General features: G+C 50.5%; 4 protein-coding genes across 13 annotated transcripts; 2 read left to right on the forward strand and 2 right to left on the reverse strand.

Annotated features, from left to right (window-relative positions):
- The first annotated feature begins 25,485 nt into the window (after positions 1–25,485).
- Positions 25,486–30,413, forward strand: IER5L (immediate early response 5 like). The gene has a single exon (XM_010587574.3). It carries the CDS (start codon positions 25,691–25,693, stop codon positions 26,909–26,911), a length of 1,221 nt encoding a protein of 406 aa, XP_010585876.2. The 5' UTR covers positions 25,486–25,690; the 3' UTR covers positions 26,912–30,413.
- A 15,676-nt stretch (positions 30,414–46,089) lies between these two features.
- On the reverse strand, positions 46,090–84,908 carry PTPA (protein phosphatase 2 phosphatase activator). Its single transcript, XM_010587575.3, has 10 exons — positions 84,626–84,908; positions 78,465–78,562; positions 75,226–75,312; positions 64,996–65,121; positions 63,052–63,169; positions 60,690–60,789; positions 59,567–59,691; positions 58,375–58,475; positions 54,154–54,261; positions 46,090–47,707 (listed from the first exon to the last, which is right to left on the reverse strand). Exons 1-10 carry the CDS (start codon positions 84,654–84,656, stop codon positions 47,630–47,632), a joined length of 972 nt encoding a protein of 323 aa, XP_010585877.2. The 5' UTR covers positions 84,657–84,908; the 3' UTR covers positions 46,090–47,629.
- A 537-nt stretch (positions 84,909–85,445) lies between these two features.
- CRAT (carnitine O-acetyltransferase) lies at positions 85,446–99,963 on the forward strand. Of its 3 annotated transcripts, XM_064291341.1 has the most exons (15): positions 85,447–85,679; positions 87,227–87,365; positions 88,053–88,316; positions 91,520–91,638; positions 92,867–92,920; positions 93,534–93,699; positions 94,188–94,362; positions 94,988–95,166; positions 95,759–95,859; positions 96,202–96,321; positions 96,611–96,733; positions 96,834–96,969; positions 97,190–97,252; positions 98,228–98,365; positions 99,087–99,963. In XM_064291341.1, exons 2-15 carry the CDS (start codon positions 87,339–87,341, stop codon positions 99,300–99,302), a joined length of 1,881 nt encoding a protein of 626 aa, XP_064147411.1. In that variant the 5' UTR covers positions 85,447–85,679; positions 87,227–87,338; the 3' UTR covers positions 99,303–99,963. The 3 variants fall into 3 exon arrangements, 2 of the variants coding, with proteins under 2 accessions (XP_064147411.1, XP_064147410.1); XR_010323005.1 differs by lacking the exon at positions 87,227–87,365 and having other exon boundaries at positions 85,446–85,679; positions 96,834–96,983; positions 99,087–99,196; XM_064291340.1 differs by lacking the exon at positions 87,227–87,365 and having other exon boundaries at positions 85,448–85,679.
- A 1,780-nt stretch (positions 99,964–101,743) lies between these two features.
- On the reverse strand, positions 101,744–115,122 carry DOLPP1 (dolichyldiphosphatase 1). Of its 8 annotated transcripts, XM_064291343.1 has the most exons (9): positions 115,001–115,122; positions 110,638–110,810; positions 110,365–110,452; positions 110,171–110,270; positions 109,857–109,955; positions 109,172–109,300; positions 108,552–108,641; positions 108,372–108,419; positions 101,744–106,607 (listed from the first exon to the last, which is right to left on the reverse strand). In XM_064291343.1, the coding sequence occupies exons 1-8, from the start codon at positions 115,074–115,076 to the stop codon at positions 108,416–108,418; spliced, it is 759 nt and encodes a 252-aa protein (XP_064147413.1). In that variant the 5' UTR covers positions 115,077–115,122; the 3' UTR covers positions 101,744–106,607; positions 108,372–108,415. The 8 variants fall into 8 exon arrangements, with proteins under 8 accessions (XP_064147413.1, XP_003407695.1, XP_023400614.1 ...); XM_003407647.4 differs by lacking the exon at positions 108,372–108,419 and having other exon boundaries at positions 110,365–110,449; positions 110,710–110,810; XM_023544846.2 differs by lacking the exon at positions 108,372–108,419 and having other exon boundaries at positions 110,710–110,810.
- Between the last annotated feature and the right edge of the window lie 6,774 nt (positions 115,123–121,896).

The following is a 121,896-nucleotide window of genomic DNA, read 5'->3' on the forward strand; positions in this document are numbered from 1 at the left end:
CCAAAAAAAAAAAAAAAAGTGGAGCAGGGGCTGGAGCCAAGGTCCAGCTGATCTCAGAGCCACATCCTCAATGCTTCACTGCTTTTTTTCCTGGTGGTCTCCGTGTTCAAATGCCCATCACCACTGCCTCAGGAGCTGCCTAAAAGTGCATATTCCTGAGCCCGACCTCAGACCTCTGTATCAGGATCTCAGGATGATAGGGTCCCAGGAATGTGCATTTAACCAGCCTTCCAGGAGATTCCAGACCAGCAGACATCTGGAGGAACTGTTTGGATCCCAGAATATCAACCCAGAAATCCAATCAAACTGGTGAGGAACCAGGCAGAGACAATTCCCCATTCTGCAGCAGCTCGAGGCTCCCACTGGGAAAGGGACTTCTCAGGAATAAATATCATTCTCATCCTTCCCCACTCTCTTCACGGCCCCACATACCTTAAGTTCTTAACTTGGAAATACTCAGACTGCCTCTCTCGTGTGCGAGCACATGTGTGTAGTTCCCACCAAGGTGAGGGGGAGAGTCAGGTCAAAACTTTCTGTGTGTTCCAATCTTTTCATGAAGAACAGGGCCCTGCCCCTCCCCGCCCCAGCCAAGCCTTGAAAGATATTTTTTTCCTACTGTCTGAATTGCATTTGTTAAGGGATAATTGATTTGCTTCCCCATTTTTTATTAATCAAAGACAAACCACAGCCAAGCTGGGCCTCTGATTTGGGGGATGCACCCACACTAAGATCATGCCATCCTCACCCAAAGCACAGAACCCTGACGTTTTCGATGAGTCAGGGTGCTGCGTGTCTGATAGGCTTTCTCAAGAGTTCACAACACCCTGGAGAAACCCAGTGCCCAAGAGGTACCAGGTAGGGAAGCTGTGTTCCGGGAAGGGAGGGTGGCGGTAGTGCCATGGACGAGTAGGCGAGAACAATCTGCCAAGGTTACTGTGGAAGAGAAAGCCCTGGTCTGTCAGCATCGAGGCCTGGGCTTCGTGCCTCTCCAGACTGAAGAGCGCCAGAGAGCTTCTCCTCCAGAGTCTCTTGGCCATCAGTGTCTGAGCAAGGAAAAACAAGGCAGCTGGCCCAGTGAGGGCTCCTTCTGCAGGAGCAGAGCTCCAAACATGGCAGCCCCCACCCCCAGGCAGCTCCTGGGCCTGCAGACCCTCAATATCTGGCCTGAATCCTTCCTGTTTTTGCCACATCTGGGAGGGGGGAATGACCCTCCCCTGTCTCCCAGGGCCAATTTCTGCCAGTTGAAGGATCTCGGGAGGAAAAAGCTTTTCTTGGATCTCACATAGAGGCTCATTCAGCAGAAATTTACCAAAAGTCTCAGTTTCTCTTTGAAGCAATGGGGGCCCCTCAATCCCTACTCTGTGCCTCGCTTCTGGGACAGCCCCAGCGACAGCTCGGTGCCAGCTCTCACTGCAGCCCTGCCATGGGAAGCTCCGGGGCAGGGCCCCCGGGGCTGGGTCCAGGCTCTACCACTGGCCCCTGATTGAGCTTGGGTAGGTCACCCTGTCTCAGAAAAGTCACACATTCATTTGGGATCAAACTGATGCTCCTCACCGTGGCTCCTGGGTTCTTCTAATGGTCCCTGTACGCCTCGCCCCATCTCGCACTGGCCCGTCCCCCGTCGCACTCCGCCCTCCAGCCCTCAGGCCTTTTGCTTCCCCAAAGTCCCCAAGCTCCCCCACTAGCCCCAGAGCCCCCCCACATGCTGTTCCCTCTGCCTGGGACACCTTTTCCCTGCTCCTGACGTGGCCAACCCCAGGCCCAGTCTGCATGTCACCGTCCTCTGGAAGCCTTGCCCATACCCCAAACCTCCTTCGGGTCCCTGACCCACCCTCCTCACGGCCCTGGTGGGGTCATTTGATGTGTTACTACTGATGGCTGAATGTCTGTGCTCCCCCTCTCACGCCTGCCCCGACCGTAAGCGCTGTATCATAAAGGGCCAGGCACACAGCTGACAATCAGCGCTTGGCCAGTGGAGACTGTGAAGACTTCAATGAGATCACGGGTTTTAAAGCGCCTGGTCCGACACCTCCCTGGGGTGCCGTTTGTGAGAGGAGGATGAGTGAGTCAAGGGTGGGGCAGGCGCCCGGTCCCGCCCCTTAAAGGGACCCCGGAGAACGCGATAGAGCCGTCCAGGACAACCCGGCGTCGTGAGAGTTAATGCAAAGGACCTGTCGCGAGTGGGAGCCCTGCGGGGGAGGGGGGCCTTGCGCCCCCTGCGAGTTCTCCAGGGCGCCGGGCTGTTCCGCACACGTCCGCGCGAGTTACGGCGCCGGGGACCGCAGGGCTGGACTACAACTCCCATGATGCCGCGCTCCGCGACGGCTGGGGAGGGGGGAGCGAGCGCGGGCGGCACGGTCCCTCGAGGCTTGTTGGGGATTGTAGTTCTTCCCCGAGGGGCGCGGCTGGGGATTGGGACATCTGGTCGTTCTCTACCGGGAAGGGAGAGCTTCCGCGGCCCGCAAGTGAGGAGGTGCCGGGATGGGGCTGCTTCTACTCCAGAAGCTGCCTTTCCCAACGTCGTTTCCCAATAATAATAAGACGAACAACAACAGCTAGTACATTTTGTGAGCACCTACTGTGTGCCAGGCCCTGTGCTAATATCTTGAAGGACAGGGATAAATACAGACATGGTCACCATCTTTGCTAGGCACACAGGGGAGGCAGGGAGATAGACGTGGGACATTTAAGTACTTAATGATTTGTGGTGAATCCAAAGTACAGCATGAGGCTGTAATAACGGGGCTACAGGGAAATAATGTTTACTATTTTCTTAGCCAATGGAGCCCTGGTGGCGCGGTGGTTAAGAGCTTGGCTGCTAACCAAAAGGCCAGCAGTTGGAATCTGCCAACCACTCCTTGGAAACCCTATGGGGCAGTTCTACTCCGTCCATAGGGTCACTATGAGTCAGAATCAACTCATGGCAATGGGTTTGGGTTTGGGTATTTTCTTAGCCAAAGACAGACACAGAGTTAGACAGTGGACTGGAATCTTTGAAATTCGAAGAGTGAATTTGGTGGGTGGGATGGGAAAATCCAGAACCATCCCTACCAAACCCTTCATTATCCTAAAGGAGAAATTGGCTCAGAGAAAAGAGGGGACTTGCCCAAAGTCACCCAGCAAGTCAGATGACCTTGTTCCAAGGAGGCAGGCCCAGAAGGTACACTCTCCAACGATAAGGCCTGGGTCTTATGTGTCTTCTAGTCACCACCACCACCACCACCACCCCCACCCCATGCGTCCCACCTAGCCTTGCATATGGTGGGTGTAAGGAAGAGTTGTAGGAGCAAAGACATCGAATGCCTAACATCCTCCCTCAATGAAAACACTCAGCTCAGAAAATCACAAATATTTCCCTGATGAGGCAGCTTACTTGTGTCCAAAAAACAGGATTCATTACAGAGGGCCTCCAAGACCCCCAAATTACCCCTAAGAGAATGGCCCTCCACGCTGAGCAGGCAGGCAGAGATGCCCAGGTCAGCGTGGGAGCCCCCTTCCCAGGAACGATGGCTGGGGGTGGCATCAGAGCCCCCCGGGTGAGCCCAGCCCTTGCTCTGGCGAAGGTGTTCATCTACCTGAGTCTGTTTCCCATCAATGAAAGGAAGACACAGCACACCCACCTCATGGGGTAATTCCAGCAGAAAAACCAAACGTGATGGATACGAAAGGCATTTTACAAACAGGACCGAATCTAGTGTGAGTCACTTTCCATTCTGTGCCCCAATGTCATGCCATAGGACAGCTAGGAGCCATCGGTAGACCTGGGGACAGGCTGCCAGGGCTGGAGCTGCTCAAAGAGGAGAGACCCTGGGGGTTGGAAGATCTTCCCTGAGGAGTTAGGACTTAATCTGAGCCCTGAGGACTCCCCAGTCAAGTCTCCGAGGCAGAAGCGAGCATGGAACGTGTCTCCCTGGGAAAACACACCATCACAGGTGCTCAGCTTAAATAGCAAAGCTTTAGTGCAAATGCCCTCCAGATGAAGTCCACACTCCTTAGCCTGGTCCCCAGAAGTCACCAAGTCCTTCTTTCCTAGGGGGCTTCACAGGCCTTTGGCCAACACTATGGACTGGAAACTCAAAGGGCATTCCAACCCCTTCTCTCTATTCTTCCTCTACTATAACCAAAACCAAACCCGTTGCCATCGAGTCAATTCCAACTTATAGTGACCCTATAGGACAGACAGAATAGAACTGCCCCGTAGGGTTTCCAAGGGGCACCTGGTGGAGTTGAACTGCTGACCTTTTGGTTAGCAGCCGTACCTCTTAACCACTATACCACCAGGGTTTCCTCTAGTATAGAGCCTAGCGAATTTTTAAAACTCAATTTTCCAGGCACCTTTGCAGCACACACTGGCCATGTGACCTACTTCTGGCCAATAAGATAGGGCGGAAGTCCCTGCAGAACATTTCTCTTTCTGAATAAAGAGATGAGTCTAGCAAACAAAAAGCCCTTTGCTCTCTGCCTTTTGCTCCTTCCCGCACCTCCTGTCTGGAATACAGACATGAGGCCTGGAGATGCCGCAGCTATGTTGTGGCCATGAGGCAGCAAATGTGAGGACAAGATCACCACTCTGGGGATAATGAAGAGGAAGATAAAAAGAGCTGGGATCCTATCTATGAGCCACTATACCAGCTCCTGACTTACTGCTGCCAAGTAAAAATCCCTTATCTGTTGAAGCCACTGTAGTAGGGTTTATTTGCAACTGAACACGATCCAAATGATACACATTAGGATTCATGAGCGGACCCTGATGAACTATCATTTTCCTTAGGGCTCACTGTGTTCCAGGATTCACACTGGCCTTGACTACACCGAGCTCATTCTTACCTCAAGGCCTTTGCACTGGAATGTGTTCTGCCCACATGTACTCACAGCTGGCTCCTTCTCATCATTCAGGTCTTGGCTTAAACGCTACCTTCTCAGAAAGACCCCTCAACCACCACAATGTGAAGGAGCTTCCCCAGGCACCTCTACCCTGTGATCCTGTTTATTTTCACCACCACTCCATATTGCTATCTGACACTTTCTGGTTTATTCATTTCTTCATTTGCTTATTGCACAGAAGTGAGCTTCATGGAGGTTGGGATTTTTGCCTGTATTACTTGCCACTGTGCCCCCGTGCCTGGCACATAGTGTGCACTCAATAAATGTTTGTTGAATTCATTAATTAGTGTATTAATAAGTCCTACTCTCTCTGATGTCCCACAAATTTTTCCAGCTGCCCTTGAACACTCTGCCTACAGAAGCCTCCCTGGTGCTCCCGTCCCAGGCTGGGTCAGGTTCAGTTCCTCACCCATGGCTTATAGTGCCTCTCTTTCTCCGCCCTTTCACACTTATAATTTCAGAATGGTTGACATCTTTACCTGCTCAATGTCATCTCCCACTCAATGCCATTCTTTATTCCCTGCTCCATGGCCAGTGCCTGGCCTAGGGTAGAAGTGTTTGTTGAATGAATGAATGATAGGTTCACCTCCCATATCCTTACTGCCTGCTGGCCGTGTGTCAAGCACTGGGGGGTAGGGACAACATCAATGATTTGGTTCACAGTTCAACCTGGGAGACTCTCAGTCTGGAAAAGAGGAGCCACCCAAATCCCACCACTCATTCCTCACTAGAGAGAAAAGAAATCAAAGCAACATGTCCCACCCCGGTTCAGATCAACCTTGCTCTTAACAAAGGGGCAGCTGGTGCTTCTGCCCAAACAGGCGCCTGCATCAGCAACGCTGCACAGAGCCAGCCTCACTGCTCAGCCCAGGGGTCTCAGGGGCTGTTTCTCCGCAAGATTTGGCCCCCTCTTCCCTCCCCCATCCTCCTTATCCACCCTCCCTCCCAAATAACAGTGAAAACTCTCAGCCCTTGCGTGGAATTTTTTGTCTTCAAAGCACTTTACAAACATTAGCTCATTAGCAGAGCAGCCCCTTGACACCAGGAGGCTGCTCCCTGGGTGTCTTCTGAGTCATAGCACCAGAGTTTACCGACAAAAACAAGTTTTTCCCATAGAGCGAATGTGGCGCCACAGCCAAGATCACTGCGTCTCACTCAGAAAAAAGGAAGAAGAAAGGAGAGAGACGCTGCCTGTGGCAAGCACCAGCCAAGCACTGAGCCCCGTGTCAGCTCCGAGGACCAAGAGAGCAAGGGATCCCAGGCTCGTGGCAGGGCCACCGGAAGCATCTGTCCCCTGCCCTGGGCCTGGGCCCTCAGCCAGGGAGTGGTTGCTGGAACCACCACCCCTGTCCCCCCTCCCTGGCACCGATTTCAGCATCTCTCACCTGACCCACATCTCCCTTTCCACCACCAGGAATGTTCCCCATCTCCCACCCTGTCTCCATCCCACATATACATCCATAAGCCCAGTGAGTGGGATAGCATTTGCCTTCTGGTAAAGGAGAGGTAGGAGCCCTGGTGGCACAATGGTTAAGCACTTGGCTGCTAACTGAAAAGCTGGCTGTTCAAACGCATCCAGCAGCTCCACGGGAGAAAGACCTGGAGACCTGCTCCAGTGAAGATTATGGCCTAGAAAACCCTATGCGGTAGTTCTACTCTGCCACATGGGGACGCTATGAGCCAGAATCTACTTGATGGCACCCAGCAACAACAAACGAGAGACTGTGCTGGCCATCCTGTAAGGGGGGTAGTTACTTTGGGATCTACCACTTACGAGCTCTGGGACCTTGGGCAAGTGAGTGAGACTTTGTTTCCTCAACTGTAGAATGGGGCAATATTGACACCCCCTGTCTTGGGGCTGTTGTGACCAGCCTGTGAGATGACACATGAAAAGCGCCTGGTGCTACTTGGGAGTCAGCATTGTTCTCAGCAAAAGTGGCAGCTTCCAACTTCTCTGGCTCCAGGGGTCACCGAGTGACTTTCACCTCAGAGGCAGGGCATAGGTCCCCACATGGGGGACTAAGTTCCCTGTGGTATTGAAGCCACACATACAAAAAGGGGGGTTATAGCCTTCTCCTTTGAGGGAGAGCCTGTCTTAGTTACCCCACCTTCCCATTCCTCACCCCACACCATCTTATCTACAGAGGAGGCATTTAATGAAGACCCAAACTAAAAGCAAGCCCAGAAAACACCAAGTGTTCCCATTCAAAAGCTAGACTGCATCATGGTACATACACTAGGAATACTGTTACCTAAAAACTTCTTCCCTGAGTCCCAGTAGGGGTCCCTGAGTGGAGTAAATGGTTAGCACTTGACTACTAAGCAAAAGGTTGGCATTTCCAGCCCACCCAGCAACACCACAGAAGAAAAGCCTGGAGATTTGCTTCCATAAAGATTATAGCCAAGAAAACCCTATGGAGCAGTTCTACTCCGTAATACATGGGGTCACCATTAGTTGGAAATGACCCAATGGCACTTAACCACAACGTGCAGCAGGCACCATGTTGGATGCAGGACACTCTCTCTGAAGATGACAAAAGAGAGATGGGGGTCTCTCTATGGCACATACCAGCTACTTCCTGCTTTGTACGGCAGTGAAAAAGTCCAAGTGAATGTGGCCCCCAAAGTGGGCTCCTTGAGGGCAGAGACTCTGTTCAGTGGTTGTCTTAGTTGGGTTCTCTAGAGAAGCAAAACCAGTGAGACCTATATATGTAAATATATAGACAAATTTACTTCAAAGAAATGGCACAATTGTGGGGGCTGGTAAGTCCCAAATTTGTAGGTCAGGCGGCAGGCAGGAGACCTCTGCTGGCTTACATCCCAAGATCCAGAGGTCAGGCAATGAGAAGAGTACAAGGTGAAGGGTCGAGAAAGAGAGAGAGAGAGAGAGAGGGAGAGGGAGAGAGAAGAGAAGAAAGAGGGAGAGAGAACTGTGCCTTAACATCCATTTATGTTCTCAAGATAGATCACACCCCCAAGGAAACTCCCCTTTCAACTGATTGGTTGATCACATCAGATCACAGCATGGAAAGTGATTATATTACATTACATATTACATTACTTTATATCACATCACATTATAGAACAGCAACCAGCCCAGTGTCTGCCAAACCACTGAGAGTCATAGCCTAGCCAAGTTGATATGTAAAATTAGCCATCGCAGCAGGTAGGACACTGCTGACCAAAAGCGTGTCCATTACACATACACACGTACACACATACACACTCCCCATCTTCCTTCCTAACACAGCAGTGGTTTTGCTCAAGTGGGCAAATATGGCTGGATAAAAATATTTACCTCCTCATGCTCCTTTGCAGCTAGGTAGGCCATCTGCCTCAGTTCTGACCAGTGAGATGGAAGAAGTCTCCTGCCTCCTGCCATGAGCATACAGGAAATCACCTGTTTTTCCTGATAAAAAGAGGTACCCACCTGGTAGGGACTTTTTGCCTTCTGCCCTTCATCTTGCATCATTCTATCCCCACCCCATTTTCCTGCCTGGAATACTGACATGATACTTGGCGGTAAAGCAGCCATCTTGTGCCATGAGGATGAAAGCCATATGCTAGAGATGGCAGAGCAGGAAGGCAGGAAGACTTCTCAAGAGGGTGCCCCAGCCTGACTTCCTCCTGCAGGACTGTCTGGGGTCCCTGTTGAAACCACTGTAGGAGAATTTCTGTTACTTCCAGCTAAATGCAAATCCTAACTCTTCACCCTGTCGTCTCTAACACTCTCACCATACTCACCAAAGGGGCCAGCACAGAGCAGCTGCTTCATAAACATGACTGAACAGAAGAGTGAATGGGTGGAAGAGGCAGACCAGACCTCTGAGGTTCCTTGCAGCCCTTTGACTCCAGGACGTGAGCTGCAAGGAAAGACGGGTGGAAATTATAGCAGACTTAGGAAACCTGGATTCCTGGCCCAGCCCTCCCAGGTCCATGCTGTGCGACCCTGAGCAAATTCCTTCCCCTCTCTGGGCCTCAGTTTTCCTATCTGCAAAATTAGCATGTGGGACTTGGTGGTCTCTGAGGGAGTCGGCAAGGGGGATTGTAAGATTGGTGGGGGCAGTGGACCCCTGTGACTCTTCCTCCTTTTCTTTCTAGTTGGGGAGGGGAGGGCTTCTTCCACCTTCAAATCCAAATTCCACAGAGGGAACGATAAAGACAGGGGCTCCTGGGTTGGTTATTATCTGGGACGGGCTGGCATTGATTGAGCTCATCCCCCATAACAGGCACTGAGTTTTCATCTCTCTGAATCTTCACTCTTCCCTGGAACCTGAGCACTCTTATTGTGCCTTTTTACCAAATGAGGAAACCAAGGCTCAGAGGTTAAATAACTCGGCCTAATTTATGGGGTTATTTAACCTCTATGTCTCACATACTTTGGACATGTTATCAGAAGGGATCAATCCCTGGAGAAGGACATCATGCTTGGTAAAGTAGAGGATCGGTGGAAACAAGGAAGACCCTCAACGAGGCAGACTGGCACAGTGGTTGCAACAATGGGCTCAAGCATAACAACGATTGTGAGCATGGCGCAGGACCAGGCAGCATTTGGTTCTGTTATACAGAGGGTCACTATGAGTCCGAACTGGCTCGACAGCACCTAACAACAACAACAACAACGATTTACAGAGTGCGTATGTGGCAGAGCCAAGACTAAAGAGCTAGAGGTACTAGGCCAGACCTAAATGTTACCCCCAGTTTTGGGGGATGGGGTGGTGGGAGTCATTTTTCAGTGGGTGAAGTAGTTTTTCCCAAGGTCCCAGGAAAAATGTGACAGGTAGTCCCAGGACCAGACCCAGGTCTATCTGCGTCCAAAGTAAGTGCCCCTGACCACCACATCCCCCTCCCGGGAGGAGCTGGCCATCATAGGAGTGAGAAGGACAGACAGAAACAAATGTGAACCTAGAGCCCCGAAATGTTTGCCTTGGCGACAAACTGTAGTAGGTGGTCTGATGGGGACATCAAAGCAGGCTTCCTGGAGGAAGCAGCATAGAAAGGAGGCATTTTGAAGGGATGGGCCATTCACCCATGACACTGTCTCCAACATCAGGCCATGCTTCTTCTACGGTCCTCCTCCAGATTGGAACGGGCAGGGGATCAGGAGATGTTTGCAAAATGGAAGGTGAAGGACTAGGCAGAACTGTCCAGGCCCCAGGCTTAGGGAGGGAGGAAGGCCGGAGTCCTGGCACCCTGAATATGGGAGAAGGTGGGAGGCCAGGAGGCTGGATGAGACTCAGCCCAGGTCCCAGGACACCTCTATTCCAGCAGGGAATGAAGGTGGGAGCTTTTTCAAGGTCCCAGCATGGCTGCTCCTCTCTGCTGGACTCTCACTTGTTCCTGCCTCTCCCTTCCTCTGGAGCCCAGGGAATCCCCAGCTGTCCCTGGGAGGCAGGAAATGCTGACTGTCAGAGGAGGCCAGAGGGGGCTCCAGTTAGGGTCAACGTAACCTTGCCACCTTCCCAAGACTCTGCATAATTAACAAGCCTCCAGTCAATGCTGAGGTGCATCCAGTCTTGAGAAGCCTTAACTTAGCTAGTGCAGGTCTCAGTTTCTTTATCTGGAAATGGGGGCAATATAAAATTCCACTCCCACAGCAAAGCTGTGAAGATAATGAGATGGTGCCTGGAGGTGCTTAGCATGGGCTAAGAGCCTGCAAATGGTAGTGACTATTTAATTCCAGAAACACACTGGTAACAAGCAGAGCTCAGATCTCAACCCAGGTCTGCTGACTCCCAAACTACTAATTATGCCACAGCAATGAGGCAATGACCCGACCTCTCTGTACACCAGGAAAAGGCCAGGAGACTGTGCAAGAAGCTGGAGGATAATTTTATTTGTGAAAAGTTCATTGTCACCAAATAGTCTTTCAGTATCTCCCAGATCATTTTTAAAATGCAGGTTTTATCAACAAAGAGGAGAGCCTAATGCAGTAATTAGCAGAGGGGAAAGCAGAGAAGTGAGTAAGCCAGAAAACCAAAAATCAGCCTCCTCCACCCACCCCCAAACAGACCCAGCAGGAGTCAAATATTAATTAACTGCTTCTTCCACTTGGACCTCCTATTTGCGGGATCCATTCGTGTTTGTTATACAAACTCTGCAAAACCCATCACTTCAGAAGAGCCCAAAATTACCAACGGAAACAGACACCTGGCTAGGCCGGACCTTGGGGAATTTTCTCTTAAAACAAATGCACCTTAATTTTCAGTTATTTGTGCATGATGCCAAGGAACATTGGGAAAAGATTACATTTACCTGGATTGTAAGTATTTGCAGGTATTTGCAGCTGTCAAAATCCTGCACTCTTAAAATAATAGCCCCACAGAGCATGTAGGACACAAAGAAAATTTCAATACATTCCAAAGTTGAGCTGATACAGATCACATTCTCAACACGGTGAAATAAAATTTTTTAATTAATAAATTTTTTTTTAAATCTAACTTAATGAAAATTTGAAAACTCTTACAAATAACTCTCAAGATAAAAAGGGAATTCAAAAGGAAATTGCATACTATTTAGAAGTTCCATACTATTTGAACATGAGATAGAATGAGAACATTGTATATCAAAACCTATAGGATACAGCCAAACAATACTCAAAGGAAAATTCATAGCCATAAATACACCTAAAAGGTATTAAGTTCTTAAGAAAGAGATCTTTCAATAGAAAATTGACTTACTCATCAAATCAACCTTGGTAAAAAAAAAAAAAAAAAACTTCTGAGAATCCTAGTTTTCTTGCCAAGTTTTCTTAAAGCTCGTAAAAAAGCTCATACAACAGAGAAATTGCTGATACGTCGTTTCCCTCCAAAAGCTTTTCATTTCCAAAGTTGTGTATTAGGATGAAATTCCAGGAGTAGTTAGAGATGTGTTGATACACACTAGGATTACTGTCTCCATTAGAGATCAAGAAAGTAAGCTACAGAAAAGTCTACAATACCTACAGAGAACCCTCACTCCCAGTTCTGTTCTCATTACCGGCTGCCTTCACGTGAAACTTCCAGATGAGCACTGGATGAGAAGTATTCAGAAAAAAATGTTGCTTCGAGTCGATTCCAACTCATAGCAATCTTATAGAACAGAGCAGAACCGCCCCATAAGGCTTCCAAGGAGCAGTTGGTAGAGTCAAACTGCCAAGCTCTTAACCACTGTGCCACCAGGGCTCCATGGCCAGATGAGGAGTATTAGTAGGCCAAAATTCTAGACCCCAGATCACCAATCACTAGCTGTGCGACCTCAGTCAAGGCACTTGATATTTATATATTGGTCAGCTTTTGCCATAATAATACTGTATAACAAACCTCAAAATCTCAGAGGCTTCCTACACAAACATTTATTCTCACACTCATTGATCTGTAGGGTGACTGCAGTTTGGCTGATATAAGCTCAGCTCAGTTAGGTAGTTCTGTTTCAGGCTGTGGGTCACCTGAACTTGGCATCAGGCTGTGGGTTGGGTTCAAGTCTGCTCAGGTGTGAATTATCCAATAGGCAAGGTAAGCACAGTACTTGCTGTGCTTACCAGATCTTCTGTAGTAAACAATTTCACATTTTTTCACCACATCAAAGATTCTGTGTCTCAGTATATCTGGCATCTGTCTCTCTTCCAACCCCACAGCACCTTCCTACAGAATCAAAACCTCTTTTCAAATTTACAATCCCTAACAGCAAGCAAGGTAACAGTAAGCAAGGTGAGTCAGGCTTAATTGTGCTTACTTACTAACCAGTAGTGAACAATTTCACATAGGTTTCACCATATCTTTGATGTGAAATTGTTCACTACAGATGATCTGGTAAGCACAGGAAGCACCATGCTTACCTTGCATATTGGATAATCTGCCCGAGTCCACTCTATATGTCTCCACATTCTTCTTGGGCCAGACACTAAATGAAAAAACCAAACTCATGGCCATTGAGTCAATGCCAACTCATAGTGACCCTATAAGACAGAGTAGACCTGCCCCCATACGGTTTTCAAGGCTGTAATCTCTACGGAAGCAGACTGCCACATCTTGGGTTTGTTTTTTTTTTTAATTGTACTTTGGGTGAAAGTTTACAAATCAAGTCAGCCTCTCATACAAAAATGTATATACACCTTGCTATGTACTCCTAGTTGCTCTCCCGCTAATGAGACAGTACACTCCTCCTCTCCACCTGGTATTCCCCGTGTCCAATCATTCAGTGCCTGTCCTCCTCTGCCTTCTCATCTCCCCTCCAGACAGGAGCTGCCCACATAGTCTCATGTGTCTACTTGATCCAAGAAGCTCAAGCCTCACCAGTATCATCTTCTGTCTTATAGTCCAGTCCAATCCCTGTCTGAAGAGTTGGCTTTGGGAATGGTTCCAGTCTTGAGCTAACAGAAGGTCTGGGGACCATGACCTCCAGGACCCTCCTAGTCTTAAACCATTAAGTCTGGTGTTTTTACGAGAATTTGAGGTCTGCATTCCACTTTTCTCCTGCTCCATCAGGGATTCTCTGTTGCCTTCCCTATCAGGAGACTGCCACCTGTTTCTCCCACGGAACAACTGGTGAGTTCAAACTGCAGACCTTTTGGTTAGCAGCCAAGCACTTAACCACTGTGCCACCAGGGCTCCTTACACTAAATGGGCCAGACACTAAATGGAATATATTTTGTCATGACAGATCACAGATACGTAAGGCTGCCTCTGAAGAGGCATGTCATCTCTTCCACCTACAGACCATTGGCCAAAGCAAGTCATATGGTAAGGCCAAAGTCAATTAAGCAGGAATATCTATTCTTGCACAAGGAGAAGAGGAGTGGATAATTCCTGAACAATAATCCAATCCATCCCACTTTCTAAGCCTCAGTTTTCTTGTCTGTAAAATGGGGTCAATGAGAATTCCTATCTCATAGAAACAAAAGCCCTGAGCTTTGCTCTAACCCAGCTGTCTCTGAACCCTATACTGATTGGATTTAGGCCTGGGTTATGTCCCACCCCTGACTGGTAGGAATTATCTAGACCCAATGCCATCCAAACCTCTGGGCTGCTCCTTGATGGAGGAGAGTTGGGACCTGTATTGGGAAGCTCACTGCAAAGCCCACTGCCAGTGGTATACACATTCTCATTAACAATCAAATTTAGTTACTAACTTTCCAAAATTGCTTAAACCCCACTAAAATGTTCACTATAGGGATCACCTCCCAATTACCCAGGCCCCTTTGGCACTGTGGGGAAGTTGGCATCACTAATTTTACCAGTTGTCTTTTATGCTTCATCAGTATCTAATTCCCTCTGGGAATTCACATCTAGGAGCCCTAGAGATGGAGGGGCTCAAACAGACTCGCTTTGGAGTGGGTCTCAAGACTGTTACCCTGTTGTTGCAGCCTCATTTTCAAGGCCTTGAGGAAGCCAGAGACAGGAGAGTACAGTCATTAAGCACTTGGTTCTGGGGAAGAAAAGATGCAGGTGGAAACCTCAGCTCTGCTATTTTCTGACTTGGTGAATCTAAGCAAAGCATGTAAGCTCCATGTTCCCTCATCTGAAAAAGGGAACAGTTGACATACTTCACAGGCTGGGTGTTTACACGGATTGGTGGAAGAATGATCTAGAGCATGGGCTCTGGAATAAGACATGGGCCAGAATCCCAGCTATTCCAATGAGGGATTCTAGAAAAGCTTTTGTCACTTCATCTGTAAAAATGGGAAGTTACGACAACCTACCTGATAGGGTGTTTTAAAAATCATGTGTTGTAAATCACCAAGCACAGCGTCCCATATATAGTCAGTTCTCAACCAGTAATGATTCCTTTCCCTTCTCCGTGACCCAAAAAACACCAAATTAAAAAAAAAAAAAAAGTTACTGTTGACACACAGTGACCTAATGTGTGTCAGAGTAGAACTGTGCTCCTAAGGTTTTCCCTGGCTGATTTTTTCCATGTAAGTCACCAGGCCTTTCTTCCCAGGCTCCTCTGGGTAGACTTGAACCTCCAGCCTTTTAGTTAGCAGCTGAGTGTGTTAACCATTTGTACCACCCAGGGACAAAAATACCAAATAGTCTGCCTTAACCAACATGGAACCAGAACTAGTTACTAAGTGTAGGTTGATGGCTATGTTGTATGATGTACGTTATAAACGTTAATTAGTCCATTGAGTAAAATATCCAGATTTCATCAAATCTAATATGCCCTCAACTATAAAACATATCCCAATTTCAGAGATGTAGCTATGGTGAGAAAGAGTGTACCTTAGAATAGATTAAATGCATTGTATGATATTACAGGTGAGAAATACAGCTGTGGTCTCAAAGAATTAAATATTGACTGATTTCATTACCTTGAAATAGCCTTCTCTCCCCAAGTAAACTGCAGGCCCTTGGAGGGCAGCACCGTCCTTCCCTTTTCTTGTGTCTCCTTCTTTTGTATCACATAGTAGATCCTCATTAAATATCTGTTAAAGAGTGAATCAATCCATTCTTCCATTCATCAGAGAACATCAAAATTGGCATCACTAATTTTACCAGTTGATGCTTGCTGATTAAAGGGCTGTGTTTACCACTAGGGGAAGGGGGAGACTGGTCTAAGACATTTTTTTCAAGAGGGACTTTCATGCTAGACTGATGTTAAAATATGTTTTGTACATGTCTGACACACGCAGAGCTAAAACATTTGCTCATCAAGATCGTTACACACAGACAACGTTTGTTCGTGTGTGCTGGTTGTGGTCGTGGTGGTGGTGGTGGCGAGCCCTCGAGTTGATTCTGACTATAGCAACCCTGTAGGACAGAGTAGAACTGCCCTGTAGGGTATCCTAGGCTGAAATTTTTGTGGGAACAGATCCCCAGGTCTTTTCTCCCGCGGAGCTGCTGCTGGGTTCAAACCGCTGCCCTTTCAGTTAGCAGGCAAGCATTTAAGCATTGCACACACACCACCAGGGCTCCTTTTTGCTCCTAAAACCAACATTAATTGGTCATCTATTATCTTCCAGGAACTAGTAAGCTGCCAAGCACAGAGATATATGCCCTGCCCTCAGAGAGCTTACTAGTCTAGTGGGGGAGACAGACAGACATGTAAAGAAAAACATTTTCTTGGTAGCCATGCAGTCAGAAGCCCCTCCCCCCAAGCTAAGGATGAGTCAGTTTATTTTTGTGGTCCACTGAACAGTCAAGGCTTCTTTTTTGCATTTTTCATCGCCTTGTGTCAATGACAAAGTTGTGTTTACTGAGCCCAGCCATTTGCCTCCTGAGCACACCTGAGGACTACATTTCCCAGCAACCCTTGCAGCTATGTGGTACCACGTGATTCAGTTCTGGCCAATGAAGTGAGGAACGCCAAGTCCGGCTTTTCCATAAAGCGTTCTCCACACTCCCGTACACACTATTTGCTGTCCACCCTGTCTGCACAGCTGGAAACAAAAGATTCTGAGATGACAGAATTGCATGATGGGAGGAGCCTGGAGCCAGCAGGAAAGCCATCTGGCCCATACTGAGCTGTGGCGTGAGAAAGCAAGAAACTTTTATTGGGTCAAACCTCTGAGATTTCAGGGATTCTTTGTTACTGCAGCAGCGCAAAGCATAGCCCAACTCATACAGCCCTTTATAAAAATCACTACATTTTCCTTTGAATGAGATAGTGGGACTAAAGACGGCTACGTTGCCAAACGGAAACCAAGGAACTGAGGAGAAACCTTGCCTTGCCGCAAGGAGGGCCAAAGGCAGCACCAAGGGAAGGTGAAACTCCAGGCTGGGGCCATACAGCTCTCCCTGAAGGAGCAGAATTGAGGCAAACAACCCTCCCAACCCCGAGTTCCAGAAACCAATGAAATCAGGCTAAAAAGATGAGCCAGAGCAGCCTTGAAGGTTCACAGGTTCACAGACATATATGAGCCACGGTTCTGAGAGTCCCAGATGCCACCTTCCTCTTCCTGCCAGGTACCTCCCCAGGCCAATCCCCAGGTTAAAAGAACTGGTATTAGAGGCAGACGAGACTAGATTCCAGGTACTTAACCTCTCTGAGCCTCAGCCTCGTCTGTAAAATGGGCACGAGGTTAAAAGTACTTCAGTTATAGGTTCTACCATAAAGATTTGACAATTTATGTAAAAAACTTAGCTTGTCCACAGTCTGGTTGCCATCCAGTGGATTCCGACTCATAGAGACCCTATAGGACAGAGTAGAACTGCGCCATAGGGTTTCCCAGGAGCACCTGATGGATTCCAACTGCCAACCTTTTGGTTATCAAAAACCAGAACCGTTGCTATCAAGTCAATTCCAACTCATAGCAGCCTTATAACAACCCTATAATCCTGGTGGCGCAATGATTAACAGCTACGGCTGCTAATCAAAAAGGTTGGCGGTTCAAATTCACCAGCCCCTCCTTGGAAACCCTATGGGACAGTTCTACTCTGTCCTATAGGGTGGCTATGAGTCGGACCTTTAGCCTAGCAGCTCAATAAACAGGCTAAGAAGAAGGCATTGAGAGTCACCATGAAGGACTTAAGGCAACGGTTCACTTTGCTACATCCTGGGGTCAGTTCTGCGGAAAAGACCTGACCCCTGCCCCAGCACAAACCATTAGCCTCCACTCTCCTGCCTTTAAGCCTCTCTCTTCTTTCCTCTCCCTCTCAGCCAGATTAATACCAGCCCCTTTGAGGTCACAGGCTGGGCTCCCTCCCTCATTTCCACACCTCGTGAGACCACTCACTTAGCCGTGAACTTATTTGTGACATGTGATGGGCAGTGTGGAGTGGTGGAAAGAGCTTGGCTATGGAGGCCCAGGTGTGAATCCTGTTGCCCCTACCATCCCTTGTTAGCAGAAGGGCTCTGAACAAAAGCTTCCTCCTGTCTCAGAGCCTCAGCTTCCTCAGTATGACAAGGTTGATGATAGTGCCTAAATCCCGAGGGCCTGGGTGGGTTCACAGAGGATGTCAAGGGTCCTGCCTCATGCCCTTTCTTCAACACAAGGTCTGTGACAGAAATCATATACGGCCCCATGTTTTTAAAAATTAAACAAAAAGAAACTGGAGTTCGGAACATGAATTGAGGACAGCCGTATGGAACTCACTGGGCTGTCTCTCTCACTCTCTTCACACACACATGCACACACATACACAACACACACACAAAGTGATTTTTTTGAGAAACGCTATCAAAACAAAAACAAAAACTCTGCTTTGTTCCACGTAAGCAGCATTAAAAATTCACCAGTTCTGGGGATCTAGAGGGATGTGAAAGCAGGCTGAGCTCCGGAACAGGTTGTGGGAGAGTTTGGGCTGAGCCAGGTAGGGGCTTGGCGGTAGGGGAGGTCAAGGAGGAGAGCCACCCAGAGGAGTGCTGGGGGCTTGGGGACCCTCTGCCCAGTGAGCCTGGGGGGCTGGCCCTTCTCCCTTGCCACTAGTCCTCACCGTGAAGCCCTGTTTATTTCCTTTATCACCCTCAGGGAAATCTTGTTTACTTTTGTTTACTTTCAGTCTGGAATGTAAGGGACTGTGTCGTTCTAAGGCCTAATACAAAAACCAAACCCTTTGTTGTTGAGTCAGTTCCGACTCATGGCGACCTCATGTGTCAGAGAGTAGAACTGCTCCATAGGGTTTTCTTGGCTGTAATCTTTATGAAAGTAGATTGCCAGGCCTTTCTTTCCCAGGGCCACTGGCTGGGTGAGTGAGTTCAAACCACCAACCTTTAGGTCAGTAGTCAAGTGCAAACCATTTGTGCCACCTAGGAACCCCTAGACCTAATGCAGTAGGCACTTAATACTTGTGAAAGAATAAAAGGGTAAGTGAATAAATGAGCAAATGAATGATGAACAGAAGAGCTAGGGTGAGGCCTAGCTGGCCGGTGATGGATGAAAATGGTCTTTCTGTAGCACAGACCATAGGTTGGTCCAAGCATAGCTGCCAGGTGTGGCCCCAGCTACAGAATTTCACTTCTCTCGGCCTCAGTCTCCTCAGCTGTAAAATGAGGATTTTCATGTTACCCACCTTGTTGGATCGTTCTGAGGATTAATGAAAAAAAATCAATATTTAACACAGCCCCTTGTCTGGCATAATGGTGTCTATGGTTATTATCCATGGGGTAGAGAGGTCGGGGAGGCAGACAGCAAGTATACCGGCTCCCACCACTCAAATGAAAAGAACAAAAATTCTCAGATACAGTTCCTAAGATCCAAGGAGCTCCTTGCTCCTTGGAAACTCCCAGCTGAGCCCTGTGAGGGGACAAAGGTCTGTACTAAGTAAGTTATAAAAACAGCTTCTAGCCAGGAACCACAATGCCACCTCCCACCTACCCCACACACCCACCCAGGGCGGCCCAAGATTAACTCTGGCCTGCCTAGCATCTCTAAAAAGGGCCACTTTCCCCCACAAAGTGAGGCCAGAGACAAATCTGGAGGCTTCTGGCAGGATTTTAAGAAAGGAGAAAAGGTGGGGGGAGGGGGGATTTCATTTAAATTACTAACCACTTCACAGTTCCATTCTCCCCACAACTTTTCAAAGCACTTTCAAATCATTTGATGCTCACAGTACCTCCTGGAAGAAGGTGGCAAATGAGGAAACTAAGCCCCAAGAGAGACAATGCACATTATCTATGGATAACAAGGCCAATCTGAGACCAGAACTTTTTTTTCTGACCTCTAGTCCCCACTTTGTCTGCTAAACCACACCAAATGCCCAAAGCACTGGACAGACACTCCATACTCGCTCCAGGTGCAGCTGCAGAGCAGACTTACCACAAAGGCTCCTGGCTGAGCCCTTGGCAGACATCACTAATCAATTGGGGCACATGCCAAATCCAGTCCAACCCAGCGCTCCAGGCAGACACTACCAATCAATCAGAGTTGGCTCCAGAAATGAAAAGCATCCTTCAACACTACTCTGGGGCTGTGAGATCTGCCTGGTGTTTTCTCCAGGGCTTATCACAGCACCCTGCAAATTGGCCGACATTCAGTGGTCATTCGTGGTTATTGAATAAATGAATGGATGGATGAATAAATGGACGCTCAGCCTTTGCCAGGTGCTCAGGCAGAAACCCAGTTGAAAGATTACATCTGCCCTTTCTGCACATTCTATCGACAAGCACAGAACTCATCCAAAAGGCCAATGGATGCAAGCAATGCAGGGTCTCCATTCCTCTTGCCCTCCTCAGAGTATTTCTGGGAAAAGACCCTCCTCCCCAGAGCCTTGGCATTAGAGTCTCAGTTCTTTCTTGCTCTGTGCCTCAGTTGCTTCATCCATGAAATGGGGATTATAAATGAACCTGCCTCAAAGGTTGTCTTGGGGATTCAGGGAGCCCACTATGGGAGGAACTTGGCCCAGTGCTTGGCACAGAATGAGAGCTCTGAAAGCCAAGCCACTCTTAATCTTTTCCATTACACGTAAGGTTCTTGAAGCCAGGGGCCACAATGTCTTTCTGGGCACCCAGCCTGTTGCCCAGGACCATGCTAGGCAAACACAGACATTTGTGGGTCATTAACCTCCACCAGGCTGGTGACAGGGTCCATGTGGGAGAAGGTGAAAATGGCTCAGCTCCACGACCCCCGCCACATTCCCCAGTGCCTGCTGGCCGTAGAACAGCCTTCCTGTGGTGCAATACAGCCTCTGCGGCCTCAACAGTGACCCCTCTGGTCAGCCGCACCCCACTGCCGTTCCTGCACCACCTGTAGCCCCTAGTCTCAGTCCCCACAGAGTAACCTGTGCTCCAAACCACAGGACATGCGCTGGGGCAGTTAGAGGCTGGACTGGGAGGCAGGTTGCCTGGGTTCCAGCCCCATCTCTGAGCCAACACCCTGAGCACACCCCTTATCCTCTCTGGTCCTCAGTTCGTTACTGTTAGTTGCCAACAAGTCAATTCCAACTCATGGGGACCCCATGTGTGCAAAGTAGAACTGCTCCACAGGGTTTTTGAGGCTGTGACCGTTCGGAAGCAGATCACCAGACCTGTTTTCCGAGGCGTTTGAACCATCAACCATTCGGCTAGTAGTCGAGCACTCAGCCATTTGTACCACCAGTTTACCAATCTGGAAATTGTGGGTGGCGGTAGCCTCACCTCTAGATCCGTTCTAACAGTGATGGGGCTTCTGCCTTCTACATAATTTATTTACTTATTCCACAAGCACTTACTGAGTACCTACTGCTTGCCAGGCTTTGTGCTGAGCCTTCTATGACTGGAGGCCCTCCCCATCCTTGGCCTCTAAGTCTTGATTTCTCAAAAGAAGCCTTCCCAGACGAGCTCTGGGGCCCCTCCTCTGTCTTACCTCAGCCCTATTCTTCCTGTCACAGACTTATCACCCTTTACTGTCTGGTCTATTTATCCTGTCTGCTTCCTTTTGAGTCGAAGCCTCCTGAAGGTAGGATCATGTCCTGTTCCCTTATCTAGGCTCAGGGACTCAGGTGTAGGGCTCTGGAAATATCTCTTGGGCAAATGAACAAACGAATGAAAAGGTGAATCCCAAATCTCTCCCACCTCATCCCCTAACCACAACACAAGGCCCCGATGGAGCTTTTTACCTCTGCACCCTCTTCCGCAAACCGGTCTCCTGGAGCCCACCAAGGCAATCCCAATGCTGTCCAGGAATCTTTCCTAGCCATGTAGCCCTCCTTCGAGCCAGAGTGACCAGTGTCCATGAGATGTGTGTGGCACTGTCCTAAACAGTGAGATGTTAACTATTCCGGTATGGGCCTGACACCGCCTGGGTTTGACTGGAGCTCAAGTCCCAAGTGGCTCCAGCCGTGCTCTTTGCTGCCCCAGCAGACACTGGGTAAATATTTAGGCATTAATTAACTTCCTCCAGGGAGCAGTGACTCCACTCTGTGCCCGATGTAATCTCCCCAGTGGGAGGAAGGTGAGAGCTCCAATCTTTCTCAGGTGTCTGGACAAATAAGGCCAGCCTTTCGTCCCAAGAAGCCTTGTCTCCCTCAGACCTGTCACCTCCACTCTTCTTCCCCCAACATGTGTGTGCAGATACTCATACACACACTCACACTCCCCGCCCTGAACAGTCTACCTAAGTCTTTGTACATTCGAACAGAAGCCTCGTGAGCAGCTCACCCATTCCAGAAACACTTGTGAATTCCTACTATGTGCCCCACAAGCCACACTGCTCCCTGGGGCACCACATAGCTCAGCTGTTTCTTTGCCTCCTTCAGCAAGTGTTTTCTTACAACAGCTGCAATAACTCCCCACTCCCAGGCCACCCCCCCAAAAGATCGAGGGTTTTTATTAAGCTAGACAACTGCTTAGGCCTCTGCACTAGCCGCCCCCCCTCAATTCGTGGGAAGGAGGGGAGGCCGTGAGAGCGGGGCCTCAGACAAGAAGGCCAGAAAAGGGGGTCACTTAGATGGGACTGACCACTTCTTGGCTGGCCCCAGAGGGTGAAGGGGCCTTAAAAACCGATTGCCATCAAGTTGACTCTGACTCATAGTGACTTCATGTGCTCCATAGGGTTTTCAATGGCTGATTTTTCAGAAGTAGATCACCAGGCCTTTTTTCGGAGGTGCTTCTGGGTAGACTTGACTCCAGCCTTCAAACAGTTAGCAGCCAATCACGTTAACCATTTGCACCAGCCGGGGAGGAAGAGGCCTTAGCAGAGCTCAAAACTCATCTTGTGGCAGAGGCTGAGTGGGGAGCTGCAAGGTGCTATGAGGAACTGCCAGGGGAGGGGCCAGCTCCGCTGCCCACCAGCCTGTGGCTGAGAATCTACTTCCATCCCACCCAGATCCCCATCTAGGTCCCCAGAACCGTGTTATGAAGCTCAGCTCTGAGAAGGGTTATAGATAGCTCTGTGACTAAACTGAAGCTGGGTCTGACATCTGCCTCTTCATGGACTCATGGAGGCCCTAGCCTCAGAGCATTGGCACGAAAGTGAGGGGTGTTAATCAAATTAGGGTCATGTCCATGGTCAGCTGGGCCCTGAGAACTGGACTCAGCATCACCGACTGAGGAAACAAGTGGCTGACTTCAAAGAACCTAGAGGGAGCTCCGGTTCTGGAAACAGACAGATCTGAGTTCAAATCCTGACTCCACTCCTTGCTGGCTGTGTGACCTTGAGCAAGACACAAACTCTCTGAGTCATAGTTTGCCCAGTAAATACTGGGCAAGGACAGGGAGAAAGCCTGAAATAAGCATTAATACGTTCTTTGGTGCTTGCAATGTGCCGGACACTGTGGCTCCCAGGCTGGACTGATGCAACTGAGTCCTTACAGCTGGAATGCAGCGTAAGACCTCCCACTTTCCCCCACATGCTAGTGATGTCTTCAAGGTGAACTTCAGAAATAAGTAAATGAAACCTCCGTATGTCTTTAAGACAGATCCTAGGGGAAGTAAGGGATAATATATTTTTATTCGCACAGGTATTATTACTTAAGCAAATTCCACAGCCCTGTGTGTCCCTGGGTGGTGTAAATGGTTTGCACTCAACTGTGGTGCAGTGGTTAAGAGCTACAGCTGCTATCCAAAAGGTTGGCAGTTTGAATCCATCAGCCGCTCCTTGGAACCTCTATGGAGGCAGTTCTGCTCATCACTATGAGTCAGAATTAACTCAACAGCAAAGGGTTTGGTTTAGTTTTACTAACCAAAAGTTTGGTGGTTCCAGCTCACCTGGCAGCACCTTGGAAGAAAGGTCTGGTGATCCGATTCTGTAATGATTACAGCCAAGAAAACCCTATTGAGCAGTTCTACCGTGTAATACATGGGGTTGTCATGAGTCAGAATTGACTTGATGGGAAAGGGTTTGGTTTTGGTTTGTATGTCCCTATCACATGGGGTCGCTATGAGTCGGAATTGACTGGATGGCACCCAACAACAACATAACCTCACCAGTAGAATCAAAGTGAGATGCTCTTTGTCTGAATTCTGCCTGGCTTCTCTGGGTGGTGGCAGGGAGAAATGCTACTGGTCGCAGGGGTTTGAGCCAGCTTCAGATTCTTCTTAAAGAAGGGAAAAGTACTGAACATGAACATGGGGCTATGTGACCTTGGGCAAATCACTTAACTTGTCAGTATCTGTTTCCTCGTCTGAAAAATGCAGTAACTGCCTCCTAACCATGCCTGACACTGAGTAGATACTGAAAAAATTGTTCGAGGAAACAAGTCTTGAGAATTCTTAAGGCTAGAGGGAGACCCAGCTCCGCTAAGGGACAAATGAGGAGCTGAGAACAGCCAGAGGAACGGAGGAGGCTCAGAGGAAACTGTGAGGAGGGAGTGAAACAGTGGGAATTCTGCTCGAGTGCCTCCCCAAACCTCATCCCTCACAAGGCTCCCCAGCAGATCTCTCATAGTCCTGGTGAATCCTGTGTGGCCCTCAAGGACCAACTCAAGGACCGCCTCTCCAGGCAAACCTTCTGATCACCAGAGGAGACTCCGGAGCTGCCTGTGCAGCCCCCACCCTGGGTGCCCTGAACACTCCTCTTCCAGAGCAGCAATTACCCCCTTCAGGGCTCCCACTCCAGACAGAAAGCGCTGGGCATCAGCAACCCTGTCCCTTTCTGTTCCCATGGTCTCAGTCCCCAGTTGGGAGGAGGTGACCTATGAATTGTTCAGGATAAGAACCATTCAAACAGTGGCAACAAAATTTGAATCGGTGCGCTCCTTGACCCTCAGTATTCACATCCTTTCTGGAGCTCACAGGCCTGGCACAAAGCTAGCTCTGCCACTAGGAGCTGTGTGACTCTCTAAGGGTCACTAGCTTCTCTGAGCCTCAAGCTCTTCTTCTGCATACCCTGTGAGGAATTCCGGGTATTCGTGGCGGGAGCCTACCCCATGAAGGGAATCCGTGGCGGGAGCCTGCCCCCTACGAGGCACATAATAATAGCACCTGCTGTCGTTATTATTAGTCAGGAAAGGAAAGGAAAGGTTACAGAACTGGTGATTAGGGAACTCAATGCCCAGCTCTCAAAACGACTTCGGGCCTCAGTCGGCTGCGGAGCCCATACACGCCCTGAAGCATGCTTCAGAGTCTTCTCCGCCAGAAGAGACCAACATTCACGATGTTTGGGGTTTTCCCCTGAGACAAATGGGGAGCGCGGCCCTTCCCGAGCATTCTCTGAGGCCCCTAAGTTATGGAGTCAGAGCCAACATTCTCTGATGTTGAGGGCACTCCCAACCCTCTCTCCCTCAAGAGGCCTCCAGCGTCAAGCCAGCGGCCCCACCAGCCTCCAGCAAAGGTCTTGGGTCCCGCTGGTCATCCCGGGGGCTGCATGTGAAAAAGAGGAGGTGCCACAAGACCGCGAGTAGGGAGCTGCGCACACCTGCGCCAGGTGAGGCCCAGTCGCGCGGAAGGGGGAGGAGCCAGTAGCGGCGGTAAGCAGGTGAGCCGACCCCTAGCTCCCCGGAGCCAGGCCTAGGGCGGCTGCAGGCTCCAAAGCTGCTGCTGCGAGGAGACCCTTGTTGCAGAAGCAAGCCCCGGAGGCTCTGAGTCCCGCACGGCGCCGCGGGCCTAGGAGAACATTCGAGGCAGCGGCGGCGTTGGCGGCCCGGGGTCCGTTCGGTATTTGAATAGCACAAAGGAACCGCCTTGGTCTGATTGGCCAGCCAGGTGGCCCTGGGGCGGGCAGCGCCTGTCACTCGGGAGGCCCTGGACACTTCTATTGGCTCATCAGGTGTGAGGCGGGGCCCGTGCACCCGGCTAAATAGCCGGGGCCGGGGCCGGCCGAGGCTCATTGCTTTGGCGCCGTCTGGGGAGCACGATCCCGCGAGTAGCGCGCAGCGCATGGTGGCGGCGCCTCTGGGAGCGCAGCCGACCCGCTGACCCGGGCTCCGTTCCCCCTGCCCAGCGCGGCCCGGCGGCCGGCTGGAGGCAGAAACAGCAGCAGCATTAGCTTTAGCAGCGGCGGCGGCGGCTTCGCCGCCGTCTCCGCGGGAGCATGGAGTGCGCGCTGGACGCCCAGAGCCTGATCAGCATCTCCCTGCGCAAGATCCACAGCTCCCGGACCCAGCGCGGCGGCATCAAGCTGCACAAGAACCTCCTGGTGTCCTACGTGCTCCGCAACGCGCGCCAGCTCTACCTGAGCGAGCGCTACGCCGAGCTCTACCGGCGCCAGCAGCAGCAGCAACAGCAGCAGCCGCCCCACCACCAGCACCAGCACCTCGCATACGCGGCGCCAGGCATGCCAGCCAGCGCGGCCGACTTCGGCCCGCTCCAACTTGGCGGCTGCGGCGGCGGCGGAGACGCGGAGGCGCGCGAGCCTGCCGCCCGGCACCAGCTGCACCAGCTCCACCAGCTCCACCAGCTGCACCTCCAGCAGCAGCTGCACCAACACCAGCACCCGGCGCCCAGGGGCTGTGCGGCGGCGGCGGCCGGGGCGCCCGCGGGCGGCGCGGGGGCGCTCTCGGAGCTGCCCGGGTGCGCGGCGCTCCAGCCGCCGCACGGCGCTCCCCACCGCGGGCCGCCCATGGAGCCGCTGCAGCCGAGTCCTGCGCCGCTGCCGCTGCCGCCGCCTGCGCCCGCCGCGCTCTGCCCGCGGGACCCTCGCGCCTCGGCCGCCTGCTCCTCTCCCTCTGCGCCCCCAGGGGCCGCCCCTCCGGCCGCCGCTTCCCCGCCCTCCTCCCCGACCCCGTCCTCATCCCCTGGCTTCTACCGGGGCGCGTACCCGGCCCCCTCGGACTTCGGCGTGCACTGCAGCAGCCAAACCACCGTGCTGGACCTGGACACTCACGTGGTGACCACGGTGGAGAACGGCTACTTGCACCAGGACTGCTGCGCCTCCGCCCACTGCCCCTGCTGTGGCCAGGGCGCCCCAGGACCCGGCCTGGCGCCCGCAGCCGGATGCAAGCGCAAGTATTACCCAGGCCAGGAGGAGGAGGACGACGACGAGGAGGACGCCGGCGAGCTGGGGGCCGAGCCCCCCGGGGGCGCCCCGTTCGCCCCCTGCAAGCGCGCCCGCTTCGAGGACTTCTGCCCGGACGCGTCCCCGGACGCGTCCAACATCTCAAACTTGATCTCCATCTTTGGCTCGGGCTTCTCGGGGCTGGTGAGCCGACAGCCGGACTCCTCGGAGCAGCCGCCGCCGCTCAACGGGCAGCTGTGCGCCAAGCAGGCGCTCGCCAGCCTCGGCGCCTGGACTCGAGCCATTGTCGCCTTCTAGGGACCCCTGAAGGCGCGGGGCCCCGGGGCCCCGCAGGGCTGGGGCCAAACAAAGACTTGGGCAAGGGGCGAGAGAAGGGAGTGAGCGGGCGCCCGGCCACTCGGGGCTGACCTGGGGGCGAGCAGTGGGTGGCGGCTGATGTTTTATAAATTGTAAAATAAAAAGAAAAAGAAATCTAAGATCTTGGACTTTATTTTTGCAGAGAGAAAAAGCGCCTATTTAAGATGCTTTGTATTTCCCCTACTCTTTTTTTCTTTTTATTGTAGTGATTGCAGTGGTGTTTTTAGCAAGGAGCCAGCCACGTGAGGGAGGGCTGCTGCCCAGAGGAGGTGCCGGGCAGCCGGGGGCAAGGCAGGACGCCCAGGCCACCCGGGCCCGCCGGGGGCGCAGCGCAGGAGGGCGCGGGGCCGGGAAGGCCGATTCTCATCGGTTGTCAGACCCAGGAACCCGGGCGCTCGGTTCTCCCGAGTCCCATCATGGGGTGAGGGATGGGTCTTGTGAAATCCTGAGTAAAAACAAAGGCAAACTCTATCTCCGAAAGGGACGTTTGGGTCACATTTCCTCTCTGGGGGCGGCCTCCAAAGTTCTCAAAATGAGAAGGCAGAAATGAAAACACTTCAACTTTTTTTTCTTTTCTTCCCAGGGCGGGTGTCTTGAATCCCTCCTCTCTCCGCCCCTCTGGCTCGGTTCTTTTCCCCTCCCCCCCGCACCCCCCCGCCCCCGTCTCCTGAACTCGGGGGAAGTGTCCGACACCCGGACACTCACGGACACTCACGGACACTGTTTGGGGAAGGGGTGGGGGGCGGGCACGCCGGACTACATTTCCCATCATGCCCAGCATTGCGGTCCTCCCTAAACAAAAAAGGAAGTCGATTCCATCACCTGGATCCCAGCGGCCCCGGGGGAGGGAGGGGCCGCCGACTGCGTTGGAGACTTTTCACTAAGTTCCTGGTCAGATGTGGTGTTTGTGTGTGTGCTTCTAAGTTGCGCTTTCCTGATTCAGCCTTCGGTTGCATTTAATGAAACCAGCATTGTTCGAGCCTGTGAGAAACCCGTCCTGTGTCTTCAGCTAGATAGATTTTGTTTAATTTAAAAACCTTTTGTTGTAAAAAGGTGGGGGTTCATCTACAGCCCCTCTGGCCTTCTGCCATCAGCACCATGTGGACCCCGAAACAAGTTACCAACCCATCCTTTCTCGGCCCTTCTTTCTCATTCTCATGTATTTTTGTGCATACTGAATTGTATATCACCAGATAAAACTGTTCAGATTGTTTAAATTTATAAACTTAATAAAAAGGCAATTATAGAGGATGATGGTGCCTTGTTTTCAGAGAGGCCTGGGGGTGTGGCGAGGATAGATGGGGTGGGAAGACACACACACACACACACACACACACACGCAAACCCTAGCTCTCCTGGGCGTGGGCGGGTGGGATCTGCCCACATATGCAGGGCCAGGGAGGGGGCCAAGGGTGGGAAACGCTGGGGATAAAGCCGGTGCCGCGCGCATCCCAAGCCCCCTCTCCTCGCGTGACCTGCGCCCCGACTGGAACAGGCAGCCTCCGGGGTCTGCAGCAGGAAACCGAGCTAGCCTCCAGCAGATTTCCTGCCCATCCAGGGCGCAGGGCCTGGTCGGCCTCGGCTCTGAGCTCTCTGCAGCCGGGGAGAGCAGCTGGGGGACGCTGGGGGGCTGCTGGGCCACCCACACTCCCCACCCGGCGCCTCCGCCCGCACGTCCGCACGTCTCGAGCTGCAACTTGGGGAAGTTTTTCCTTTTCCTTTTTTTTTAAGTTGAGTTTGTTATCACTGCTCGGTGCCACTTGGTGGTGTGCTGGCGGCGTCTCCCTCCCTCCTCGCGCTCCTCCCCTCTCCTTCTCCTCTCCCTCACTCCCGCCTCTCTTCCCTCCCGGGTGGATGGAGGCAGGAAGGCTTCAGGCGCGCTCTCCGCTCTGACCACCTACTGAATGACCTCAGAGTGGGAGAATGTGCCAAGGCCCCAAGGAAGCTCGCGTTCTCCCCACTGGAACCAAATTCACATCTGGAGCCGCGGCTCAGGCCCGGGGGCGCGCAGGGTGGTTCCAGCTCTGCAAAGAGAAGATAGGAAAAAAAGAGCCACCCCCCCCCCAAAAGGAAAGGGGCATCTTTGCTCTGTTTGTTTGATAGTGTCTCTCTCGGTGTCTGTCTCTGGCTGTCTCCCCTAGGCTCGTTCTCTCTTATCCCTGCGCTTCCCATTCCTGCGCGAGCCTCTTATTTACCCCGCAAGGCAGCTCACTCCCCCCACCCCAGCCTTCCCGCCACCAGCAGCAAGAGGAGGGGCTGCGGCCGAGAGGCCCCCACCCTAGACTCTGAGAAGCGGACCCAATCCAGTCTCAGAGGCCCGCGCGGGCCCGGAGTCGCGAGAGGCGAAGTTCTCGGGGACATTCAAGAGCGCGGGGGGCTGCAAAGGTCCGCGATGGGGGTTGGGGAAGAGGGAGGCTCTGAAGGCTTGAGTTATGGAGAAGAAAGGCACCTTCACCACCCGCCCCCCCCCCCCCAGGGCTGCTTTCTCGGCCTCCCACGGGAAGAGTCTAGAGCTGCTGGGGAGGGGTAACAGCGCGTCCCCCTCCCCATTTTTTCCCTGCACGTCCAAGGAAATAGCTGTTTGATGCACGGTTTTGATTCGATCCACCAAGCCAATTGCCAGAGCTCCCCCTAGCGTCGCTTCAATGGCGCTGCAGCGGTTGCGGCAGGGAGTGGGCGAGGCACAACCTCTGGCGGAGGGGCTGCTGGGGGGCTGCTCAGTGCCCACCTGGGGCGCACAGCGGCGTGGAGACCCAGCCCTGGCGGGGGCGGGACGCTTTAAGAGCCTGCGTCCCCATTCCTGGCCCGCGTCGGGGAGGGGGCACGTGGTCTTCCGCCTTTGTTGGGATTGCGGAGCTGGCCACGGGAAGGGACCCACCAAGAGGTTTAGGAAGTCCCCTACATGTCCCCGGGATCCCCGCGGCAAAGGAGTGTAGGTCGCGGGCTGCGAAATAAGAGCTCGGAACTCAACCGGACCTGGAACCTGGGTTGTCTTCCCTTCCGCCAGGTTTTCTGAGTTTAAGCTGCTCAGGGAGACTCAGGCGGGATTGGGATCAGAACCGAGTGAAACCGGAGGATGGAGACGGAGGACCCGGGGAGCAGTCGGGAGAGAAATGCTCTCCCTCCTCCCCCCCACCCCCGCACACCTTATCTTTTCAGGGCCCGGGGCCCTCGGTCAGACACGCAAAGGGTTAATGCGTTGACCCTAATACGCGGTGACCCAAAACAAAACCCAATGGCAATCTACATCCCCCACCAAGACACTCCACACAAAACAGTAACACACCCCACAGCCCTGATACTACCCTGTGCGCCACACCCGGCAAAAACACCGTCCCCAACACATGACTCTCTAAGCAGCATCCTCATGCCACTCACAAACCGCCCCCCACCCCCGCACTGGCACAGCATACAACATGCCCGCCAAGCACACACAGAGAGACTAATACTCCCATGCACAGCACAACAGAAAGGGTGGGTCCTGGGGAGGGGGGGCGGAATGCCTGACTCTGGGGATTGTAGGAAAGCGGTAAGGGGCTAGGCAGGCAGGAAAACCAGGAGTCTGACCCAGATCCACAGACAAGCCCCTGTACCTCCTGTAAAAGACTGAGCCAGACCCCACAAGAGCCTCTAGGCAGGACTGGAGCTGCTGCTTGGGGAGGTGGGGGGATTGGAAAAGACTGAGGACCCCAAAGAGCAGCAGAGAGGGGAAGCTTCCTGAGAACAGCAGCTCCAGTAGCTCCTGGTAAGCCCCTGGCCCCCACAGGTGAACCAGCACCACACACACAGAGATGCACACTTCCCCTGGCTCCTAGGACAGTGCAGGTCCTGCTGCCCTTGATATGTGGTATAGGCTGAGCCAGGCTCTAAGTTGCTCTCCCAGCAACATGGAGCTGCTGGGATGACAGCCCAGAGCCTCCAAGAGCTACAGACTGCCCGTCCAGAGAAGCCAGGGGCTGGGGATGCCCAGGGCTCCCAAGAGGGCCATTGGACAGGGCCCTGAGATCTGGGTGCTTCTATGCATGTGTTTGTGTGTGTCAGAAAGAGAGAGCATGTGTGCCTGTGGTACAGGGCATGCACACCAGGGGCTGGGTCTTTCTGCATCACCATTCACCTGACGCACATTTACAGAGAGCCCACTTGGTGCCCGGCCTGTGCAAAGCCCTGAACTCACCAACACAAACACTAACAGCAAATCCCTTTCTATGGATTAGCTCATTTCATTTTCCCAACTGCCCTCTGAGGTAGATAGTCTTAGCATCCTGCTTTTAGAAGTGAGAAAACTTGCCCAGGGTCACACAGCAAAGAAGCAGTCAGTCTCTACCTTCTAAAGCTCGCAGTTTAGCAGGGAAGAATTTTAACATATTACATTGCTAGTTGACATTTGAGCTGTGTGTTCTTAAATAGTAATATGGATTAATTCCAGCTGAGCCTAAACTTGGTCTGGGGTCTGGTCAGGCATGAACTAGTGGGTTGGGAATACCCTCCCTGATTCTTCATGTTCCTGGTCCAGGGACAAGGGATGAGGAGACACAAAGACGGTGGTGTCTGTGTCCCACCCCAGCCAAGGCAAGGACTGACCTATTCCTGGTATTAGTCAGGACTCTTGGGTGGTGGCAGGGGACAGCAACCCAACAGGAACCAGCTGGGGCAAAAGTGGAATTTACTGGCTCATGGCACTAAACTGTGCAGTGGGCAAGGGTAGAGCTGGCCTCAGGCACAACCGGATCCAGGGCCAAATCTTCTCCAGGGTGTGCTGTCTGCCTCCGGTAGCTCTGTCGACACTTAAGCTTCTCCTACTACAGACCCACTTCTCACTACAGCAGCAGAAAGCAGCTCCTGGATTCCCAACTCACAGCCTCCCCACTCACAGAGATGCCTTCTTCCCTTATTTTCAACTCAGAAAATCCCAGCAAAGGGTTTTATCACATCCTAAACCTGGTCCTGACCCAAAGCCCACGGCCAAAGTTGAAGGGTGGTTGGCAGCCCACGCTGGAAGCTCATGTTGAATGTGTGCAGAGAAGAGGGGGTCTGCTTAGAGAAGGAGATCCTGGGTAGACAAACCGAGGATGTCCTCCAAAGAACAGGGCTGCAAGCTAAAGGTAGCGTTTTCACATGCGACTTGGGGACATCCAGGATGCAGGCAGGGCTGCTTTGGGGCCTGAATGATTGAGTGCAGCCAACACAGCTCTGGAGACGGAGCACTCTCCCTACTCCTGGCCAGGACATCTAGTGCCTCCCAGGTTTGCCACTCAGGACTCACCAGGGCAGGGGGCCAGATTCTACCAGAAAGCTCCATGGTAGGGACAGCAGCAGGCACCATTCTCAGGGAACTTAGGACAGTGGACATTCACAAGCAGGCCAAAGTGGGAGAACATGGCTGGGAGCACATGTGGCTTCTCCAGGAACTCCCAGGTGTAAGTGAAAAGGCTTTGAAGGGAGGCTGAGATACCCACCAGCCAGATTAAGGGGGAGAGGGACCACGCTAAGGTTAATACGGCCACCTTGACACCCCCAACTGGTGGGGCCAGGGAGTACCTGGGGTATTATTATCTATACCCACGTGTAGATATAAAAGGCTGAATAAAACAAACAAACGAACAAACACATTGCCATCTAGTCGATTCTGACTCATAGCAACCCCATAGAACAGAGTAGAACTGCCCTGTAGAGTTTCCAAGGAGCGCCTGGTAGATTCGAACTGCAGACCTCTTGGTTAGCAGCCGTAGCACTTAATCACTACGCTACCAGGGCTTCCAAAAGGCTGAATAGAAGGTTGAAAATGGCAACAAGGCTATTACTTGATGGAGGGATTACAGGTGGCCTTTATTTTATTGTTCATACACTTCCATGTTTTCCAAATTTTCTCCCATGAGCATGTATCACTTTTATATTTAGAAGAAAAAATTAACACTATACTTTTCAGAGAAAAATGCTACATGACAGGTGCTATAGTTGATACACAGAGTGCTATGGAGCAGGGAGGAGGGAATGTTCGGCCTGTCTGGGGCAGACTCAGGTACAACCTCAGAGAAACAGACTTCTCATGGAAATGCCTGGGTTAACCAGAATTCACCCCCCTGCACTGTTTTTGTTAAAAAAAAAAAGGAGACAAAATGAAGGCTCATCTCGAGAGTGCTGTTGAGGCGGCGTTCTGCAGGGAACCTTGTTCATTCTCATCTCTGACCCCTGCCCCAGCCCCGCCCAGTCCTACCCATTAATCATCAAAGAATGATTTGCTCAGAGTTGCTGATTATGGGGCAAGGTGGGTGGTAAGAGGCAAATAAGCTTGGGAAATATTTTCAGCAACTTGGGCTGAAACTAAAGGGGAAACAGCAAAGCTCAGGAGAAAAGAGCACTGGACCCGGAGTTAGGAGTCCCAGGGGCTGGTTCTGGCTCGGCCACAGACTGACCTTGGGACCTGGGATGAGTCATTTCCTTTTCAGGCCCACATGCCCACATCTGAAGTCAGAGAGAGCAGTAAGGTCTTCACCAGCTTTTATGCTCTAAAAGTTGAAAAAGTAACCACTGCTCCAAGCTTTCTGTTGATCTGAGGCTTTGTGTCCAGTCAGAGTTAGAAAAATGCAGGCATCGATATCAGAGTCCCACCTGTACCTCTGAGTATGGACATCTGCCTATTTTCCCAACTCATTCAATAAATTCATTCATTCAGATGTTTTTTAATATCTATATATGCCAGGCACTGTGTTGCCACCACCGATGCAGCCATGAGTAAGACAGACAAGGGTCCAGTCCTCACGGTGCTTACATTCTGCTTGGGAGACAGACAATAAACAAGTAAACCAATAAACAATTAGATACGTGCTGTGAGAAAATAAAAACCCGGAAATGGACCAGAGAGGACTGGTGTAGAAGACCAGCACCATTTTAGATCTGGTGATCAGAGAAGGCCTCCTCGAGGTGACATTTGAGCCGAGACCTGAAAGAGCCAGCTATATCAGTCAGTAGAGGAATGGCTATGCTGCAGTAACAAAGTAAGCCCCAAGTCTCAGACTTAACAGAGATTTATTTCTTGACCATAAAAAGTTCACTTAAGTCAGACAAGTTTTGCAGGCAACTGTGCTCCATGCAGTGAGTCAGTGATTCAGGCTGCTTCTGTGTCAACACAAGACTTCCAGATTCACCTCAGCAAATGAAGAGAGCTAGGAATTCTGCAAAGAAGTGAGTCTCCTCATTTACACGCACAGCCCCTTGGCCAGAACCAGTCCCATGGCCCTGCTTATCTGGAAGGGTCTAGGAAGGAGACATGACCCACATATGGGTGGACACTAGAAATTCCCACCACACCAGTTGGATGGAATGATGGTGGGAGAGTGTTTGAGGCAAAAGGAACAGCAGTGCAAAGACTAAACACAGGAACTAATTTGGCGCTTTCAAGGAACGGAAGGAAGCCCTACACAGCTGAGGCAATGGGCAAGGGAGAGAATGGCAGGAGGTAGGTCCAGAATGGGAGGCAGGAACAGGTTCACCTTGGCCATTGGTGACCATGGTAACGAGTTTAAATTGTACTATAAGTGCAGTGGATTAGAGTTCAATATCTGGCAACAGAGAGACCTAGGTTCACACAGGACCGGATTACCCAATAAGCAAGGTACACATGGGCTCAATTGTGCCTTCCCACCAATCTGCAGTGTACAATTTCACCTGTCCCCCACCGCATTAAAGATGTGGTGAAATCCATGTGAAATTGCTCACCACAGATTAGCAAGTAAATACAATTAACTATGTGCGTACCTTGCTCAATGCAAGCTGGTGCATACTGTGCTTACTGGTTAATTCACCCCTAGGTTCCTCTGAGGTGGCCGAGTGGATTCGGTTATGATCTATGACGGGACTTCCAGTAAGCACACAGCAAGCAGTAGCAATTATTAGTGGTATAGAAACTCATTTCCTTCCTTTCCCCAGGTCAGTGGAGGGGAGAGTGCCTGTGGGTTGGGGGGGCCAGCATAAACACCGTCTGGGTCAGCTGCCCAAACCAGTTTCCCTGGTTGTACTGGTGGCCAGGCTGGGGCCCCAGGCCAATCCAAGCTCTGTCCCTCTTCCTAGAGAGCTGAGCCCATGGGCACACCTGTCTGAGGGGCCCTTAGCAAAGGGAGAGGATGGAGTGAGGTCCCAGGGCTGGGTGAGAGTTCCTCATGCAAAACTTCTCAAAGCCGATGAATATCAGATGAGTGAACGTGGCATGTAACACAGACGACCAAGCACAAGAGGGCTTCTCAGGACCACCCCCACCTGGGGCACCCAGCCAGCCAGGCTCTCCACTGCTTTCTAGGTGACAATTGGCTCTTTACTTCGCCTCGCCGAACCTCCGTTTCCTCATCTGCAAAATGAAGATGCACACGAGAGTACCCACCTGTGCAGAGAGGGTTCCCCAGCACCGTGCCTGGCATGGAGAAAACACCCAGTAAGTGAGAGCTGCCATATTGTTATCGATCAGCTCTGCCCAGATATTAACTTTTCCCTAGCAAAACACTGGACACTTTCCCCGCTAACGCTCTCCTGTTGGACAAAATCAAAGACCTAATAAGTAAGAAGATTCCCTTTTCCCAGAAGAACTAGTCAAGAGCTTTTTACTCTGGGGAGGGGAAGAGAAGGAAGTGTCCTATAAACTTTTTTGATTTTTGTGTCTTCCCATTAATTGGAACTTGGGTTTAAAAAAAAAGGCTAATCCTCAGGAAGGTGTCTGGGTATCTGACAGACACAGGGAAGGTCAACACTGACTCAGTCCGTGTCTAACCATTTCATTTAGGAGAGCAATGAGTGCTTGGTGGGTGGGTGAGTGAATGAACGGGTGGATGCAGTGCGGTGAATGCTTTTATATGGCCTTCCTAGCCATGTTCTTATAACTCCCACAAAATGATTCACTGGGACTATGCAAATTGAGTGACTCATGGTCTACCAACGGGATTGGTCAGTTCATGGTCCTGGTAGGAGGGCCATGACTTGACAAGAAGTAGGCTTAACGTGAGGGCCAATCTCACAGACTTTCAGGAGGGCCTCACCTCCATCAATAAGAGTCTGGAATGGAGCACGTCCTTTGGACCAAGGACCCGGGGTCACTGTGCTGAGGACCTCCTAGACCCAAAAGAAAGGGCAAACACTGAAGATGGTGCAAGACGGCAAGAGACAGTGGTGGTTGGCTTGCTGGCCAATAGATCAAGAGCTGAGCACCTTCGGATAGGAGGCTTCCCAGGAGAGCTAAAAGAGCTGTAACACTTGCCCGTGCAGGGCAGAAACCTGAGTGTGCCCCGTGCAGGGGTTGACTCAGAGGGTCCTGTGCAGGGGTCTTTCTACAGCAGAGTGGAACCTGATGCCTCTGGGCAGGAGGCTTTCCAGCAGAGCTAAGAGACTGTAACACTTGCCTGTGCAGGACAGATGACTGAGTGTGCCTCAAGTAGAGTAGGGGCTACATGCATCCCCTGCTGGGCAGAGGGAGCCAGGTAGCATGACAGCAAGAGAGCCCTGCAGGCCCAGGTAGCTTGGCAGGAGCCAGAGGTAGAGCTTAGAAGTGTCCAGCAGCAGATGCTTGGGACAGCCTGTGTAGGGGTCTTCTTGCCAGCAAGGCAAGGCCACTGAGGCCCAGCAGCAGAGCAGAAGCCTCGGGCAGCATGGTGGTAGCCGGAGGCAGAAGTGACCTGAACACAGTATCTGACCTGAACCAATGTGTGCCTGCCCACCGACATAAGAATGAAGATGGGTAATTGGGGAAGAGTAAGCATTTCTTCTTTTGAGAATCTGTTGTTGTTTACTGTTTGCTTTCTATAAATAACAATAAAGCTTTTCACTTTGCCAGCACTGTCTAAGTGCCTTGTGTGTCTGGCTTGATCATAGATGAATGTAGCTCCCATAGAATGACTGATGCCAGTGGGTATATGTGTCTTCTTCCTAGAAGTCTTATGGCTGCCTGGAAGTTTGAGGCACAGCCTGTCTGCATACACCATGCAGACAGACTGACATGTATACACAGTGGATAAGTGAATAGATGGGTGGATGAATGAATGAATGGGTAGATGAATGAATGAATGCATCTATTCCAGGGAGTGACTTAAAGGGAAAACGTTGGGTGAGAAATTGTTCTAGCTTGTCCTCCCTCCATCAGGCCCTTCCCAGCACCCATGCCCGTGGGTCTCTAACTCCTACCCTCCTGCTCCCCAGCCCAGTCACTTCTTGATGCTTTCTGTACACTCCCATGCACCCTTCCCACTCATGTTCCCCAACTCCCAGAGCCCTGCAGGCCACTACTACTCCCCACCCTCAAGGGGAACTTGTGGGTTTCCTTTGGCACCCATGGAGATTAGCCTGGGAAGACCTGGGAAGGCTGGAGAACAAAGCTTTCCTTTGTTCAGAGGGAGAAATTGAGGCCTGCAATAGGTAAAGGACATGGTGGGGGAACATAAAGGATCCATGTGGGAAAGGGGCCAATGAGACCTCTAAGTGACCTGCAGGGGTACAAAGTGGGTGGACAGTTTCAAGACTCTTGAAATTAAGAAAGACACCCAGGTGTCCAAATTCCCAGGCTTGTATCCTCTCCTCTGTGGGGCCCATATTGTGCAGGCCTCCGAAACTCTTAGCAAAGAGGGGATTTACTAGCTAAGAAACTGGGAAGTCCATGGGTGTTTATGCTTTGTGCACAGCTGAATCCAGAGGCTCGCTCACGTGATACCATCAGGGCTTGCTCACTCATCTCTTGGACTTCCTGTCCCTTCTTGGTCTCTTGCTCAGGGCTAGCTTCATGGGTGTGCACCGGAGCAGTCGCACAGAATTCCATGCTCAGAACAATCCCATGCACGGATTTAATGCTCTGGATTTGCCATCTTGAAATTCTTAACAATTTTATCTTAGAATTTGCCTTTTGTATGTGAAGTCCTATGGGACAACGGAGCATTTGCCAGGAGCTTGGAGAGCTTGGAGCTTCAACTCATGTGCGGACCTGCCTTCCACCACCAACCTGCCTCCCTGGAACAGGTTCTCTACCCCCTGGCATCCCCTACCTGCCCCCACACGGTGACCATTCCCACCCTCTCTCCTAGGAAGGGGCCTGGGCACAAGTACAAGGAGGGTAGAGTCAGTCACACGTGCCCAGCAGCATCTCAGGGCAAGGCAGTGGTTGCCACTGCCGTGAGTGGACAGGACCACAGCATATCTGGTGGCTGAGAGGCCATGGCTAGGCAGGGAGAACCTCTCTCCCACCGCCAATCCATGCACCCCCTCTGCCATAGGTTGGGGCAGCAGGTCTGTGGGAAGCAGAGCTGCCTGGCTCAACTTCCTCAGACCCCACCCCTAGCCAGGGCTTGGAATATCATTCTAGTGGCTGGCAGGAAAAAGAATCCAGCAGCTATTAGACAGGAGTCAGTGTGCCCACAGGGCTGGGATAGGTGGTCTGCATAACTCCTCACCTGCTGAGAGCCTCCCTTCCTCCTTCTAATCTGCCGAGTGTGGCTTGTGTCTGTCTTTTCTGACCAGTGGGAGGCACTCTCCAGGATGAGCCACAAAATAAAAATTGTGTAATTTCTGTGATTCTACATATGAATTAAATGCCCTGATACTTACATTTAAAATATTATGCAATGATAAAGATGAATGGTAAACGTCATGCTAATCATGTAATATATTAAATTTTCTTTACTTAGAATGACAGTAAATAGCAAATAAAAAACATGATGATGATAGACACATGACATTATGCATTTGTCACAACCCATGGGCTGCACAACAGAAAGAGTGAACCCTGATGTCAACTATGGACTTCAGCTAATAATCACGTATCAGTCAATACTGGCTTATCAGTCATAACAATTGTATCAGAAGAGTGCAAGATGTTAAGAGAAATATTGTGGGTGGGGGAGGAGGTGTAAGAGAATGCTCTGTATTTTCTGCACACCTAAAACTGCTCTAAAAAATAGTATCCATAAAAAAAACAAACCCAAAACCAAACCCAGTGCCATCAAGTGGATTCTGACTCATAGTGACCCTATAGGACGGGGCAGAACTGCCCCAAAGAGTTTCCAAGGAGCGCCTGGCGGATTCGAACCACCGACCCTTTGGTTAGCAGCCGTAGCGCTTAACCACTATACCACCAGCAAGACAAAAACCACAATAACAAGTTGAGAGAGAAACTGCAAAAAGAAGAAAAAGGATTTTATGTACCACCAATGGCACTTTTTCTTGCTCTTTGAACAAGGGGCCCCACAAATTTTTACTTTGCGCTGGCCTCACGAATTATGAAGCCAATCTTGACACTGCAGCCCAGCATAACATCGGAGCTGAGCAACTCTAGCAGAAGGGGCAGTCCTCCCAACAGCTTCAACAGAAAATACCAGGGATGACTGTCGTTGGCACAGCCTGGGTCAAGTGCTCATTCCTGAACCAGTCATGATGGAGGAGGCAGAGATCCTCTGATTGTCCAGGTCTGGGGCATGTGTCCACCCCCAAGACTGGAAGGTGTGATCAGCCCCAACTCAAAATCCCTTCTAATGGGTTCGCCATAGGGAAGAGGGATTCTATTCCCAGATGAAAGGGGACTGCTGTCCTTCCTCTATACATCCCCCTCATGCTTAGTTTAAAAAACAGAGACAATACCAGCTAGGCAGGAGAAAAAAAAAAGGGTCACTTAATTCCAGTCTTCTGGTTCACATCTCCTCAGTTTCTTTTGCTGGGTCCTTCATCTAAATGCTGGTGTCTTAGTTATCAAGTGCTGCTATAACAGAAATTCCACAAGTGGATGGCTATAACAAACAGAAATTTATTTTCTCACAGTTTAGGACGTTGTTATTGTTCTTAGGTGCTGTCAAGTCAATTTTGACTCATAGCTATGTACAACAGAATAAAAAACTGCCTGGTCCTGCACCATTCTCAATAGTTGCTCTGTTTGAACCCAGTGTGGCAGCCACTGTGTCAATCTGTCTCATTGAGGGTCTTCCTCTTTTTTGCCGACCCTCTACCTAACGTGATGTCCTTCTCCAGGGACTGGCCCCTCCTGATAACGTGTTCAAAGTAGGTGAGACAAAGTGTCAACATCCTCACTTCTAAGAAGTATTCTGGCTATACTTCTTCCAAGACAGATTTGTTCATTCTTCTGGCAGCCTATAGTATATTCAATATTTTGTGCTAACACTGTAATTCAAAGGCATCAACTGTTCTTCAGTCTTCCTTACTCATTGTACAGCTTTCGCATGCAAATGAAGTGATTAAAAATACCATGACTTGGGTCAGGCACCTTAGTCCTCAAAGGGACATCTTTGCTTTCTAACACTTTAAAGAGGTCTTTTGCAGTAGACTTGCCCAATGCAATACATTGTTTGACTTCTTGACTGCTGCTCCCGTGGGCATTGATTGTAGATCCAAGTAAAATGAAATCCTTAACAACTTCAGTATTTTCTCCGCTTAACATGGTGTTGCTTATTGGTCCAGTTGTAAGGATTTTTGTTTTCTTTATTTTGAGGTGTAATCCACACTGAAGCCTCTATAGTTTTTGATCTTCATCAGTAAGCGCTTCAAGTCTTTTTAGCTTTCAGCAAGCAAGGTTGTGTCATCTGCATATTGCAGGTTGTTAACGAGTCTTCCTCCAATCCTGATGCTGCATTCTTCTTTATATACTCCGGCTTCTTGGATTATTTGCTCAGTATACAGATTGAGTAAATATGGTGAGAGGATACAACCCTGACACACACCTTTTCTGATTTTAAACCAAGAGGCTAGAAGTCTGAATTCAGGGTGCTGGCTCCAGGGGAAGGCTTTCTCTCTCTGTCAGCTCTGGAGGAAGGTATTTGTCTCTTCTGAGCTTCTGCTACTGGGTAATCTTCAAGTGGCTTGGCATCTCTCTCCCCTAATCTTGTCTCATTAACATAACAAAGACAACCCATTGCAAAATGGGATTATAACCACAGGAGTAGAGGTTAGGATTTACAATACATATTTTGGGGGGGGGCACAGTTCAACCCCTGGAAGGATGTGTTTATGTACCCCCAGTTTATACATGAAGAAACAGAAGATCACAGAGGTTAAGTAACTAACTGAAGGTCACACAGCAGGAAGTGCAAAAGCTGCTTCCGGAGCACACACACCTTGACCACTACACTCTCTACCCCTTGTAGATATTAGGGAGCCATCTCTGGAAGGGTCTGTGGAGCCCATAAACGCAGGCAGCAGAATTCTCCTCAAGCCGAGGTCTGAGTAGTCTGGTCTGGCCTGTGGTCATCCAAGCTGGCAATCCCACCTGTGGCTAGACTCCGGTTACCTAAGGCATTTGTGCTTTGTGTGCCTTTGCAGTGTCTCTTTTGAAAAGCCCCAACCTGGTCTCAAGCACGTAAGGAAGGAAAAGGAGTTTGTCACCCACCCAGACCAAGAGACTGAGTTAGAGGTCACCAAAGGTCCAGCTGGGAAGGGTCCTACGAGTCCCAGAACAGTGGCAGCAGGCAGAGGGAAGAGCATCGGCACCAGGGACCACTGGCCTGCTGCCCTGTGGGAAGGGATGCCACCTCCCGCTGATGCTTTTGGGGCTCCAACCTCGGGCTATGTACTGTGGACACTACCTCATCATCACGGGCCTGCCATTTCCATCCGCGGGTGAGATAAGTGAGCTGAGGCTCAGAGAGGGGAAACCCAAGGCCACACAGGTATGCTGGGTTTCTGAGTCCACATCCTTTCCTCTACCGTGTTCCCTGGAGACCTTGGGGTGTTCCGGGTGTCCCTGGCACTGGGCACAGTGCCCTCAACGCCCTGTTCGGAGGAAGATGGTGGACGAAGTTGGACCCACCAGGGGCTCTGACCTTTGCTGGGACTCAGGAAAATGGCTCCAGCAGCATCCAAAGCATCAGAAAAAATGGAACTCTTTGTTCCTTGGTTTACAGCCATCACTCCCCAACCCAGGCCACAGTCAGAAGAAAGCGTGCCTGAACTCTAGGCTTGAATTCTGGATCCAACCTACGTCTACCGGGCTCCCCGGAGTAGGGCGAGGTCTCAGAAGTCACTGCCAGGCTAGGGAGGCCATAGCTGCCCACCCAGGGATGCTGGCTCACCTCAACTCTCCCCAGTCCGAGGGCTCCATGAGGAATCCCAGCTGCCTCTCCTTGCTGGGCCCAACCTGGCTGCACCCCTCATCACTGTCCTCTCAACAGCTGCTCTCCACTCCAAAGCCCCAGCCCCACCAGCCACTCCCCTGTGGCTGCATCACTCCCAGGCAGGCTATGGGCCAAACCACCTGCCCAGAACTCAACTCCCCACCCTTTGCCTGGATACCTCCATCAACTCCCCATCTCTCCACATCCTCTTGCCTGGATGAACAAACCCTCTCCTCCAGTGCTTTTTGGGCAAAACAATTTTAATTCCTTCCCCCCTCCCCCCCCGCCCCCTTGTTACAAAAGTAATATGTAGACATTGTGGAAAGATTTAAAAATCAAATACAAAAAACAAAGTTGAAACTTACCCATAATCACTTTCTCTTTCTCTCATAGTTCTGTCACATTTAACATTCACTATCATGTCTCGTTTGCAAGCAGGAAAAGCAATTAAGGGTTTTCTAAAAACTCTCACATCCCCTTCACCCCAAGATAAGCACTTTAATACCTGGATAAACAGCCTTCTGGCCCTTTGTCTATGTAGAGAGACAGATGGGTCAATAATGTATAATTTTTGTTTTTTGACAAAAAGTGGTTGCACTTTCCCATTTAACTGCCGTAAGCATCTTTCATAAGAACAAACAGATAAATGCTGGGTATACTGGTTGCAGGGATAGCCAATTGTATGGCTGTTCCATCCGTCCTCCAACATTCCCCAACTGTTGGACCTTTAGAGTACTCCAATGTTTCATCGGGATAAGCCATGCTAGAATCTGCCCCACGGTCAAGAACTCATCCCTCTTCCTCAACACCAAATTCTATCTCCATCTTCCCCTTCCCAGGCCAGCGCCTCTCTCTGCCCTGCAGAGGGCTTTCAACATCTCTTACCTAGGTGGTGGCCCCAGTTTCCAGCACCGCACCAGACAGTAGCCCATTGAGGTTCCTAGATCCCAGTCTGGCTCTGTTCCATCCTCACACTCACACACAGTTAAATATCTTCCCTGATCTTCCATGGCTCCTCCACGGACTCCCCACGGACTCTGTGATTCAACATTTACTGGGTGCCTTCTGTGTGCCAGTCTCTGATGGATCCCAGGAAGACACAGTAAGCAAGACAGCTAGTCCCTGTCCTGGTGGAACATAATTTTCCAGATGATCAAATGTGGGTGTGTCAAGTGTGAAGGAGATGGGAAAGCACTAGGAGAGCCTGTTAGAAAGTTTCAAACTTCCCCAGAGCATGGTGCTCAAAGCCCAATGCAGGCCAGCTGCAACCTGCCTCTCCACCTTTGCAACTGGCCCCCACCTGGAGTGTCCCTCATCCGCACCAATCATCCAAATGCCATTTCCTCCACAGAGCCTTTCCCGTGCTCCCTTCTCCCTCCCCCTCCCCAGTCCCATCACTCCCCTGAGGTGGCCCTGAGCAAGGGCACAGAGACCCAGGGCCAACTCTCTGTCCTCTTAGTCACATGTCCAGCAGGTCACTGCCACTTCCAGGACTCTGATCTTGGCCACTACCCTGCAGGTCTGCCCTCCTCCTGTGCCCTGGAACTCAGCTGTCCCTGCTCCACCCACAGTCGCTCCCTTAGAGGTCTCTTGGTCTGGTGGAGCTACCAAAAACCAAACCCATTGTTGTTGAGTAGATACGGACTCATAGTGACCCTATAGGACACAGCAGAGCTGCCCCACAGGGTTTCCAAGGCTATAGATCTTTATGAGGATAGACTGCCACATCTTTCTTGCATGGAGAGGCTGGTGGGTTCAAACCACCAACCTTTCAATTAGCAGCCGAGTACTTAGCTGCTGGGTGGCTCTACACCCAGTCATTATGCTGACCGCTCCCTGGTCTGTTTCATCAGCCTGAACCCACTCCAGGCTCTAGATTAGCATATCCAACTGTTTCTCCCAGATCTCCTCTTAGAAGGTAATAGGCATCCCCCCACCAACAGCAAATTCACAATCCCTCAGTCTTCCTCTCTCCTCAGTAAATGGCTTCAAGTTGCACAAGCCAAGTATCAGGGGTGCTATTGGCTGCTGCTTTTCCCTCTCACACCTCCCTTCCTGTCAGCGGTACCCCCAAATACAGCCAAAATCTGACCACTTCTCACCACCTCCACGCTGGACCCTAAGCCGAATCACCAACCTCTCGCCCAACCACATCGACAGCCTCCCATGCTCTTGTCCCACCCAGCCCTGGCCCTTCTCACACAGCAGCAGAGTGATCCAGGCACTTTGCTCCAGTGAAAACATTCCAGTAGCCTCCCATTAAATACAGGTGGTCAACTTACAATGTATTCGACTTACCACAAACCACATTTGCCCCATTTATTTTTTTGTTTTTTTGGGGGGGGTCGGTACATTTTATCTTAACATGTACTACAACATTGCAGGGTGTAACTTGCTGACATTATTCTCAGATGTTTACTTGCAGATGTTTAGTGTTATAATTTATAAAACCAAAAAAAAAAACAAAAAACCAAACCCAGTGCCGTCTAGTCGATTCCGACTCATAGCGACCCTATAGGACAGAGTAGAACTGCCCATAGAGTTTCCAAGAAGCATCTGGTGGATTCGAACTGCCGACCTCTTGGTTAGCAGCCGTAGCATTTAACCACTACGCCACCAGGGTCTTATAAAGATTCTGATAATAAAAGGCAACAATAATGAAAACTAAAAAAAAATTCGGTACTCGATTTATGTCAGAATCTACTTAAGACAGTCGTCGGAACGGAACCTCGTCGTAACTCAAGGACTACCTGTTCTCTAAACTCCAAACTCCTTTCCTCAGCAGAGCCCATAAGGCCCCACCGCCTTGGAGCCTGGCTTCTTCGACCTCACCTCCTGTCCCACCATGGCTCCAATCCCCAAGTCCTAGCTGGGCCCTGCACTGTGCCCGCACCCACCCTGCTTCCTCTGCCCAAAGTTCTACTGGAGGGTCCTCCTCCTCCTCATTTGGGTCTCGCCTCATGTCCCTCCACCAAGGTGTCTTTCCTGACCACTCTAGTTCAAGTAACACTCCACCCCTCCCCTGCCTTCTCTACTTAATTGCTGTTATTTTCTTCATACTACACCTCACCACTTGACATTGTTACTTACGGATTTACCCCTGTCATCCACACTAGAATGAGGAATGGCACCCATTTTTTATGGAATGAATGAATTCCTCATGATCCATGATGTCAGCATTATCGTGCCCATTTTGTAGATCAGGAAGCCAAGGCTCGGAGAGATGAAGTCAACTAATAGGGTCTCCTCGTTAGCAAGTGGCGGGTCTTGGGTTTGAACCCAGGTCAGCCTGACTCCAGAGGCAAGGCTCCTGGCCATCAGGATCCCCTGGAAAAGGTGCAGCTGACCCAGGACTGAGGCCAGAAGAGAGGCCAAGTGTCCTTGTTCTCTGGGGAGAAGACTTGGCCTGAAGACAGGGAATAGGGGTGCCTGAGGAAGTCTTGGGTCACAGTAGCCCCACAGATTCCCAACTCTAGCATGACAGGGACAGTTGGTGAGAGGGAGCAGTAGATTGCAGGGCCACTCTGTTAAAAACCACAGGTGCACATCTCACTGCCAGGTCCAGTCCAAAGGCTCCACCAGTGTCTCTATTCAGGGCTCCCCTGGGCCTGCTCCAGGGTGACCCGGAAGTCCAGAGGGGCTGCCCTCACCAAGAACGGCCACAGCAACCATGGGGGTATTTGTTCTCTACCAGGCCCTGAGCTGAAGATTTCACATCCTTTATTCACTCCTGGCAACTACCCCGACTGGCCCCATTTACTGGAAGCTGAGGCTCAGAGATTCAGTAACTTACCCAAGACCTTGCGGCTCGGGTAGGGGCTTGGGGGAGCCAGGATTTGAGCCTAGGTCTCTGCTCAAGCAACTGTTACACATTCAGCCAAGTGCCTTCTCACTGCCCAGGGAAGGCTCGATCCAGCCCCGATATGAAACAGCTCAAGCCCCAGACACCATGGCCCAAAGGAAGGGGACCTGATGAGGGACAAACAGTCCGGAGATGGAACAAGCAGGTGGCATAAAAAGGCAAACCTCACACAGGTGACAGGTGCAAAACAGAGGCTTTAATCCCAACAGCAATGAAGGCGCAAGGGGCCAGGGGGTGGGGGACGCTGGCACAGGGCAGGGAGGTGCCCGGAGGGTGGTGGTCTGGACCATGGGAAGGAGACAGGCACTAGGCCTCTCCTAGGAAAACTTTTATTTCTGTGGCTCCTGCCTCAGCCTCGGCCCAGATCATCAGCCTAGACCTGAGGGTCAAGCCCTATATTGTGCTTCTCAGGTGCTCTTCCTCCCCAAACGGTATGTGGGACCCAGACATGGGCATAAAGTAGTGGAGAGGGGCAGGCCTAGGCTTGGGCAAGGGAGAGTCTGCAAGAGCCAGGCCTGGGAATAGCCCTAGAAGAAAACTCGGGAACTGGCAGGTAGCATCCCTCACCCCTAGGGGCGGGCCCGGCCAGCTCAGCCCCTGCCCATCCTCATAGCCAATGCCCAGGCTGGGGAGCCATCGCTTACCTCATCCCACAAAGCCCACAGCAAGTCCTGGGCAGCTGGGAGAATACGGAGCAGAGCTGCTGCTTTCTAAGCCCTTCCTGCGATGGCCCACTCACCACCCGGGGAGCAGAGAAACAGGGCCAAGGGGCCTCAGGAAGAAGAGCAAGAAGCAATGAGGAGGCAGCAGAAGCGTCCGAAAGTACAGCAGCCACGAGGAATCCAGGTTCTCCACACACACAACTGGCCCCAAGCCCCTCCCGGAGTCTCTGCCACCCCCTCCCCGCCATGGAGTGCTTTGGAAAGGTAGGCCTCACCTAATCGTCTGGTGAGAGAGGGGGGCAAACCCTGCCTGAGCCCTCCCAGGAGCCCAGTGCCCCCAAAGGGCAGCCTCATAGTGAGGCTATCCCTTGGGGAGGGCGACAGGTGTGGCTATGAACAGGAAACCCAACAAAGTCAAGGGCCAAAGAACAGCAGAGCCAGAATGAGGCTCTGGATACATCTCCTCAGGCCCAGGGGGAGCCAGAAAGGGAGGAGCTGGGGGGTCACCAGCCAAAACAGCCCAGGCTTCTCCCTCCCTCCTTCTCCAACTCCACTCCTGGGCTGGCTGGTCACTGGCCCCAGCCTCCAGCCCTCAGAGCACCCAGGAACCCACCTGAACATGGGAGACCAGGGGCTCAGGAAATTGACCCACCCTGGGGAGAAACTGCTCCAACCCTCAGAAAGGCAACAGGAGATGGGGAGGGAAAGCAATGGAAATGGCAAAATAGCCCCTCCCCCACAGTGGCGCAGGACAGCCCCAGGTATCAGAATGGGGCTGGACAGGAGTGATGGGAGGAAAAGAGGGGCAGGCACAGGAGGGGTAGGCCTAGACCCCTCTTCCTGCCCCTCTGCCACAGCAGGGAGAGGGGGTTGTCAGGAAACTGGCCACACTTTGGTCACTTCTCCCAACGTAGGTCCTTCAGCCTTATGCTCTCCGTCTACCTGGAGCTCGCCACCCCACCCCAGTAAACAGTCAAACAGAAAGAACAAAGGGGAGGGGTGGGGAGGGGGCCGCAGCTGGGTTGGGAGAGCAGCCTGGGAGGCTCAGGCCCTCCTAGCATGACGTGACTGGCTGGATGGGCAGCAGGCTCCCGAACTTGAAGTGCTGGATCACAGGAAACTTCTCCAGACACTGCAGGAAGAGGAAGAGCAGAGGTTAGGGCCCCTGGGCAACCCTGGAGGCTCGAACTAGTGAGGTGGAGCCCTTCCCAGGAGGGGTCCTTCCAGGCCCAGGAGGGGTCCATCCAGGCCCAGGAGTGGCCCCCAGGCCTTCGGAGAAAGGCAAGGCTCCCTACTTGACACTGGCCTCCTCCAGTCCCTAGTCACCCTTCCGGTCCAAAAACCCTGCTCCACCACAATCAGACCCACCAAATAATGTGTGTGAGAGAAAGGCAGCCCAACCCCACAAGCAAAAGCCAAGAAGAGAGGCAGCCAGATGAGAAAGAACCCACCCACCAACGGACTAGAACTGACGGTCCAGAAGCAAACCCACATATCTATGATCAACTGATTTTTGACAAGGGTACTAAATCCATTCAATGGGGAAGGAAAATCTCTTCAATAAATGATGTTGGGAAAATTGGATTTTCACATGCAGAAAAATGAAACAGGACCCATGCCTCACACCATATACAAAAACAAATTCAGAATGGGTTAAGGACCTAAATATGCAAACTAAAACCATTAAACTCTTAGAAGAAAATGCAGGGCAACGCTGTCACACCTAGCTTTTAACAATAGATTATCTAGTTTAACAACAAAAGCACAAACACCAAAAATTAAATACATAAATGGGACCTCATAAAAATTAAGAACTTTTGTTCAACAGAAGACTTTACCACAAAAGTGAAAAGACAAGCTACTGACTGGGAGAATATCTGATAAGAATCTAATAACCAAAATATATACAAAACTTCAACAACTTAACAACAAAAAGATAAATAACCCAATCATAAAATGGGCAAAGGACTTGAATAGACACTTCACCAAAGAGGACATTCAAATGGCCCCCAGACACATGAAAAGATGTTCAGCATCATTAGCCATCAGAGAGATGCAAATCAAAACCACAATGAAATACGATTTCACTTTCACTAGGATGGCCAAGATTAAAAAAAGAAAATAACAAATGTTGGTAAAGATATGGGGAAATTGGAACCCTTATCCATTGCTGGTAGGAAGGCAAAATGGTACAGCCATTGTGGAAACCAGTGTGGCGGTTCCTCAAAAAACTAAAAATAGAACTACCATATGACCCAGCAATTCCACTCCTAGGTATATAACCAAAAGCCTTGAAAGCAGACACTCAAAAAGAGACTTGTACACCAGCGTTCATTGCAGTACTATTCGCAATAGCCAAAAGGTGGAAACAACCTAAATGCCTATCAACAGATGAATGGATAAGCAAAATGTAGCACATACATACAATGGAAGACTATTCAGCCAGTAGGAGAAATGATGTCTTGATACACGCTACAGTATGGACGGAGCTTGAAGACATTACACTGAGCAAAATAAACCAGTCACAGAAGGACAAATATTATATGACCTCACTTACATAAAAAAACAAGAAAAGGCAAATGTACAGAGATCAAAGTTTATTAGTGGTTACCAGCGGTCAGAGGGAAGGAGAAAAGGGAGGTTAACAATGATGGAAAAATTGCATAGGTTAAGGATAAGGTTGCATGGCCAATTATTATAATTGCTGTCAATAAGCTATATACCTGTAAAAAGTTGAATTGGCAAAAGTTGTGTGATAGATATATTTACTACTACAACAACAAAAGAATAGCTACTGAGGCTGCTTATATATAACCAAACACCTCACGGGATTTGGTTCCTTGGCTTGGAGGTCTAGGGTCATGGTTTCATGGGACATCCCAGTTAACTGGCCTAATATAGTGTTGAGTGGTTTTGTTCTGTCTCCTCGTTTGTTGTGTAGCACTTGGGGTCTTAAAAGTTTGCAAGCTGACATCCAAGGCACAACACTTGCTCTCTATTTACCCGGAGCAACAGAGGAAGGAAAGTCAGGAATAGGAGGAGGATATGGAATGTGTGGCTAATTGCCTCTGTGAACAACTATCTCCTTTGCCATGAGACCAGGAGAACTGGATGATGCCCAGCTACCACTACTGAATATTTTGATCAAAGTTTCCATAGTAGAATCCTGATCAAAAGGGGGAAAATGTAGAACAGAATTTCAAATTCTCATAGACTACAAACTTCCTGGGACCATGGAAGGTAAATGAACCCCTGAAACTACTGCACTAAGATAATCTTTAAACCTAAAACCTAAATGCCTATCAGCAGATGAATGGATAAGCAAAATGTGGTACATACACACAATGGAATACTATTCAGCCAGTAGGAGAAAAGATGTCCCTTAAGTCTTCTTAAAACCAAACGATAGTTTAGCTTAACTGGTAGAAAAAACAAAAAGAACATTATGCTCTTTCAAGAACTATCTATATGGGATCAAATTGACAACAGCAACTCAAAAGATTAAAAGGAACCTTAGGGGGCTGTGAGATTATGTTAATGAGGGAGGAACACCTCAGAAAAGGAGGGTGAGAATGGTTGCACAACTCAAAGAAAATATTCTCAACAACAACAACAAAATAAATAAAATTTAGAAAAAAAAAGAACCCTCCCAAATTATATGGGAACCTTCTAGCTGAGGCCCAGCCCCTGGAGAAGATGTTTGAGAACATTTGTACATAAGCCTGAGAAGGAACCAGGGCCTATTTTCTCAGATTTTTAGTTCTCTGAACTGAAAAAAAAAAAAAAAAAAAGGCATCTTGGCACTTCAGAGTGAGACAATGAGAACAAGCTGATGTCCCCCCACCCCCTGGGCAATTCCCAGCAGCCCTGTGCGTGGGGCAGGAGAAAAGAGCACTGAGCAGGGGCCTGGCCATACTCTCTGACCCCAGCCTAGACCAGCCTTAGCCCCAGAGTCTGCCAGAGGGCAGGAGATGAAGAGATCAGGAGGGCCTACACAGAAGCTGGCCTGGGTCACAGCCAGCACAACCTTCAGGCCAGCATCCCTCCAGCCTGGGCGCTGCTTTAGCACTGCACAGGGCAGGGACGGGTCAGGCTCCAGGCCCCAGCCTGCCTGTGCCCAGCTCAGCTGTGCCAACCACACAGGCTCTGGTCACCGGCTAGCTCTCAACATACGGCAGCTCTGGGCATGTGGGGATCTGCCAGGCTGGCCCCGGGCCTCCTCCCACACCTTCGGCCACAGAAATAATTAGAAGATGCTGAGCACCTCATGGTTGGGGTGGAACAAGACTTCTGGCCTCCAGAGGAGGGGAAGGACTCATAGTGTGGCTAGGGTCTTAGCCTCTAACTCAGAAGGGCCAAGGGATGCTGTGACTGGGCCCAGGTTCCTTCGCCTTAACAACGAGCTGCAGAAACATGGAGTGAGGAGGTCTTGGCCAGCTGTGTGTCAGGGGAGGAGGCGGTTCACAAGGCCCAAAAGCGGACCAAGAGGGGAGAAGTGAAAAAGAAAATCCTTTCTGTGCAGCAGAAGAAGAGCAGGGCTCTAACCTGCAATGTGGGAGCAGAGCCAGAGCCGTGGCCACAGCCAGGCTCCAGGCCTTGGGCAGAGAAATTGGGGAGCAGGCAACCAGGGTGGTCCCTGGGGGGAGGAGCAGCAGCAGAACTGGGCCAGAGGCAAAGTCAGCTGCCATTGTGCTTATGTCATCACGGAAGTGGTGGGAGTTTGGAAAAGGGGGCCCCTAGGGTCCTGGAATTCCAGCAAGGGTCAAAGGTCAGCCTGCTTCTAGCTCTCATTCAAGAGAAACTGCAAAGGCAAGAAGCTTGGGGGCGGGGCAGAGGCAGATATCGCTCCACTTCATCCACAGGGCCCCTCCCCTGGGATGATGCCAAGGGGCCCCCGAAAAAGCTTTCCCAGGGTCACAGAAGAGATGAGGAGCTGGGCTACAGGATCTGGGTGAGGTTGCTTGGGGCAAAGAAGTCTGTGGCTCCAGGGCAAGAGCAGAAGGGAGCCTCTGGTCAGGGCTCTATCCCAGCAAGGTCCAGACCGGCTAATTGGGCCCTGGCAGTCCGACCCTGTGCAGATGGGCTGAGCAACAGCTTCATCTTGACCTCTTACAGGCCTTTCAGCTGGAGGCCCAGGCCAGGAGGCTAGGACCAGAGGCTCAAGGTGGAGAAGGGGCTCTATGGGTACTGACAAGGCCCTTTTGAAGGTAGCGCCAGCAGTGATGGCCCTCAAGGAAGACAGCTCTGCCACCACACAAGGCCCCCTGAACGCATTAGGTGCTTCAGCTCAAAAAGGCCTGAACAGGCAGCTTAGAGGTGCAGTCAGTCCCAAACCGTTGGGCCACCTGAGGAAGAGCACCTAATGCCAGGGCCTGGCCAGGCTTCTATGCCAGCTCAGAGAGACCAAGTGGCTGGTGGACCCTGGCTTTGCTAATCCCCTTCTTGACTTCAAGACTGGTGGGCCTCTAAGGTCTTCCCCGTGGACTGAGAACTGGTCTGAAAATGCAAGTCCTCCACTTGATCCTTCTGGTCAAGGAACATACAATTCCATGAACTATCACGGAACAAAGACTCAGGACAACTTGCTAGTAACTCATGAATGAGCCTTAAACGTTACAAAGTTTGGTGTTCGTAACTACAGTTAGTCAGTCACAGCACCATCCTACAACAACATCTGGCTTCCACACAGGCTTGAGGAGGCTGAAGGCCCCCTACCCGTGTGCACAGGCGGAGTGCCCCCAGAGCTGGTTCCTGATTTCAGGATGGGCGCTGGGTTATCTATCTACCAGTACACCCTCTGTCTTGTCCTGAGTTGGTGGTAGTTTTTGATTGCTGTCCTCCTCATGGTCAACATCCACAGATGTTTGCACCCTCTCTCCAGCTGTAACTGACTGTTACACTGCGGATGGTTCTGTTCTTGTGTTCTGGCCGCATCATCACCATTTTGAATTTAACCTGCTCCGCCTCCACCCTCTGTCAGCTTGAAGCTCTTTTGCCTCCAGAAAGTTGGGGGGATGTAGGGGAAGAAGGACAGGATCTCTTGTTCTACCCATAGGAGGCCTGAGTCAACATAACTTTAGTTACTCAACTAAGAGACCTGCAGAAAGGACAGCATTTAAGATCCCAAGCAAGGAAAGAGCCACAGTGTTGGGTCCTGGACGTACCGGGGGGAGGGGTGTCAGGCTGGAAGGGAGCCATGCACCTCTCAAATGTTCCAGACTACCCAGCAGTGGGGAGAGCTAAGTAGGGCAACAGAGTTCCCACTGCAACCACTGTGGGACTGGGCAGGGTGGGGGTGTCAGGAACAACAGGACGCCCAGAGGGCAGTGACCTGCTGCTGTCCAGCCAGGCAGAGCCAGAGTGGAGCACCGGACGGGCTGCCGGAAGGAGCCTGCACAGCCCCAGCAAGCGACGCCTCTCAGATTAGAGAGGTATGTGGGTTGGAACCTAAACACAGGATGTGAAGTCCAGAGGAAAGGGACTAGGGGGGAGGGAGAACGGAAGGGAGACAGAGGGCCAGACCTGGTCAGTTCCAGCACAGCCATTAACCCCTTCAGGGCTATGTAGAGAGCACTAGCTCAACTGGAAGTATTTGTGCTACCAAACCTTGGGCTCCCCCTCTAACACCCTTTTCTCCCAGCTCCTCTGCCTCTGTAGATGGGATGTGAGGTCTAGCAGAGCAGACCAGGGGCACCTCCCTCCCAGAAGTCAGTGGATGGCTAAGAGTCAAAACATGGGTACCTAAGGGACAGTGCCCAATACCACGAGATAGCTGCCAGGGCCAGCCTGAGGGGAAAGAGAGGACTTTGGGGATCCATCTACCCCCTACTAGGCAGGGGACTTCACATCTAGGCTTTTCCACAGCCAAGGGTCAAGCAGCCCCAGGACTGGTCTGCCCAAGGTATGGGAGGAGCTAGTGGAAGGGAAAGGGTGAAAAGAAAATGTCTCCTCCCCACTCACAAGACAGAAAGCTCCTCCTCAGCTGGGAAAGGAGGAGAGATGAGAACAGCCTCAGCAGCCCAAGGGCAGCCACCTCCCAGCAAGGTGGCACTCCAGGAAACCAAAGCCTCTTTAGATTTCAGAGCAGGGAGGGGCACCTGCATCAAAATCACCTGGACAGCTCATTAACAACATCCCTTCAGGCCTCCAAACTGAGGCCTGAGGAGCAGCACTTTGGCTGAGGCCTCCAGAAGATGAAACCCTCTCCCAAGCACAGCTTCATTTTCTGTCCCCACAGGAGGGGTAGGCTCAGAGGCAGTCTGAGTAGAGGGGCCAAGAGTCATTTGACAGGTGGGAACTGTGGCCCCCCCAGGCAGCAGGGACTTGCCCCAAGTCACCGAGCACAGCTGGAACCCAGTCCACTGCTTTTTCAACTGCCCATTCCACAGTTGGGAGATTCTGGGGTCCCAAGCATCAGAGGGGCTGGCCTAAGATTCAGAGCAAAACACTAGGGGCAGAGAAGCAGGGCCCCCAGACCCGCACCTTCTGCTTTGTCTCCAGCCCCAGCTCTCTGGTGTGGCAGCAGGGGTGGGCGTGCCAGCCAATAGGCAGCTGAAGGTCCAGCCAGCCCCCACTCACCTCAGCCTTATACATGCGGATGAGACCCTGGTTCACTTTGGACCAGGAGGGGACAGCACTGATGTTCCACAGCTGGTTGGAGTGCTCTGCAAAGGGGCCTGTCTTCATCTGGAAAAGAGAGTCCACAAGTTGGAGGGGGGTAGCCTGGAAACATGTCACTGCTCCCCTGCAGCACGGTCACACACAGGCTTGGGGACCAGGCCACACACACTGGTGCCTGCAAGGCCCACTGGGAAAACATAATCTCCCTTGCCCATCCCCTTAGTCACCCCTCTTTCTCCCACAGGCAGATGAAGGGGCCCAATTCCCACCTCCCACCAAATCTAGCAGCCACAGGGAAATAAAATCTCCATTCAAGCTCCTGGTGCAGGTCCCACCAACTCCCCTGGATCTGCAGCATGCCTCTCTAGCACTGTGACTCACCCCCATTCAGATAAACAGCACAGCGGCATGGCCCCAAGCCTGCCAGGTCGCCCCTCCCCACCGTCCACCATACAAAGGGCAGGCTCAGCCACAGGCACTGGGTCTGCACCTGCCATAGGAAAGCTGGAAAAGCAGCAGGAGGGGCTGGTGTGGGGGAGGGCCAAGGTGGGTAAGACTCAAACCTTGGTAGCCACGTGGCGGGGGGTGCCTGCAGCAGACTGGGGAGGAAGGTCTGTTCAGAAAATCAGCCTGGCCTAGCCAGGAGGTGGGGACAGGATGGCAACCACAGCAGCAAACAGCAGGCAGGGCAAGGATAGCTCCATTCCTACTCCCTTCTCTTGCTGAAAGAGTCTGACCCTCCAGGAAAGGAGAGAAAACTTCTGCAGCAAGCCCAGCAAAGGTCCCATGACATCAGAAGCCACAGCACTGAGACAGGAGGCTTGTGTGCCTAAGTGTATCCCTCGGACACCACCACACACGCCCGTTGTGGGCAGCATTTACGCTGGAGGAACAGGGTTCAGCACCCTGAGCCCCAGGCTTTGGAAGAATGACTTTGAAAAGCAAAGGAGCTGAGTCTGGCAAGGAAGCAGTAACTTGGACCCTGAGTGGGTAGAACGATCCAGAAGGGGCTGTGTGGAGATGGTGGGAGCTGGAGAAGAGCAGTTCCAGAGAGAAGGGATAAGTCGAGCTCTCTCCCATCTTGGGGAATCATAATACAGGGGTCCTCAGTGGCACATAACCCCTACCCTTCAGCTGTAGCCTACTGCCCGGCTGACCTATACCCACAGGCCTCTCACCTTCTCCAGTCAGGGCAACTCTTAAGAAACTTTAAGGTATAAGTCCAAAAAAGCTACCATTTTGCCCCTTCCCCCAGGCCCAAGTTCCCAAGGAGCCTCTCTCCAGGTTCTGTAGCAAGGTCTTCTTCCAGGCTTCCCAGCAGTGTAGCCAGCCCAGCCCACAGCACCAGAGACAAAAATCATCCCAGTCCCAGCAGGACTTTTCTGGGGTCATTCCCCTCACCCAGAATGTTTTCCCCTCGTTTCTAGCCAAGGCTCCTTCCTCCAGGAGGGGTAACTGGCACACCAAGCCTACAAAGCCTGGCCTTCACCAAGCTTTGTTCTGCTCCATCAGGCTCCGCCCCCAACCTCCACGGCCCCTCCCTCCCTCCTTTCCCCCTTGTTTGCCCGTGCCCCAGGCTCCTGGGGACAAGGCCAGGCTCCAGCCCACCCCTTCACTCCTCCACCCCGAAGCTTAGGAATCATAGGAGCTGTGTCACCAGCTTCACTATTTGAACAAGGCCCTGTGGGCAAACTACCTAGGAGACACCTTGCTGCTCTGCCCAACTGCAGCAGCTCCAGGAGCCTGCTCAGCAAGGTGAGCAGAGGCAGACAGGCAAGTGGAGCAGAGGCAACCAGAGGTGACAGTTCCTGGGTTAGCCTCGCCCACTAGGGTCACAGGAACGGATCCCCGAAAGGCCGCTGGCCTGGGGCAAGAGCCAGTGTGGGGCCCATGCTCTGGAGCCCCAATGGCCTTGGGACCCCACTGGTGTAAAGGCCAGAGGTACTGGTTCTCAAGAGGCGCTGTCCCCTGAGGCCTTCAGTGTCCCAAGGTCTCCCTAAGTCCTTCAGAAGGACACTGCAACTCTGGGAAAGAAAAACAGACGTGAGGGAAAAAGAAATCGGGGGTGAGAAGACCAAAAAAAAAAAAATTAGCTCATTCTAGCCACAAAGGGAGAAGAGAAAGAGCGAGAACGAGCAAGCAAGCTGCAGTCCCGCAGTGACCCCAGGGGAATCGTGTGAGTCAGAGCAGCCATATTGAGCAGGAAATTACTCACAGACGCTGCGTTCCTGCCTCTCCACTCCCAAGAGAATCGGCCTTTTGTAAATGGTTCCTCTGTCAGTAACTGAGGGGGGATGGGGCGGGGGATGGGGGAGGCTCTGCACAGCGCCTTCCTGTCAGCTCCTTCCCTTCCAGCTGAAATCTGATCCCTCCCTTCCCAAAACTCCAAATTTAGAAGCCAGATTGAAACTGAAATTCTTTTTCTCCCTGCAATGGGCTCTTAAAGGCGCCAGAGCTGCATTTCCTGAGACAGCAGAAGCGCCACAAGGTGGGGTCCCTCTTTCTGGATGCCCAGGGCTACCAGGGCAGGTCCCCATGTGAGAATCGGGAGGGGAATGTGGGTTCCATTTCCAACTTTTGGTTGTTTTGTTTAATCTCTTAGCTGCACCAGTCCACAGCGACTGCCAGGTCTCCAGGGGCAACACCGCCTCCTTCCTGCGCAAAGAACACGAAACTCCATGCCGGCTGCCAGGTCCCCCATGCCCGTGCCAGGCCTTCGACCTTTTGTCAGAGTAAGGCAGTCCAGGGCACTCACTCATCACCCACAACGGCTGCAAAACGCAATGGAAGGGGCTGGGGGATGACAGCAGCCCAGCCACAAGCTCTGCAGAACTAACACAGTGTACTGCAACCAGCAACAACCCCAGCCTGGCTCTAGGCTGTCTTGGCTGGCAAAAGGGAGCCTGCCAGAGTCACTTCAACTCATGGGACACGCCCCCTTCTAACATTCAAGGTTTAACACTATGCCCTAGAGCCAAAGTAAAAATCCAGCCTTGCAGAGGGAGTTCGGAACAGCTAAAAACTCTTAAATCCTGCCCCCACCTCCCTATCCATACGTACCCCTCAATTAAAAAAATTACTAAAAGTTCAGTGTGCCTTTACCGCCACCTAGTGGTCACTTTAGGATTTCCTATAGCAGAGAACTGAGTCCCGAACTGAGTCCCAAACTTTGGGAAAGCTCTTGTGTGTATGTGTTCTTTTCACCAGCATAACCAACCAAACAAACAAAATACAAAATTTTAACCTGAATTCAATTCCCATATTCCCTGAGACCCGGCCTGGCCTGCCTCCTTGTTAAGTGTTATTAACAGGGACCAAGGGGCTAGACCAGCCACCAGGGGGCGCCAAAGCAGCGTCGCACCCCAGCCCCACATAAGAAGCCCACAGGCTCCAGCGTAGAATCTGCACCCCTTATTCCACCGTACTCCTTCAGTTTGTCCTGGGGTTTCCCAGGGCTCCGCGGACCCTCACAGACCCTTCCACTTCAAAGGCAAGCAGCACATGACAGGCTCTCAAGACAATGAGCTAGGCTGCCCCCAAGTCCTTCTGACCTTGGGCTTGCTACCGTGCTGAAAACAGCAGATCTCTGAGAAGGAAGCGGTGGCCGTCCCAGCTGACTTGGAAAAACGTGTCATGTGTCATTCCCCTCTGGCCTCTGGAGCATGGCTTCAGCCTGAGCCCATTGCCTACCACGGTGCTACAACTGCTTAACCAGGCTTCTCCCCTGTTGTGTCCCTTCAGCAGAAAACCATCCTGCTGTCCACTCTAGAAAAACTCTTCAACACCTCGGAGTGTTTCATCCTACATATTCACACGCCCTAGGCTCTACAGACCTTGTGGGCGCCAGGAAATACGCTATCATGCACCCCTCAACAATACCCACCCAGCCTCTTCAGACTTGTGATCTCCAACTAGTGACCGAGTCTCAGTCCCTCAGCTCGAGAGTCTTGTGGGATTCAGTTAACCCCAGGCCCCTGATTTGGGGAGGGGATGGTGAAATGTCAGAAGCTGCTTAAACCTTTCAAGAGAGGCCTAGTGGGGCAACCTTTTCAATAACCCACCTTCTAGTGCCATCTTTGGGCAGCAGCTCTGGCTCTCTGTCCCACTGCAAAGCCACCAGCCTCAAGTCATCTAAGACCAGGGGCTGCCATGGGCCTTCCCTCAGCCCCTCCCCCTCACCTCAGTAATAAACAGGATACACTCCAGGAACATGTAGTCCTTGTGGTTCTCATTCACAGCCTTCTCATCTACAAAGTGCCTGGGCTCCAGATACGGGTGGTCTGGGAAGAGCAAAGTGCCCTGGGGTTAAGAACCTGGTACTCATACCTCCTGGGCCCCTCAGCCTAGCCATGGTCAACATCCACCCCAGGGCTGCAGTCCTGCCCTGATGCTCTCAACACCGAACCCCTCACGGGAGCAAGAAATTACCTTGTGTGTCTGCATTCTAATATGATAAACTCTGTGCTGCCTCTAACTAGCCATGTGGCTTCAGGTCTGTGAGGCTCAGGGTCCTCATCCGTGAAGTGGGGATAAGGACAGCCCCTCCCTCATAGGATGGCTGAGTACTACACAACAGTAATTACCATGTGCAAAGCACTTAGCATGGTGCCTGGCACAGGTAAGTATTATTCAATGCTAGCTGGTCCAATGCTGGCAAAGACCCTTCTTCACAGGGCCATTGAGAAGATTAGGGGAGATAATCTACCTGAAGCACTTAATAGTGCTTGGCACAGAGCAAGTACTCAAAAAATGGTCGTTTATTAATATTATTTTGTAGGCAATTAATTCTATGTCAAATAGACATTCTCTCCCTACCCCCACCCACCGGTAGATCCTGATGAGCTGACCAAGCCTGAAAAAATATTTTGAAGTGGGGAGGAATCACCAGAGCAGGTTCAACTCAGCCCCATAGGAAGTGGCCCCACCACCTAGCACTTGGCAGCAGCTTCCTGATGGGCCCCCTTGTGTACAGTGCAGTAATAACAGTGGATGATGTTAGTCACCAAGTCAAAAGAGCCCCAGTTTCAACATAAAACCCCACAGCTGCTGCCAGAGGCTGGGGCCCATTCACACCAGTCCATTATGCACCAGGCGAGCGCCCCTGCTCCAGCCCATGTCACTTCCCGTTATCTCTATGGCACTCTGCCTCCATCTTCCCCAGCCCACTACGCTGGCTCACAGCAGAAGGTCAACAGCAAAGAGCCTCTGTCAATAGCCAGTCTAATACCTTGCTTTGCAAGCTGTCACTGTCTGCCCTGGGCAGGAGGAGAGGAAAGGAGGGATACAGAATGCACCCTTGGGTGGGGGAGGGGGGGTGGGGGGTAGAAGGGTGGGGAAGGGGGACCTGAAGAGGTACGCGACTCTTCATTACCTATCAGCTGCGAACTACCCCAAATGAAGGGCAGAAACTGGAAATCATCCAGGCCCCACACTCCCTGGCTGCCGGCTGGCTCCATCCTGTATGTCTTCTGGAGCTTCCGCATAACCTCAAGGTACCTGTACAGGACAGTGAGGGGAGACAGGGAAGGAAGCAAAAAGTAAAAAGACAGTCTCAACCCTTCTGCCATTGGGAGTGCAAAGGGGCCAGAAATTACCACTTAAGAGTGTAGCTGGTCTCTATTTCAATTAAAATCTATGTGCGTAAGTTATACATTAGCTGGTACTCTCAAAATAATAGAACTTTTTTTTTTTTTTTTCTTATACACTCAGCCTTCTTTTGGCCTAGAAAGGGGACAATCCCATGGTTTTTAGTGCCATCAACTCCCTCCCGATAACCTGAAAAACCTTGGGCAGGACCCTCAACTTCTCTAACCTCCATTTATCCATCTAAAAGTTGATGAGAGTTGAATTTAAGATTTATCGTCTAGGTTTTTTCAGTTTCAAGCTTCAGTTTTAATCAGAGGCTGGGCATCAAAGTCACCTGTGGTGCTTTTAAACACAACGATCCCTGGGCTCCACCACAGACCTACTGTTCATCATTGCCAGAGTGGAGCCTGGAATCTGTATTTTAAGAGCGCTCCAGGTGACCGACACACACCTGCACTGCCTGCAGGTGGTCTGGCTGATATAAGGCAGCCAGCCGGTGAGAGCCTGACTGCCAGGCTCAGCTAGCTGTGTGACCTTAGTTTTTTCATCTGTAAAATGGAAATAACAATTGCTACTTCAGAGGGCAGTTGTGAGGATAAAATGAGTTAATAAGTAAAAAAAAAAAAAAAAAAATTTTTTTTTTTTTATAGTAAACACCACATAACCATCAGCAGTCAGTGCTTGACACTTGCTTTATTTGTTTTTACTTGGAGGTGAATTTTAACCTGCTGGAAGGAGTCTTAGAACCCCACCCACAAGCCTGAGTCTGACGAGCACAGGGATGAGAAGACCTCAGCCACTCAGGAGAACTCTCAAGCACCCTGTCCCTGGTCTCATGGTAACAAGGAGGAAAGAGACCCTCCTCAATCCCCTACCCCAGCAGCCACCCCTCCTGTCATCTCCCTCACCGATTGAACACCTTGAAGACAATAGCTATTTGGTCATCCACCCGGAGCACCCCAATCTTGCAGAGACAGCAGAGGAAAGCAGCAAAGGCTGCTTCGTGCCCTGGGGGGGGAAAAAGAAAAGCTGAGGTTCACAGAAAATGGAGTGGGACTGCTTCTTGGTCTCATCAGAGTCCAAATCACTAATAACTGCCACCCTCTGAGGAGAGGGGTCAACCTGGAGATAACGGGGCCTCTTCCCCATCCAGAAAGACCTAGGCCCTTTCAGGGACTACCGGTACTATAATTCTCCTCCTAAAAGGCCCAGGCTCTTGACTTTGTAAACAGACATTTACATATTATTTTACACGTTTAACTTACTCATCCATTCCACCCTATTTATTGAGCACCTACTATGTGGGCAGTCACTGTCCCTGCCAGGCACTGGGGAGACAGTGGCAAACAAGTCCCTGCCTTTAGAGAGTTTATGATTTATCAGGGATGATAGACTATTAAATATACAATCACTACTATGATTCTAGTTTTGAAGAAGTACAGGGTGATAACTGAAGAATATGACAGGGGGACTTTGACATAAGGATTCAAGGAAAGTTCCCCTAAGGAAGTCATATTTAATTGGAAATATGAAGAGGGTGGGGGAAGCAAGAAGAGCGGTCTAGCAAGAAGAAACAGCATGTGTGAGGGCCCTGAGGCAAGAAAAAGCTTGATCTGTCTGAGAACCCTGTTGTTGTTGTTGTTAGGTGCCACTGAGTTGATTCCGACTCATAGCGACCCTAAAGGTCAGAGTAGAACTGCCCCCTCGAGTTTCTAAGGAGCAGCTGATGGATTTGAACTGCCAGCCTTTTGGTTAACAGCCAAGCTCTTAACCACTATGTCACCAGGGCTCCTTGAGAACCCTAAGAAGGTTAGTATGGCTAAAGCAGAGAGAGCAAGGGAAGAAGTAGGAGAAGATAGGCTAGAGATCAGGTAGGTCCGAACAGTCACAGTGAGGAGCTCAGACTTAATCTTAAGAGCAATGGGGAGCTACTGAAGGTTACTAAGCAGAAAATGCACACTCAGATTACAGGATCAGAAGGCACCCCCATTTCCTTTCGCAGTTATGTTCAGTAGGAACAATCAGCCCTAAAGAAACTTTGGACTGAATCCCATGGTTCATAGTGTCTAAAAACGTATTTAGAGGGAGGTGAGGAGAGAATATTTCAGTAACTTCCTGTTTCTGCAGAATGAAGGCCCCTCCGAAGCCTGGAAAGCTGTAACTTCAGTTACTTTCATCCGCGACAGGTTCAGTGATGACCAGCCAGAGTCCAAACAGCAATCACTCAGAGGCTCTTACATACCTGAGAACGTGTTTAAGAAAACTCACAACCTGCTAACCTGGCTAGTCTTCCCTGTTGGTCTTAGTCAAAAAGCACCCCATTCCTGAAGGTCTCAAAACATTTGCTAAACCTCTTCCCCAGCAGCCTGGGGAGCAGAGGACAAAACTCATCCAGAACCCAGGTCCAAGCAGGCCCTTCTCAGTCCCTGCCTCTGCAGCCTGGGCTCCCTCTTAAGGGCCCCAAGACAGCAGTAGCTCTTGCATTTGCCAGCTTCAGGGTGGAAAGGTAAGGTGGGCCCTATCTGACCTCTAGTCCATCTTCTTCCACTTCTTCCCTTGCTCTCTCTGCTTTAGCCATACTAACCTTCTTAGGGTTCTCAAGGAGCCCTGGTGACATAGGGGTTAAGAGCTTGACTGTTTACCAAAAGGCTGGCAGTTCAAATCCACCAGTTGCTCCTTACCTTTTGACCAAGGATCATCCTCGGTCAACGCCTCCTGGGCTACACAGGCCACCTCCTGAGCTTGAGAACACTTCTCTTTTAAGATGCCCACATATGCCCTCTCCTCAAAGTCTAAGTCAGATTGGATCCATCCAAACAGCTTAATAGTACAGAGAATCTGGCTAAGAGACAAAGGGCCTTGGGGAGAGTGTGTCACAATGCTACTAGCAGCTTCTCTAAGTAGTTGCCTTGAGATATAGTAAGTGCTCAATAAATTTTTATTTTGGTGATGGTGCTGGTGACCATGTGCTCACAGAGAGGCCATCTTTATGAAGAACGGAGAAACCAGCTCTGTGTGTACAGGCTCTGTGCACGTGGCAGCAGCACCCCCTGGTGGACCAGGCTAGAGCTACAGGAGCAGCTTCAGGCCTCCCCATACCACAGGGTGTGGCCTCCAGATGGCCCCCACAGGTTGCAGGAGCTTGGCAAACTCTTGCTTGCTCAGGGGGGCTTAAGACAATCCAGAGCAAAGAAGCAGCAGCCCAAGAAAAGAAAGCAGTGAAGCCAAATAGCTGCAAGGCCCCCAATGGGCAGGGGAGTGGGCAGATACCTGTGCCATAGTCGATACGCGTGGAGTTCCCCACTGATTCCTTTAGGTAAACAGCCACCTCAGGGACTGCAGCTGCCAGATGGGTGGGAACCACTGTGGCCACCAAGTTTTCTGCCTCCTGATAACACAAAAGACACAAAGTGGTGGTAGCAGATTAGGCAGCATCCCAGTGGCAGGCACCCAGGGCAGTGTCTGGCTGGGGGCCCAGGCTACCACACGAGGCTGGCCTGGCTCCCCACCCTGACTGGTCCACAGAAGGAAGGGGCAGGGTCTCCTGGGCAGAAGAAGAAGAGCACTTATTCTTACACAACAGAAAGGCTACCCTGGGGTGGCTTTTCATCTACTGCGCCTTCGTCCTAGTAGCAAGACAGGAAGAATCTGAAAAGAAGCCATTCAGCTCCCTCATCTGGTAACTCACTGGAGCCCTATAAAGACTCTGGGAGGTCAGTACTATTATCCCCATAGATGGCCATCTCTCTTCACCACACTCCCAGGGCAGCCAAGAGTTTACACCGTAAGTCCATCAATAAACATATACAAGAATGTTCACAGCGGCATTATTCATAGTAGCCAAGAAGTGTAAACAACCCACAACCAAAAATGTCTATCAACAGTAGAATGGATAAATAAACATGGAATACTAGGCAGCAGTGAAAAAGATCTACTGCTACATACAACATGAATGAATCTCAGATGTAATGTTGAGCAAAAGAAGTCAGACATTTATATGAAGTTCCAAAACAAGGAAAATCAATCTATTGATAGAAGTCAGAAGAGTTTGGGGATATCAACTGGGAGAGGGCATGAGTAGTCCTGCTGGAATACTCTATAACTTGATATGCATGGTAGGTGCATGGATAAAAACATACATAAAAACCCTTCAAGCTGTACAGCTATGATTTGCCAGCTTTCTTATATGTAAGTCATAACTCAATAAAAATCTTTTTTAAAAAAAGAGATACGTGGCATCTTTGAATACACAGGCAACCCCAGGCAGCTCTTCACCAGGGACACACCTGTGCTGGGTCCTGGGTACTCCCCTATGCTCCACTGAAGCACTGTACCAGAAAAATTAGAAGCTAAGTTTCTCTGAGTTGAATCTGAGGACACCTGGCAGCAGAATCTCTAGAGAGCACTTTATAACCTGGACTCCAGGCCCACCACAGAGCTATAGGCTCTGCTCTTCACAGGGGGCCTGAGATTCCACATTTTCTTTTTGTTTGCTTTGAATAGGTAACACCTTCATAGGTTCAAAAATGAAAACATTATAAAAAGTATGCATTGAGAAGTCTCACTCCTACCCCTGCCTCTATCCATCCCATTCTCCCCTGTCCACAAAAAGAACCTAGTTTTATCAGCCTCCCATGTATCCTTCCAGGGATGTTTCTTCACGTAAATATGAACAATATAAACATATATTTTTATTTTTCCCTCTTTCTTACCAAAAGGTAGGTTACTACATACGTTGTTATACCTGGCTCTTTTTTTGGCCTAAAAACAAACTCCAGACCCCTTCCATTGAGTTCCCCGGACAGCCTTCCTATTCCTTTTTGTAGCTGCATAGTAGTCTATGGTATGAATGTACTAGAGTTTATTTAACTAGTCGCTTACTGATGGACACTTGGAATGTCTCCAGTCTTTTCAATGCCTTAATAAATAGCCTTGTGCAGAGGGCACTGCATAATATTCACAGAAGTACCTGTAGTAACAATTCCCAAAATATGGCTGGGGCAAAGGATAAATGCATTTGTAACCTATGTGAATGGAAATGCCATTTTCACACACTCCCCAATAGTTTTGCTACGCCTGAAACCTTGAGGTGCCTGCTTTAAACAACGCAGCTCTTCCCTACCCTACTACTAACACAGCCCCATGGGTCTTCATCAGTGCCAGAGTCGCCATCCTCTCAGCTCAGCCCCCACACCTGTCCTGTGGCAGCCTCACCTCGTCAAGTTTGGCATACCAGGTCCTGTAGGCCTTGTTCCCAAATCGAGAGGGCTGGTCCACCGGAGGGGTCTCATCAATCCACCTGTCCAGTGTGTTGAGAAGAGCGACCAGTTTCTCAATGGCCTGTGGGAGCAAAAGAGAGGGAACCAAGCCACAGTGACTAGTGGCTCCCAGCTAGAGCCACAGAGGGAAGTCCCAGTTGCTGCGGGACTATGACCCGTAAGCATGGCACTAACTGGCCGTTGCCCTTGCTGTCTCCTTTTCTCTCAAACATCCTGACTGTGAAGGAGGGTTCAGGGGAGCACGGTGAGCTTTAGAGAGGCAGCATGGCTGGGCTTGAGAAACAGCTGCAGTTTCAGCACCTGATCTAGAGTTAGTCTGCCAGGAAGGGGTCACTGGGCAAGCTCAAACTCCAGCCCTGATTGTTCTTTTTTTAAATAAGTTTTAAAGTATACAATTAATACCTGTTCATCACAGGAAGTAGAAATGTAACCGACAGAAAACTAAAATGACCAGTAATCCTGCTGTTCAGAAATAAACATTATTAACATTTTAACATACTTTTCTGTTTTGTTTTTTGCAGCATCTTTTCTTAATTGCGCTTTAAGTGAAAGTTCACAAATCAAAACTTACATACGCCTTCCTACGTATTCCTAGTTGCTCTCCCCCTAGTGAGTTAGCACACTCCTCCCCTCCACCCTGTATTCCCCGTGTCCATTCAGCCAGCTCCTGTCCCCTCTGCCTTCTCATCTCCCCTCCAGACAGGAGCTGCCCACAAAGTCTCATGTGTCTACTTGAGCCAGGAAACTCACTCCTCACCAGCATCATTTCCTGTCTTATAGTCTAGTCCAATCCCTGTCTGAAGAGTTGGCTTTGAGAATGGTTCCAGTCTTGGGCTAACAGAGGGTCCAGGGACCATGACCTCTGGGGTCCTTCTAGCCTCAGTCAGACCATTAAGTCTGGTCTTCTTATGAGAATTTGGGGTCTGCATTCCACTGATCTCCTGCTCCCTCAGGGGTTCTCTGTTGTGCTCCCTGTCAGGGCAGTCACCAGTTGTAGCCGGGCACCATCTAGTTCTTCTGGTCTCAGGCTGATGTAGTCTCTGCTTTATGTGGCCCTTTCTGTCTCCTGGGCTCGTAATTATCTTGTGTCTTTGCTGTTTGTCATTCTCCTTCGCTCCCGGTAGGTTGAGGCCGACTGATGAATCTTAGATGGCCGCTTGCTAGCATTTAAGACCCCAGATGCCACTCACCAAAGTGGGATGCAGAAGGTTTTCTAAATACATTTTGTTATGCCAATTGACCTAGATGTCCCCTGAAACCATGGTCCTCAGACCCCTGGCCCCTGCTACTCTGGTCTTTGAAGTGTTCAGTTGTATTCAGGAAACTTCTTTGTTTTTGGTTTAGTCCAGTTGTGCTGGTATCTCCTGTATCGTGTGTTGTCTTTCCCTTCACCTAAATTAGGTTCTAATTAGTGAAAACCCCTCTCCCTCCCTCCCCACCAAAGAATATTTTCTTGTGTTTAAACTACTTCTTCAGTTCTTATAATAGTACTCTCATACAATATTTGTCCTTTGCAACTAATTTCACTCAGCCTTCCGGAATCCTCCATGTTACGAGGTATTTCACAATTCATCGTGGTTCTTTATAGATAAGCAGTATACCACTGTGTGAATATACCATAATTTATTTATCCATTCATTTGTTGATGTGCACCTTGGTTGCTACCATCTTTTTGCTATTGTAAATAGTGCTGCAATGAACATGGGTGTACATGTATCTGTTCGTGTGAAGGCTATTTTTTCTCTAGGATATACTCCAAGGAGTGGGATTGCTGGATCGTATGTTAGTTCTATTTCTGGCTTTTAAAGGAAGCACCAAATCGATTTCCAGAGTGGTTGTACCATTTTACATTTCCACCATCAGTGTATAAGTGTTCCAGTCTCTCCACAACCTCTCCAACATTTATTATTTTGTGTTTTTTGGATTAACGCCAGCCTTCTTGGAGTGAGATGGCATCTCACTGCAGTTTTGATTTGTATTTCTCTAATGGCTAGTGATTGTGAGCATTTCCTCATGTATCTGTTAGCTGCCTCAATGTCTTCTTTGGTGAAGTGCCTGTTCATATTCTTTGCCCATTTTTTAATTGGGTTATTTGTGTTTTTATTGTCGAGTTTTTGCAGTATCATGTAGGTTTTAAAGATCAGACACTGATTGGAATTGTTGTAGCTAAAAACTTTTTCCCAGTCTGTAGGTAATCTTTTTACTCTTTTGGTGAAATCTTTGGGTGAGCGTAAGTGTTTGATTTTTAGAAGCTCCCAGTTATCTAGTTTCTCTTCTGGTGTTTGTGCATTGTTAGCAATGTTTTGTATATTGTTTATGCCATGTACTAGGGCTCCTAACGTTGTCCCTATTTTCTTTTCCATGATCTTTATCGTTTTAGATTTTATATTTAGGTCTTTGATACATTTTGAGTTAGTTTTTGTGCATGGAGTGAGGTATGGGTCTTGTTTCATTTTTTTGCAGATGGATATCCACTTATGCCAGCACCATTTGTTAAAAAGACTCTTTTCCCCATTTACCTGTTTTGGGGCCTTTGTCAAATATCAACTGCTCATATGTTGATGGATTTATGTCTGGATTCTCAATTCTGTTCCATTGGTCCATGTATCTGTTGTTGTACCAGTACCAGGCTGTTTTGACTACTGTGGCAGTATAATAGGTTCTTAAATTAGGTAAAGTAAGGCCTCGCACTTTGTTCTTCTTTTTCAGTAATGCCTTATTTATCCGGGGCCTCTTTCCCCTCCATATGAACTTGGTGATTTGTTTCTCCATCTCATTAAAGGATGTCCTTGGGATTTGGATCGGAATTGCATTAAATGTATAGATCGCTTTTGGTAGAATAGACATTTTTATAATGTTAAGTCTTCCTATCCACGATCAAGGTATGTTCTTCCACTTATGTAAGTCTCTTTTGGTTTCTTGCAGAAGCGTACTGTAGTTTTCTTTGTATAAGTCTTTTACATCTCTGGTAAGATTTATTCCTAAGTATTTTATCTTCTTGGGGGCTATTGTAAATGGCATTGATTTGGTGATTTCCTCTTCAATGTTCTTTTTGTTGGTGTAGAGGAATCCAACTGATTTTTTTTTTTATCTTTATCTTGTATCCTGATACTCCGCTGAACTCTTCTATTAGTTTCAATAGTTTCCTGGAGGATTCCTTAGGGTTTTCTGTGTATAAGATCATGTCATCTGCAAATAGAGATACTTTTACTTCTTCCTTGCCAACCTGGATGCCTCTTGCTCCTTCTTGATTGTTATTTGCTTGATATATTTTTTTCCCTCCTTTGAGTTTTTGTTTTGTGTCTTTAAGTCCAAGGTGTGTCTCTTGTAGGCAGCATATAGATGAATCGTGTTTTTTAAAAACCATTCTGCCACTCCCTGTCTCTTTATTGGTACATTTAGTCCATTTACATTCAGCGTAATTACAATTGGTATGAGTTTAGCGCTGTCATTTTGATGTCTTTTTTTGTGTGTTGTTGACAGTTTCTTTTTTCCACTTAATTTTTGGTGTTGAGTGGTTTTTATTTATATATTGTCTTTTCCTCTTTTTCTTTGTTGTTGATTTTGTTTTTGCTGAGTCTATGTTTTTCTTGTATTTTATTTTGATGTGTAGGATTGTTAGTTTCCTTTGTAGTTACCTTAATATTTACCCCTATTTTTCTAAGTTTAAACCAAACTTTTATTTCCTTACATCACCTTGACTTCCTCTCCATATGAAAGATCTATGGCTACATTTTTTAGTCCTTCTTTATTGATTTAATGCTGTCATCTTTTACATTATGAAATCGCTGTTTCCATGGTTTGAGCGTTTTTTTTTATCTTGATCTATTTTTGTGATTTCCCTATCTGGGTTGATATCTGGTTGCTCTGGCCTGTGTTCTAGTAAGTATTGGGTTGATATCTGACATCACTGATTTTCTAACCAGAGAACTCCCTCTAGTATTTCTTGTAGTTTTGGTTTGGTTTTTGCAAATTTCCTAAACTTCTGTTTATCTGGAAATGTCCTAATTTCACCTTCATATTTGAGACAGTTTTGCTGGATACACGATTCTTGGCCGGCAATTTTTTTTCCTTCAATGCTTTCTATGTCATCCCATTGTCTTCTTGCCTGCGTGGTTTCTGCTGAGTAGTCCGACCTTATTCTTATTGACTCTCCTTTGTAGGTGACTTTTTGTTTATCCCTAGCCACTCTTAAAATTCTCCATCTTTGGTTTTGGCAAGTTTGATTATAATATGTCCTGGTGACTTTCTTTTGGGATCTGCCTTATATGGGGTTCAATGAGCATCTCGGATAGATATCTTCTCATCTTTCACAATATCAGGGAAGTTTTCTGCAAACAAATCTTCAACAATTCTCTCTGTATTTTCTGTTCTCTCTTCCTGTCTGGTACTCCAGTCACTCATAGGTTATTTCTCTTGATAGACTCCCATATGATTCTTAGGCTTTCTTCATTTTTTTTAATTTTTTTACCTGATTTTTCTTTGAATATATTGGTGCTGAGTGTCTTATCTTCGATCTCACTAATTCTGACCTCCATTTCCTCAATTCTGCGCCTCTGACTTTCTATTGAGTTGTCTAATTCTCTAATTTTATTGTTAATCTTCTGAATTTCTGATTGCTGCCTCTCTATGATTCTTGCAGCCTATTCAGTTTTTCATTATGCTCTTCAATAACCTTCTTAATTTCCTCCACTGCTTTATCTGTGTGTTCCTTGGCTTGTTCTGTGTTTTCCCTGATCTCCTTCCTGATCTCTTGAAGAGTTCTGTATATTAATCTTTGTATTCTGCCTCTGGTAATTCCAGGAAGATTTGGTCATCCAGGAGATTCTTTGATATTTTGTTTTGAGAGCTTGTTGAAGCGATCATGGTCTGCTCCTTTACGTGATTTGATATTGACTGTTGTCTCCAAGCCATCTATAAGTTACTGTATCAATTTATTTCATGTTTGCTTACTGTATCCTAGCTTCTTGCTTTATTTTGTTTTGATATCCCCAAATAGGCTACTTGAGAGAACTAGCTTGATTATTTGCATCTTTGAAGCTCTAATGTCCTGTCACCAGGTGGCTAGAACTGTTACCAGGTATATGAGCCTAGGGATCATTCACTTTCTTGCACGGATCCAACTCAGGTGTCCAGGTTGTTGGTCACCAAGTGTGTGGTTCAGGCTCTGTCCTAGAGTCTCAGAGGGACAGGGGTGATAGGCATAGGCACAAGTATCTGGTTGAAGCAGGGGGTCACGCTCTAAGCAAGGCATGGGGCTGACAATCGTCCCCCAAGTGTCTGTAAGGAAAGCATGCCCCTGTACCCTGGAGTGCACAGGTAGGTGGGTTCTGCAGCCAGACCATGGTACCCGATGCTTTTGGTTGTAAGGACTGGGAGGCACCACTTATCCTTGGACCTCTGTTGCGGGTGGCTAGGTAGTGTAGGTAGAGCCATTAGTCCTCAGGCCCCGGATATGGCTAGATAAGCACCCTGCTTAATAGGCTGAGTGGTGTCAAACGTCTACCTCCCCCCCGCACCCCCCCCCCCGCCTCTTCAGCTCACAGCTGAAACAGTTGAAGTCAGATCTCAGGCACATATACCACTGCAGTTTGCAATTAAGGACTTAAGCTCCTGAAATGCGCCCACACAGGTCCATGCAGGGGTGAAAGGCATTCAAAGTCTGGGGACCATTTGTTCCTGGATAGGAGCTGCTTCTGCCCTGGGTTCCCAGCTTACAGAAGCCAGCAGACTATCTTTTCCCCAATTGTTAGTTTATTCCTTTTCCAAGGCCAGGAGAATGGCTCAGGATGCGCAGCAGAACCTATCTCAGGCCCAGGGAAATTGACAGACACCGAAGCCAGCTTGGGTGCTGGGGGCGCAGTAAGTTAGATGCAAGTACTTAGCTTTTGCCAAGAGCACTGTTCTTCTCTGATTCCTAAGGCATGAGTAGACTGTGTGGCTCACTATCTCTCCCTGAGGAAACCACACCCCAAACGCTGCCAGGGGATCATGCCTGAGGGGCTCCGATTCCCACAAAGTCAGGTTAGGCAACGCCTCACTGAACTGTCTCTCCCTCCCCCTGCCACTCAGTCCAATTTTCTAACTTTGCCTTTGATGTTCAGGGCTCCTAACTTGTTATATATACAATGGCTTCACTTGTTTTTTCAGGTCTTTGTTGTAAGAGGGACCACCGGAAGCATCTGACTACTCTGCTGTCTTTGCCCTGCCTCTCCTCTACTGTTTATCATGATAAGAATTTTAAAGTCAGGTGGACCTGGATTCAAATTTCAGTTAAACCACCATTAGTTGCTATGAAACTTTGAGTAAGTAACATTAACTCTGAGTTTCAGTTTTTTCATCTCAAAAATCCAGATAATAATCCCTGCCTCATAAGGCTATGGCAAGGACTAAATACCAATCCACAAAAACTGTATGGCACAGGATAATGGTAATATTTAAACACATACACCTCCTTAAAAATGGATCACAGGGCCTTGTAGCCTGATCATTTTCCTCAGTATATCATGACCCTCATCCCACATCAACATGTAAACAAAATTTTACGATATCCTTTAATAAGTGACCAGCATTTCACTGTACCAATGTACCATAATTTATTTAGCAAATTCCTCACTGTTAAGTATCTGGGTTACTTCCAACAGTTCATAACTATAAACAACACTGATAAACTACAAACAACTGACCCTGTGCAATGAATAGGTCAAAGGTCTGACTGCATGCAATGCTTTGTGTGACCTGCTGAGTCTGAGAGCCCATTTCTCTCACCTATCCAACAGAAGAACTGAGGAAGGAAAGATGTCACAGGGATGCAAAAGATATTCAGAGTCAGGTAACCCTGGGAAGTGGGTCCCTGCCAGGAAGCCAATCTAGAACCCGCCAGTGTCTTAGTGGGCACAAACCAGATAAGGAGAAACCTCAGGAAATCTAGCACTGGGGAGAACCAGCAGGATGGATATCCACATGAGAAACTGTGGCTGGGAGGAGAGCAAGGCACAGTCAGGTGTACTATTGTTGAGACTCTCCAGAGGAGCAGAGATCCTTGAGGGCTGTGTGTGTACTGAGGAAGGGAGAGACGAGGCTAATAGAACCCATGCCAGCCAGTGCCCCTGGCTGCCTCACTTCGAGAGGAACAAATCACATTGTGATCTATGTAAGTAACGCCCCCTGGCATTGTGTGATACAATGGCCCTGAGTGGTGGTCTCTCTCATCTCCTCTTTGCCTAAGCTTGGGGAGTGGGAGAGTAAAAGCTACCTGCAAAAGGGTGATTTCCTTTACACCTGATGGAGGCAGAGGGCCGGGGTGACACAGAGCTGCCTTGCTGAGATGTGACAGAAAGTGCTGCCAGAGCCTAGCTTTGTGAAGAACCAGGTCAGCAGAAACAGCTAATGAGGGCAGACCAAACCTGACCCCATGCACCAACTGTGACTTACAATGGATGGCACAGTACTCTGGGCCCCTGGAACCACCAGCAAGCCCCGAATTCCCTGAAGATCTCAGGTCTTTCGTGAGGCACTGAAGGGATAAAGAAGGTGGCTCCAAAGGCCAACAGGAGCCAGGCCTCAGCTGCTAGCTCAGCTGGGCCAATAAATAATTAAAAGACCCCCTGCCCCCCTTTCTGGATAGGGCTTTTTGAATGCAAGGGGCTGTTGCTATTGTTTGGAGCCTGACAGAGGAGAGGAGTTGGAGGGGGAGAGAATTGTGGACTGGGGCCCCCACGAGGCTCAAAGAATAATCTGAGCTACCTTCCATCTCCCTGAATCAGTGCTTCCCTTTTGGATTTCAGGGGTGGGTAAAATTTTCCCTGAAAATTTTGCTTGCCAACTTTTTCATTTGGCCCTTTAATACATTAAAAAACAAACAAAACAACTACAAAAATAAATCTCCTATCTACTATCACCTGAAGAGTAGAACAGACATAATCTCAAAATCAAGGACGGCCCTCTTAACTGCCTATTAGTCTATGACAAACGCACTCCACTGCCCCTGCTTCTTCTCTTTGCTGTGGGTGGTATGGAAGCCGCCACCCCATACCACTCTGCCCTCTCCCAAGCTGCAGCTGCCATTTCTGCAGTAGTAGACAGAAGCAAGACGAAGCCAGAGACCTGAACAGCTGCACCAGGCAGAAGAGAGGCCCCATCTGTGGCCTTTGGCCACGTGCTGTGATCCATGCCTTCTGCTGTCCCTGCTGGCTGTGGGCAGAAGCTCAGAGACCTCTGGAGACTAAACTAGTCATCTCTGCCCACCAAGTGAGGACCAGCCATGCAATACTTCACAGCTCAGGAAGAGCCCAGATTAAAGCAACCATGATGCTAATTAAAGCTAGAACTGAATAAAGCTAATTATGACAATAAAAAAAAAAAAAAAAAAAACCAAATCCATTGCCATCGAGTCAATTCCAACTCATAGCAACCCTACAGAACAGGAGAACTGCCCCACAGAGTTTCCAAGCAGCGCCTAGTGGATTCACACTGCCGACCTTTTGGTTCGCAGCCATAGCTATTAACCACTACACCACCAGAGTATAGCTAACAATAAGGACACTTAGTATGTGCCAGGCACTGTGCTAAAACCCTACATGGGAGAGCTCAGTAAATGTGACAGGACCCATAAGTAGGTCTGATTACTCTTTCCACCTCACAGATGAGAAAACGGAAGGTCAGAGGGGACAAGGTCACTCAGCTCAGAGCTGACGGTATCAAAACCCATTAAGCCTGATTCCAGAACCCAAGCTCTTACCCACGCTGCATTCCTGCCAAAAGAACAGCTCATAAGCTAAGACAATGCCTGGTTGGTGGGGTTACCTGCCATAAAAGTCTCAGGGGTAATTAAGGAACCTGGAAGGGATCTGGTAGCTAAGGATTTGCTGAGGTAATTACAACTTCTCTTTTAGTTAGCCCTTCCCCCACCACATTCCCTGGTTCATTGACCTCAGCTGGATGAGGAGGGGCTCTCTCTCTCTCTCTCTCTCCCCAGTCATCCTACACCCACAACCACTGCCAGGGTGCTTGGCAGACCCAAGAGGGACCCAAGAAGCCACTGGTGGACCAGCTTCCAAAGGAAGGCAAACCATCCTGGGGCACAGGCCTGGCTCCCCTCAAGTGGACAGGGTAAGGACCTACACCATCCAGCAGCCAGTTAGGGCCCCGGAAGAGGTGGCTCCACCAGGTCAGGCTATGAAGGCTAAAGCAGCAATGTTAGCTTTGGGACAGGTTGAGAAACTGGCGAGAGGCAGGGCCAGGCCTTACCCAGCATGGCCCGAGGCTGTGGCTGGAGAGATGGGTAAGGAAAAGCTGAGAGACAGGGCAGCACAAGCCCTGGTGTATGACATAAGCAGGTCACAGTGACTCTGGGCCAACCGGGACAGCAACCCAACAGGCCATGAAAGGCCTGGGACTCAGCCCTGGGAGACAGCACCCAGCAACAGCACGCAACCTGCAGAACCACACCTTCCAATGGGTATCCACCTGCGTGCAACTCCTGCCCTCCCTGCACGAACAAGTCTGACTCTGAAGCAGCATCAAAAAGCACCCACCTGGCAGTGTGAACCCAAAGTCTAAAAAATGTGTGTCCTTCAATCCAGTAATTCTACTTTGAGGAGTAAATCCTTAGAGAACAATGCCCACAGGACAGCAATGCTTAGGGAATACAACCTAAAAATCTAAAATTCGGGGGTTGTTGAAATGAACAAGGGCACAGCTCAGTGGCACAGCTGTTTCCGCTCCTCACAGTGTCCTGGAATGTGAGCAGGAGAAGGTCTGAGCAGTACTCCCCAGCTGTTAACAGGGGCTGCCCCTGGACACTGGGTATGAGGGAGAACAGGAGGAAGCAGTCAGTGTTTTTGTTAATGTTATCCATGCCTCTATTAGTGACCTCTTCAATGAGTACATTTACTTCTTTGTAATCTTTTCTAATTTAAACGGTTATGTAAAAATACCAGTAAACAAAAATGAAATAGCAGATTTACTCTGATCCTATTTTTATAAGTATACATCTATTTACAGATTAAAAAAATATTAGAAATAGAGACACCAAATGTTGACCACACTTGTGTTTGGGTGATCATATTTTCTGCACTGTCCCAGTTGTGGGCAATGAGCACATGCGACTTTCTTGAGCTATTTTTGGAAAGGCAGTTGAAGCAGGATCCCTGCCTGGGCCTACCTCGGAGACTTTGTACTCGAAGGTCAGCTTCTTCCCCTTCACACCTTCGTTGAGGGTGAGGATGAATCCGATGTAGTCTGCGTATGCCTACCAAACAGAGAAGGAAATGGGGGTATGGAGAGGGGTGTCAGGTCCACCACCCTGTACACCCTGGCCAGCCCCCCAGCTCCATCCAGTTGCTGAAGAGTACCAAGCTACCTCTGACTCCCAAACTGGTAGCAGAAGTAGAAAGATGACACCAAACACCCCACCTCCAAAAAAGCCAGCAAGTCAACCACAACAATAACCCCTGACTGCCAGCCGGCATACACTGAGTGCTCACTACTGCTGCTGGCAGCCTCTTTATACACAACCACTGTGAGGCAGATATTATCAATAAATTCATTTTACAGATGAAATGAGGCTTCAGGAGAAGTGACTTACCCAAGGACTCCTAAGACCAAGATCTCATCAGATGTGAAGCTAAGACTCAGCCAGCCTAACTCCAAAGCTGAGTGGCTGAGAGCTTGACCACAATACTACACTGCCAGGAGTTTCAAGGAACATCACTGAGGGTTCCTTGCCCCTTCATTTCAGCCCCCAGTCCCTCCCCTAGTAGTCTTCTGGGTGTTTCCCCCACCACAAGCTAGACTGTGTGGATGCAGTGCAGATGCCCTGTTCTCAGGAGGTGTACACAGGCATCCTGTGGGAGTGTCTCCCAACACACACAGCCTCAGCTTTCAACCGAGCACTCTCTTCCCTGCAGCATTGCAAGTTACATCCAGCAGAGGAATAAGAAAGCACAGAGGCCCCTGATGAAGCAGTTCTTGGGAGCAAGTAACTCCTGTTTGGTCTTGTTTCTTCATCATCCCTTTTCCTCTTACTTTGTTCCTTCCTTATCCAAGCTTAAAGATGCCAGGAGTCCCCACAGCAAGTCCTGAGATAACTATGCCCAATCACTTAATATCTACAAGGGAGCATTCCCATGCCAAGATCCTCCTGCCAACCTGTGGAATGGCCCCAGGTAGAAACAAGGGGTCACACAGCTGGTCAAGCAGATTAGCAATAGCAACCCTCCCGGCCCAGGGCAAGTTTTAGCCTTTGTCCTAATTAATTTATGATAGCCGGTGTTCGCAATCACTCCAATCTTCAAAGTACGCTGGAACGCAAGGATAGGAAGCAGCAAGGGATGACATTACCCTCCACATGTCCCTGCTCCCACATAGGTCCAGGTCTCTAGTTACTAAAACTCAGGGCATTTTTATAAACACAACTGTGTGCAGAGTTTCCACCAACATAATGGTAAAAATGACATAACAACATCAATAGTAAGTATGCCTATTGTTCAGTAAGGCCTACTGCATACCTAGCACTGGGCTAACTGCTTTTTGGCTTTAAGTCATCTTGGCCTCCAAACAACCCATTTTGCTGTAGAGGAAACTGAGCTCAACCAGGTTAAGCACCTTGCCTAAGTCACAGGAAGAGAAAATAGCAGCCCAGGGTTTCAAGGCCACACCTCTCTGACTTCAAAGTCCATGTTCTTGGCCACTGTACTCTGCTGCCTAGTGAAACCCTGTGGGCCACAGCACAACTCCAACAGATTCACTCAGTCCAGCCACAACAGGTCCGTGCACTTGAGTGATAAGCTTCACAGCAAGTAAAAGGCTTCTCTATCAGGTGTCACTGAACTTACGCTCCAGAAGAAAAAGTGGCCAACACTTCCAAAAAATGTTGGTGCTTAGAGCAAAGTCTGCAAACTTTCCCTCCAAACGACCAGACAGTAAATATTTTGGGCTCTGTGGGCCATGCAGTCTGGGCCTCGACTTCTCAATTCCACCCATCTCTACCATGGTAGCATGAAAGTGCCCATAGACAATATGTAAACAAATGAGTGTGGCTGTGTTCCAGTAGAACTTTACTTACAAAACAGATAGCAGGCCAGATTAGGTTGGCAGGCAGTAATTGCCGATCCCTGGCCAAGAACATACTGGATCAGTATCGGGGGGCTCTAAAGCATGAACCTTTTCAACATCACCTCAACCACTTACGTACTATGACATCTTGCTAAGTTCCTTTATCTCTTAGTCTCAGTTTCATCACCTAAAAAGTGATGACAATCACAGAACTGATCTCACATCATAAACACCTAGTCCTCCTTGGAAAATAACTAGAGGGGAAAGCAAGAAACCAAACGGATGCAGACAAACACCACCAAGAATGATCCACCCCATAATTTCAATAGCTGACATTGAGAAATGTGAGGCAGAGCAGCCAAGATGATGAAAGGACTCAAAACCCTGATCTTTGAGGAGCAGTTGAAGGGATTAAGGTGTTTATTCTGAAGAAGACTCGGGAAGAACACCTCAGAATAGACATGATAACCACCTCCAAATACTTAGAAGGCTGGTTTGTGAAAGAGGAACCAAACAGACTCGTAGGGTCTCAAGTCACAACTAGGCTAAGCATAGAAAGAAGCTCTAGGGTTTGGGTTCAATGTTGGAATAGCAGACTCGTTAGAGAGAATCTACCAAGCTTACAAGAGCCCTAGTGCCCGCCCTGCTGTACATGTGACACTCCCCACCCCAGGTGACTGCAGCTGGGCCAAAGGCCTTACCTGAGAATTTGAAACTGCCTTTCCTTTTCTCAGTCCCAGTCTTTTACATACTGATTTTACCATATGCTCAGGAGGTGCAAACTCTCTTCTGCCCTCCATTTGGACTGTGCAGCAGAGGAAGGTGGTCTGCAGAAAGGGGACTTCCTGACTTTCTCCACTCAGTTTTCTAGGCCCTGGTTCCTGGTGTTTTTGAGGCATAGCCACATCCCTGGCCTAAGTTTCTAAGAGATAATCTCCTCTCCTTTTGATATGCTGACTCTCAGATTTGCTGTTACTTACAACCACGAATCAAAGTGGCCCACTCCATCATTTAGGACATTCATGTTCAGCCAATATAACAACACTCAGTGGTCAATAGTTTATGAGAACCAGGAGCAGAGTTCTCCAGAGTTACCCTGGCCTCAGCCACCAGAGATATTTGGGCAGAAGCATCCCTGAGTCCTGCCCCTAAGGAGGAGGGGCAGCCAGCTCCTCTGTCACCTTGCTCCCCAGCTTACAACAGCTCAGGCTCTGAGAACAAGAAGGGCCAGGAGCTCACAGCCCCTGTCATGCCTAGAAAACCATTGTCTTTGGAAAAAACAAGTTTCTCGGAGAAGAACTGTACCCTCACCCCAGTTCTGACCCAACAGTGCAGACACCACTGTACCTGAGAACGCTTCCATTTGCCCATGTCCGGCACTGTATGAATCTCCTTCTTTGGAATGATGAAGTTCTGAGCAGCTGGAGGGGTTTCCTCCGAAGAACCTTGATAAAGAAAATGAAAAAGTAAGCAGGTAAACAGAATCCTCCCATGCAACACTTACACGCTCACACTTTTAAAGCAAGACTCCAACCTCCAAACCATAGCAGAAACCAGACACCTACTCCCAGGACACAGTAACAGCTGGTTAACCCAAACCCACTGGCCTCCTGCTTTTCCTTACTCTGCACAGATCAGGACAACACGCAATCCCTTCGACAACCAAGACTGACCGTGCTTCTGCCAGGCCCTCATCTCCCACTCCCCATCTGGGCAGAAGAGTTAAAAAAAATTAAACCAAGTTGACCTTTTAGACACAAACAGGCAATTCAAAAGAAAAAAAAAATGGCCCCCATTTTTAACTCAGTAATGAAGTTACTCCTGAAGTTCACCCTTCAGCCAAAGATTCAGGCCTATGAAACAATTTAACACATGTAACTCAACCACAAATAGGAGACTAAATGGGTACACCAGCACAAAAGTGAAGACAAGAATGCCGGAAGGAACAGAACAACTGGACAAACGAAAATGGGGAACCAGAGGTTGAGAAGGGGAGAGTGTTGACAGATCACGGGTTTGGCACCCAATGTCACGAAACAATTTATGTATTGTTTAATGAAAAACTAATTTGCTCTGTAACCTTCACTTAAGGCACAATTAAAAGGAAAAAAAAAAAAACACAAATGGCCAATAAACATTTGAAAAAATTACCAACTTTCCAAAAGCAAAGAAATATAAATTAAATGAGATTTCTTTTGCCCTCTCAGGTTGGCAGATTAAAAACATCTGGCACTGATTCAAATAAGGGGAAACAGTAGCTCTCCTGTATTGTGGGTGAAAGTGTTGGTACAACCTGCTGAGTGCGCAATTAAACACTATCTTTTGAAATAAAAAAAAGTATATACCCCATTAAGCAAACAGATCTACATATAGGAGTCTATCCTACAGATATACTCACAAAAATACACAAAGATGTACATACAAGTGCTTACTGCATTGGAAAAAAAATCAGAAACCATCCAAGTATCAATTGATAAGGCAATGGGGTAAATAATGATATATCTTACAGCCTTGAACATTTTTTTCAAATGTTTATTGGCCGTTTACGGTTTGTTTTTTTTTTCCCCCAAAACCAAGGGGCAGTTCTACTTTGTTCTATAGGGCACTGTGAGTTGGAATCAACTCAATGGGATGTATACTATAATCCCATTTTTGTAAAAATCATAACTATACATGTTAATGTAAATAATACATATGCATTAGTATATGCATAGAGAAATCTAAAGTATTAAACAACAAAGTTAATAATTGTCATCTCTAGGAGGTGAGGTTTATAGGAGACTTTCATTTCCTAAGTTACATATTACTTTTTTTGTGTGATTTAGCTGAAAGTTTACAGAGCACATTACTCATTAAACAGTTAATACACAAATTGTTTTGTGACATTGGTTGCCAATCCCGCAATGTGTGAATACTCTCCCCTTCTCCACCCCAAGGTTCCCTGTTTCTGTTTAACCAGTTTTCCTGTCTTCCTGCCTTCTCTTTTTTGCTTTTAGGCTGGTGTGCCCATTAGTCTAGTGCAAATGATTGAATTATGATGCATGTCCCTCGTGTGTGTTATTGTTGGCCTTGTAGACCTGTCTAATCTTTGGCTGAAGGCTGAACCTCAGGAGTCACTTCAGTACTGAGTTAAAAGGGTGTCCAAAACGTTACACATTATTTTTAAAAACAAGCATATACACTTTTGTAGTCAGAAAAAAAAAAAAAAACTATTTTAGGTGGAGTTTCTATATTTTCAGAAGTTTAAAGAAAGAAAACACAGGGCAGCTCCTAGAGGCCTAGTGGGCTGACCTAGAGGCAAACCATTAAAGTTAACTACTTACTTGAAGGGAGTGGTCTCTCTAGCCAATCTAGACTCCCTTCACTTTGTGGCACTGGAAAATACAAACCCATAATCTCTTATCCATAATTCCAAAATCCAGAAAGTTCTGAAAACCCAAAGTTTTTTTCAGAAATTTGGCACAAACTCATTTGGTGGCAAAACTTGAACCTGAACTCATGTGAGGATAGTTAAAGGCTTTGTGTATCCCCCTCAGGGTATTTATACATTTTGCTGCAGAAATATTTTTGAGTTTGATTATGGGGTGTTGTTTTCTGAAATCTGAAGAACTCTGAATTCTAAAACACACCTGGCTCAAGAGGGTTGAGGGGTTGAATTAACTATTGAAGATGTTAGATTAGTAAGCATCTTCCTTTAAAAACGCAAGCTCTTCAGGAAGAGTAATGAACTGTCAGTCATTCACAATGCACCATAAATTTGTTCCTTTCCCTTCCTCATAAAACCTCACTGATATCAGCTGCATGGAGAAAAGAGGACAGGGACCTAGAAGGTTCTAGACTATGTGACATTTGGGGGAACAAGACCTGCCTAGAGAGGCCCTGAGGAAAGGAAAAGTGCCACAAGACCTAGAAACCTAAGGAGAAGGACAAAGAATCAGAAGAGCACAGCAAACCTCTGTCAAAACTCAAACTAGAGCCCAAGAAAGAGACCAGAAACTCTCTTCTTTCCCCTACCTGTCCTGCAAGCCCTGTTCCCAGAATTGAGGCCCCTGCCATTAGTAAATTGCTGCTTTCAGTGAGATGATAAATAAAAAGCTTTGTAGGCCAGACTGGTAACCTAACCACATTGTTTCTATGGGAAAATGTATTCCACATTCCAAATAATCAACTTGCAAACGACCCTTGGGAACACAGCCTCTGCGTAAGCCTGAGAGTACTTTGTTAAGTTTTCTAAGTTTGAGAGGCACTCTCCTGACATTATTCCACAGGGTCAGGTCATCATGCCCTGTTCCAGGGGAAAAAGTCACCTCGTAGAAGTCATTGCAACAAAGTACTGGTGACACACACACACACACACACCCCCGAGTCACCAGAACACTCAATCACAAGTCAAGGAAAGAAATCAGTCTTCGAACACAGGGCCATGATAAACACTCCCTCCAGCCTTGGATTCCGTCTCTGACAAAGACACCAAGGGACAGTGGGGTCTCCTGGGATCTCACAAGGTAGCAATGTCCTGAGTTTTAGAGATGTTCCCAAAAAACCCCGAAGAATATAGTGTATCGTCATCTACCATTTAGGAACTTATTACATGTTCGTCTCTGTCATCTTTGAAAAGAATAACAGCAGTCAACACTTGCTGACTATCCATGTGCCCAGGCTTTGCCCCCAGCCTTGCTGAATGCACACTATGACTATGTAGAAGGTAGGTTGTTATTAGGTGCCATTGAATCGGTTCTGGCTCATAGCGACCCTATGTGCAAGAGAAGGAAAAAGTGCCCAGTCCTGCGCCATCCTCACAATCTTTGTTCTGCTTAACCCCCTTGTTGCAGCCACTGTTTCAAACCTATCTCATTGAGGGTCTTCTTTTTTTTCTGCTGACCCTCCATTTTACCAAGCATGATGTCCTTCTCCAGATAACGTGGTCCCTCCTGATAACGTGTCCAAAGTACGTGAGACGAAGTCTCGCCATCCTTGCTTCTAAGGACCATTGTGGCTGTACTTCAGTAGCCTCATTTTAAGAGATAAGAAAACTGAAGCTTACAGAGGCTGTGGCTTGCAAGGCAGAGCCAGGTCTGTATGACTCCAAAATCCAAGCTTTCCCCCACTACACTGTCTGAGTTAAGTAGGACTTCCCCACTCATTCCAAACATCCTGTTTCAAACATCGAAGGAGGACCACCTCAGGAGCCTGGACCTTTCCAGCCATAGGTAGCCTCCTGAGCTTTCATTTCTTTCAGTGTACGCATTCTCTCGCTACCCTATCCCCATCCCCATCCCCATCCATATTCAGAGGCACGTTCATCTCACTGAGGATTCCTCTTGCTATTTATCTCCTGATGTCATTACCAGAACTTCTAAGGCCACATGCATGAGGTTTTGTACGAAAGAAAATAACTGTTTGGTTTCAAATGCTCTAACAGACTGTATCCAGCTCTTTGTCCATCTGTTCTTTGGGAGGGTGAAAAGGATGCCTCTTCTGATCTTCAAAATTTCTCCCTCCGCTGTGGGGACCATGGTCTCAGGGAACAACTAGCTCAATTGGTATAACATAGTTTATAAAGAAAATGTTCTATATTCTACTTTGGTGAATAGCGTCCAGGGTCTTAAAAGCCTATGAGCAGCCATCTAGGGTACTCCACTGGTCCCACCCCTTCAGGAGCAAGGAAGAATGTTACAGAGTAGAAAGATTAGTCCAAAGGACTAATGGACCACATCTACCACGGCCTCCACCAGCCTGAGTCCAATACAACTAGATGGTGCCTGGCTACCACCACTGACTGCTCTGACAGGGATCACAATACAGAGTCCCAGACAGAGCTGGAGAAAAATGTAGAACAAAATTCTAACTCAAAAAGAAAGACCAGACTTGCTGGCCTGACAGAGACTAGAGAAACCCTGAGAGTATGGCCTCTGGACACCCTTTTGGCTCAGTAATGAGGTCATTCCTTAGGTTCACCCTTCAGCCAAAGATTGAACAGGCCCATGGAATAAAACAAGACTAAAGGGGCCCACCAGCCCTGGGGCAGGGACTGGAAGGCAGGAAGGAACAGGAAAGCTGTAATAGGGAACCCAGTGTTGAGAAGGGAGAGTGCTGACATGTTGTGGGGTTATTAGCCAATGTCATACAAGAATGTGTGTACCAACTGTTTGATGAGAAACTAGCTTGTTCTGTAAACCTTCATGTAAAGTTCAAGTAAAAAAAAAAAAATTCTCCCTCCTGAGACTCTCGAAGTCCCTGGGTGGTGCAAGTGGTTTGTAATCAGTTGCTAACCTAAAGGTTGGCAGTTCAAATGCACCCAGTGGTGCCACAGAAGAAAGGCCGGGTGATCTGCTTCCATAAAGATTACAGCTTAGAAAACCATAGGGAGCAGTTCTACTCTGTAACATATGGGGTTGCTATGAGTCGGACTCAACTTGACCACAACAGGTTGGTTTGTTTGTCTGTTTGTTTGTTTTGAGAACCTCCAAGGGATCACAAAATGCGAAGACAGGACAGAAGAAACACTGAATGCTCTCAAAACATTAGCTGTGTTTGGCTTAGCCTATTTTGTCATCGGTTAGAATTTTAAAAGTTACTATGGCTGCTAACCAAAAGGTTGGAGGTTCAAATCCACCAAGCGCTCCTTGGAAACTCTATGGGGCAGTTCTACTCTGTCCTATATGGTCACTATGAGTTGGAATCTCATAGCAGTTTGGTTTGGTTTTGGTGGTCAGTCTTCCTTAGCTCATAGGGAGGAAGGTGTCAGTTAACAGCCTTCCCCTTCCCCAGGAATGGAGTCTGTATAAGAAGAACCTCCACCCCGGATTTCCTTATCTGAGATAACGAAAAAGAAGCCACAGTGTGGAAATAAAAGTTACGACAATGCCAGAGAGAGACTCTCATCTCCTTACACAACCAGCCTTTTATAATTAGTGGTTTAGACACCAAGGGCAGTTTCTCTCAAATTCTCAGCCACTGAAACTCCAGAGCCTGGTCTCCCAGAGGGCGAAAGGGTAGGTGGATGAGGGGTGGGTAGAGCGCGGGGGAGGTTGGAAGGCGGGGAGTCAGGCCCAGGCCCACCAAGCACCACCCCTGGAACCCAGGCTCTAATAAAGAAGGCAGACACTTGAATCACTTTCGCCTCCATCCCTAGCAGCTTCCCCATCAGGTCAAGGGCTACTTAGCACACACAGCCCTCTCCCGGCCTTTTCTCCACGGCACTGCCCACACAGCCCTCGAGCAATCCGGACTCCCCAAGTCTCAGCGCTGCGCCCCAACCATCACCCGACTCCTTTCGCAGCTCCGGGTTTTTGCTCTCTTTACAGGGTCCCTTCACCTCTTCTCCCTCAGGGCCTCTCAACTCTTGCTCTCTCCCTCCTCAGAACCCACCAGCTTTTGCCCTTGCGTTCCCCCATCTCCTGACCCTCTCCCTCTGGAGCCCCCACACACACCACACCCCTTTCCCGCCCGCACGCCTGACACCGCCCGCGCATTCCCTATCTCACCCAAGCAGGGCCCGGTCCTACCTGGCGGCGGCTGCCTCTCACCCTCAGCCATCTTCCTCTCCTGAAGCCGGCCCGGAAGCCTGAGGTCCTCTCTCACCTTTCACCCCCGAACCCACTCTTCCTTCCCCCAGCTCCACCCCGGGCTCAGAGCTTTCTGAAGAGAAATGGGCACCGGCCGACTAGAATCGAAAACTGACAATTAAAGTCACCCCAGAGGAGAATCGGCCATGTTGGTGCGGGGCACTCAGGGAGCATGCCCACCAACGGCCAGCTCGCGCATACCGCGCTTATTGGGAGACGGCAGCCATGTTAGTGCGGGGCACTCGGGAGCATGCGCACCAACGGCTGGCTCGCCGCCCTACCAGCTAACCGCCCGCCGGCTAAAGCGGAGCGGTGGCAACCATACTTTTGAGGGGCTGTCAAGGGTAGTTGGTACGGCAGCCACGTTTCTGCGGGGCAGGCCCCACCTGTCATCTTTGTGCGTGACACTAACTCTATCCCGAGGATTATTAGAGGACATTCCCCTGTCAGCATGGTTTGTATTTTCCTGCTATTATGACAGTAACATTCAAGGACACCAAACGGACTGGGAGGGGAGCACACCACTGCCTCCAGCAGCTTAGTCTAGAAGAGCGCAGACGGCATTTGGAGGTGGGGGAGAGAAAGCTGGACACTGGCCTCCACCTTGCCCGCCCCTCTGGCCGGTTTCCAGGGCTTGGAGCGATTTCGCAGCTGCTGACTGCCCCCTTGGCCTCGCCCCCGGGGCCGGCCCCGCCCCGAGCTGAGGCCCCGCCCCCGGGCTCGCGTCTAGCCTCCCCGGTCCACAGCAGAGAGGCTCCGCCGCGAGTCCTCCCTCCCGCGGGCCGCGTGCCCGCCCGCACGGCTCGTTAGCTGGGCGCAGGGCCGCCTCTACCGGCTGGCGGCAGTGACTCGGCGACCTTGGCCCGGCGGCCCTAGCGGGAACCCCCCCTCACAACAGCGGCTGCAGCGCGGACTTTGACCAGATCAGGGGGCGGTGCAACCTGCCCGTCCTCGGGCAGGCAGCGGGATGTTGGCCTTCGCTGCCAGGACCCTGGTAAGTACGGCCAGGAGCCCGGCCCGCGGCCCCCTCATCCCGCCCAGGCCACGCAGCTGCGCCCGAATGGGGAAACGGGCCGCCTAGGCGACGCTGCCGGGTGACACCCAGCGGCAGCCGTCCCACCGGCATTCCACTGGTGGGGTGGGGTCAGCGGGTGGGTTTCCCCCATTTGGCAGAGAAGGAGACTGAGGCGCAAGATCAGAGGTGGGGTCGAACCCATGCCCTGTGGCTCTAACTTCCAACGACCGGAAAAGACAGTGGGGTCCTGGCTTCAGTCAGCACCTCCACCCTTAGACCCGGTGCCAAGCGGGGAGAGAGATCAGGAGCGTCAAGCCCAGCAAGCACCCTTAGTTATTCTCAGGCTCACGGACCCATCCCCACGCTCAGGCTGAACTGTCTTTGCCCAGACCAGAGCCACTCCTCCGACCCTATCCAGTTGATCACCCTTCATGGGTTTATCAAATGGCCCCTGGGGAGATGTGTGACCAGAGAAACTCTTCTGGAGGCATCAAGCTTCACTGCTGAGAAAGTCCTCAGAACTGGCAGGTGGCAGCAGGTGGCAGCCCCATGCCCTTCTCACTATCAGTCCCTCCCCCAACCTGTCCACATCTGCCCCCCTCTCTTCCCCAGAGAGTAACCTGGATCAAATGTTACTGCCTTCCTGATTTGGACTCCTCTCCTCTCTCTGATCCAGGCATATCTCTGCTTGTATCTCCCCTTGCCTGTGCCAAGAAAGGGTGTTTAAACAGACATTACAAGGCCCAGAGGCCTGAGGGTACCTGCTGGCTGAGAGGCTCAGACTTAGAGGCTCTTCTGGGTCTTCCAGGATCCTGAGCCTCCTCCTCATCCTTGCCACTGCCATCTGCGTGGTCCACCTTCCACTCACAACCTCTAGGTCATCCCCCAGGACCACCCAGCTAGTCTGATCACTTCCCTGCTGGGGAAACTGAGGCAAGGAGGGACTTGGTTACTCAACTAGTTCATTTCCAAAGCCAGCATCCTTTTGGTTTATAGTTAATGCCAAAAGTCCTCCACTCTGAACCCCTAGCTTCATGTGCTCGAGAAAAACCAGACCCCGCAGAAGTGCCCTTACAGTCCTGGTGGAAAGTAGGGAGTGGGCAGAGCTCTTGGCAGCCACCGCCCACTTCTGGCCCTCCCTGAGTCTGCTCCTTTGTACCAACTCGGATTTCAGGACCAATTGCAGGGCTGCAGTGTAACCACAGCAGCCAGGTAGTTTCTGCCCTCCAGCCAAGTTTTACCCCATCAAACAGATCTTGACAGGTGGATTTTTTAATACCTTTTCTCCTGCCTTCCTGGTGCTGAGCCCATGCAGAAAAGAAAATGAGAACATTGTCCAGGTTTCCTCCTACTCCAATACCCACCTCTGGTCCCCTCACCTGCTCCCCATTCCTCTCCTTCTGGAAGCGAGGGAGGTGGAGCAGCTTCTAGAGGATCCGCAGCTTGCCCTGCCACATCCTCGGATGCCACCACCGTCACCTCTTCTGCCTCCCCCCTGAATCTTGGCTCTTGTCTTCTCTTTCCAGCCCTGGCAGGTGGCTGCCTCTTGCTAGGTTCTGCTCGCCCACTTGGTAGCACAGTTAGGCTTAGAGATCCAGCCCAAGGCAGACAGACAGGGCTGAGAACCTCAGTCCTGCCATGGAGGACGGGCAGCGGGGAGAGAAGGTATGGAACGGAGCCTTTGCAGCTTGCCTGCCCGCTGCCTCAGATCCTCCTGTCTCTCTTTCCACTGGCCTCCAGAGTCTCTTGGACTCTCTCTCTGCTGCCTCTCGCCCTCCATGCCAGGCTGCTCAGCTCTCTCTTGCCCCAACTCTGCCCCTACACCTCCCCTCCCCCCACTGCCGGGTAGGAAAGCTCCGAGGCCTTGCCTCACTCAAAGGTGTTATAATCCTCTGGCTATCTCTGATTTTCTCTCCTTCTCTCGTATTTCTCAACCCGGAAGGGGTGGGAGAAAAGGAGGTGGAGACCTCCAAAAGGAGCAGTCGCCTCACTGCTGGCTGTCTCCTCCTCCCAGGGTGAGAAGGGCAGGGCCCTGTGCATTGAGGCAGTGGGAGGTCCCCCTCATCACCACTACCTCCGACAGGTGCCATCCCTTCTAACTCAGGTACCGCTGAGCCCTGCCAAGATCAAGAGTTACATCGTGCCTTCCCCTCTCCCGACCTGCATCTCTAGGCAGGTGGGGACACCCACAGCTCGAGGGCGGGGAAGTCAGGGCAGGTACTGCACCGCCCAAGAGGCTGTCTCTGACCCTGGGGATGAGCACCTAAGTGCTTAGGACTGTGGCTCTGGGGTTGTCAGGACCTCCTGCCCAGAGCTGGTGAGAGAATAAGCAAGATGTTCTGCTGCCTGCAGGTGAAGCCCTTAGGCTTCCTCAAGCCCACCTCCCTGACGAGGGTTTCCGGCCGCTTCAAGGCCCACCAGGATGCGCTGCCCCGGCTGCCCGTGCCTTCACTCCAGCAGTCCCTGGACCATTACCTCAAGGCACTACAGCCCATTGTGAGCGAGGAGGAGTGGACTCAAACCAAGCAGCTGGTGGATGAGTTTCGGACCCCAGGGGGTGTTGGGGCCCGCCTGCAGAAGGGTCTGGAGCGCAGGGCCAAGAAGACAGAGAACTGGGTGAGTGCGACATCAGGTGGCACGCTGGTCCCCTCACCTCTCATGGCGTGGGGGTGCAGACGGGCCCTCCCGGAGGCTGTTGTTGGCTGCACACACAGAACGTTCAAATCCCAGGCTGCTATGGTGTTCATCCATGGAGTTTCTTAAGGACTGTCCCTGGCCCCAGGCAGGGTGCTGGGTGAGCATACATCTTGGAGCGTATATTCAAGTAGAGGGGGAGAGGTAATAAACAGGACACAAGTACATGGATGAGGTCACGTCAGTCCATGAAGTTGTATAGAAATAAAAAAGGGTAATGGGAAAGAATGTGGGGGTGAGGGATGGCAGCTTCTTTATTTTGAGCAGTCCGGGGAGGATGAGGAGGATGTGGCATTGGATCTGAGACCTGAGGGTCTGAGACAGAGAGAGGGAGAAGCACAGGCAAAGAGGGGAGCTGCCTGGCATGTTTACGGACCAGAAAGAGGGTTGGCAGGGCGGGAGTGCAGTGCAAGGGCAGGGAGAGGCCCAGGTAAAAGGACTTGGACTTGGGTGGGTTGGGGATCCACAATGGTTTTAGGCAGGGGTTTGTGTTGTTAAATAATGGCCCTAGTTTGGTGTCTCAATCTAGTTACGTGGATATGCCCAGCTTGTGAAAATATGTTCACTTCTGCTTCATGTACTTTTGTCTCTGCATCTTATACTTCAGTATAAAGTTAAAAAAGGATTGCCCTGGCTGGTAGGTGGGAAGTCCGTGCGGTGACTGGTGCCGTCACCACAAGGGAGATGCCAGCGGTGTGAACTCAGAGAGCTGGCAGCGAGAAGGTAGAACGTTACTAGGACCAAGGTGTGTTTTGGAGGCAGCACCAGTGGCACCTGCTGATGGGGTGGAGACGTGGGGAGGGAAGTCCTGACCTAAATCAACTTCGTGGGAGGTGCCTGTGGAACCTCCGAGTGGAGATGTGGGGTGGGCAGGTGGAAGTCTGGCCCCAGAGCTCTGTGGAGGGGTGGGGGCGGCATATAGGATGTAGAAGTCATTGGTTTTTAAGTAGCATTTACTGAATTGCAGTCAGTTAGCCTTGGACTCCAGAATCAGGACACTGGCCTTGGAAGGACCCTAGAGAGATTGGGATCCAGTGGTTTTCCAACTTTGTTTAGCTTGGAACGAACCTATTTTTCAAACAGAAGCTTCTGGCTAAAGGGGTGGAGGCAACCCCTCTCCACCCATGGTGCCCCTTGAGGGTCTCTGCCAGCACCTGGCACAATGGTTCTCACTGAGGGAATGCCCACCCTCCCTGGATTATGGCTACCTGCAGACTCTCTCCTTGTCTCCCAAGCTCCAGACCAAGACTACAAGATCCACCAGTGGAGTGGAGGCCCCTGGCTGAAGGGCAGCAGCTCTGTCACCAAGGGGAGAGGGCTCTGGCCTGGCCCACCCAGCTCCCAGCATGACACCCAGACTGTCATAGTGTCCCTGATCTATAGATGAGGAAATTGAGGCCCAGAGAGGTAGACCAGAAGCCCAGAGCCACACAGCAGCTCTCAAGGAGACCCTGAGCTACATGGAGGGTCTGACAGACTCAGGGACCCAGTTTGCAGACCACAAGTGAGCAGATAGCAATCTCCTGCTGGCCTGCTGTACAGCCTGGGGCAAGTCGCTCCCCTCGCTCCTTGCCAAGGGCTCAAGGCTAGTGGCCTGGTCCCACAGGTGAGCAGTTTTCCAAAGGAAATCTGTGTGGTGAAGAGGCTAATCCCACAGTCTTACTGTTCGAGATGGGGTGAGAAAGCACAGTGGGGCCCCAGGTCCCCAGGGGTCAAGGGACCTACAAGAGAGAGGAGTGTTGGGACTGTGCTTTGTGGGGAGCAGGGGGTGTTGTGGTCAGCACGTAAGGCTCGTCGGTGGCAGTCACCTGGGAGTGGGGGTCGTGTACAGCCCGAGAAAGAAGCCTATAACAGTATGCCCGTGGGAGGTCCCCAGAAGGGCATTGTTTGCCCCATTTAAACAGCATTGCCCTAGGACAGAGGACAGACATCAGGGTGGGGACACAGGATGTGTCATCCACATCTTGTCACCAGGGTGATGATTTACCTTTGTCATGAGCTTCCCCCTCAGATCATCCAGACCTTGAGACCATACTTAAGATCAAAGGTGGGTGTCTACTTCCCCATCAGATACCAAGAAAATAGAAGTCACAGAGAAGGACCAGGACCCTGTGGGATGCTTGAAACCCTGGACTCCTGCCTCCTTGGAGAACTCCCAGCTGGGGATGGTCAAAAACACATTCATTTGACTTTCTTTTTATATCTTTGCCTTTTTTCTTTCTTCTCAAGCATACATTTTTATTTATAATAGTATTATAATCATTAACAGGAAATTTGTAAAATAAAAAAAACAATCATTTACATTCTTGCCACCTTTCCCCCACCCTAGGTTTCCTTGCAGCCTTTTTTCTCTCCTACCTTTTTATTGGCAGTGTTGTCTGATTTCTCTTGCCAATCCTGATTGGCTCAGGCTAAGGGGAAGGTGATGGGCTTGCTGCTGGTGGGTTTAAGGTGGAAGGTGTGTTCTGGATCTGAGCATTGACCCCATTCACTGAGAATGCCCAACAATAACAAATACTGTACAACCTCACTTATAGGAAATAAGGAAATACAGTGAAACCTGCGAAAGCTGGAACCTGTGTAAGGCGGAAACCTGTCAGAGGAGGAAAACTCAACTATTTTCCACTAATAGAGAGCAGTAGAAAAGTAGTAAGACTGTACCTTGTCAAAAGCAGAAAACTTGTGAGACCCAGAAAAACAAGGCAGTCCCGTCACGGTCCGGTCCTCACAGGTTTCACTTTATATAGAAACTAAGAATTACTAGTGGTTACCAGGGGTTGGGAGTGGGTGGAGGAGAGGGAAAGGGAGGGTTTTTGCTTGTGGGGAGCTGAGTTTATATTAGTGTCAGTGGAATAATAAGGAGAAAGTTAGGGATAAGGACCGTGGGACCTGAAGAGTGTAGTCAGCGTTACTGAATTGGGCACCTAGAAGTGGGTGGATGTTTTGTTGTATATATTTTCACCACAATAAAAAAAAAAAATCAAATGGAAAAAAACAATGTCCAACCTAGAGGTTGGCAGAAGGAGCAGAAGGCACTGGGGCCCAGCCAGGTTCCCCTGGCCCTTAGGGACAGGGCACCAGGTCCCTTCCTATCCGTCCTGATGGGCTCTGCTCCTTCCCCTCAGCTGTCCGAGTGGTGGCTCAAGACGGCCTACCTTCAGTACCGTCAGCCTGTGGTCATCTGCTCCAGTCCCGGCCTGGTGCTGCCCAAACAGGACTTTGTGGATCTGCAGGGTCAGCTCCGGTGAGTGGCTGAGGCTGGGGACAGGTTGAGGGGAGGCAGGCAGGCAGGGGGCAGGGCTCCAGGCATTTCCAAGGCCCTAAAGTCCACCTTCTCCAGGGGAAGAGATGGGCTGCAGCCCTGTTCATGAGCTTTCATCCCCACAAATAGCCTTTTTGAGGTAGGGAGCCATCATCCTTATTTTACAGATGGGGAAAGTGAGGCTCAGGACAAGAAAGGGACCTGCCCAAGGTCACAGTTCAGAACTGACCCAGCTGGGGTAGGAATCAGGGTTTCTCCAGCTCCAAAGCTTCCTAATTTTTAGCCACCAGGCCATGGACTGAGTCTTCTTCCCTCCCCTAAACCTAAGGCTCCCCACCACCACCACAGTCTTGTTATCACCCTTTCTTCTCTCTCTCCTGGGTTGACCACAGGGGTAACCTTTGTACACAGTCCCCATTTCCACTTTCAGCCTTGTCACCGCCCTGGCCACTGTTCCAGTTCTCCCAGAGATAAAAATACCAGTAACAGGGATCTCCTTCCCAAGGACCAGCCACTCAGGGCCACTACCTGCTTCTCTTAAAGGGACCAGGGCACCCTGGGGAAGGGACAGTAGGTTCAGGCCCAAGAACTTTAGCTGGTGGTCCCTGTGTTGGGGGCCAGGGGTGGCCCCAGGCATCAGGGTGTGATTGGTACAGTATAGAAAGCCCTTCTTCATAAGTCCAGACAGTACAGGGAGGAAGCCCAGGTTGAAGGAGGTAGTTTGAAGGGGGACAAGGAGCCAGAGAAGGGGAACGGATCTAGTAGAGAAGACATTTATTTCAAGCCACTGTCCTCTGATTGACACACACGCCCCCACAGGCCCAGGACCCTCCATAACTAATGTTTCAGAGCAGGGTGACACACATACTCCCACACTCCAGGTTGTCTCTCAAGGGCCTCAGGCCCTATGGAGGTGGAATCAGTTGGTACTGATCCCCAATCCAGCCGTAATCACGCTGTCATTCATTAGCACCGAAGTCGTGCTTGACCAACAGCATCTCCCTGAGCCCTCCTTGCAGCCCTCCCTCTAGATATTACAGAAAATAGGCTCAGGGGGTGAGCTGGGACTCAGCAGGGCCTTCTGCTGAGCTCCTTCAGGCTGTTTGCAAGCAAGGGGAGTGAAGCCTGGACTGGGCATCTCCCCTGACCCAGGGCCCTCCCTCTGTGTATTCACACAGCTTCTAATCTCTTTTCTAATTGGTCCCTCCAGGTTTGCTGCTAAACTCATCGAGGGTGTGTTGGATTTCAAGGCCATGATTGACAAGTGAGTAGTCCCAGCTCCACCCGCCCCCCTTCCAAGGCAGATGCTTGGACCAGCACTGGTGTCCTCTGCCTCCTACCCCCCACCCCGCCACGCCTAATTACCACAGCCACTCTAGCTTGGTCCACTTCCCCTCAGCCCCAAGCCCTGGTCCCAGCAAGGTAGCCTGGGTGCCAGGTTGGCCCAGAGTTCAGTCAGCTTCACCTCCTGTTTGCTCAGCCTTTGTTGGGGTAGAGGAGACAGAGCACTGGAGACTGGGACACCTATGCCCTCTGCTCTGGCTGCTCTGACTGCCTCCTTGTGACACAGTCCCCTGGAAGTGTGGCATCCCAGCCACAAGGGCCCCAGAGGTTGACTCCCAACCTCATTGCCACCATGGCAAACTGAAGCCCAGAGAGGGGGCAGGAGTTTCTAGGGTGATTCACAACAGGGCCAGTCCAGGGAGAATGCAGCTCCTGACACCCCCTAGCCCTGCCACAAGGGGGCCTGGCGCTAACTGCTGGAGCCCCACTCGGCCTGGCCCACTCCCAGCAGTACCTACAAGGCCCCTCAGTCCTGTCCTTTCTCTCCATTAACTTGGCCCAATGGCTTCCTCACTGTCCCTCTGTCCCAACAGTGAGACCCTGCCCGTGGAGTACCTGGGCGGGAGGCCGCTGTGCATGAGCCAGTACTATCAGATCCTGTCCTCCTGCCGCATGCCAGGCCCCAAGCAGGACTCAGTCATCAACTTCAGCGAGACCAAGAAGCCGCCCATGCATATCACCGTGGTGCACAACAACCAGGTGGGGACCTGCTGCCCACAGCTGCAGACCCCACCATATGCAGGGGGAGAAGAGGGGCAAAGACAAAAGCCAGCCTCCCCATCCCACTCCCCCAACATGCATGCCCATGTGCTCTCAGGAACAGGTGTGTGGGCCTCTCCACTGGGTGCCCAGGTAACCCCAGACCCGAGAGAGGCCAGGAGGAAACTGGGAGCCTGCCCAGCCTGGGCAGGGCAGTCCAAGGCCTCCCCTCTCTTTCACCCTTGGCCAGGAGGACCCCATACTGAGACCCATTCATCTGGGCCTCCTTCCTAAACCGACCCTGTGCAGCCATGCTTCTCCCCACTCCTCTCCACTCCCATGGGGGCTGTTGTCCACACCATACATAGGACCTAGGCCCTGGGTGGCAGTGACTGGGACCTCAGAGGACGGGAGGAGGTTGATATGAGGAAGTGACTGCTGCCTGCCTGAGATTCCCCACCCAGTCCCCTTCTCTCCACCTCGGACAGTTTTTTGAGCTGGACGTATACCACAGCGATGGGACGCCCTTCACCTCAGATCAGATCTTCACACAGCTGGAGAAAATATGGAATTCGTCATTGCAGACCAACAAAGAACCCGTGGGCATCCTCACTTCCAACCACCGGAACTCCTGGGCCAAGGCATACAACACGCTCACCAAAGGTGCCTCCTCTGCCTGAGAACAGGGGACCAGGGAAGCCAGGGGGTCCCCATACTGAGACCCATTCATCTGGGCCTCCTCCCTACACCAGCCCTGTGCAGCCATGCTTCTTCCCACTCCTCTCTGCTCCAGTGGGGGCTGTTGTCCGCACTGTATGTAGGATGAAATCGAAGCTCAGCTTAGTTAGTTAGCTTCCCTCTATTAAACTGCAAATTGGGATTAGAATCTAAATCCTTAGGCTGAGGAGCCCACTTCTGCCTCTGCATTCCCTCTGCCCCTCAGACCCTAAACCTCCAAATCCTGTATCTGTCAGGGCATTGTCCCCAAAATCAGACTACCTTTGTTGGATCCCTGACTGCCACACTGGCTCCCAGTGTGACCTTGGGCTTCTGTTGCATCGTGTCTAAAGTGGGTTCAGGTGTTGGTCCCTTCCTTATGCAGTGCTGAGCCTGCAGGGCTCTGAGGAGTGTGGGTCCCTTACCCCCATGCCCAGTACATGGGGAATGTTCTAGAAGCCCAGGCCTCTGCAGCAGGAAGTGTCCCATTCCCAGAGGGGCACCAACAGGCCAAAAGAAGCCTGGGCAGGGAGGACCCTGACGCTCCTGCTCGCCCACATGCTGCATGCAGACAAGGTGAACCGAGAGTCAGTGCGGTCCATCCAGAAGAGTATCTTTACCGTGTGCCTGGACGCACCCATGCCTCGGGTCTCGGAAGATGTATACCGCAACCATGTGGCCGGCCAGATGCTGCATGGTGGTGGTGGCAAGCTCAACAGTGGCAACCGCTGGTTCGACAAGACGCTGCAGGTGGGCCTTGTCTGAGGACCACACGGGCTGATTCCCGCCCCAGACACACACCCAAACATGTCCACTGTGGCCCTAGAGACTTTCTGCCCCTCCCCTGGCCCAGCGTCCCTGGCCTCCCAGCTTGTAAAGCAGGTGGGAAGCCAGCAGGCTGGACGCCGTTGTAAATACTGAGCAGTAGCCTGTCATTACATGGCCTGGCGTGCTGGCCCAGAAGCCACTGTCACCCCAACATGCCCCTTCAGCACATGGGTAGAAAGCCGGGAATTCTGGGCTAGGTAGAGCTGTGTAGCCTTGGCCATGACTTTCACTCTGTGTACCTGTAAAATGGGATGGTAGTACAACTCCTCAGTAGGGCAATTGCAGGACCTCAATGAGGCATGCTGACCATAGAACGTGCTTAGGACAAGCCTGGGACAGGCATCCCAGAGTGCCAATGAATGTTAGCTGTTATGAATAATGGTAGGAGGTCAGCGTAACCCTTGGGATGCTGTCAGAAGGGGCCTTTCTACAGGACCCAATCAGAGAGTGGCTGGGTCAGGAGCCAGCCTCCAGGGACCTGGAGCTCACAGGTATGTCCCATTTCCCTCCACAGTTCATAGTGGCAGAAGATGGCTCCTGTGGGCTTGTATATGAGCATGCAGCTGCGGAGGGGCCCCCCATTGTCGCTCTTGTAGACCACGTCATTGAGTTCACGTGAGTAAGGTTCCTCCACCTCCTAGTTCCCCAGTTCCTGGTGACAGGTGACACATGGGTTGTGAGAGAACATCATTCTCCCTTATGCCTAGAAATCTCTTCTTTAAAGGAAGCCTGCAGAGGGCATGGGTTTTAGAGTCAGACCTGGGTTTGAATCCTGGCTCTGCCACTTTTGATTATGTGACCTTCGGTGAGTCTCTTCCCCTCTCCAGGCTTCAGTGCAGCCACCTGACTGGGCTGACCCCCTCCAGCTTCAGAGAACCTGTCCTCCCCACTCCAACCCTAGGGATGGGCCCAGGCTCCAGAGGCATTGGCATGAGCCTGAGGCCCTGTCCTATGCAGGAAGAAGCCTGAGCTTGTGAGGTCTCCTATGGTGCCCCTGCCCATGCCCAAGAAGCTGCGGTTCAACATCACCCCAGAGATCAAGAGTGACATCGAGAAGGCCAAGCAGAACCTTAGCATGTAAGTGCCTGCCCCGCCACCGCTGCACTGGGTAGGCCAGAGCCCAAGCAGCTCCTGCCCCTAGGTCTGTCATTGTACGTGGCTCTGGTTCTGAGATTGTACTCTTACGCACGGTCTGGGGTTGGCAGGGTCTGCCAGGTGCCTGGCCCTCATCATCTTTCCCCACCGACTGCCCTCCAGCCCACAGCACACCAGGCCGCATTTCTGTGTCTCTTTGCCTTTGCACACACTGTACTTTGCCTGACATACCCTTTCCTTCCTCCAACGCGTGGGCTTCTCCCCTTCACAGCATGATCCAGGACCTAGACATCATGATAGTATTATTCCACCATTTTGGAAAGGACTTCCCCAAGTCAGAGAAGATGAGCCCCGACGCCTTCATCCAGATGGCCCTGCAGCTGGCCTACTACAGGTGCTCCCCACTCACCACTCACCTGAGAAGGAAGGATGAGATGGGGGGGAAGCAGAAGGGCAACCTGGGCGGGGTGTGCTCAGCTCCATCTCTCACCCAGGATCTACGGGCAGGCGTGTGCCACATATGAAAGTGCCTCCCTGCGCATGTTCCACCTGGGCCGCACAGACACCATCCGCTCAGCCTCCATGGACTCACTTGCCTTCGTCAAGGCCATGGATGACTCCAATGTGACAGTAAGAGGTCTAAGGTGAGGGTGGGTGAGCTAGGCTGGAGCTGTCCCCTATCCTGTTCACTTGGTCACCACACATTCATTGAGTAGCTACAGTATTCCAGCCCTGTGGTGGGCACAGGGAATCTAACAGAAGATAGAGCCATGAATATCTGAGCTTCCTGCCAGCCAAAGAAGAAAAGGAACCATTGATTGATTGACTCATTTATTCATTCATTCACTAGGATCACCAGAAGGTGGAGCTGCTGCGGAAGGCCGTGCAGGCCCATCGAGCTTATACTGACCTGGTGAGTGAGGCCCACCTGTCCCACTTGCTCATCTCTTGGCATCTCCCATCTATGGTCTATCTGCCTGTCCTTCTCTGCCGCAAGTGGCCACTAACCCTTAGCTAGAACCACCACTCTCCTGAGCCTTGAAGCACCTTGAACAAGGCTGAATATTCAAGTCTCCCATTTTAAAGTTGGAGAAACTGAGGCTGGGCCCAGTAACTGTCCTGGTCGCGGGTTTCTGGGTTTCACAGGCACCTGGATCTTGTGTTACACTCCCTCTTTGATGCCCTCAGACAGCAGGGTTCCTGCCCTCCAACAACTTGAGTTTTAGTCAGGGAGGAGGCAGGCTGGGTTCTGATCCTAGCTTGGTCTCTGAGCACCCACTGTGTGCCAGGCTCTGGCCAGCCTTGTTACATGTCCCAACCCAACCGTACCATTGCTGTCAAGTCAATTCCAACTCATAGCGACCCTGTTGGACACAGAGAACTGCCCCATAGGGTTTCCAAAGAGCAGCTGGTGGTTTTGAACTGCTGACCTTTTGGTCAGGAGCCAAGCTCTTAACCACTATACCACCAGGGCCACTTGTTACATGTAGACATCCATTTAGACCTCACTACTATCCTGTGAGTCAATACTACCCTGTGAGTCAAGTTCAGTGACTGTCTCCACTTTACAGATGAAGACACTGAAGTTCCAAGACATAAGTGACCTGCTTACGTATGGTCCCACAGTTAGGATGTGGCCAGGCCATCCAGCTCCAGAGCCCAGGCTCTTGAGTCCTGCACTATCCTGTCTCTCTAGGCATGTCTTTGCACTTTCCTAGTCCTCAGTTTCCCTGTCTGTGAAGTGAGGGCTCCCCTGGCAGAATACCCTGGTCTAATGGTTCCAAAAGGCCAGTGAATGGAAGGGGTGGTGTTGCCACAGGATTCTGAGGAAGGCAGGGACACCCTGTGGCCCACAGCCCCCCGTCCTAAAGGCTCTCCCTTCCCACAGGCCATCCATGGGGAGGCCTTCGACCGGCACCTGCTGGGCCTGAAGCTGCAGGCCATTGAGGACCTGGTGAGCATGCCTGACATCTTCATGGACACCTCCTATGCCATTGCCATGCACTTCAACCTCTCCACCAGCCAGGTGGGCCACTGTCTTGGGGCCTATCCAGGGATCCATACCCTCTGGGCCCTGCCCCTACCCTTGGTCCCTGGGGTGGGATGAAAGAGAGCCTGCTGGGAGCTGGAGCTAAACAAAGGCGGCACTGAGCAGAGCCAAGGTCCAGAATGTGGTTGGACCAGACTGGTGTGGCCCCTGGGAGTCGGGAGTGATGTGGCCCACATGGCCCACCATGGATCCACTGACCCTACTCACTCAGGGAGCTGCTGAGTTCTAAAGGAGGAGCTGGATCCAGGGCCCTTCAGCACCTGCTCATACAGGCTGAGAAAGGGTCACAGACACACAGTGGGAGAATTGGCCTCATTCATTCACTTGTCAGACTGAACAAATGAACACCTGGCCCCTGCCGGCCTGTGCTGGGGTCCAGCTGGAAATGCAAAGGGAATGAGATGATGATGGTCTCTGGAAAGTGCTGGGGTGGGAGAGGTCAGAGAACCAGGGGGATCCGGGAGCCCGGGGGAGGGAGCAGTTAAAGCCACCCTGAGGGATATCAAGGAAGGCTCTCTAGAGGAGGTGACAACAGAAGTGTACCCTGAAGGATGAGAGGGAGGACCCCATCTGCTGGAGGAGAGGAAGGGGCAGGTCAGGCAGAGTACAGGGTGCATGAAGACCTAGAGACACAGAAATGGAAGCTGGGGAGCTGGCGGGGAGAATATGAGAGCTTTAGTCCTGTGCTGTCCCCCAGGTCCCTGCCAAGACAGACTGTGTCATGCTCTTTGGGCCTGTGGTCCCAGACGGATATGGTGTCTGCTATAACCCCATGGAGGGGCACATCAACTTCTCTGTGTCAGCCTACAACAGCTGTGCTGAGACCAACGCTGCTCGCCTGGCACACTACCTGGAGAAGGCCCTCCTGGACATGCGTGCACTGATGCAGAGCCACCCCCGGGCCAAGCTCTGAGCCACTCGTGCTCAGACCTGCCAATGCCACAGCCAGGGCTGAACTCCTTTGCTGGGGGCCTCCTCTCTTCCCCTGGCTTCCTCAGATCTAAGGGGGCCATTCCCTAGTGGGACCTGCAGGCCCAAGCCAGGTGCCTTCCATGGGTCATCTCAGCACCTGCTGTGACCATCCCTAGTCTGAGGCTGAGCTCAGAGGCTGAGCAGGTTGTAAGGCCCAGGTCCCCCAGCACATCACCCACTGAGCCCACTTCCAGGAAAGGGAATTAGCCCAGCCTGGCCTGTGTCAGAGCGTGAGACTAAGAAAAAGTCCCTTTCCTTGCCAGCTCCATGGCTGGGCTGAGCTCTGTAACTTGATCCCCAAACTCCAAAGAACCTAGAGACAGATTACCTTGAGCCAAGGGGCCCTAGGCCACCTGGGCCTTTCTGAGCTGAACACCTGAGAGCCAGGGTGTAGGGATAGGGTGAAGGTAAGGCCCAGGCCTCCTCCCTCCCTCCTGTGTCAGTGTACCATTCCCATGTGACTGCCATGCTCATTTTCGATAACATGGCTCACAAGCCCTGGCCCTCTCACTTCCACTCAGCTTGATTCCCTGACCACATTCATGGTTGCTGTATAATACTAACACACGAGGTAATTAATAAAGGGAAAATCTGTTGGCGAAGAGATGATTCAACTGAGTGGACAAGTGGGGCGGGGGGGCAGACAACTGGCCTTGCCTACTTCCTGCTTCCCCTGGGTCTGGAGCTGATGTCCAAGCAGTCAGTAAGTCCAGAGGCTCCTCAGAGGAACCAAGAGGCGGTGGCTGAGGTCAAGGTGCCAAGGGCCAGCTCCAACCACAGGGCACTGGGCCAGGGAAGGTGCCAGACCCAGGGTAGTGGTGCTCTTCATAGCCAACTTCCCACCTACCCCTGACTTCGGCCTTCCCTAGTCCAATGGACTTTAGGTGGGGACAGTTTCTCCAAGGGGACTATGGGGTCTATAGCCCCAGAATGGGCAGACTAAGCAATGTGTAGCTGACACCCAGGGGTCCAAGGGCTCATCCTCCGGCTCCCCACTAAGGCCAACAGGAATGGTGGGTGAGTGGGTACCCTCACTCCAGCCCCAGCTGCCATCTGGGCAAACACCTTACCAGAACCCTATACCCTCACCCCCATTTCCTGGCAGAGACAGGATGTCCTGCCAAAGTCAAGGGGGCTGTGTTTGTGACAAAGGTGAGTCACACCTCAGGGAGACACTCTGGCCCTCAAGGAAAGGACTTGTAAAACCTTGTGAGTAGATGATAAATGTGAGAGGTAAGAGGTTACACAGTCTGCTTCACAGCCTGGCTGACCTTTGAGACAGCCACATGAAGATGGGTCTTGTCGTTTTCTCCATTTTTCAGATGAGGAAACAGGCTCAGAGAGGTTAAGGTCATCTGGCCACTAAATGGCAGAGTGGAGATTTCCCTGAGGCTGTGCCAGTCTCCAGGCCAGGGTCCTAGGAGACCCTGTAGCCAAGCTCCCTGGGGAGCTTGTGGAATTACAGAAGCCCCAGCCCCACTCCACAGCCACCCAGACAACCTGGGCAGAGAAAGGGGGAGGCAGGAGTGGAAACTGCTCCAGGCGCCCATGACCTGGTAACGAGGATGGACAGAGGGCTGCAGCCTGGGAGGCGCAGGAAGGAGCTGGCTGGACCAGGGCATTGATCAGGTGGAGCTAACCTGTACAGGGCACTCGAGGCCTTCCAGGTGCCCCATGGCCTCAGCGAATCTTTCCCCAGCTACGTGAAGGTGGCACCTAACAGGGTCCTCATTCTCAGATGATTACCAGAAAGGGCACGCCACTTATCCGTGGCCCTGGGGCGGGGAGTAGGGTTGGGGGAGTTCTAGGCCTGACCATTCCTGAGGCCCCTAGGCTAGGGGCTGTGACCAGGCAGGCCTGGAAGAGAACTCCACCAAGGTGGCTCTGCTGCCAGAAAGCTCAGGCAAGTCTGGACCTTTTGATCTGTACAGTGGCGGTGGTGGTGTTCTCTAGGGGTTTACTGGAGTCTTAGGAAGCTTGGGCCACGGCAGGATTGAACGACTACTATGTGAACAGCACTTGGGTTGGGCCCACACCCTACCCAACCTGGGGCAGTGGTACAGAGGAGTGATCCAGGCAAAGGAACCAGGAAACTGCAAGTTCTAAGAACCATAAAGGTCTGAATCCTATGACAGGATTCCCACCCCCACCCCCCGCCACCCCATTATCCTTTAGAAGCAAGAACATCCCCTTACACTCGAGCTATTGCAGGTCTCATCATATGGAGGTGCACGTTCAGTTCTTTTCAGCCACAAAGTACTGTTTGGGGAAGCCACATTAACAGCTAAAACAACCCCAATCACTGTTAAATGGAAGGCTCAGAGGTTCTGTAAAAATGGTGGGAGGGGGGAGAGAGAATCACCATCAGCATCAATAGCCCAAGGCTGATTGCTGTGAGGGTGGCAGTCAGACAAACGTCCTCCAATCTTTTTGGCAATTCTGACACCAGCCATCCCTCCCAAGGGCATTCTCTACTCTGCTGCGTTCAATAATTTGTTGCAACGGCACACACAAGTCACAGACAATACCCACGATTATGGGGTTTATTAGGGAAGTAAGCAGGTTACAATTCAGGATCAGAAATGACTCAGGATAGTTTTTCTCGATCAGGACAGCCTCTTCTCAGCTGTACGCACAGGCAGGCCTATCTCTCTGGCCCTCAGCCCCTCGGCCCCTCGGCCCCTCAGCCCAGACTCTGCCCTGCTCGGGCAAACGTTACAAATCTCTTCAGCTCCACCAGTAAGTGCCCAGGGCACCCCACACCACCAGTAAGCCTTGGCCCAAAGGCGCTCAGGTTTTTTGCTCTGTGGGTCAGCAAGCCAAGTGCTTGGGGGCACCCCCCAAGGAACTCAGCTTTCTCATTGCATACATCAGCACACTCACTGTAGCTGCGTCACTACGAGGGCTGGGAAGCCCAGCACACCATCTCCTGGTTCTGCTGCTGCAAGTTCTTTGCCACACTTGATGCCGCTTCTTGCTGTCTTGGACTGTCTCCAGTGTTACAGCTGTCTCCTGGGTCTAGAAAGTTCTCAGCTAAGGGTTCCTGAGTCCAAAGGACATACTTCACTCCTAGCCCTTCCTGGTGGTAGCATGCCCCCCACCACTTCTCTGTTCTTAAATGTGTGACTCAAGGGCATGACTTGAGTAAGGGTGATAAGGGTGGTGACTTGAGTCACACCCTCTAGTAAGGCAGTGACTCAAGATACATCCCATTCTAATCCTGCCTCATTAACATAACACAACTCACTCCCAAAAGGAACCATAACCACAGGCAGAGAGGCTAGAATTTACATCACAAAAGGGAGGATAATTATATCAGATCACAAAATAGATGACTACATCATTATATAACTGCCAAATTACATCATTACCTAACTGCCAAACCTCTGAACATCATGGTCCAGCCAAGTCCACACATAACCATCACAGGTTCCATACACCTAATTTGCATAGTCCCACCAATCATTATGTGGGAGTTACAAAGACTACGGCTAGAAGGGCTATATTAAGTCATTTACTGCGCCACAGTTTCCCTAGTGGAACTGGAGGGGGGAAGTGGCAAAGAATAAAGATTTAGTAATTATTCCTGAGGGTGTGATCTTTGACCTCACAATTTGAGACTGTCGGATTTCAGGATAAGCAAGTACTTTGAAGATTCGTGGAAAAGCAGTGAGGTAAGTGGTTGTGGTGATCCCAAGACACTTCCACAGGATGGATTTGTAAAAATCCAACTGTTTGAATGTTAGGTCAATTGGCACTTGTGGCTTTGGATAAAATTTCCAGAGACTGCGTCATGCATGAAATTCAGAAGGCATTTCTGTATCTTAAATCACTTGGCTGTAGTGAAGACAGTGGACCCGGAACTTGGTCAGGTGACCCAGAGTGGTCCTAGGGGTGACCATATCCTGATGCCAAAGATGTAGGGGAAGAACTTCAGTTTTGCGTGTGTGTGCAAAATATGAATGGAAAAGAACTGTTCTAAATATTATATTCCATTTGCAATTTGAGCATATAATAAAATTAATGAAATAAACATTTGGCTTTCATCTAAATCCTCTGAAATTTTATAGATCCAAGTTAGCATAGACTTTATTTTGAATCTCTGCACTGGGAAAACGTAGTGGCTGGAATCAAGGGACAGGGCTGGAGTGAAGCCTGCTGTGAGGGCCAGACCACACGGGGCCTTGTGTAAGGGCCAGTTAAGGAGCTGGGCTTTAACCGGAGTCACTACTAAGTCTGAGGAGATGACGTGGCAGGGTTTCTTTTAGGAAGATGGTGTGGTTGCCACAGTGTGAGAAATGGATTGAAGGGGACTGGACTGGGGGTGGGGATGAGGGGAACCAATGAAGAGGCTTGGCTGCCTCCAGGCTAGGCCTGGACTGCCATAGTGGCCCTGGAGGTGGAGAAAAATGGGCAGAGTTTAAGATGCTTATGAGATAGAGTGAACAGGGCTTAGTGACAGACTGAACAAGTGAAGGAGTTGGGACTATTGTCCAGTGATCTGCTTTGGACTATTGGAAGGCTAGCGGGGCTGTTCCCTAAGAGCCCGAAGTGGTGGGGAAGGGGTTGTCAACTGAGATGACATGGTGAGCCTGAGGTGTGCATGGACATCCAAGGGCTTGCTGAGCAGCTTTTTCTCCATGATTTATTTTTTCTCTTCAACTGTATCTAGTCTGCTGTTAAAACTACCTGCTCTTACTTTCAGCTATTATATTTTTCAGTTTTGATTCATTTTAAAATCTGCCAGAGCCCAAATATTTTCAAGTTTGTCTCATTTCTTTAAAATAGTAAAACAATTTAGCCTGTCCCTGATAATTCCAATATCTGAAGTATTGGTGAGCCTGTTTCTATTCGGTTGGTTCTGCTAGTTCTTGTGGTCTTACTGCCTTTTGAACCTGGTGATCTTTGGGTTTCGGTTATATAATTTATAAGTTATTAGTACAAATAATTTGAAGGCTAGGATGAAGGTTCCTTCCTCCAGAGTCTGTCTCTGCCACACACCTGGGATTACTACCAGTCTGAGGCCACCTTAACTGACTTTCAAGGTTCTGTGGAGCAACCGGGAGACCCAAACCCAGATTTCAAGCCCACATGAGGATGAGATTACTTCTGATTCGCCCTCACCCTGAGTACATAGCTCTTTTGTGTCTCAGTATAATGTTTGGAGGATTAGACTTGCCACCTTGGCCCAGCCCTTAGATTTGACTTGTGTTCATCTCACTCTTAAAACGCATCCAAAAACCCAGCTCAGTTTGCCGTTTTTTTTCCAGCCATACTCTCAACAAATATTGAATTAAACAAAGTGGAGATGTTTATCCTGGAGGAAGCTTAGGAAAGACAAGCCGGCCGTCCCCAGTCCTGAAGGGCTGTAACATGAAAGGAGAAGGAACTCGGTTTACTAAGGGCCGAGCCAGAGCCGGCAAGGACCACACAGGGAGGCAGATTGGAACTGAAAAGAAGGGCAAACTCCCTAACGCTGAGAGCTGTCTAGAAACAGGGTGCTGGATCTCAAGATGCAGTGAGGTCTCCTACTGGAGGGATGTAGCCAGAGGCTGGACAAACCATGGTGGGAAATGTCACAGAGCCAATTTAAATCCTTGCTTTGGGAGCTGGAGGGAACTGTCTCAGAGATGCTTACAATGTTATGACCTTAACCACAACCTTGCTTCTCAGGGTCATGTGTCCTCACAGCTGCCCCCAGCTTCTCCCATGAGTTTGGGTCAACATGTGCTCAAGCTGCCAGAGTTTACGATTTTATTTTAAAACAACAGTAAACAATTTCAATGATTTTTCTTAAATCAAACCACCTCACACTTGGCTTATCTCAGGCAAAAAGTAAAAAACAAAAATAAGGAAAGGGGAGGAAAGTGTGGAGACTGACCTACCTTCCCCCAAAATAAGCCCCTGGTCCTGGCATCTGGCCTGGCTTTTGGACGCTGTCTTTAACAAGTGAGAGACAAGAAAGCACCACAATATTGTGCTTCAGCAGCAGATTAGGGACCTCCACAAAGAAAAGAGGGAGAAAAGGATTCGAACACAGATCCCCAGTGGCCTGGTTCCTTTCTAAAAACTCCTAAGAGTCTGGAAGCATCTCCCCTCCACCACTCCGTGTTGCAGCAACTTAGAGATCAGGCCCTTTAGGAGGAGCCCTCCTCCAAGCTGGGCCTGGGGGATCTGTGAGCCCAGACCCAAACACAGGCTCAAGGGCAAGCCGGAGCGGGTTCCCAGCCTGTCAGAGGTTGGTGGAAGGACAGGGACATGTTCGGAGCACGCAGAGGGAAGGCAAAGAGATGTCAGACACCCACTGCCCCTCCCCCCCGTTCCTCTCACCCCAGCTCCTGGTGCCTTAGCATTTTGTTTGAGTGGGGATGTAGACTAACTGCTACCGGATGGCAGGACAAAAAAGAGCTGTAAACAGCTTGGGTTTGGTCACCCACAATGTGCAGGCTCTTTTGTCAGAAAGGGACCATTGTCTTGGGGACAGGAGACCAGAGAAAGCCCTTGTGGTATAGGGTCAATACAGGGTAGGACACAATGATAGCAGCCGCCAGATGCGTGCTCTCTCTGGGCCCTTGCCCCCAGACAAGGAAACACTGAACAAGGTTCTGGAATGGCAATGGTGGCAGGGAGGGGGCAGGGTGCCCCCCTCCTCCTGGCCCCCCAGACCACCCCTCAGGTCCAGGGAGAGGTAGTCTTCCCCTGGGCTCAAGGCAAACGGCCTGGGAAGCTGACCTGGGCCCCTCTGTATGCAGCGTACCCGCTGCAGAACAGGTTCTTCCGGTCCATCTCCAAAATCCTATATGCTCTTGACAAAAACCAAAAAATAAATAGTGTGTGTATTTTTCACGCCACCTGGATTTCCTGGCCCCAAGACCAGAGGCACAAGCCGTCCTCCTCTACCCCACGCCCTGGTGCCCATGCCAAGGGCACTTCCCGCCCAACCAGGGGCAGGCGGCAGCAGCACAGCAAGGGTCTCTGGCCCTGTGGCCCCCTGGCAGCAGGCCCTCCAGGGTCCTGGTTGAGGGGCTGGTTCAGCCCTTTGGTCCACCTTGTTCATTAAAATTAAAATAAGAAAAAAAAAAAAGGCTCCACTTGGTGACTTGAGTCTGTAGAGGTCTCTGCTTCATATCCCTCTGTCCATCATTCTGTCCATCCTGCAAGGCATTGTGCAGGCCAGACCTGGAGGCTGGACCCAGCCACACCCACCAGTCACTGTAGTTTTGTCCCCAGCTTGCGCTGTCTGTTCCTGAAAAATGGGGTGGGGGTCAGACTGAGGGATGCCTAGAGCCCAGTGACCCACACACTGAGTCCCTCCACCCAGCTGTCCCCTCCCTACCCACAGTCCCAATGAAATGGGCAACTGGGCCAATCAGAGCTCCAGCCCTGGAAATCAGGACTTGGAACCTAGAGGTGGTTGCTCTCTCTGACTTGCCTTCATTGTAATCTCAGCCCTGGAGCTCAGGAAGGGAAGCCATGAGCTTGGAGCAGAGTGGGTGGGTAACAGATCAGGATGAGAAAAAAGGCAAAAGGGACCTGCTGGATTCCAACTAATTATGGGGGTTCCCCTTCACACACAGACCCACACAAGTGAGGTTCTGTTACTAGCAGCCCAAACAGAATTAAAATAATGCAGTTAGCTCTCCTTTCAGGGGATGTGCAAGCGAAAATACAGCACTACTGGTGGAAGTTACAGAGGGAGATTTGAGGTTGGTGATGTGAATATACCCATAATAGGCCCAGGAACTTTGAGAGCAGGAATAATCACCCTCATTTTCAAAGGGAACTAGCTGAGGCTCAAAAAAAAGAAAGGGGCTTATCTAGGTATCTAGAGCCCCATAGTTAAAATCCAGAAACGTAACAGCGACCTATGAGGCTCTGTGTGATCTGGCCCCAGCCTTGATTCACCCCCTTCCTCCCTGGCTCCAACCACACAGGCTGTCTGTTTGGTGGACTCCCCAAGCTTCGTCCTGCCTCAGGAGCATTGCACATGCTCTTCTCTCTGCTGAGAACACTCTCCCTGCCCGCCTCCAACTTCAACTAGCCTTCTCCTCTCTCCTCACTGTTTGGGTCTGTCTCCTTCTGGGAAGCCCATCCCTGCCCCTACCCCCACACTGCGTTCCTGTCACAAGTTCTCAAGGCCCTGGGCTGTGCTCTATGGCGGTGATCACACAGATAGGCATGTGATTCCTTGTGTCACATCTGTCTGACCTGCCTGATGTGAGCACCACGAGGGCAGGGACTGTGGCTGTCTTGCTCTGCACTTAGCCCCAGCACAAAGCCTGGCACTGAGGAGTACTCACTGAGATGCTGGTAAATGAAGGCTGGCAGCCAGCCAGGCAGGGCAAGGCAAGGCAAGGCTGGCCACTCTCAGGGTGGAGGGCACGGAGAGCCAAGCTGGGGCCAGTTGGGGCCTTTCTGCCACTAATGGGATTCCCCTGCCCTGACCCCCTCACATCCCCTTTCCTCATGGATCTGGGGCTTTACCCTTAAGCTCGTTAGAATAATTTGGACCATGATGCACTAAACACTTTTCCTGGCTGCTGCAGTGGTCTCGCCCCACCCCACCCCACCCCGCCCCACCCCATGGCTCCGCTCACCAGCTCCTTGGAAAACCTCCCAGGGCCTGCACTTCCTCTTCCACCCTCTGGATCCTGACCTGGCCTCAGCTCTCCTCTGAACCCTGGGAGGGGCCACCCCTCCCCTTACTCCCTCAGGCGCCTCACCCAGGATTTGGGTAAATGGAGAAGGAGATCTTGAGTCAGGAGACTCCAAAGCCCAGCTTTGCCCCGATTTGCTGTGCAACCATGGCCAGCCCCCAACTCACTGTGCCTCAGTTTACCCATCTATAAAACGATGTCTGGACTAAGCAACCCAAGGAATGTCTGCACGAAGGCGCCCTGGAAATCTCTGCTGCCCTGGTCTGTTTCTGGGCTGTAGAGGTTAAATACGTGGGCTGCGGGCCAGAAAGCCTAGGTTTAAGACCCAGCTTCCCACTCAGTAGCTGCCAGACCTCAGGTAGGTGACTTCCCTTCTCCTCTGTGAGCCTCAGTGTTTTCACCTATAAAATATGGGCCATAAGAGGATTCAATGAGACAATGAAAGGAAAGTGCTTAGGCAAGTGCCTGGCTCTTGAGTAACCCTCCAAAAAGGGGGCAGTGGCTGTCCTGGGGGTAGGCGCCCCTGAACTCACCTGGCTTCTGCCCGCGTTACTGTGTACTCAAACCAGAGCACGTTGGGAATGAGGCTTGTATCTCGGATTAGGAAGAACTCAGAGACAGGCCTGGAAAAAAATACCCAGAAAGCCAAGGCCACATCAGGGCAAGAGACTGTCACCAAGTCAGATGCCCCAATCAGTGCCTGGGACCAGTGCTGCCCTCTTGCCCCACTGCCCAGAAAGTCTCTCCCTGGCCTGAGACCCCAAAGCCACTGAGTGACCCAGATATGTCACCTGTGTCACCCAGACAAGGGCACCATCCCATAGGACACATAGCCCAGTAGGATGCAGGCTGCTTTCTAAGTCCCTGAGAGCCTGGTCGAGGACAAAGGATGGGACCCTACCTCCTGGGCCTGAGGAATCCCTCTTCTCCCCCACATCTCTGCAGCAAACCCCTTGGAGGAGGGGGACGCCAGGCAAGTATGGCCTGCAGCCTTATGCTCACCAGAACCTGCACACTGGGGTCCTGCCAGAGAGACTGCAGCTGGGGTCAGGACACCTGGGTCCTCCTACTGTGGCCCCATCTGCAGGAAGGGGAAAGGGCCATGGTACCCAGGAAGGTGAGAGGGGCAGCAACAGGGGCAGGAGGCAGTTACCAGGCTGCTATCCTGGGAAACAGCGGAGTGAGGACCTCCTGGGTGAAGACGAACCAGGCGATGGCCATGAGGCTCCCAGCGATGCCCCCATAGACCACCTGGCTCCAGGTGTGGTACAGCAGGTAGACCCTGGGCCAAGGCCAGAAGGGAAGCTCATGAAAGCCAACCAGAGATAGGCCTGCACAATCCCCCATGCCCAAGTGCCAGCTTCCCAGGGACGTGTGTGTGCACATGTGGAGACACACATATAGGACACAGGCTCCGAAGAACAGGAGCCTCAGACCTACTTCCAGATGGAGGCAGGGGGTCAGACCCCAACAGCTGCTCCCCTGTTTCTGGAAGTGAGGGGGAAAGGGTGCTCGGCTGGGATCTGCCTCCCTCTGCCCAGCCCTTGAACTCTGAGCTTGTCTGCAAGAGGCTCTTCCAGGACTCTGGGAACAGATGGCTGAGACATGGAGGTGTCCCCAGAACCTTGGGCTCAGCCGGGAAGAATGTGCAAAGACTGGGCTGGAAGTGGCAGTTGGAACCCTATCCCTTTAAAACTAGAGGCTGGGACCCCTGCCCCAGCCCTGCCCTACAGGCACCGGGACTAGGGTCCACAGTGGGAAGTCCAATGGGGACCAAGAATCCAGAAAGACCCCAAGTGTACAGGATGCGTGTGGGGAGGGTTTCCCTCCCTCCATACCTGCTATAGGAGACTAGTAAGGCCGTAGTGAGGAGACTCAGGGAGAGCACGTGCCTCCATAGCAAGTCCAGGAACCTGGCGTTGTTTGTTTGATGCATTCTGGAAAAACATCAGACAGCCTGAGCTCACAGCCTGGAGACCAGGCCTCCCAAATAGCCCTTTGACCCAAGCAAACACTCCCTGGACACTGTCTACCTTGGCTCCAGCTCCTCCTACCCCTAGCAGAGGCCAAGTCCCAAAGGGTGTCCTAAGAGCTAGCAGTGACCCCTGGCACATCCCAGCATTGGGCAACCCTGGCCAGGACAAAAGCTCACCTTAAATACAGGAAAAGGAAGGAATACACGGAGAAGAACCACATAAACTGGGAATGGCTGGAGGGCATCCCATATTTAGTGCTCACTGCCATGTGGAGACCTGGGAAAAAAAAGGAGAGCAGGGCATCATGGGAGGGTTCAGGCCTCCAGGTAATGCCCCAATATACCCACAACCCCTGCGGATCAGGTCCTACCTCCACAGGGCCGTGGCTCCTGGAAGACGTGTTTGATCAGCCAGTTGACCCCCTCGTTCAGTCCCAAGCCCCCAAGGAATGAGATCTGCTGGGGAAGAGGTAGGATCAGTTGGGTCTCTGTGTACCTGCCAGCGACCGCCCAGTCCCAAGGACCTGGCCTCTGACTGAACCTCCCAGCACAACTAGTGAATAAATCTAGAACCAATCAGGAAATTCCATACACCTCAAAAAAAAAAAAAAAAAACTGGAAGCAGGGAAGGGGAAAGAAAGTACCTGGGAGGCCGCAGTTTCCTCTTCCTTGTTTCTGGGGAGCAGGTAAAGGGTGGTGGCGGGGGGCAGACTCACCGTGTGCAACTCCCGCTTGAATATGATGAGGGTCACGAAACCAACAATGACAAACACAGGGCTAAGGCTCAGGTAGGCAAGGACGTGGCCTGAGAGATCACCTGGGGAAGACAGGGAAGTGAACAGGATGAGGCTAGAGCACAGGCAACCATAGAAAAGGAGGTACCCCTGTGAGTGAGGCCCAGTCCCCATCAAGTCCAAGAGTGGTCCAAGTAGGGCCTAAGCCAGAAAAAAAGAGTCCCTGGCAAGGCTGGAAGCACAGGGCCAGGCAGCCAGAAATGCCTCAGTCTATCAGCCAGACATACCATCTCAGTCATAGGCATAATATGATAGCATCTGTTTACCAGGCTAAAGTTCATACAAAGAGCCCTGATAGTACAGAGACTAAGCATTTGGCTGCTAAGCGAAAGGTCGGTGGTTCAAACCCACCAGCTGTTCCAAGGGAGAAAAGATTTGGCGATCTGCTCCCTAAAGATTTACAGCCTAGGAAACTCTCTGGGGCAGTTCTACTCGGACCTATAGGGTTGGTATGAGTCAGAAACGACTTGATGGCACACAACAAAGTTCATATATCATGAGGTTGAAGCAGGTACCTTTACTATCTCTATTCTACAGGTGAAGAAACTAAATCCCAGAGGAGTTGTATGACTTGCCCAAAGTCACACAGCCAGAATGAGGTGGGACCTGTACTAAATTCAACTCTCTGATCTTGTCTAGGGTTCTTTACTCGTCACTCCCACCAAGCAAGATTTGAACCTGGCTTGGTCTAACTCCAGAGGCTGAGCCTTGTACTGGGGAGGCAGCCTGGAGGGTATGGGATGCCTCTGTAATACAGAGGCTCCATGCTGGGGCTGCCCCAGCTGAGCTCTGGGCCTTGAGGGAAGCTAGGTGTTCTCTGAGTACCACACAGACTCTGGTCCACATTGAAGATTCCAACAGGGACCAAGATCAGGGTGAAGGAGGTGGCTCTGCCCAATATGGCTGCCTGTCACGGTAACAGCTTCTTGCCATCTTTCCACTGGCAAGAAATCGATCTACTCACCTGTTTGGAGCGCTGGTGGTGCAGTGGTTAGGAACATGGCTGCTAACCAAAACGTCAGCAGTTTGAATCCACCAGCCGCTCTTTGGAAACTCAACGGACCAAGTCTACCCTGTCCTATAGGGTTGCTATGAGTCGGAACTGACTCGACAGCAGTGTGTTTTTTTGTTTTTTTTTAATAGGCATAGGAGGAGTCCTGATGGCAGAGAAGTTAAAGCGCTCAGCTGAGAACTATAAGGCTCGATGATTCAAACCCACCAGCCGCTCCACAGAAGAAAGACGTGGCAATCTGCTCCCATAAAGATTTACAGCCTTGGAAACCCTATGGGACAGTTCTACTCTGTCCTACAGGGTTGCTCTAAGTCGAAATCAACTCGTCAGCTGCAGGTTTTGGAACAGGCCTAGGGCAGAAGCAATGTGGGGACTGCCAACCCCTTTTGAGAGATGGGGACACTGAAGTCCAGAGATGAGAGCCACTTTCCTGCTTACCCAACATCAGGGCTAAGCTGAGTTCAAAGGCTGCCCTCACCAGTTGAGGCTGAGCAGCTGTGTGGCCACTCTAGGGTCAGAGGGCACTGTTCAGGTTCTGGGCCAGCACTTGCTGGCTGCATGGCCTCAGGCCAGGACTTCACCTCCCTGGGCCTTAGCTATCTCACCTGTAAAATGGGGTTGTTAGTGCCTACTTCCTATGGTTGTGTGAGCATTTTGATGAGACAGAGACTGTGAGATGCCCAGCTCAGTGCCTGGTACCCAGGACACTTCCATGTTGGGAGGACTCAGTGTGGGAAATGGCCCTTACCACCAGCCTGGCCTCACACAGGCATCAGGGAAGGTGCCCACAAAGAGCTAAACCCAGATCCTAGGCCTGAAGAGATGGGCATACACACCCAGCCTAACCTCCACCTACCCAGGCTAGTTAGTGCTGGCTTGGAGTTGGCCTGGAAGAACTGGGTATCCACCTGGGTGATATCAACCCGGCCCTCCTGCATGACTGGGTGACACTGGGCAAGGCCTTCACTTTTCTGGGTCTATCTCCCTAGCCATACAATGGCCTGGTCCCTTCTGGCCCTGAAATCCTGGGTCTCTCAGCCTCCCAGGCGACCCCCAGGGCACTGGGCTGTTAGGACAGGGAGTGGCTGGCTCCCCCAAAACTTTGGCTATTTCTATGGCCCATCCCACAGTCCAGGCCACCCTAAGGCCTTCCTGCAGATGCTTACCACTCTCTAATCCAAGCCCCTCAATGGCTCCTACTGCTCCTGGACCAAGTCCAACCTCAGCCCAGCTTATCAGGCCCAGCACAATCCTGGCCCTGTTTCTCCTACCCTCTGCTCCAGTTCCAGGGACCTAATACTAGCTCCCTGAACGCACCATGCTCTGTCCTACTTCTGGATCTTTGCACACACCGTTTCCCCCACCTGGGATGCTCTTTGGGTTAATGCAAGAAACATACATTAAGTATCCAACACAGTGGCAAAAAAAGACAGGCACAGTCCTGTTGTGGAGCTCTCAGTCTGGCAGGGGGTCTGTAATCAGAGCATCATTCATGATACACTCGTTAGTGTAGATACTGGGTTGACGTCTGCTTCTCCCTCGACACTCTGTAAGAGCGGGACAGGGTCTCTTTACACTCTACTCCACCTGCAAAGCCCAGCACAGTACCTGGCACTTAACTGGGCTCCAAAACTATGTTAACTGAATAGATGAATGAAGCAACTACCAGTGTAACGAGAGGTATGAGAAGTACAGGGGGCCATAGAACAGTTTGCAGGAAGTAGTATTCACCAGATGCCTCCAGACTCAGGCGGGTCCCTCCTCTGGACGTTCACAGTCCCTGCAAAGGGTCACTCATCACAGCCTGCATCATATTGTTTGCAACTAGCAGGTTCCTTCCTGTCTCATTTGTTAGATTGTGAGCATTACAAAAAGCTACTCTGAGGCCAGAGACGGGAGGTCACAGAGGTGCTGAGGCCTTAGCAAAGTCCCCCTCCCTCTCCAGGCCTCAGTTTCCCTCTTATAAAATGGGTTTTTTTCATAGCCCCAGGAGGGCAGGGGCATATTAGGCCTGTGCCAGCCTGGGGCCTGGTACTCAGGAGCTCAGTGAATACTGGCTAAATGAATGAATGGATAAACGGTGGGCAGGCAAGCGGGAAGGGATGAGCACCTGTCAGCATCACCCCACCTCCAGTATAACCCAGAACACCCAGGGTCAAAGGTCCTTGGCATTCAGCCCTGAGGTCCTCAGCAGGGCCAGGTTCTCACATTCCTGTCCAGGAGAGCACGAGGGGCAGGCCCTTCCTGGGGCAACTAGGACTCACCCTGCACCCCACCATCCTAGCCAGGGAGGGAAGGGTAGGGTTCAGAGGACCATGGGAAGGTGGAATAACATTAACTGTAATTATTTGTTGAATGCTTATTCTGCGCTAGGCACTGAGCTCAGCACTTCTCATGCGTTGTTTTACCCGATCCTCCTATCGTCTAGGATGGAGGTACTGTGATTAGTTCCATTTTGGAGATGAAGTAACTGAGGCACAGAGCGGTCAATTCACTTGCACAAAGCCTTAGCCTCTGCAACACTTGTATTAGGACACCTCCCTTAGGGTCGCTAATGGACTTCCAAACTGGAAAACCCTGAGCTTCTAGAGATATTTCTCATTGGAAGCCCTCCGAAGTCAAGATCCCTGAAGCTGCCTGCCCACTTAACGGGCCCCCTCTAGTGTGGAGGCGTGCCCTACTCAAGGCGTGGCCCTCAAAAGCTACTCAAACAACAAAGAGCGGCCTGGCCTCGGCTTGCACACTCCCAGCAATAAGGAGCCCTTTTCTTTTTCTCTTACAGGCCGACCCAAAGCACTATTTGAAGGAAACAGTCACTCCCTGCACTCTGAGGAGGGAGGCCGGCCTCCCTGGCTCCGGGAAGGGCGGGGAAGAAAGGGGCAAGGTCCAGGTGAGTGATCCTTTCCCGCCTCAGGGTACACTCCCGTCCTACTACAGCCCACCCGCGCCCCAGACACGGGCGAGCGACCCAAACGCGCAGCCGCAGTGTGCGCGAGCGAGCGGCTCGCAATTTCGCCCAGCTCATCGCCGCACCACTGCGCCTGCGCGGCGCGCGCGCCGGCCGAGCCCCTCCATGTCTTACTCTTTGACAGTTCCCACCGCGGGACCCGGCACCCCGTTCTCAGGCTCGCGCGGCCGGAGTGCCCGTGGCTGAGGGGCCAGCTCCGGGAAGGCGTCCTCGGAGCCGGGGCCGCCTTTTACCTGCAGGATATTCGACGTGGGTGAGGGTCACCGGCCGCCATGAAGCGGGGAGCGAGCACAATCCGTCCGCTGCCATCTTACCCGGAGACCGGGCTTCTCCAAGCAGCCAATGGGGAGCCAGGGGGGCTGTGGTCCTGGCCTATCACGCCGGGGAGGCGCCGTGCACCCAATCAGAGGCCAATACAGTTAGCAGAACAACCATTCAGCATGCAGGCCTTGGGGCTGGCCCAAACGACGAATCAGAGAGCAGGGCCCCTAGGAACCAGCGAGCCGACCAAGCCGGTGCCCTATCCAGGGCGAGCGCTGGTCGGTTCCTGGCCAATCAGAAGGGGGGAGGGTTCCAGCTCAGAACAGAGAGCAGAACAGCCAATCAGAAGGTGAGGCCGGCTCGCAACGTGAGCAGGGCGGACCAATCAGGTGCTAGCTTGGGGGGCGTGTTGGACTTTGGTGGGAGCTTTGGTTTGGCTGGGACCTGCGGCTCGGAGTGAAGGCTTCGGCGGCGTCTGAAGTTCCCCCGGGGTTGGCCCAAGCCGGGCGACAGTACGCATGCTCGAAGCGGAGGCGCAACTTCGGCACGGTGGGGTCTGAGCTGACCCACTCTTATATGAGTAAGCTAAGGCCGAAGACCCAGAGGGGTTTTATTTTTCTTTGCTCTTTTTTCTCAGCGACAGAAAGGCACACAAAGCAGACACAGTTTTATTAAAAGTGTCTGAGGTGGTACGCGTAAAAGTGTGGTTGAACTGGTAAATGTTAATGTATATATTTAACCACAATTAAAAAAAAAAAAGTGCATAAGGTGAGGGAGGGGCTTCCAGAGAGAGAAACACAATAGGCCCCCTAAACACCATTGCTGAATGGAAGCTTAGTTGATGCTTTCCTTCTTTCATTCATTCAACAAAGATTTATTTATCCAAAAGATGCACTGGTTTCTTCTTCCTTGGTGGTAGTGGGATCCCCTCTCTGCCCTGGAATTAGCTTCCTTTTAAGGCAAAAATGACCAGTCCCCTTGGTGAGCCGTAATTGCCTTATATGGCTAGTCCCACCCAATCACTTGGGTGAGAGTTACAAGACCATGGCAAGAAAGGCCACATGAAGGGGAACCATCACACCACACTTACCAAATCCAGCTCAAGTGTCTATTCTCAATTTGAGGTTTCCTCAGGTAGGTGAAGAACGTCTAGTAAGCTCCCACAGTTGTACTGACCACCAAAAACTAAAACCCACTGCTGTCAAGTAGATTCCAACTCATAGTGACCCTATAGGACAGAGTAGAACAGCCTCACAGGGTTTCCGAGGCTGTAATCTTTATGGAAGCAGACTGCCACATCTTTCTCCTGTGGAGTGGCTGGTGGATTCAAACTGCCAACCTTTTGGTTAGCAGCCAAGTGCTTTAACTACTGTGCCACCAGAACTTGTCTGTCTTTCCCACTAAACAATGATTCTCTGACTTCAAAGAGCACCAGGATCAGCTTGTAGAAAATGCAGATTCCTGGGTCCTACTGGGCCCAGAGGTCTTTTGCAGCAGATTTACCCAGTGCAGTACATCCTTTGATTGGTATATTGCATTGGGCGAATCTGCTACAAAAGACTTCTTCAAAGTGTTTAAAAATCAAAGAGGCCACTTTGAGGACTAACGTGCATCTGACCCAAGCCATGGTATTTTCAGTCACCTCCGATGCATATGAAAGCTGGACAATGAATAGGGAAGACCGAAGAATTGATGCATTTAAATTATGATGCTGGCAAAGAATATTGAATATACCATGGACTACCAGAAGAATGAACAAATCTATCTTGGAAGAAGTACAGTCAGCATGCTCCTTAGGAGCAAGAATGGTGAGACTTCATCTCACTTACTTTGAACATGTTATCAGGAGGGACCAGTCTCTAAAGAAGGACATCATGCTTGGTAAAGTAGAGGGTCAGCAAAAAACAGGAAGACCCTCAGGAAGATGGATTGACACAGTGGCAGCAACGATGAGCTCAAACACAACGATTGCGAGGCTGGCGCTGGACCAGGCAGCTTTTCATTCTGTCGTACATAGGGTCGCTATGAGTCAGAGCCAACTCAACAGCACCTAACAACGACAACACTGAGGCCGGGGCCGATTCATCAGGCCTGGGTCAGAGCCTTGGTGTCTGCATTTTTATGTTCTCTGGGGGTTCTGATATAGGTGGTTTCATCCAGCTAAACTGGAAGAGACACTGGGCTCCATGAGGACAGGGCCTGTTACATCCCTGAGCCTAGGCCAGGCCTAGAACACGTGCCTGGTAAATGACATAAGACCTTATAAAGTGAAGAATAAACCAGAGAATCCCACTGACCAGAGTCTCTTGCTCTGTGAGCCCGCTGGGCAGCTGGAACCAGGACTGTAGGGTAGGCTGGGTTTGGGGGGATAATGAGGATTCAGAACCTAGCATTGAGCCAGGCCGGGCCCCCAGCCCCAGCTCAGCTGTGCTCAGCTCCCCACCTGGCCTAGCCTGGGCTTGCCTGTGTCTGACCCCACTTCTCTGTCACCTGCCCTCAGCTACCTCAGGCACTGCCGTTATTAGCCTCTGAGAAGCAAGGTGTGAGGAGCAGGCTGTGAACTTCCCAGAATAGTTCCCTGCGTAGGGCAGCCATCCCAGGTCTGGCCTGCATCTCCCCTGCCTAGTTAGCAGCCAATTTATTGATGAGCAAATAAGCCTAGAAAGGAGAAGTCCCTGAAACTCAGGCCTGTCTAACTCCAGAGTCCTCTCGCCTCAAGGAAAGCATTCCTGAGGAAGTGACAGGGATGACGACCTATAAAATGAGAGGGACTGTCCAGACCAAGGGGATAGAGTTTTCCAGGTAGAGGGGACAGCATAGGCACATTTCCTGTAGCAGGTGTGTAGCTAGATGAAATAGGCAAGAGGCAGAGAGTGGGATGAGGTGCTGGGTGAGGGAGCAAGGTTGGCAGGGGCCTGGTCATGCAAAACTTTGTGAGCCACTGTTGGTGGTGAGGACAGAGGGGAGCTCTGAAGGATAGGTTATTTGCTTTTTTTTTTTTTAATTAAAATATAACATTCATACAAAATATTCCAGAAATCATACATGTACAGACTGATGAATTTTCACAAACACAATGCACCTGTATAAGCAGCCCCTAAACCAAGAAGCACATCATTACGTCCCAGGAGCCCACTCACACCCCGTCATCACCCGGCGTGACTACCATCCTGACTTCTAACACCATAGATTGGGTTTGTCTGCTTTTGTACTCTCAAAGTTTTAAAAAGTAAAGACGTCGCTTTGATAACTAAGATGCACCTAACTCAAGCCATGGTCTTCTCAGTTGCCTGATATGCATGTGAAAGCTGGACAATGAAAAAGGAAAACAGAAGAACTGGTGCTTTCGAATTGTGGCATTGAAAATGAATACTGAAAATACCGTGGACTGCCAGAAAAATGAGCAAATCAATCTTAGAAGAAATACAACCAGAGTGCTTCTTAAAAGCGAGGATGGCGAGACTTTGCCTACTTTGGACACATCATTAGGAAAGACCAGTTGCTAGAAAAGGACATCACATTTGGCAAAGTAGAGGGTCAATAAAAATGAGGAAAACCCTCAGTGAGATGCACTGACACAATAGCCACAACAACGGACTCAAACATACCAACAACCATGAAGATAGCCCAGCATCAGGCAACATTTTGTTTTGTTATATGTAAGGTCACCATGAGTCAGAGCCAACTCAATGGCAACTAACAACATAAATGGAATCCTATAGTATGGGCTTTTTTGCATGTGGCTTCTTTCATTCAGCGTTACGTTTGTGAGATTTATCCATGCTATGGCCTCTGGCTAATTTCACCCCCACGTGTCTGTCAGTTTGTCGTACTGTGGGGGCTTGTGTGTTGCTGTGATGCTGGAAGTTATGCCACCAGTATTCAGATACCAGCAGGGTCACCCATGGAGGACAGGTTTCAGCTGAGCTTCCAGACTAAGACAGACTAAGAAGAAGGACCCGGCAGTCTACTTCTGAAAAGCATTAGCCAGTGAAAACCTTAGGAATAGCAGCGGAACATTGTCTAATATAGTGCTGGAAGATGAGCCCCCCAGGTTGGAAGGCACTCAAAAAATGACTGGGGAAGAGCTGCCTCCTCAAAGTAGAGTCGACCTTAACGACGTGGATGGAGTAGAGCTTTCGAGACCTTCATTTGTGGATGAGGCGTGACTCAAAATGAGAAGGAACAGCTGCAAACATCCATTAATAATCAGAACCTGAAATGTACGAAGTATGAATCTAGGAAAATTGGAAATCACCAAAAATGAAATGGAACGCATAAACATCGATATCCTAGGCATTAGTGAGCTGAAATGGACTGGTATTGGCCATTTTGACTCAGATAATCATATAGTCTACTATGCTGGGAATGACAACTTGAAGAGGAGTGGTGCCACATTCGTCGTCAGAAAGAACATTTCAAGATCTATCCTGAAGTACAACGCTGTCAGTGATACGATAATATCCATACACCTACAACGAAGACCAGTTAATATGATGACTATTATTCAAATTTACGCACCAACCACTAGGGCCAAAGATGAAGAGATAGATTTTCATCAATTGCTGCAGTCTGAAATTGATCGAACATGCAATCAAGATGCGTTGATAATTACTGGCGATTGGAATTCTAAAGTTGGAAACAAAGAAGAAGGATCAGTAGTTGGAAAATATGGCCTTGGTGATAGAAACAATGCTGGAGAATGAATGATAGAATTTCGCAAGACCAACGACTTCTTCATTGCAAATACCTACTTTCACCAACATAAACGGCAACTACACACATGGACCTCGCCAGATGGAACACACAGAAATCAAATGACTACATCTGTGGAAAGAGATGATGGAAAAGCTCAAAATCATCAGAACAAAGCCAGGGTCCTACTGTGGAATAGACCATCAATTGCTCATATGCAAGTTCAAGCTGAAACTGAAGAAAATCAGAGAAGTCTATGAGAGCCAAAATATGACCTTCAGTATATCCCACCTGAATTTAGAGACCATCTCAAGAATAGATTTGACGCATTGAACACTAGGGACTGAAGGCTGGACAAGTTGTGGAATGGCATCAAGGACATCACACATGAAGAAAGCAAGAGGTTATTGAAAAGAAAGGAAAGAAAAGACCAAGATGAACGTCAGAGGAGACTCTGAAACTTGCTCTTGAACATCGAGCAGCTAAAGCAAAAGGAAGAATTGATGAAATAAAAGAACTGAAGATTTCAAAGGGCATCTTGAGAAGACAAAGTAAAGTATTATAATTACGTGCAAAGAGCTGGAGATGGAAAACCAAAAGGGAAGAACACTCTCAGCATTTGTCAAGCTGAAAGAAGTGAAGAAAAAATTCAAGCCTCGAGCTGCAATAGTGAAGGATTCTATGGGGAAAATATTTAAACGATGCAGGAAGCATCAAAAGAAGATGGAAGGAACACACAGAGTCATTATATAAAAAGAATTAGTTGATGTTCAGCCATTTCAAGAGGTGGCATATGATCAGGAACCGATGGTACTGAAGGAAGAAGTCCAAGCTGCTCTGAAGGCATTGGTGAAAAACAAGGTTCCAGGAATTGATGGAATAATAATTGAGATGTTTCAACAAACAGATGCAGCGCTGGAGGTGCTCACTCGTCTATGCCAAGAAATATGGAAGACAGCTTCCTGGCCAACTGACTGGAAGAGATCCATATTTATGCCTATTCCCAAGAAAGGTGATCCAACCGAATGTGGAAATTATAGAACGATATCGTTAATATCCCACGCAAGCAAAATTTTGCTGAAGATCATTCAAAAGCAGCTGCAGCAGTACATCGACAGGGAACTGCCAGAAATTCAGGCCGGTTTCAGAAAAGGACGTGGAACCAGAGGTATCATTGATGATGTCACATGGATCCTGGCTGAAAGCAGAGAATACCAGAAGGATGGTTACCTGTGTTTTATTGACTATTCAAAGGCATTCAACTGTGTGGATCATAACAAATTATGGATAACGTTGTGAAGAATGGGAATTCCAGAACACTTAATTGTGCTCATGAGGAACCTTTACATAGATCAAGAGGCAGTTGTTTGGACAGAACAAGGGGATACTGATTGGTTTAAAGTTAGGAAAGATGGGTATCAGGGTTGTGTTCTTTCACCGTATCTATTCAATCTGTATGCGGAGCAAATAATACGAGAAGCTGGACTATATGAAGAAGAACAGGGCGTCAGGATTGGAGGAAGACTCATTAACAACCTGCGTTATGCCGATGACACAACCTTGCTTGCTGAAAGTGAAGAGGACTTGAAGCACTTACTAATGAAGATCAAAGACCACAGCCTGCAGTATGGATTGCACCTCAACATAAAGAAAACAAAAATCCTCAAGACTGGACCATTGAGCAACATCATGATAAACGGATAGAAGATTGAAGTTGACAAGGATTTCATTTTACTTGGATCCACAATCAACAGCCATGGAAGCAGCAGTCAAGAAATCAAAAGACGCATTGCACTGGGTAAATCTGCTGCAAAGGACCTCTTCAAAGTGTTGAAGAGCAAAGATGTCACCCTGAAGACAAAGGTGTGCCTGACCCAAGGCATGGTATTTTCAATCGCATCATATGCATCTGAAAGCTGGACAGTGAATAAGGAAGACAAAAGAAGAATTGACACCTTTGAACTGTGGTGTTGGCAAAGAATATTGAATATACCATGGACTGCCAAAAGAATGAACAAATCTGTCTTAGAAGTACAACCAGAACGCTCCTTAGAAGCAAGGATGGCGAGACTGCGTCTTACTTACTTTGGACATGTTGTCAGGAGGGATCAGTCCCTGGAGAAGGACATCGTGCTTGGCAGAGTACAGGGTCAGCAGAAAAGAGGAAGACCCT

Source organism: Loxodonta africana, chromosome 9 (assembly GCF_030014295.1).
Source record: "Loxodonta africana isolate mLoxAfr1 chromosome 9, mLoxAfr1.hap2, whole genome shotgun sequence".
Taxonomy (NCBI): domain Eukaryota; kingdom Metazoa; phylum Chordata; class Mammalia; order Proboscidea; family Elephantidae; genus Loxodonta; species Loxodonta africana.

Coding starts and splice junctions, on each gene's coding strand:
- IER5L (XM_010587574.3), top strand. CDS start 25,691: ATGGAGTGCGCGCTGGACGCCCAGAGCCTGATCAGCATCTCCCTGCGC.
- PTPA (XM_010587575.3), bottom strand. CDS start 84,656: ATGGCTGAGGGTGAGAGGCAGCCGCCGCCAG. Junction 65,122..75,225: donor TCGAGTACAAAGTCTCCGAG/GTAGGCCCAGGC, acceptor TTGCTCCCACAG/GCCATTGAGAAACTGGTCGC. Junction 58,476..59,566: donor GGGTAGTTCGCAGCTGATAG/GTAATGAAGAGT, acceptor TGCTCTTCCCAG/ACCACCCGTATCTGGAGCCC.
- CRAT (XM_064291341.1), top strand. CDS start 87,339: ATGGAGGACGGGCAGCGGGGAGAGAAG. Junction 92,921..93,533: donor TTCAAGGCCATGATTGACAA/GTGAGTAGTCCC, acceptor CTGTCCCAACAG/TGAGACCCTGCCCGTGGAGT. Junction 94,363..94,987: donor ATACAACACGCTCACCAAAG/GTGCCTCCTCTG, acceptor TGCTGCATGCAG/ACAAGGTGAACCGAGAGTCA.
- DOLPP1 (XM_064291342.1), bottom strand. CDS start 115,076: ATGGCAGCGGACGGATTGTGCTCGCTCCCCGCTTCATGGCGGCCGGTG. Junction 110,453..110,637: donor AGGAAACTGCGGCCTCCCAG/GTACTTTCTTTC, acceptor CCTCTTCCCCAG/CAGATCTCATTCCTTGGGGG. Junction 106,608..108,551: donor GTAACGCGGGCAGAAGCCAG/GTGAGTTCAGGG, acceptor CCCATTTTTCAG/GAACAGACAGCGCAAGCTGG.